The sequence below is a fragment of the Phoca vitulina genome, unplaced genomic scaffold (genome assembly GCF_004348235.1).
Source record: "Phoca vitulina isolate PV1807 unplaced genomic scaffold, GSC_HSeal_1.0 scaffold2, whole genome shotgun sequence".
NCBI classification, from domain to species: Eukaryota; Metazoa; Chordata; class Mammalia; order Carnivora; family Phocidae; genus Phoca; species Phoca vitulina.
Genome location: NW_022589705.1, coordinates 33,714,439 through 33,858,617, shown reverse-complemented (window position 1 = coordinate 33,858,617; position 144,179 = coordinate 33,714,439).

Sequence of the window (144,179 nt, the reverse complement as noted above, 5' to 3'; positions counted from 1 at the left end):
ATGAGAAGCTGCTCCCCAAACCCCTAGGGAAAATAACCAGGGTCAAAATTTTAACTAAAATTTCTTGTCACTCTTCTTTTACATAAAAGGTTTTTTTTTCTAATGACATGTGGATATAGGATAAGTTTTCAAGGTGGTAAAAGAGCCTTGAGCTGCAGAGAAAAATATGAGTATTGTAAATCGCTTACTCTTCTGTTACCTTAACCTGCATTAACCCATCAAAGGGCCCTAACATCCATGTGCTTGCACCATTTTTGTCCCTCTTATTCTAGAGATCAGCGTTACTGAACCCATCTCAGAAGGGGAAATCTGGAATCTCTGTAATTGGATTCAAAGGTTAAGAATATCTCCTCTTAGCTTATCATTTGAACTTCCCATTATCTCTATCCTTTAGTGAATCAAAACCAATGTGTGTTTTTGAGTGCCAGTGAAGTTCTCTGTGCTGTGATTGGATCTACAAAAGAAGCACAGGACTGTAATTGCCCTTAAGAAATTTACGACCTGGGGGGCACCTGGGTGGCTCAGTTGGTTAAGCAACTGCCTTCAGCTCAGGTCATGATCCTGGAGTACCGGGATCGAGTCCCGCATCGGGCTCCCTGCTCGGCGGGGAGTCTGCTTCTCCCTCTGACCCTCCCCCCTCTCATGTGCTCTCTCTCTCTCTCTCTCATTCTCTCTCTCTCAAATAAATAAATAAAATCTTTAAAAAAAAAAAAAGAAATTTACGACCTGGGTTGGAAAATGAAATTAGCTTAACTTAAAAAAAATCAGGGAAATAAGGGCGCCTGGGTGGCTCAGTTGGTTAAGCCACTGCCTTCAGCTCAGGTCATGATCCTGGAGTCCCGGGATCGAGTCCCGCATCGGGCTCCCTGCTCAGTGGGGAGCCTGCTTCGCCCTCTGACCCTCCCTCCTCTCATGCTCTCTCTATCTCATTCTCTCTCTCAAATAAATAAATAAAATCTTTAAAAAAAAAAAAAAAAAAATCAGGGAAATAACAATAACCCCATTGTAAGATGGTAAACTATGAAAGTGCCTAGAAGTAGAGAGAATTATGGCAGTAATTAGAGCTTGGCGACTGATGGTGATGAGCAAAAAGGAAGAAAAACTTATGTATAAAGCTTCTTATGTGGGGGATTGGAATTTAGTGGTACCTGGGAAAGGAATGTGAATACAAAGGAGTGGAGTCAAGTTCTTTGTATGAGAGTTTATAGATTGAGAAAATGATTATTGCATGTTCCCTGTGATCCCAGTGGTTGGATTTTCTTTGGAGTTGTGTGGCCTTCATAGACAGATACTCTTCAGGTAATTTTCATCAGTTAAAATGTGCTAACTAGTCTATTCTTGAAAACGTGTATTCATTTGACAAGGAGTAAAATGAGCAAATACTTTCAGATCTTTCTCTCCAACTTGCTTAATGACCATCAGTTTGATGGCAGCACTGACTGAAATTGTCAATATCTGTGAAACAAGCAACTTTTACCATTTGTCAAACTACTGTGAGAAGGAATACTAATGGACATAATTATTCCTCTCCATCTCAGGAAGGAAAGGAGGGAAAGTTACGTTCAAAGTGTCTTTAGAGAAACTAAACATATAATCCTAGAAACTGGCATTTGAGCAATCAAAAGACAGAATATACTTCTATATGTGTCCTTCAAATTTTTTATAAATCTTCAGAAATATGTTGGTATCATACTTCAAAAAATGTAGACCATTTTAGTCAATGGACCAAACCTTCACTGATGAACTGAAGAGGTTTTATGCTTGTAGTAATAATACAACACTTTGTACTTCTGATAATCCTTTTATCTGAGGAGCTCAAGGCACATTAAAGGTAAAATAGAAATATGCGGAATGGAAGTAATAATAGCACAGTTAAAGCAAGTGTAGATATAGTCTGTATAGATCAAGGTCAAGAATTTCCAAAGTGGTTACAATAATTTAACTACATAGTTCCTGATCTCGTACACGAATGTAGCGCCCCCTGCAGACTGCAACAGAAAACCCAGTTTAGAAATTGAAACAAAAATATTCTTCCAAAAAACTTCTCTGTCTTGCTACAGCTCTTTAGGGCTGAGTGTTATATCTTTGAACCCTAGTACAATATCTTGTATATTCACTAGTGAAGTTTTGAATATTACTGTTCAAACAGAAACAAGAAAAAATCTGCACTAAGTTAACAAGATTTAGTACCATAACCTCCATGAGGACAATTAAACAGGAATGCTGACAGAATTCAGCCACAAAGAATAAACGTGATATCCCAAAATGTTCTGTGAACCCCTGTGAAATTTTGATAGTTATTATGGCAAACAGTGTATGTGGTCAAACCCTTAGGAAAGCCTGTCCACATTTACCCCTTGTGGAAATTCAGAAGATACTTACTCAAACTTACATACCATTTTCCCCCACCAAACACTTAATAACATCTTTTGGAACACCTGTGTATTTTTAAGAATGCAGTTCAAGAAAAGTGGTGTGGTGGACATAAAACTCCTCCAGTCATTAGAAGATCAGGTTCTGGTGTCAACTACTAGATATATGACTATAGATAAAACATTTAGGTTTTCCAAGTCTCAGTTTATTTGCCAATAAAATGAGGCTTCTGTAGCAGATAGCATAATCTTTCATTCTTTTTGGCAGTAAAATTCTGTGATTCCATTTGAAGCATTCATTTAGAGCTTAACATCTATAAATACACCATATGGACTTTATGCTAAATTCACAAGAATTTATAAGAAAGTTGAATTAATAAGGAAAAAAACATTAGGATAATGAGTCATCCATACCTATACTTTCTTGTTCAGGTGAAATTTCTTATTTTTGTAGAGAAAGTGTTCATTGATTTCTTTGTTTCCTCATGAACACCTTATTAAATGTAATTTCTACAACAATAAAATTTACACAAGTTTGGTGAAATGCAATCTCTAGTTGATGGTACTTTTCATGAAAGACTAACATGTTCAGTCCAAGGAGCATCTCCAGCAGTTAGCAGCAACCTTTCTAGGTGTAATTTCTAGGTGTCAGCAGCAAAGGCTGTTAGCTAATTTATCGGTGTATTGAGAGCACACAATGTTCATCTTTGCCAGAAAAGCCGCTATAGAAAATGGTAATGCTGGAAGGTCCTGAGTGCCTTCTTTACTGCTTCAACTCCTGCTTCTGCTCAGTCATCCAGGGTTAGAGAACGTGTTTAGAGTTTTAAGATCAAGAAGAAATTCATTCAAACAATCTTTTGGAGCCATCTAAACAGAAGGCTATAATAGAAACTTTCAAAATCTCTTCTTAGGACATTTCATTGATCCTTTAAGAAAATACCCCTATATTTCTGCTCTTTGTAAATAATATGTACTCTACTAGAGTGGTTTCTAAACCTAGGTGCACCTCAAATCAACTGAAAATATTTAAAATGAAAATCTAGGTTTCAGGAGGAACCAGAATTGGATTCTCTGAAGGTGAGACCTGGGGATCTATTTTGTGAAGTTCCTCAAATAAAGTTACCCTGTCTATCTGGCACCAGTATGCAGACTGATGATATGGGAGCAAGAATGGAACACCTTGTGTTGTAGGATATGATCTCAGATACAGTTATATTCCTACATGGTTTGTGGAAAAGTGTGCAAATTCTGAGAGTTGTTTAGGGTAACTGTTGCTAATCTTGGGCCAGCTATGACATAGCTAGTTGTTGCCATGGCTGATCAATTATAGTTCCTTTTTTTAAATTTTTTTTTAAAGATTTTATTTATTTTTTGACAGAGAGAGAGACAGCAAGAGAGGGAACACAAGCAGGGGGAGCGGGAGAGGGAGAAGCAGGCTTTCCGCGGAGCAAGGAGCCCGATGTAGGACTCCATCCCAGGACCCTGGGATTATGATCTGAGCCGAAGGCAGACGCTTAACGACTGAGCCACCCAGGTGCCCCAATTATAGTTCCTTTTAAATGGAACTTAAAAATGGCACTTTGGGCCATTTGTATAATCATATTTTGTGTCTATGGTTTATTTACCTGTTAGAGAAAATGATAAGCCCAGTTTTGTAAAAGGAATACTAACATCCTTACATATGAGGATTCAGACTGAAAAAGAATGATATGTATAAAAAGACAAGAAAGAGAAATATTTAAATCTCTATGACAGTAGTGGCTTGCATGTCTTTGGATAACTCATATGATTCCCTCTGACTATCAGTATCTTTATCAGCAGAATGAGAATGGATGGGGGCAGCCAGGAGGAGAGAATAAGATGGGAGAGATGATTGTGGTTACTGCTTCAAAAGGAAGGGACGATAAATATTTGAGTGCCTATTATAACATTCCAGACCCATTTCTTGGTACTTCTACACATACCATTTCATACGATCCTCACAAGAGCTCTGAAAAATGTTCATTAATACTCTCATTAATACAGATGAGTAGCTAGCTAATCAAGAGGCCCAGAGGTGGCAGATTGAACATACATATTTACATCTACTCCCCTGAAACCCTACTAATATGGTAGTAAAGGGAGTTCTTAAAAAGACAAGTACTCACAAAAGTAGAAATAAAGAAATAGACCACCCTTATGTTTAGAAGCTAGCAAGCAAATGGATGAATGAGAAATGATGCCAGAAAGTTACATCACAAATCAGCAGTAACAAACTCTAACAAACAAAACTATTTATACCAAAGAGCCTATGAAAGCCACAAAAAATTGGTTATGATAGTCCCTTCTGGAAGAAATGTATGAGGCTGGTGCTAAAAAGGAGATTGGGCAAAAGCTCAGATACATGTTATTATATTCTACCACTCTATGAAGCTAGGCAATTGTGCCTCCTCACCCTGACAGAAGACTGGAAATTTATTCTCTGGAAAATGCTTAATGGAGAAATGTGGCAAATAAATATGGTTGAGAGTAAGCATATTGTACTGATAGTCCAGATAGCAAATGAAAAATTACATGTGGAAAGTTGAAGTTTTCTCAGATTTTTATCCTGCTTGTCTCCCAGAATACTGGCAGCTAGACTCCTACCCTCCAGATAGAAATTTAGAAGAAATTTCTCCATTAAATTTAATTAGCCCAAGAGAGAAAGACCTAAAAATAATGACATTTGGATCCTCTATCTTAATTGCCCAGCCAGACCACCTTATAATGAACCCAACAATGAAGAAGCCCTACCATGGGCAGAGAGCTTCCAATCAGCTGGAAAGTGCTTACTTTTCATTATGTTCAGGCAGCCAGGAGTCACCAGACAATGAAGGAAATCTACTATTAGAGTCTAAGACAAAATCATATAAAGAGGAGAAAAAGCCTTTGGAGGAAACTGAGACTTTGCAAGAAAAGGAAGATTAAAAAAAACATAAATAGAGAGATAGGAGAAGACACTGCTTTTATGAAATAAGGACACAGCACAGCTAAAGTTTAATATTTAGAGAATAAAAAATACTACTTGGAAATTAAAAATGTGATAGCGGAAATTTTAAAAAGTGGTTTGGAAGATGAAGCTGAGGAAATCTTCTCTCAAAAAAAAAAAAAAAGGAAAATGAAATGAATATAAGAAAGGAAAGATAAGAAAATTAAAGGGCCAGTTTAGAAAGAGAAGTAAATTAAACAGGGGAGATAATCATCAGAGAAATAGTTAAAAAATATTTTCCAGAACTGAAGGACATATACTCAGGTTGAGACACTCTGCTGAGTACGAAGAACAATGAAGAAAATGAGGTCTGCACTATGACAATTGTTATGAGATCTTAGAACACTGGGGGAAAAAAAGAATATTCAACAATCTTCAAAAAATAAGATCTCATGATAATGATAAAAAAATGAAAATGAATTAGACTTCTCAACAACATCTCTTAAAGATAGTGGATAAATGGTTTAAAAATGTTTAGGGAAAATGAGTTCCATACAAGGATTCTATACCAAATAATGTGAAGAAAATAAACTGTTAAAGCAGGAAATGAATAAAAATATTTACATCTCAAGCATACTCTCTTAGAAAGTTACCAAAGTATATATTTCAGGAAAGTGAATGAATGAAGAAGCGAGAGGGAGACAAGGAAGGAGTCCAGAGAACACTTGATTCAACTGAAGAGCTAAGTAAGGAGAATACCACAAGAGAGACTCTACAATGACAGCTATTCTCTACATTTAGACTCGAGTAAATCAGAAGGCTGTATGAGTGATTATTGCAAAAAATGAAATAAATAGAATACTGCATGTGTTTTACTTCATAGAAAAGGTTTAAATGATTGACAGAGAGTTTGTATTTAAGCTAGTGGTAATTTAATAAAAAAAAATTAAGCAAGCTATAAACAAGACTATTATTAACTCCAGGAAAAACATTAGGTTGTGCAGGAAAGAAAATGACACCATCTGTCATATGACTCAGGGTTGAATTGCTTTGCATAACTGAAATAAACATTGAATCTAGACAAATTATGGTATGTCCACATTAAGAGGATGGAGGGTGGAAACTGCTAAAATGGTGGGACCCAGGTGGAGGGAGGAGATTGAAAGAGTGAGATTCTCATCTTCCATAGCTGGAAGTCAATAGCTAATGCCTAAATCTGAAATTAAGCAATTAAGTGGATGTCTCTGGTAGCAGGAAACAAGCATGGTGGTGGGGGTGGCAGGAAAACTGATCTTTTTCAAAACAAGCCTTGTGGAAACATTTGACTCTTAAAACTATGTGATGTGTTAATTTGATAAGAGAGCATATTAAACAAAAGTCTATTTTTGAATATTGAATCATTTTCAGTCTAGATGATACTGTGATTGGGAGATCTAGTAACACAGCTTGATATTGTTATTGGTACACATCCACAGAAATGTTATAAATCAATTTACATTAGCATTTCAAATGTAGGAAGTTCTGTAAAAGAGATTGTGAATTTCTTAATTCTTCTATTGCAAAATGATGATTTCATGGATAAAGTAATATGTTTGTGTTTGGTATTGCCAAATATGCAACTTTGTTCTTTTAGGGGTGATATTTCAAAAAAAACATAGCTTTCAAAATGAGGGATCAATTTCTAAGGATTGTTGGCAAACCATCTTTAGGTTAGTTTTCTTTATTTTTTATTTTTATTTTTTTAAATTTTATTATGTTATATTAGTCGCCATACAATACATCATTAGTTTTTGATGTGGTGATCCACAGCCCATTGTTTTTGTATAACACCCAGTGCTCCATGCAGTACGTGCCCTCCTTAATACCCATCACCGGGCTAATCAATCCCCCCTCCCCCCACCCCTCTAAAACCCCTGTTTGTTTCTCAGAGTCCATAGTCTCTCATGGTTCATCTCTCCCTCCAATTCCCCCCCCCCCTCATTTTTCCCTTCCTTCTCCTAATGTCCTCCATGCTATTCCTTATGTTCCACAAATAAGTGAAACCATATGATAATTGACTTTCTCTGCTTGACTTATTTCACTTAGCATAATCTCCTCCAGTCCCATCCATGTTGATGTAAAAGTTGGGTATTCATCCTTTTTGATGGCTGAGTAATATTCCATTGTATATATGGACCACATCTTCTTTATCCATTCATCTGTTGAAGGGCATCTCAGCTCTTTCCACAGTTTGGCTATTGCGGACATTGCTGCTATGAACATTGGGGTGCATATGGCCCTTCTTTTCACTACATCTGTGTCTTTGGGGTAAATACCCAGTAGTGCAATTGCTGGGTCATAGGGTAGCTCTATTTTTAAATTTTGGAGGAACCTCCACACTGTTTTCCAAAGTGGCTGTACCAACTTGCATTCCCACCAACAGTGTAAGAGGGTTCCCCTTTCTCCACAACCTCTCCAACATTTGTTGTTTCTTTCCCTGTCCATTTTTGCCATTCCAACTGGTCTAAGATGGTATCTCAATGTGGTTTTGATTTGGATTTCCCTGATGGCTAATGATGATGAACATTTTTTCATGTGTCTGTTAGCCATTTGTATGTCTTCTTCAGAGAAGTGTCTTTTCTTATCTTCTGCCCACTTTTTGACTTGGTTATTTGTTTTTTGGGTGTTGAGTTTGAGAAGTTCTTTATAGATCTTGGATACCAGCCCTTTATCTGTAGTGTCATTTGCAAACATCTTCTCCCATTCTGTGGGTTGCCTCTTTGTTTTGTTGACTGTTTTCTTTGCTGTGCAGAAGCTTTTTATCTTGATGAAGTCCCAAAAGCTCATATTTGCTTTTGTTTCACTAGCCTTTGGAGATGTATCTTGAAAGAAGTTGCTGTGGGTGATGTCAAAGAGGTTACTGCCTATGTTCTCCTCTAGGATTTTGATGGATTCCTGTCTCACATTGAGGTCGTTCATCCACTTTGAGTTTATCTTGGTGAATGGTGTTAGAGAATGGTCGAGTTTCATTCTTCTGCATGTGGCTGTCCAATTTTCCCAGCACCATTTATTGAAGAGACTGTCTTTTTTCCATTGCATGTTTTTTCCTGCTTTGTCGAAGATTATTTGACCATAGAGTTGAGGGTCCATATCTGGGTTCTCTATTCTGTTCCATTGGTCTGTATGTCTGTTTTTGTGCCAGTACCATGCTGTTTGGTGATCACAACTTTGTAATATAGCTTGAAATCGGGCAACGTGATGCCCCCAGCTTTGTTTTTCTTTTTCAACATTTCCTTGGCGATTTGGGGTCTTTTCTGATTCCATACAAATTTTAGGATTGTTTGTTCCAGCACTTTGAAAAATGTGATTGGAATTTTGATCAGGATGGCGTTGAAGGTATAGATTGCTCTGGGCAGCATAGACATTTTAACAATGTTTATTCTTCTGATCCATGAGCATGGAATGTTTTTCCATCTTTTTGTGTCTTCTTCATTTCTTTCATGAGTGTTCTGTAGTTCCTAGAGTATAGATCCTTTACCTCTTTGGTTAGGTTTATTCCGAGGTGTCTTATGGTTTTTGGTGCTATTGTAAATGGAATCATTTCTCTAATTTCTCTTTCTACAGTTGTGTTGTTAGTGTGTAAGAAAGCAACTGCTTTCTGTGCATTGATTTTGTATCCTGCCACATTACTGAATTGCTGGATGAATTCTAGTAATTTGGGGGTGGAGTCTTTTGGGTTTTCCACATAAAGTATCATGTCATCTGCGAAAAGAGAGAGTTTGACTTCTTCTTTGCCAATTTGAATACCTTTTATTTCTTTTTGTTGTCTGATTGCTGTTGCTAGGACTTCTAGTACTATGTTGAACAATAGTGGCGAGAGTAGGCATCCTTGACGTGTTCCTCATCTTAAGGGAAAGGCTCTCAGCTTTTCCCCATTGAGGATGATACTCACTGTGGGTTTTTCATAGATGGATTTTATGAACTTGAGTAATGTTCCCTCTATCCCTATACTCTGAAGAGTTTTAATCAGGAAAGGATGTTGTATTTTGTAGAATGCTTTTTCTGCATCAATTGAGAGGACCATATGGTTCTTCTCCCTCCTCTTATTAATGTGTTCTATCACATTGATTGATTTGTGAATGTTGAACCACACTTGCATCCCGGGGATAAATCCCATTTGGTCGTGGTGGATGATCCTTTTAATGTATTGCTGAATCCTATTAGCTAGGACTTTGTTGAGGATTTTGGAATCCATACTCATCAGGGATATCGGTCTGAAATTCTCCTTTTTGATGGGGTCTTTGCCTGGTTTGGGGATTAAGGTATTGCTGGCCTCATAGAATGAGTTTGGAAGTGTTCCTTCTGTTTCTATTTTTTGGAACAGCTTCAGTAGAATAGGTATTATTTCTTCTTTGAATGTTTGGTAGAATTTCCCAGGGAATCCATCAGGCCCTGGACTCTTGTTTTTTGGGAGATTTTTGATCACTGCGTCAATCTCGTTCCTGGTTATTGGCCTATTCAGGTTGTCAATTTCTTCCTGTTTCAGTCTTGGCAGCTTATAGGTTTCCAGGAGGCCTCCATTTCATCCAGATTGCTCAGTTTATTGGCATATAGTTGTTGATAATAATTTCTAATAATTGTTTCTATTTCCTTGGTGTTAGTCGTGATCTCTCCCCTTTCATTCATAATTTTATTAATTTGGGTCCTTTCTCTTTTCTTTTGGATAAGTCTGGCCAGTGGTTTATCAATCTTATTAATTCTTTCAAAGAACCAACTTCTAGTTTCGTTGATCTGATCTACTGTGTTTCTGGTTTCTGATTCATTGATTTCTGCTCTAATTTTAATTATTTCTCTTCTAATGTGTGGCTTAGGCATCGTTTGTTGCTTTTTCTCTATTTCTTTAAGGTGTAGAGTTAGTTGGTGAACTCGGGATTTTTCTGTTTTTTTGAGTGAGGCTGGGATGGCTATGTATTTCCCCCTTAGGACCGCCTTTGCAGTATCCCATAGGTTTTGGACCGATGTGTTTTCATTCTCATTGATTTCCATGAATTGTTTAAGTTCTTCTTTGATTTCCTGGTTGACCCAAACATTCTTGAGCAGAGTGGTCTTTAGCTTCCAAGTGTTTGAATTTCTGCCAAATTTTTTCTTGTGATTGAGTTCCAGTTTTAAAGCATTGTGGTCTGAGAATATGCAAGGAATAATCTCAATCTTTTGGTATCGGTTGAGACCTGATTTGTGACCCAGCATGTGGTCTATTCTGGAGAAAGTTCCATGCGCACTCGAGAAGAATGAGTATTCTGTTGTTTTAGGGTGGAATGTTCTGTAAATATCTATGAGGTCCATCTGGTCCAATGTATCATTCAAAGCTCTTGTTTCCTTGTTGATTTTCTGCTTAGATGATCTGTCCATTGCTGAGAGGAGTATTGAGGTCTCCTACAATTAACGTATTGTTATCAATATGACTCTTTATTTTGGTTAACAGTTGGCTTATGTAGATGGCTGCTCCCATGTTGGGGCATAGATATTTACAATTGTTAGATCTTCTTGTTGGATAGACCCTTTAAGAATGATATAGTGTCCTTCTGTGTCTCTAATTACAGACTTTAGTTTAAATCTAATTTGTCTGATATAAGAATTGCTACCCCAGCTTTCTTTTGAGGTCTGCTGGCATGGAAGATGGATCTCCATCCCTTCACTTTCAGTCTGGATGTATCTTTAGGTTCAAAATGAGTCTCTTGTAGACAGCATATGGATGGGTCCTGTCTTTTTATCCAATCTGCAACCCTGTGCCGTTTTATGGGAGCATTTAGGCCATTCACGTTGAGAGTGATTATTGAAAGATACGAATTGTCATCATGTTGCCTGTGAAGACATTGTTTTTATAGGTTGTCCCTGTAAATTTCTGTTGTATATCACTCTTGGGGTCTTTCTCCTTTTATAGAACCCCCCTTAGTGGTCACATATTCTTTCGGTTTCTGCCAGTCGTAGAAGCTCTGCATCTCTCCATCCATTCTAAATGAAAGCCTTGCTGGATAAAGTATTCTTGGCTGCATGTTCTTCTCATTTAGTACCCTGAATATGTCTTGCCAGGCCTTTCTGGCTTGCCAGGTCTCTGTGGATAGGTCTGACGTTATTCTGATGTTCCTCCCTCTGTACGTAAGGAATCTCTTCCCCCTAACTGCCCTTAAGATGGTTTCCTTGGTTCTAAGATTTGCAAGTTTTACTATTACATGCCGGGGTGTTGGCCTGTTTTCCTTGATGTTGGGAAAGGTCCTCTCTGCCTCTAGGACATGAATGTTTGTTTCATTCCCCAGATTAGGGAAGTTCTCAGTTATGATTTGCTCAAATACATCTTCTAGTCCTCTCTCTCTCTCCACTCCCTCCAGGATTCCAATTATTCTGACATTGGAACGCTTCATGGTGTCACTTATTTCTCTGATTCTATTTTCATGGATTCTGAGTTGTTTTTCCCTGGCCTCCTCTTTTCCCTTTTTATCTATTATATTGTCTTCCAAATCGCTTATTCGTTCTTCTGCCTCACTTACCCTAGCTATTAGATTATCTAGATTGGATTGGATCTCATCGATAGCATTTTTAAGTTCTGCCAATTCACCTTTCATTTCTGCCCTTAGAGACTGTATGTTGCCATTAATTGATTTCTCCATTCTAGCCATTGTCTTCACAATTTCTAGCCTGAATTCCATCTCCGACATCTTGGTTATATCTGCATCCATTTGTAAATCTGCAGCATAAGTCATAATCTCTGAGTCTTTTCTATTTTGGGGGCTCCTCCTCCTAGTCATTCTGTTGATGGGTGTTTGAGGGAATGTATAGAGTCCAAATTATTGACCAGAACCCAAGCAAGATGCACCTGTTTTCTTGGGACCTTAGTGTTGCTGGCCTCTTGTTTTCCCAGCCTGTCTTCTGCGGGAGGGGCCTGCCACGCTGTTACTCAGGCAACCCTGTTTGGGCGCAGTTGCCCTGCCCCCCTGTGGCGGGGGATGGGCTCAGCGGGAATCAGGTTTTTGGGACTCTTGTTCTCTGGCGGCTTTCCCTGGCGGCTTTCCGTGTCTCTTCCGTGCGTCAGAGCAGAAGAGACTGTTTCCAACCCTCTGCCTCAGAGCAGAGAAACCGCAGTCTGTTCTTCAGTGAGCTCTCCAGGCCACACCCGTCTCCGTTTCTGTCCGTGCTGCTATAAACTGCAGCGGCCTGGGTTGTGTGCCCCTCCGCAGCACCCCCAGTCCTGCCTCCAGGTCGGGGCACATCTCTGCCCTTTGTGCTTCTAAAACCACCAGCCGCTCCCAGTTCGCCCGCGTGACCCTGCTGCTCTGGGTTTCCGCCCCGGGGGCTGCCCTAGAGTCCTTTCCCCGCCGCTAGTGGTCTGCGAGTGTGCCCGTCTGCAGTGCGCGAGGCTGTCACTCACCGGTGGTGTAGGATCCCCACGGCCAGGCACCCTCCCGCTGCCATTTATCCTCCGATATCTGCCCACGGAATCACGGCTCCCCGCTTTGTACCTCAAAACCAACCGCCTGCGATGTTCTGTTTGTAGAGATCCAGATCTTCTTACACCTCAGGCTGGTTTCGTGTGTGCTCAGAGTGGTCTGGTAGATATCCAGCTCAATTCCGGGAACCAGTTGAAATAGGGTCCCCTACTCCTCCGCCATCTTTCCTTCCCCCCCAGGTCAGTTTTCTTTAAAAGATGATTCTGAGGGTGCCTCTAAGCATGAAAAGTAGGATGTTGAAGGCATAAAGTAACTCTTATTAGTAAGGGCACTAAAAACACATCCTCTTTTATGTGCTGATATTTCTAAGGACCTCATTAGAATTTAGGAAACTAATAAGATTACACCTTTGCAACTTGTTCAAAATTTATTTTTAAAACCAGCCCACTGGATTTTCATACCTTTCTTCCCACATTCCAGTTATGCAGCAAGGATGCTTCTAGTACCTTACAGAAATATAATACTAAAGCTTTGTTTCAGGATTTCCAGTCACTAAAATTCTTACCACAGTCTGGCTTTTACCACATGCTAGGACTATAGTCTTTCTTCATTTCCACAGAATGTTGGGTCCCTAAAAGGCTAATGGGAGGGCATCACCATTGATCCTGATCCCTGAGGCTAGCCTGCGTCTGGAGTAATGTTCATTCCATTCTTCTCTGTAGAAACTTCCACCTTTTCCATTTTGGCTTTCTAACTCCTTCCTATCTTTCAATGTAGGCTCAAGACTCTTTTCATCCATAAGTTATCATTTGATCATTCTACCTATAAATATCTTACTTCTTATATTTTTTGTAAATTATTTTAAAATTGTGTTGTGACTTCTCATGTTACAACATTAGATGTGAATTACTTTGTGTGGTGTTTACTTTTCATTCCTATTTATGTTTATTTCCTAAACCAAAAAGCAAATTCTTTGAGGGGAAGGGCCATATCCAACATATTTTTATATGATCTCTGTGGTGTCGATACACCAGCAACACTCACTAAATTATTGTTCATCTAGGTTCATCAGTTATTATTCAATGTGCCAGGCAGGATCTGGGGACATAGCTATGAATAAAGAAGACATCAGAGTTAACTCTAATAGAATTTCAGTCTATTGGAGAAAATAAACATGGATAAAATTATGAAACAAATACAATTACAAGTAACCCAAATGAGAGTGTATGTTGTTTAGGAGCATCTAGTGTCAGGGAATTACTGAAAGCCTTCCTGAGGCTTGTGCCAGTTTGTTAACTGGGGTAGATTATGTTAGGGTGTATGGGAGTGAGGATTTTTCACAAGGTCATGTCATATGAAAAAGCATGGAGCATTCAAGCAAATGAGACAAGCTCAGTGTGTCTAGAGTGCAGTGGGGTGGAAGATGAGAGAAAAGGGTAGAGAGAAATAAGTTAAAGATGTATCTTCAAAGATAAGGGAAGGTATAACTATGCAGTGTCTTATAGGTATGTTAAAATTTTTATTTTGCAGGCTAAATGCAAAGAAAACCTACTGGAGTGTTTTGAACATTAGGAATATATGATAAGTCTTCCATTTTGAAAAGGTCACTTTAGTTGCAGTATGAATAATAGACTAGAGTGTCTAGAAATAAACTCAAGGGAAGAAAAAGTTAATAGATTATTGCAGTCCTGCAGGCCAGAGGTAATGTTATCTTGGACTTGGGAGGAGGTGGGAAGAGAGAGGAGTGAAAGAGGAAGAAATGGAAGAAATTAAGAAATATATATGAAAGAGAATTATCAGGGTGATTGTAGATGTAAGGATGTGATGGGGTAGGAAATGTCAACAAAGAGTCAGAATTCTCATTTATACAATTGCAAATAACTGTCAACATTCACTGAGATTGAGAACACTGGATAAGGGCCAAGACTTAGAAGAGGCAGAGTGTGAGGTGGGCTTTGAGACATATAAATGGAATATGATAGTCAGGTATATGGTATGGAGCATAGAAGAAAGATCTGGGTAGAAACATAAAACTGTGAGTCATCTTCATATTGGGGGTAGTTGAAGCTAGACATGGAAATGCAGTTTAGAGGAGGACCTAGCAAATCTGAGGGAACCTCCAACAGTTGAGAGTCAGGAGAAGGAAGAGTCAGGGGGAGGAGAATTATCCTATACGAGACTTAGAAAGGGGAAAGTAGAGATAGGAAGAAACTATGGTGTCACAGAAGTTGAGGGAGAAGAATATTTTCAAAAGAATTGAGGGGTTGATAGTATTAATGCTGTGGAGAGATCAAGTTTGATGAAGATTTAAAATTAATAATTGCATTTAGTGACTGAGAGAGCCATTGTTAACTTAAAAAGTGGTAAACTGTGACATCAAAAACAAAAAGGAGGGGGAGTAAAAGTTTAGAGTTTTTGTATGCAATTAAAATGAAGCTGCTATCAGCATAAAACAGATTGCTATATCCATATTTTATGTGAGCCTCATGGTATCCATAAAGCAAAACCCTACAGTAGATTCACAAAACATAAAGACAAGGAAATCAAAGCATACAGAAGGCAGCAAGAAAATAAAGGCACAAAGAAACTATGAAACATCCAGAAAACCTAATGAGATGGCATTAGGAAGTCTTTATAATTTTTGTAATTATTTTATAATTACTATAAATGTGAATGGATTAAATTTCTCAGTCAAAAGACATAAGTGACTCAAGGAATAAAAAAACAATACCAAACTACATGCTGCCAACAAGAAACTCACTTCAGCTTTAAGGACACACAAAGGCACAAAGTGAAGGGATGGAAAAAGATATCCTATGCAAGTGGAAACCAAAAGACAACAGGAATAGTTATAGCAGACAAAAGAAACTTTAAGCAAAAAATGATATCCAAAAACAAAGAGGGTCATTATATAATGATGAAGGGGGGGGTCAATTCATCAAGAAGATGTAACAATTAAAAATATATATACAAGCGGTTGGTGGAGAGTGCAGGTGGCTTAGTGGTGGGCTCTGAGGAGGCTGGAGCAGGGGTCATGCAGGCTCCAGTGGAGGGCACGCATTGCAAGGTGGGCAGCATGGAAGGCCAGGACTGCCAGCCTAGCCCCTGAGCTCCTGGTTGCTGGGGGAGCTCAGGTAGCCATGAAGGCAAGGGTGGCACTGGCATTGAAGGAGCAGTGGGTGAGGCAGCCAGTGCCCCTCCCCAGGCCCAGTGGGTAATGCAATCCCCAGGGCCTGGTGGAGATGCAGTGTCTGTGGCTGTGGCACCTACAAGCCAACTGCTAGAGTTCATACTCATTGTGCCTTTCTGGTCACCCGTGGAGGCAGAGATGGTGCCCAGGTCCCTGACCCCACATGCCCACCACTACCAAGGGATGGCTCAGAAGGAGCTTACAGTGAATGGCAGCACCGTGGCTGTTAGATGGACTGCTGAAGACCCTGTTTTCTTCTGAATTTCCATCTACTCTGTCTTCCATCCGCTTTCCCTGGTGATATGAAACATTCAAGGCTTTGGGTTCCTGCTTCCACAAAGGCCCGGGAAAGGGGGCTGAGGCCTAACTTTGTGTCCCCTACCAGGCAAGGAACAGGAAGTTGATATTTGGAATAATTGCCAATTTGTTATCAGAGTCTAATTTTTTTGCTTGTACTCACCCTTGGTGTCTCTTGGAACATCTGTTTTCTTTTCCTGTTGCTGGAGTAAGGGGCACTTAAATGTTTGTTCCTTCAGAAAACAAAACTGAGCTACTAAACACACACACACAAATTGGAACACTTAAATATTTTAAGCAAACACTAACAGATCTGAAGTGAGAAATAGACAATACCATAATAGTAGGGGACTTCAATACCCCACATCCAACAATGGATAGACAGAAAATCAATAAGAAAATGTTGAACTATAGATAAAGTGGACCTAACAGATATATACAGAACATTCCATCAAACAGTAGCAGAATACATATTCTTCTCAAGCACACAATGAACATTCTTAGAATAGACCATATGTTAAAAAAAACAAAGCAAGATTTTAGTAAGGCCACAAAGCAAGTCTTAACAAATTCAAGACTGGAATCATGCCAAGTATCTTGTCCAGCTACAATGGCATGAACCTAGAAATCAATACAGCAGGAAAACTGGAAAATTCACAAATATGTGGAAATTAAACAACACGCTCCTGAACAACCAATGGATATAATACAATTCAAAAAGGAAATAAAAAAGTATCTTGAGACAAACCAAAGCAGAAACACAACATGACAAAACTTATAGGATGCAGCAAAAGCAGTTCTAAGGGGGAATTTTACAGTGATAACACCTACTTTAACAAGAAAGGTATCAAATGAACAACCTAACTTTACACATTAAGAAACTAGAAAAATAAGAACAAACAAAGCCCAAAATTAGCAGCAAGAAGGAAATAACAAAGATCACAGCAGAAATAAATGATCAGAATTACAAAATAAAAGCTTGATGAATAGAATATAAGATAAAAATTATATGGTCATCTAAATAGATGCAGAAAAAGCATTTGACAACATACCACATTCTTTCATGATAAAAACTCTCAATAAATTAAATATAGAAGGAATATGCCTAAAAGCCATATATAATAAGTCCACAGCAAATCTACTCAGTAGGGTAAGTTTGAAAGCTTTTCCTCTAAGACCAGGAACAAGATTCTCACCACCCTTATTCAACATAGTAATGGAAGTCTGAGCCAGCGCAATTAGACAAAAAAAAAAAAAAAAAAATCACAAAGGAAGAAATAAAATTGTCTCTGTAGGAAACAGGATATCATAGATAAAAAAAATCCTGAGGACTCCACAAAAAAACTGTTACAACTACTCAGCAAATTCAGTAAAGTTGCAGGACACAAAATCAACATACAGAAATCAGTTGTGTTTCACACAACAACAATGAAATTTCTGAAAAGAAATAAAGTAATTGCATTTATGATTGCATCAAAAACAATAAACTACTTAGAAATAAATTTAACCAACAAGGTGAAACAAGGTGAAAGATATACACACTGAAAACTAAAACATTGATGAAAGAAATTGACTAAGACACAAATAAATGGATAAATATTCCATGTTCATGAATAAGAATTGATATTGTTAATATGTTCATACTACCCAAAACCATGTATAGATTCAGTGCAGTCCCTATCAAAATCCAATGACATTTTTTACAGAAATAGAAAAAAAATCTTAAAATTCATATGGAACCACAAAAGACCACAAGTATCCAAAGCAATCCTGAGAAAGGTAGCGAAGCTGGAGGTGTTACACTTCCTTATTTGAAACTATACTACAAATCTATACTAATCAAAACTGGCATGAAAATAGACAACCCAGTGGAACAGAATCAAGAGCTCAGAAGTAAACCCTTGCATATACCGTCAACTAACATTTGACAAGGGAACTCAAATACTCAGTGGAGAAAGGATGGTCTCTTCAGTAGATGGTGCTGGGAAAACTGGATAATCTCATACAGAAGAATAAAACTGGATCCCTATCCAAAATTAACTCGAAATGGATGAAGTCTTAAACATAAGACCTGAAATTGTAAAACTCTTGGGAAAAAAAACCATAGGAAAAACCTCCTTGACGTTGGTCTTGACAATGATTTTTTGGGATAACAGAAGTATAAGTAACAAAAGCAAAAATAAACAAGAGGAACTACATCAAACAAAAACCTTCTCCACAGCAAAGGAAACAACAAAATGAGGTGGCTATAGAATGGGAGATAATCTTCACAAACCATTTATCTGATAAGGGGTTAATATCCAAAATACGTATGGAACTCATACGACTCAACTGAAAAAACAAAAACAAAAAACAATCTAATTAAAAAATGAAGAGGACCAGAATAGATATTTTCCCAAAGAAGACATACAAATGGCCAACAGACACATGAAAAGATGCATATATAGTCAATATATCATTACAGAAACATTAATAATGATCAGGGGAATGCAAATCAAAACCACAATGAGATATTATCTCAAAACTGTTAGGATAGCTGTTATGAAAGAAACGAGAGATAATAAATGCTGGCAAGGATGTGAATGAAAGGAAACCCTTATACACTGTTGGTAAGAATGTAAATTGGTAAAGCCACTATGGAAAGCAGTATGACAGATCCTCAAAAAATTAAAAATAGAACTACCATATGATCGAGCGATCCCGCTTCTGGGTACATACCCAAAGGAAATGAAATCAGGATCTTGAAGAGATATCTGCACTCTCATGTTCTTTCTAATATTATTCACAATACCCAAGCTATGGAAGCAACCCAAGGGTCTATCAGTAGATGAATGGATAAAGAAGAGGTGATACATATATATACATATATGATGGAATGTTATTCAGCTATGAGAAAGAAGGATATCCTGCCATTTGAGACATGAGTGGAACTTAGGCACATTTTGCTAAATGAAGTAAGTCAGAGAAAGACAAATGCTGTATGATATCACTTATATGTAGAATATTTTTTAAAAAAATGAATTCATAGAAACAGAATAAAATGGTTGTTGCTGGGTGCTAGTGCGTAGGTAAAATGGAGGTAAGTCAGTCAAAGTGCACAAATTTCCAGTTATAAGTTGAGTAAGTTCTGGGGACCAAACGTAAAGCATGGTAACTATAGTTAACAATATTGTATTACATTCTTAAAATTACTTACAAGAATAAATCATATATGTTCTTAACCCCCCCACACAAAAAATGGTAATTATGTGAAGTGATAGAGATGTTAACTAACCCTATTGTAGTAATCTTTTTGCAACATATAAATGTACCAAATCATCACATTGTACACCCTGAAACTTACACAATGTTAGATGGCAATTATATCTCAATAATGCTGAAAAAAGGATGATCAGGTGGATGGAAAAATCTATTTTGTGGATACCCATCAGTCTCTTTCCCTAGTCACTTCTGTCGTTACTTGATGGACTCACGAACGGAGTGTTCACGCTGGAGGAATGGAGGGTATGCACAAGCTCAGAAACACGGACTTCCACTCACCACCGCCTACCTGGCTGTGGCCACTATTAAACACCCAGTGACATCAGAGACCAACACTGAGTCTCCAATAAGGCATTATTCCCGAGAGTGTCCAGCCAGCTGGTGGCTGGTTGGGTATATTGAACCATTTAAATGGAAAGAGCAGTGTTTTGTTCTTACTAACAAAATCCAAATTATCTTCTGTGGACTTACAGAATGCCTTATCTGCCATCATGGTATTCTAGACAGCATTGCTTCTTGTCAAGGAACTCACTTCACAACAAATTAGGTACAGCAGAGGACCCATGCTCATAGAATTCACTATCTTAACATGTTTCCCACCATCCTAAAGCAGATGACTCCCTAGAATGATGGAATGGCCTTTTGAGGACTCAGTTATAGTGACAGGTGGCAATACCTTGCACAGATGGGCAAGGTTCTCCAGAAGGCTGTATATGCTCTGAATCAGGTTTGGTATATGGCACTGTTTGTCCCATAGTCAGGATTCACGGATTCAGGAATCCAAGGGTGGAGATGAAATTGGCACTATTATCACCTCTATTGACCCACCAGCAAAATTTTTGCTTCTATTCCTGAGACTTTATGTTTTGCTGGCTTAGATTTCTTAGTTCCAAAGGGAGGAATGCTTCCCCCAGATGACAGAACGATGATTCCGTTGAACTGAAAGTTGAGACTGCCACCCAGCCGCTGTGGACTCCTCACACTTCTGAATCAACAGTTGAAAAAGGGAGTTACTGTGCTGGCTGGGTGGTTGATCCTGACTACTAAGGGGAAATTGAACTGTAGCCACAGTGGGGGAAAGGAAGACTGTGTCTGGAATCCAGGAGATCACTTAGGGCATTTTAGAATATTACCAGACCCTAGGATTAAGATCAGTGAAAGATCGTAATAACCCAATCTAGGCAGAACTATTAATTTCCCAGGTCACTTAGAAATGAATTTGCATTACCACGTCAGGTAAAGAATCAGAACGAGCTGAGGTGCTGGCTGAAGGCAAACAATATAGAATGGACAGTGGAAGAAGGTAGTTACAAAAAAAAAAAAAAAAAAAAAGCTATGCAACCAGGTATAGAAATGAGTGTAACTGTCATGAGTATTTCCTGTTTATTTTGTTATAAATATGTTTGTGTGCATATAGCAAATATCTTTGTTTTCTTCCCTTTTTTCTCATATTATGTAATATAAGATGGTGACTTTATATCATAGTATTTAAGTATTATTAGCTTTACATAATAGTGGTTAAATTATGGTGTATCAAGAAGAAGAGTAAACATCACTTAAGGACTTTAGCTTCTCTTCTGGGGAAGGAATAAGTACATTTTTGGTTATACACAGGACAGTTGTATCATGCTAGGTGGAATTATGATCTTGTTATTGGCTTTATTTGGAGATTAAGTATGATTTAAGGAGATGGTACCAAGTTGACAAGAGGTGGACTTGATGGTTAATTTTAGGTACCAACTTGACTGAGCCATGGGGTGCCCAGGTATTTGCTTAAACATTATTCTGGGTGTGTCTGTGAGGGTGTTTTTGGATAAGATTAACATTTGAATCAGTAGACTGAGTAAAGCAGTTTGCTCTCCTTAATGTGAGTGGGCCTAATCCAATCAGTTGAAGGTCTAAATACAACAAAAAGACTCCTATTCCCATGAGTAAGAGGGAATTCCTCTTGCCTGATTGCCTTGAACTGGGACATCAGTCTTTTCCTGCTTTTAGACTCAAGCTGAAACATGGGCCATTTTGGGTCTCAAGGCTGCCAACTTTAACACTGGAAGTTACACCATGGGCTCTTCTGCTTTTCAGGACTGGACTCAGCCTAGAACTAGACTTCTGGCTCTTCCGGGTCCTCAGGATGCCAACCGCAGATCTTGGGACTTCTGTGCCCCCATTATATTATAAGCCAATTCCTTATAACACACACACGCACACACACACACACACACACACACACACACATTGGTTCTATACTCTAGAGAATCCTGACAAATACACATAGTTATCAAATGAGAGCTATCATTTCTTATTAAGGCTGAGAAGCTACTAGTCTGTTAATTGAAATTGTAGTCATCTATCACAATATGGTTTTTAAAATAGAAATAAAACACAATTGCTGAGAAAACAAGATTATTTATATGATTTTTTCAAATTGTCCTACAAAATTACTGCATTCTTAGTCATCCTCTTGTGCTTAATTAGAATTTAAGTTCTCTGAGAGCAAGAGTTATGATGCATAGATCTCAGCAGGTAGTAAATCACTACCTTTGGACTAATTACTTAATTGTGCCATTGTGGAGTTTATATCCAGAGAAAATCCATCTCAGGAAACAAGGAAAGGAAGACTATTCCTCAAGCTGAATTTAAGGAGTACCGATACAAGTAACTATACTTGGTGGTACAGAAATGCCTCATTGGTATTATACAACTTAGTTTACAATGCATCGAGAATTCTTCCTCTAAAGAAAAATTAAGTTTCTTCAGATTCATCTAAGAAGTAAAAATCCAATTTTAAAACACCAAAGAGAAATGGTTCAGTAGCTGTTTTGGTTTTCCTACGGATGGCATAGGAAGGTGTGGTCAAACTATGAAACCTGACTTCCTTCCGCTAGGCAGCTTTCTCCGTACTGCGTAAGCTGAAGCTCTAACACCTGCAGAGACAGGCTGGCAAAACTAAATAATGCACCAGGATGTCTGTGGGGAGCCGCACACCCTATGAAGGCCAAGAGAGTTCTCATTTCTCAGAAACTAGTTTCCCCCAGTCACTCACACATCAACTTCTGTAATCAAAGGTGAATGCTTAAAGATTTACACAGCAGTAGAATGCAATGCAGCACCTTCCTTTTGATGTCTCTAGTCTGCAAAGAAAAAAAATTCCCAGATCAGGAATCTAAGGTCCTTATCTGTAGCATTTGGGAGAAGTGAATCTATGTCATAAAGTATGTGTCTCAATTTCAGTTTGTATTGTCTGTCTCTAGGGAAGTGTGTACAATAGTTTTCCTTTTTTTAAGGGGTTAATTTAGAATCTGGTAAATGCAGAATCTGGTGATCGTGTGCCTTCTGTGTCTATGATCATGATATCCAGGAAAAAGAAAGTAGCGTTAAGATTGTGCGTGACTGGTTGTGTGGCCAGCAAGTAGTCACATGTAAGTCCTCACAGAGGTCCTTGATGCTTTTTACATAATTGAAAAAGAGGCTCCTTTGGAAGACAGGAATGGGGTGGGTGGGGCAGGGCGTGTCTGAGTGTGGTGCTTTTCCTACGGGGAAATTGCAAGAAGCCCTTTCCACGTGGCATTGACATATACCACTCTTTTGTGTTTTATTGAGAATTTTTAAAAAAGAATGTATATATGAGAGACTCTTGACTCGGGGAAAGAAACTGAGGGTTGCAGAAGGGGAGGTAGGTGGGGGATGGGGTAACTGGGTGATGGGCTTTAAGAAGGGCATGTGATGTGATGAGCACTGGGTGTTATACGCAACTGATGAATCATTGAACACTACATCTGAAACTAATGATGTACTGTATGTTGGCTAATTGAATTTAAATTTAAAAAAAAGAAAAAAAAGAATGTCAGTAAGCATATACTTTTTTTTTTTTTTTTTTGATACACAGAGAGAGAGACAGCGAGAGAGGGAACACAAGCAGGCGGAGTGGGAGAGGGAGAAGCAGGCTTCCCGTTGAGCAGGGAGCCCGATGCGGAACTCGATCCCAGGACCCTGGGATCATGACCTGAGCTGAAGGCAGATGTTAACCGACTGAGCCACCCAGGTGTCCCAGTAAGCATATACTTTTAAGAGTTGACAGTAGGGAATTTAAATATTTTAATCACTATAGAATACTTCTAGTGAGCAAACAATACCGTTTCAACCTTAACAACTATAAATATCTTTTCCCTTTTATTTAGTCCTCCATAGGTCTTTCAATTGATATTGATGAATCTACATCCCTGTTATATGTTTATAGACTTTGCTTATGAGATGTCAAGATGTTGTTGGAAATGGTTTGGTGATAGAAGTCAATAAAAAATTATTAATAATTTGCACTTAAGTGAAGCAATTATCAATAAAATAGCTAATTTGCCTAGAGATCTTTTGTTTTTTTTTACTTTGTATTTACTTACTTCATTTGCCTTAATTTATCTGTCCTTATGTCCTAAATAGAAGCCAACAGGGCCTTCATTCAGGGCCAACTTTGCATGCATGTGTTGGTCTCTTACACCCCAAGTGCCTTTGGGGGTACCCAATAAGTAATCATTTTCAGAGAAAATCAATCCATAGCACTTGTTGGAAATTATAAAATCTTGGAAGCAGCCATCATTAATGTGTGCTGCAAGTGTTGGAAACAAAGAGTGATCCATAGAGTATTGCACTTCAGTGTAATGAACTTTGAGCCTTTCATTTGTTTCCCTGAATCTAGCACACTGTGCAGGGTGTAAAGTAAATGCTTAATAGATGTTTTCATAGGCTGTATTAAATCTGCATTAAGGCTTTAGTAAATGGTTGTTGTAGGAAACATAGTACAGAGGTTGGAGGCTATACATCACAGGAGAGGAAATTCATATGTAAAATTTTCGAGTGTATTCAAAAACTTGTGAAGTAAACCTCACCAGGGAAATTTCTCAGTGCAAGGGATAATTAAAACAAATGAGGAATTCCTAAGGAAATAAAATAATTAAAGGGATATTTATGATTTTGTTTTAACAAGTTTTTACAACCAGTTTTATTTTATTGTTTTATTTACTCTTAATTCCTAGAACAATATTATTTGATTTTACTTTTGCTTTCAGCATCCATTACATTACACTAAGTTTAATTATGGCATCTGTAATGTAGTCATTGTACATTTCTAGGAATCATGAAGCCAATCACAGGCAGTCTTGACTAAGCGCATTGCACAGTACCTGTCTCTCTCTCTCTCTGGTTATTTGGAAGATGACAAGAGTGAATTGGTAATGATCTAATGATGGGATAATTTCATGTGATGAGTTTTACAATGTTAATAATAAATTTAAGGTTTGGCCCATTTAGTTTGAAGTAAAAAACTTAATAGGAATGTTAAGAATTTGCAAATAAAACAGTAAGTTGGTTCATGCATTAGATTCAATGGAACTTCTTAAGATAAATGAAAAGAATGGACTCTGGATCATAAAAAGCTGAACAATACCATAATTTCTTTAAAGTCCAGGAAAATATCACAGGGAGATCCATGACAAGCTTGTAGTTACCTCAGTAGACCAGAAAAGTGGTTTAAATAAATAGCAAAATAAAATAGACTGTTCTATGAAATAGGAAAAACGAACATCCCTCCACATCCACCGAAACTGGCCAGTGAGTTAATTATGTATGTTTTTAAAACCAAACATCAAATAATCTTTTTGACTAAACATTAAGATTTATTTAATACTTTATTATACCTTGAATTGATTGTTTAGCTAAATTAACTAAATAAAACTATTATTCTTTGAATCTCCAAATTAATCCAAGAATTACTAAATTCTTAATGACATTTCCCTAAGAGATTATTAATCTTAACTATTGGTATGATGTTTGAGAAAAATAATAAGGCAATCGATAGGAAGTGCTTTATTTTAAAAAGATAAATTGATGACTATATACCCAGAATAGCTTAAAAATCATTCCAGTAGGCAGAGAAAAGAATTTGTAGAGTTTTCTACAAAGTACCTAATTTCTGCAGTCTGAATGTTCTTGATAATTTTTCTCAAAATATACTACTGCTCCTCAAATATCTGCTAACCTTTCTGTCAGTTATGTTCTTATGAGGTAGGCTGCATATAATTTTCTATGCAGCTTTTGCAATTCACAGTAAAAGCTCATATTTTGAATGGTCTTAGCAATGAAATTTAATAATTAACTAAGGCATCTAGAATCAAAGCTAGAACCTAGGCACCAGTGTGGGATAGTCCAGAATACTGCCCACTTGGGCCATTTACTGGCTACAATTAATGGAAATAATTTGCCTCAGTTAAAATTGGCATTGAAGGTCATTTTACTTTAATAAAGATAGATGATGTGAATAAATATGGGTAAAATAAGATACTTAAGTATCTTAGTGGGAATTAAAGTATCCAGGGGGAATTAAAGGCAATAATATCAAGGAATTATCATTACTGAGTGCTTACTATGTGATTCTTGGCATTATATAGGGGATGGATTATTTTCTCTTCTCCCATCCACTGCATTTCCCACTATCCCTCCCAGCCTTTCCCCTACCTCACCTCACCCTGCCCCCCTACACCATCCTGGCTCCAATCTGAAACCAAGTCCACAGAGTAGGGGCATAACCTAAGGCTAGGAAAAAACAAGCCTTATTTTATCTTGGTAAATATATTTTTTGGCATTTAACAATCAAAGTTTATTAATTGTCAAGTTTTGTTTATTAATTATAAGATCGATAATAAATTATTACCATTTAACAGATGTAGAAATTAAGACTGTAAAAGAAAAAAACTCAGATTTTTTCTCCTCCCGTGTAGGGAAAAAAAACAGTTCTTCCCTACTATGTTTCTTTCCTGTGAGTCTCCGTCTCTACTCACATAGAACACTACTGACATTTCTTGTCACCATATGTGTGGAGGTTTTTTTCCCAGACCAACAAGTTATTCTCTGTGACACCAGGTGCATGTCCTGTAATTTAAGTCAATTCTAACACCTGGACATAGTGTCCGATCCCACAGGTTAAGGGCTCAGTCTCACAAAACTGCTCCCAATCCCACTTCAGATGCCAGTTCTAAACCCAGATTACCTATGATTACGTCCTATTTGGCTACAAATTGAAGGTTTCCACAACCCTCTCTTCAGGTTCAGTTAATTTGCTAGAGTGGCTCACAGAACTTAGGGAAACACGTATGTTTACCAGTTTATTAAAGGATGTGACAAAGGACACAGAGGAACATCCAGGTGGAAGAGATGCATAGGGTGAGTATATGGGAAGGGGTGGGAGCTTCCATGCACTCTCCTGGCGTGCCACTCCCCTAGCACCACCAAGAGTTCACAGATTCAAAAGCTCTTCAAATCCCCTGCTTTTGAGATTTTATGGAGGGTTCCTCAAATAGGCATAATCAAACATTAGCTCCATTTCCAGCCACTCTCCCCTCTCTGGAAGATTGGGGCAGGGGCAGATCTGAAAATTGCTTGGTCTTTCTGACGACTAGCTGTCATCGAGGAGTCACCTATGAGCCCACCTAGAGTCACTTCATTGAACAAAAGATGCCCCTATTGCTCTTATCACTTAGGAGTTTACAAGGGTTCTAGGAGCTCTGCGCCAGGAACTGGGGGCAGAGACCAACATATATTTTCTGTTATCTAAAAGAGATATAAAGAGGTTAATAACTAGCCCAAATTTATAAAGCTCAGATTTATACATCCTTCTCTCACATGATGAGAGAAATAATGATGGAGATGGCCTAAAAGATTCCAGCTCTTACCATAATACATATCTTCTCTGTCTATGATGGGGTTATGTCCCAATAAACTCATTGTAAGTTGAAATATCATAAGTCAAAAATGCACTTATTTTTTTAAAGATTTTATTCATCTATTTCTTTTAGAGATGGGTGGGTAGAGGAGCAGAGGGAGAGGGACAAGTAGACACCACGCCAAGTGCAACATGGGGCTCGATCCTAGGACCCTGAGATCATGACCTGAGCAGAAACAAGAGTTGGACGCTTAACCGACTGAACCACCCAGGTGCCCCCCAAAATGCATTTAATACACCTAACCTATTAAACATCATAGCTTAGCTTAGCCTACCTTAAACATGCTCAGAACACTTATATTAGCTTACAGTTGGGCAACATCATCTCACACAAAGCTTATATTATAATAAAGTGTCGATACCTCATATAATATATTGAATACTATACTGAAAGTGAAAAACAGAATGGTTATGTGGGTACAGAACGGTTATAAGTTTATCAGTTGTTTACCCTCGTGATCACGTGGCTGACTGGGAGCTGGGGCTGCTGCTCCTGCCCAACAACACAAGACAGGATTGTACCGCCTATCATTAGCTCAAGAAAAGATCAAAACTCAAAATTTGAATATGGTTTCTACTGAATGCATAATGCTTTCATACCATCATAAAGTTGAAAAATCATTAAGTTCAAGCTTGTTAAGTTGGGGACCATTTGTACAAAAATCCTTTCTATTGAGATGTTGACACTTCCGAAAGGAGCCCTAAAGTTTGGGGACAGCAAGGAAGAAAAGAAAATTGAAAAGAAAATAAAACTGTTTTATAAGGTTATTAACCTCATTTAACATTAAAACTACCAATAAGGTGTCAGTAACATAATTTACAGATAGATAAATATCCTAAGATTCATAGAAATTAATTTATTTCTTCAAAGTCAAATAACACTTAAATGGAATTGGATAGATTTGAACCCTAATTTTTGTAAAGCTTACACATTTACCTACTATCTAATGAAAGTGCTTTACAAACATACAGTAAAGAAAATTGGAAATGGGAGAAGTGATCCCAGAACATCATTTCAGTGGCATGCTGGGCATTGTCAAGCTGACTCTGGGATTTTTCTGGTTCTACAGGGGTGTGCACCATTGACTGTCATTCCCTTGACTAGGCTATCTTATGCTCTCTAGGGGTAGGTGTTAAATTATAGAAAAAGGACAGTAAAGCAAATGAGTCTTGTCCATAACAATACAAATAAATATTGTGTGATATAGATACACCTGATTTCTGCCCTATGGAAAAGAGGTGTTCAAGTATTACATTTTATTGCTCCATAGTAGCAGTCATCAAACTCTGGCCTACAGGCCAATTCCAGCCTGCAGCCTGTTTTTAAAATGACCTGTGAGCTAAGAATGGTTTTTAAATTCCTAATGAGTTGCTAAATCCCTCACCCACATACACACACATTAAAGAAGAATAAGAGTATGTGATCAAGACAACATGTAGCCTGAAAACCTAAAATATTTGTTATTTAACCCTTTACAGAAGTTCACTGACCTCTACCTTTCTTAACAAACTCATTTCAGCATTTCTGTTTATATATTATATAAATATAGAATATACACATATAATCCATGCATACATAGTACATATATATATAATATATATGCATACCAACATGTGTGTGTGTCTTCTTCAAATTCTCCTTTGATCCAGTTAGAACATCTTATTGGTTTCTTCATTAACTAATGTAATAAAATCTTTGTATTCATTTTATATTTTTATAAGTTATGATTTTCCTTTTATTAAAATTAAAATTTAGCAGCTCTATGCACTATTTTTAGTTTCTATAATTTATTCAAATCAATAGAAGTTGTATAGAAATTCTTACTCAAACTAGAAGGACCTCATTAATTAATATATTACAGAAAATCTAAGAAAAGTGATTTAATTTGCTTCTCAGCATTTTCATGATATGATTCTTTTTAATGAAAAGTAATTATATTAAGCAATTCTCCTGTTAATCTACTTCCATTGATGAACAACAAAATGTAATTTTAAAATCAATAATCTGAATCTTGGCAAGTTAGTGTTTATTGAGTGAAAACCAAATATATAATTAATTTAATTTACAAATTAGGAATAAAAATGAACATAGGAAATTATTAGTCTTAATTTTTAAAAATGTTTCCCTGTGCATGTATTACATTTATCAAAAAAATATTCCATATGGGTAGATAGTAGTTGCATACTTTAGTCTGTTTATTATAACCTTTAATTGATTTGAAAGAGAGTGATTGCTGAATTTGTATTTAATGTTACTCTTCACTGGTAATTCTTTTTGCCAAAAAGTGAAAGAATGAAAAGAAACCACACATTAAATTCAGTTACTATATGTAAGGTCACGATTTACTGCTCATCCAAATAAAACCTGTGCCATCTATTGCCTAAGTCAATGCTGGCCATTTATATAATGGTGAACTCATCAATGATCATTTGGGCAGGAACCCAGGATTTTTGCATTATATTAACCTGATGGCCTTTGAAATTTGAAAAAGAAGTGAAATAAGAGTATTAGATTTTCCAATTGCTTTTCATAATGCTTAAGACAAATACACAAAACCTTGATAAATTATTACTAAAATGAATTAATTATAAACCTATAGTCTGAGTTTCCAAGTATTTTTTAATTCTATTGATGAAATTGGTATATTGTAAAATATACAACATATCTCCAAAACTTAGTAGCATATTCCAATATTATTCTCTGTTCTATAAATTGTCATCTCTCATGTAGCATATTTGTTTTATAACCCAATTGTTTTCTGCAAGCAGAAATTTCTTTTTAGCTTAGATTATATTTTTAACATTGTTTGTGTTGAAGTCAAAGGTAAAGTGAAATAGCTTTCCTGCAAAGTAACTAAAGACTGAAGATCATGAAAACACAACAAATTAGAAAAGTTGTAAGGATTTGTTCAGATCCTCAATGATGTATCCATAAGGGGCCAAGTGAATTAACGATGATCTAGGGAAAAAATTAACACAAACTTAGCATCAGAACACTCCTTAGGAGAGGGGCACCTGGGTGGCTCAGTCGTTAAGCGTCTGCCTTTGGCTCAGGTCATGATCCCAGGGTCCTGGGATCGAGTCCCACATCGGGCTCCCTGCTCGGCAGGAAGCCTGCTTCTCCCTCTTCCACTCCCCCTGCTTGTGTTCCTGCTCTCACTATATCTCTCTCTGTCAAATAAATAAATAAAATCTTTAAAAAAAAAAAACAAACACTCCTTAGGAGAGAAGCTAGCAAAATATTGAGTGTTATCTTTGCCCATGTTGTAGTGTGCACTCTTGAAACACACAAAATCCTACTGTAGGGCACTGTTATACATTTATAATTTGGAACCTGAGTACTGACATAAAGTACTGAGAGGTTTCCTAATTTATGTAGAAAAATGTTTCTCATCCAAGGGACAAAAATCAAGGGAATTCTATATGTGAGGAGAAAGTATCAGTGAGGGAGATTGAGTGGTTGACAGAGACACAAACTTCTAAGTATTCTATAAATTGTGGATCTCAGGTTGGACATTTCCTCCATTCAGAGTGTCTTTTAACTAATATGTTGAGATCAAATATTGTGACCAAAGAATTAAAATTGAAGAAGGGAGTTCAGAAGTTGCCCTGATGGTGCTGCTTTGCCTCTGAATATAAAATTAATAAGCGATATGAAAGTTCTTCCCTAAAACTACTTGAAATGTAGTATTTAATTATGGAATGTTCTTTGTTCCAGATGAATGACTAAAACTAAAATAGTGGAGGGCAGAGTAACAAAAACAATCAAGGAAAAGAAAGAATTAATATGGCACCCTAAATTAAAAATATATGACATATTAATTGAAATTACACTACAGCTATAGTTCCTGTTTTAAAGGATTTCATCTCTTTACTAAATTGCTATTGCATAATGTATAATGAGAGAAAATATACTACAAAAAATTTTAAAATTATGAAGAACTAATTTTTGGTTCTAGGGCTGTGGATAGCATTCATTTGAAATATTTAGAATGATTTACAACTGCGTAATTATTCTCCTAATATCCCGTGGAGTACTGGGATTGTAGGTTGAAACTGAGAAAGAGAAATTTAAGGCACTTCCTGACATAGGAAAATATTGGGTTACAAGAATAGTCTTGCAGGAAAAGTGAGTGATAGAAGCTTAATCACCAGGGACATACAAAAGTCAACAGTACTAAAATATTAGAAGGTTTATTTTAGGAAGCAATTTTCCCCCGCTGGGGTGTGTATGTGGACTGGATTGCTTACTTGATCTTTCCTCATCTCTACTGTCCATTTTCATGCCTAAATTTGAGTACATAAGGCAACATCCTTAACATTTGAGATTACATTATTGATCTAATACTTCCTGACTCTGACATTTGCCCACCCAAGAAAAATATGAAAACAATTTTAATTGTTTCTCTTGATAGCTGCCCAGTTAAAATACATCATTTACCTGATGTTCACCACCCTTTCAAATTAGAAAATTATTCATAATAATCTGTGACCAAACACAGAACACCATTATATGGAACAGAATTTACTTTAGTGAATGGTTCTACATGGGAAACTTTTCAGGTACTGTGTGAGTTCATTAAGGCAATTATGCCTTAAGTTCTGGAAAGACACTACTGGCTTGGTCATGGTTAGTGTTAGTGATTTCCTGTGGTGTGGTGTTTATGATAGTAGCATAAGCCCAGCATGAAGTTACATTTGCCTGGGGGCAATTGTAACTTAAGTGCTTGCTTTTTTGACATTTGTTCATATTCTTTAGGAAGAAAATGTATTTTTGTTGGTTTGTTTGACCAATCTTTACTTAAAAAAAAAAAAAGACAGTAGAACCTATATGGCTTAGAAATGTATGTTACAAATGTGGTTGCCAGGGGAAGTAGCATCCTGCTGTGTTTGGACAAAGCAGCCTGTTATTTTGTACAACATGCTCCTGATGTTGAGATGATTTAGATTCTCCTTTTCCTTAAGGAGTTGTATTCTCCAAATTGGTGTTTCTCTTCCTTACGTCAAGAAGTCATGAATAAGTAATACTGCTTTGAGATCCAAGAAAATTGATAAAGGTCTGTTTACTGCTACAAGATAGGAATCTTTCAATGTTTATCTCATCAAGGGCCATTAGGCCCAGAAGGTAATCCTTGCATATTAGTTGTACCTAATTGAGTTGTATTTTTTGAAATTTATTCAACAAGAAAGGATAGCTCTTGTTCTCTGGTCTTTGTATAAAACTTTGGATTTTATAATAAAAACCTTACCATTTATAGTGACATCTCTGTCAAAGACATCATGTGTATACTAACAGCAGTGCATACGGGTTAGAAGAATCTCCTCAATAAGACCAAATGGGAAGAACTTAACAGCCATTGGCTCTGCCTCTGACAATTTGTACATGTGGAGCAGATGGGGGCTTTAGGAACTGTTCATTCTACTTTTGTTCAGTTACAGTTGGTTTGAGGGTTGTCTAAATCCTGATAGGTCTGCTTTTCTCATATGTCACAAAATACTGACAATTCATAAAAATATACATCTTTTTTAGGACAGTAATATTGTTATACTGATGTCTAGAATAAACAGTCTACTAGTTTAAAGTTTTGATTCAGGGGTCTAAAACTGGAAAGCAAGGCTGTTTTGTTTTTGTTTTTGTTTTTCCCTTCTGAAAGTGATTTCACACGATTTGTCTGGACATTTCTGAGTTCTAAATACCAAGCATAGTAAGGGAGACATTTGGTGATATCAGATGTCATTCTTTATTTACATGCATTGTCTAATCGTAAGTTGGATAAGAATACATCAATTTTTGTGGATCTTTTCCTTGGCAAAGTTGAACGTACTAAACAGAACAGTGAAGCTTTAAATAAGCCCTGTGACATACTTACAATCTCTGTACTTAAAAGATTATGCATTGTAAATCTTTTGATAGGGGCCAAAATTAAATAACCATGAATTATTCAGTGACAGGCTGAAGGATCCAAGTGTAGATTGGTTCAGGGTCCTAGTTATTAAAGCTAAACCAATAAGAAGGTTTGGCAGTGTGCCTCCTTCCTCTGTTTGTGGGTTGTGACTTTTTGAGCACTCTGAACCGTGTACTACCCTTCAGCAATGGCTATTGGTGGTGCACTGGAGAGTAGCTCACTGAGAAAAGCAGCATGGTCTTGGAAACTTTGAGCTTTTGGACTGGACCCAGGGAAATCCCTGGGAAATAACAAAGCAGCATTGTTTATCTACGGGAAAGAGACTTATTTATAACAGATTTAAAGGACTTAATCCATTTTGCAGAGCATAATTAAGTAAAATAAACATCAAGCTGTAAAACAGAATAATAAATAAGTAACGGATTCAGTACTAGTAGAGTTGTATGCTGGTAACCTTCCTTTGGGGTAAACGTACTATTACCAGATATCTATTAGGTAAGGCACAGTCCGTGTAGTCAGACAGACTTGGGCTGAATCCTATTTGGCGACTTTCTAGTTGTGTTGGCCTGGGCAATTTGCATAACCTCTCTGAATCTCAGAGAGTGCTTAGGTACTATTATTGTTCGTGGAAAAAAAAAAAAAAAATGATACTGCTAATAGTTACCGAAATGATTCTACCCCTTTCCTCACAGATACATGATCAGAGGAGTCTGCTATCATTTTCTTGTTGGGTTATTCTGAGTGCTATTGTCCTCCTTCAGAACAGTTTAAAGCAGTGTGACTGCTCCTTCTTCCGTTTTCCCCATAATCTCTTTCCTTTGATTTTCACTGATAAAGTCCACTATCTATAGTACTTCCTGAAGCATATTTCTAAATTAAACATCTACATTTAAGTCCTTACAGCTCAACACACTTGAACTTAAGGCTTTTCTAATCTATTCTATGCATTTATTGATAAATTCGATTAATATTTTATTTAAGGGTGTGCAAAATTTTATGCAAAGTGCCATAAAATCTATAAATAGACATGAGCCATGGTTTTTACTTGAAAGAATGTATAATAAAGATGTATTTATTTATTTATTTGAGAGAGAATGGGAGAGAGAAGAGAGAGTGTGTGTGCGTGTGTGTGTGTGCATGTGCATGCGCACAAGCAGGAGAGGGGCGGGAGGAGAGGGAGAGAAGCAGACTCCCAGCTGAGCACAGAGCCCAACTTGGGGCTCCATCCCAGGACCCTGAGATCATGACCTGAGTCAAAATCAAGAGTCGGGCACTCAACTGACTGAGCCACCCAGGCACCCCCAAGAATGTGTAATAAAGTAAAAGTAAAAAAAAAAGCATGTGAGAATTAGAAACTACAAAGTAAGATTTGATAAAAATTTATATAAGTATTTAATATAATAGTAATAATAATAATAATAGCTAATGTCTAGTGCTGGTTCAATCCCTGCTTATATTTTTCTAAAGTCTTTGTATGTATTAACTCACGAAATTCTACCTGTAACTTGATGAAATTGATACTATTATAATCCTCATTTGACAGATGAAGAAACTGAGGCACAGAGAGTTTAAATAATTTTCTCAAGGTATAATAGTCCCTTAGGAGAAGTGCTGGGTGTCTTGGTTCCAGTCAGGCTCTTGTCCACACACTGAATCCCAATGCAGTATGCCCACTCGAGGAGCACCATGCGAAAGTGGAATTGACTTGGTATCTGTATCTTAAAGCTTTTTATTTAGCTGCAATATGAGAAAAGAGCTCTTAATTTCAACTGGATTATTCAGGTAACATTTCCTGGAGAAGGTAACTTCTAAAAAAATCACTGAAAGAGCAGATGGAATTTTTTTGGTAGTATTCAATTTTCCTGACAATAAAAGTGGTACAAGCACACTGCAGAAATTTTAGAATATACTAAAAAGCCCATGGAAGAAAATAAAAATCACTCATAATATCTACACTCAGAGTTAATAACCGTTAACATTTTGGTATATATCCTCTGGGTTGGTGTATGGGTAATTTTTCTTGTTTATCATGCTATGATGTATTTTTCAAATGTTTCCAAAGCAAAGAGTTATGTCTATAATAAGAAAGAGACAAAATAGCACAATACTTTAAAAATATTTTTTCACCCATTAATTCCACTTTTAGAAAGATCTCCATAGGAAGAAATCAGGAAGGAATTTACATAAATATATATGTAAATATATATATATATATATATATATATATATATAGAATCTATTTCAAATATATATTCTCTTTATTTTTTGAAATGTGATTATAATATTATTTTATAACCCCTCACAAATTTGTTGGTATAATAAATATCTTACCATGTCACTACATGTTTTTCTATGACCCAATATTAATAGATTTATTGTATATTTTTAGCCAGTAGTATGTTTTTAGGCATTTAAATAGAGTGGCAGAGAAGCTGTCTACAAAGGCTGAACTCCCTTCCCATGATGTTGAGATGTTGCTGAGAAGTGGCTGATCAGCCTGGGACTCCAATTCCCAGCATTCTTCTGGGAATCTTGATTGGACCACGTGGCTGTTTTCTGTTAAAGTAGAAGTGGACAGAAATGATATGTGCCACTTATAGAACTGATCTTTAATGGACTCCTTCCCCTTCCCTCCTCTCCTCTTTGTCTTTCCCTGTCTACAGAGAACAAAGGACTCCCAAGACGTAAGATATGACATGACACATGATGGGAATAACAGGGTCTGGAAGGTGCCCACCAAACATCCTCAGTGAACCTGAGCAAGTAATAACTTTTGTTGTAATTCACTAAGATCTGAGAGTTCTTGTGTTACCTTGTTTATTACAGATAGTTTCCCAATTTTTGTTCTCTTAAATAAAAGTCTAAAAAATATTTCATGGATTTTTTTCCTTTTATTTTTTAAAGTTTTTATTTAAATTCTAGTTAGTTAACATAGAATGTAATATTAGTTTCAGAGGTACAATTTAGTGAATCAACACTTGCATATAACACCCAGTGCTCATCACAACAAGTGCACTCCTTAATATTTCGTGGATTTTTTTTCTTTTAAACTACAAAAGCAATATATCCTCCTTGCAAAATGCCTGGTAACATAGAGATGTACCAAGAAATAGCCAGCTTTTTTTCCTTCCTCCTGCTTCTCCCTTTTCTCCCACCAAATTCTCTCTCCTGTGCTCTCCAAGTGTCCTATGATTAATATTTGGTATATACCTTTCCACACTTTTTTTTTAAAAGATTTATTTATTTATTTGAGAGAGAGAGGAAGGGCAGAGGGAGAGGGAGAGAGAATTTCAAGCAGACTCCCCAGTGAGTGTGGAGTCTGACACAGGGCTCCATCCCACGACCCTGAGACCATGACCTGAGCTGAAATCAAGAATCGGACACTTAACCGACTGAGCCACCCAGGCACTCCCACACCTTCTTTATGCTCATTTAGAATGTATATAAGCACAAATACCTAATATATTTATTCATAACTTTTTCCTAATTTTTACAACATAAAAACAAATTTAAAATAAGCTGCAGGAAAAAAATTAAGTTGCAGAGTATTAAGTATAGGTTCATTTTTTTACAAAAAAGGAAAAAGAAAAGCCTAGCATTTTAAATATACATTCTTATTAAGCAATAATTTTATACATCTCTGAAATGTATTTTATTAGGATAAAAGATCAGAAATGGGGGCTCCTGGGTGGTTCAGTCAGTTAAGCATCTGCCTTCGGCTCAGGTCATGATCCCAGAGTCCTGGGATCAAGCTCCATGTCAGGCTCTTTGCTCAGCGGGGAGTCTGCTTCTCCCTCTCCCTCTGCCTGCCACCCCCCTGCTTGTATGCTCTCTCTGTCTCTGTCTCTGTCAAATAAATAAATAAAATCTTAAAAAAAAAAGATCAGAAATGGAATCAATGGGTGAAAGGATACTCACAATGTCAAGTGTGTTGATCTGCATTGTTAAACTGCCCTATAGATTTTGCTCTTTAGCAATGTGAGAGCTGCTTTTGTTACTTGTAATGTGCTGTATTTAATATCCTCACAGAATTGTTAGTTTCCTTATATCAGTTCTTTAATTCAGCTAATTTCCGTTTCATTTCAGTGTGTTATCTTGTAATTACTTTTTTTTAATTTCAGAGAATCTTTGTTTTTGTTATTTTATTGAGAACATAATTTGAGTTTCAATTATGTATCAGCAATTCTTAATTATACAAGACTATCTTGATTTTTTTTTTTTTTAATGTGGAGTATTCTTTTCACTGTCCCTAAAGGTTTTGGTTTTATTTATTTCTTGGTTAGCCGATTAGCTTGGCTTTGTTTCTCTCATTGTTTTGTCCTTGATTCTTGACTTGATATTTGCCCTTAAATAGTGTATGTCAAATGTTTCTGAGGCTCTTATGAACCCCTGGGTGATGTATAAGACTCCTATCAGAACTGAGGCTCTACAAGGGCTAGGTAAGTTTGTATAACGTGATCACAGATGCCTGAGAAGTGTGTGGGGTGCATATGGACACTTGCCATCCTAGTGGCAGAGTCTCTTCTCGTCTTTCAAAGAAATCAAGGGCACAAATAAAATCATCTAAGTAGTAAAACAGGGCATATTTGGTCACAAATCCAGGTTGTCAAGGGGAATATTGAGAGATAAGCTGAAGTTGAAGGTAGATGTAGAGAGCCTTGAAGATGACAGAGAAATAATAACTAGCATTTGTATTCTGCTTTACGGTTTTCATAGTGCTTTGACATGCACTATTTCTTTATGCTTATAGTGGCTCTGAGAAATAGATATTACCTTTGCTTTTCAAATAAGCCTCAGAAAGTTTATGTCCTGTGCCCAGGTCATTCAACTAGTAGGTAGAAAAGCCAGGAATTAATCCTGAGCCTTTCTGGTTCTAGAACCCATGTTCCACTGCATGGAACAGAGAATTATATGTCAAAGAGAATTATAATCAAAGATTCATTTTGTACAGTGCATAATCCATTGGTGGTGTGCATGAAAAACAATAGAGAGAGGATACTAAAGAAGCTCCTTCCTTCTAATCAGGCTGTTGCAAACATGTATCATAACATAGCAATGTCAGTATGGGCTCCGGAGCCAGAATCCTTAGGTTTTCATGCTCATCCATCACTTCCAAGCTAATTTTGGAAAAGGTACTTCAGTTTTTTGAGCCTTAGTTTCTCATATTTAAAGTGTTTACCTCATATAGTTATTTTTAAATTAAATAAATGTATGTAAAGCACTTAGGATGATACTTAGAACATCGAAAACTCTTATAAGTCGTGGCTATTATTATTTTATAGCCGCCAACTATAAGCCAGGCCCTTTATGGAACAGTCTGCACACATTATTTTTAATCTCATGAAGTAGTTATTTCCTCTATTTTACAGAGAGTGAAAAGGTCTGAAAGGAATATTCTAACATTCTACTGTTGAACCCTACTATTTTGAATGATTATAGCACTTACCTTAATTTTTAAAATTTAGATTTCTTATACTCTCAATTATGTGATAAGACACTGGATGGAGAGATGGCTCTTTTCGTCCCCTGTGCCTTTCTACTATGCCTAGTTCCATTGTTCAGGGCCTAGAATGTAGGAAGTGTTTGGTGACTGTTTATTGATATAGTACTGGTGATGAGAAGGATAGATTAGGAAGCAGAGTGACGGAGAACTTTTGTTTGTGGCAAAAGAAAACACTTTACAGGCTTCTAGCCTGGGAAAAAGTTCCACCACCTTACTCCTCCAAAGAAAACACTGCCATGGAATTTTCTAGAATCTACCTTGAAAATGGTGTACACAGAGTAATTCTTCACTACTTTGCTTATTGCTATTCTGTGATCTACAGAATCTATACATTTTTTGGACTAGAGAAAGCACTCTAAGAAGCTGAGTCAGAATTTTGAGCATGTTATGAAAATACAATGGAACTAGCTAGCATTTGTTGTTCCTCTCTATTGCTGACACAACCATGTTTAGGAAAGAGACTACATCAGAAAGAAAAGGGATCATTTATCTCATTTTATTTTTTTATGTCACATTTTGCACTGCTTTTGAAACTAAGGGTGAGTCTGCAACCAATGGTTAAGGAAGACATCACTTATTTCTGAAGACAACTAAACTTCCAAGCAGGGAGTAATTCTTGGTATGTCAGTCATGATTGTCTAGGCCTTCTAAGGTCCTTTGAGTGAAGACTGGGATATATTATAGGACATTAAGTAAAAATTAAGGAAATATGAATAAAGTATAGACTTCATTTGCTAATAATGAATCAGAAGTCTATACTTCATTCATATTTCCTTAGTTTTTGCCTGATGCTCTTTTTTTGTTTTAGGATTCTATCCAGGATACCACATCCAGGATTGTGTTTAATTATTACATCTCCGTAAGCATCTGTAGACTGTGAACGTTTCTCAGACTTTCCTTATTTTTGGTGACCCTAACAGTTTGAAGAGTAGTGGTCAGTTATTGCATAGAATGTCATTCAATTTAGGTTTTATATTTGTCTGATATTCACCTCATGGTTAGACAGAGCTTATGGGATTTTTGGAGAAAGACCACAGAAGTAAAATGCCATTTTCATAATATCATATCAAAGATATGTACTGTTCACATGATTTACCACTGTCGATGTTGACCTTGATCACTTGACTTAAAGTAGTGTTTTCAGGTTTCATCATAATAAGTTACTCTTTTTTTTTTTCCTTTTTCCTTTGGAAGAAAGACACTATTTGCAACCTATGCTTAAGGGGTAGGGAGTTGTGCTCCTCAAGGGGACATTATCTGCACATATTATTTGGAAATCTTCTGCATGGGAGATTTGTCTATTCTCATTTATTTGTTTAATTTTTGGGTTACTATCCAATACTACATTGTTTCTTTTGTTGCTCAAATCATTCCAGCTTTCCCAGTGAGAACTCTTTCAGTTGACTTCTGTGTCCCTTTGAAATACCCTTGTTGTATGTATGTTCATGTATTTGAGTACTATCTTACTTTCTTGTACTACAAGATGCTCCAGACTCATCTTGCATGTGCCCTATGCTAACTCTAGAATGAGCCACTCCTAAGGAGCCCTCGTTCCTTTTTATTGGAGAAGCCAAGTTCTGGTCCTTGGGTGTGTTCATTGCTATTGATACCTCATTGTACTAGGCCCTGTCAGCTAACAAGCAAGCAAATACAGATGTTTATCTTTTATGATTATTCTGGCTGTTGTGTTGCCAATAGACTGCAGAAACAAGGAAACCAGTGAGGAAGGTTTTGTCATAATCCAGGAAAGAGATGGTAATGACCCAAAGCAGGGGTTGTTACAATAAAATACAGTTGTTAATCACATCCATTATTGATATTCAAGTGTCTACTATATAAATAGACTCTCCCATACTTTTGCAAGCTATCTAGTCACCCAATAATTAAACACTTAAAGCAAAATTAGTGCTGGACACAGAGTATACAACCCTGAGAAGACTTGATACTTTTACATTTATACCCATGTGCTGCCCATTTATAGGCATTATTAATATTGTTGAAAACAAACATGTCAGTGATGTAGGTAGGGATGTGAAGCACACAGGTTTGATGTAGTGACAGTAGCCACAGAAAGAGAGGGATACGCATGAGAAGCAAATGAATAGGGAATTAACAAAACTGGCATTTAGCTAGGTATTGGGAAGTAAGGAAGAGGTTGATCAAAGATGAGTTCAAATTTTGTAGACCATTCAAAAGATAGTGACATTCACAAAAAGAATGGATTTCAAAGTTGTAATTTATTTGAGGGGAGGTTAATGAGTGCCATTTTATATAAGTGGGGTTTGTGGTAACATGAAGGTTTTTAAGTATATTTAAGAGGAAATATTCAGCTGTCCTTTAAAAAAGAACAAAACCTCATTTGAAGACTAATCAAGAATCCAGTATTTTAAAAGTGCATAGTTTAAAATATCTGAACCATAGATATTTAAAAATCTGCATGCTCTTGTACAGGAAACTTTTTTTACCCATATGTGCATGTATATTGAGAGCATAAGGACTTTATATTTTAAAGGCTCATCTTGACAGCTAATAATCATTGCTGAATATAATTGATAAGAGCACTTATTGAGAGTGACCAAGCATTTAATAGTTTTGCTCTTTATCTCCCTAGAACTGTAGGAAAACAGAGGGATTGTGAATGCCTGGCCTGTTCTGGTCAAGTTTTATAATTCACTTATTATGAGAAGTAGATTGAGACAATGAAGTTGTCATATGATGCCATGTTAGTTTCAAAGATCCAGTTAATGTTTAATAGTGTTTACATACCTGACATGAAGAGCCATGGATTGACTTGATAAAGTCTAACGGCTGCTAAGATCTGGTACTTTTGTAATGTCTTCAAAGGAAGTGGATCAAAAAGGAATTCTTTAATAGAGTACTTCACACGGTAATATCCTTTGGAGGAACCAGTTCAATTGACTATGTTTTGTAGTCAAATAAATCCTCAAATAAATTCATCTAAGAAACTGATGTAACCCCTACTGTTGTTCAAATGTAACAAGGATCTAAATGAGATCAAGAATGTGTGTACTTTGCCAATTGTACATATAAGTGTATTAATACTCTCAATTCTTGGGGGCTCTAAGACTTGTTTCTGTAAAATGATGTTAGATAAAAAAATTTAAATATTATACTTGTGGAGACTTTTGCAACTGAAAACCTTTTTTTCCTTTCCTTTTCTTTTCTTTTTTTTGGATACATTGTCCCAAATAATCCTCACAATAGCCTAATATTATTAGAAAAGTAAATACTATTATTTCTGATAATAATGATTATTTTTAATTTAGGAAGATAGATAATTCGTCTCAAATCCAAAAGCTAATAAGTGAAGGGTCAGATTAGAACCAAAGTCTTCTGACTTCAGGCCAATATATTCACCACTAACCTAGTTTATTAGAATTCAGAACAAATAAAAGCATGTCACATAGTTGATAACCTTGGACTTCAATTTTCTCATCTATAGAATGAAGATAATACTAACTCTCCTATCCACTTCACAAATTATAATTAAATATGAGTTAAATCCCAAAAGATTTATTAATTATTTCAGGGTTTACAGATTATTTAATTTTTGAAGGCTCCCTCTTTCTCCATATAGGTCCACATTTGCAACCAAATGGATCACATACAATTTTGGAATCTGACCAAAGAGTAGCAGTTTTCATGCTCATGTTCTACGTACAATAGAGCCCTCTAATTAAGAGTTTACATCTTATGGTGAGGACTCAGTTTAAAGGAAGGGAGAGTCAGGAAGTATTAGCTTCTTCCAAGGACAATGGGTGATGAGTTAGGGAGGGGGATTTCTTATGCTGCAGGGTGTGTTCCATGCTGAAAGCCTTCTCCACTTCCCGTTCCAGGCTGCTTTGTCAGTCTTGGGGAGAGGAAGACATAACAAAAATATCTTTTAATTCTTATGATGTGTGATAATTCTTCTTCCCTCGAGATCTGGATAGCTTTACTTTAAAAATCCAAATTTCATGGAGTAAGCCTAAAACTTTCTAAGATTTCTAGAAACTCTTGGAAAATTATTTGTCTGGCTCCTGGAATGATACCAATTTCATCTTGTGTCAACCTTAATACAGAACATTACCACTTTCTCAATAAATCTAATTAGTCAAGGCTTTTGGGAAATCTTACTAGAATTAGCAAACTGAATTGAAGATTTGGGGGTTACTGAGAGAGGTCTTCTAATACTGCACAGTTTTCTTTCAATCTCTCTTTTTTTTCTTCTCCTCCTCCTTTCGTGCTCCATCTTTTTCTCTTTCCCACCCCTTTCTGGTCTTCTGCATCTTCCATTGTTTGAATATGCCCTTGAGGTCTCAGTCTCCCCCCTGATGGTCCAATAGAAACTTATCAAAATATTTCTTTCAATCACAGGGTTCTCACTGAAAAATTCAGTCGAAAAAAAATTTATTCCAGTTGATTACATAGTCACGTCACTGAAATCTCACTTAAGACACAGAGAGCATAAAGTAGCACACATGCTTTGTACTGTACGGAACAGAGCAAAATGGAACACAAACCTGGATGTAGGACTTTCCCCTTCCTTCAAAGAGGTGATGTTAGTATCACAGACCTGAACCATCACTAGCAGCAGCAGCAATAGGAGACAGCCACTGTGGTCTAATCTACACCAACTTACCCTGCTGTGACAACCAGAAAAACCAGGGTTTATGAGACCAGCAGGAGGGGAAGAGGACAGCAGCTTCCTTTCCTTGGTGTTGGGTCCCAACTCTGAAATCAAGAACAGGAGACTTCCTATAACTGCCGTAGCACAGGGCCAGAACTGCTATATGACCTGGTGATTCAGCATTACAGTGCCAGGAGTGGGAGAGAAGAAGGCTGTTACAGATTAGATAGGAAGATTACGTCTAGCAGTAAACATGACACATTCCCTGGGGAATTCCTGGATTAGTCAGAAAGAAGTTGAGTGTGAGCTAGGGTTTCCACAATGCTATGGATGAAAGCTAAGCCTGAACAATGCCATTGTGTCGCTGCTTTTGTGACATTGTTCTACTCCTCAGTTGATGTCATCCAAACAAACATGCATGGGTTACACTTGCGTGGCTCCTAGGTAACAATTAGCCAGAGACCTCCTGCTTATTTCAGTAAAACCTGTGCTTTCTCTCCAGAGTCACTAGTGGATTTGAATGCCAGTGCCACCTTTTTCTTGGAAGAGTTTAGACTCTACTGGATAGTGATTTTTTTACAGTCTCAGAGTCCTGTTACCTTCATTTAATGGTTACGACTGGAAGGAATATTTACAATAGTGGAGAAGGACAAAAGCATGTGAAACATCTGGGAAAGTTTAGTCATATCTCAGTGCATCATGTGCCATTTTTGCTATCTCTTTTGCTAGAGATATTTCTAGATATTTCCTGAGGATTAACATTTGAAACTTGGCACCAGGAACTTTGTAATTATAGTGAAACTAGTCACTAGGGACTCATTATTCAGTTTATGAATTATTTGCCTAGCCCTTTCCCCTCCTCAATAATTCTCTTTCCAATTTTTTGGCATTTTCTTTAGCTTTCATTATTATGTGGCTGGCATTCACTAAATAGGAATTCTAATAGCTAATACTTTAGGATATTTATCAGGTTCTAGGTGATTTATATACCTTATATCTTTTAATCCTTAGAGCAAGACTTGAGATAGTTATACTGCTACCCTACTTTGAAGTTGGGACCTAAGAAAAGTTAAGTTCTCTAATCTCCAATAGGTAGTAAATGCCAGTGCTGGGATTTCAAACGTGGGTTGGTCTGGTACCAAAGAGTTTACTATTAATTATTGTGCTGTATTGCTTCTTCAATTTCAGTAATAGAAAATAGGAATGCAACTGTGGAAAAATGGACAAAGCAAGTGTTTTGCGTATTAACAACTGTGGTGGTTTTGTCATTTTCCCACCTGCATAAATTGGAACTACATTTCCCAGAATCCCTTTCGTATAGGATTGTCCCAGAGAGGCATTTAATGAGATTTGGAAGACAAAAGTAAAGGCGTAGCCATGATTTTTGGAAGGTCTGTGTGGCTAGATTTAGTGAGAAATCGATGCAGAGGTGCTGGCAGATCTAGTTTGTGCTTGTTTTCTCCAGTCTCCATGTAGGTGTTTTTTTGTGTTTTGTTTTGTTTTGTTTTGTTTTGACTGGCGTTTTCTAGAAGCAACAAGGACTGGAGTGGAAAGAGTGGCTTCAGTAGTATGAGTGAAGAGGCAGTGAGTAGAGGTTAGGCCAGAGACATAAAAGGAGACTTTGGCTTTTACTGAAAACGAAATGAGAAACCATGGGTGCAGGTGGGTTTGGAGGACCTTTGTGGAATGTTGATATAATCCTGCTCATCTTCTTAAAGGCTGACTCTGGTTCTTGTGATAAACAACTCTGGGGTCTCAAGTAAGGCTGGAGGTGCCACTTAATATTGGGAGTCCTCACCATATAGATGGCGCTTAAAGTCAAGGGAAAGGAAATCATCACTTAGGGAATGCGTATCAGTAGACGTGTGAAAAGATGGGAAGACAGCTTTCAGACACTCTGTTATGAGGTAAAGAAGTCAAGGAAAAATCAGCAAAGGAGATTGAGAGGGAACATTCTGTGACATAAGAGAACCAAGAGAAAATAACATTCTGGATGCCAAGTAGAAAGTATTCATGAAGGAAAGAGTGATCAGCTTTGGTAAGTAATGCCAGTAAGTTGAGTGAGATGAGTAACAAGAATTGACAGGAAATAAATCAGTTGCCTACTACTAAAAAGTGAACCTAAATTTCCAAAAATATAAGAATGAGACAGACTGTAACAAACAGTATATTACTTCTTCCTAGAAAGCCCCTATCCCCTCTTTGATTGAAACCTCTATTTGTCAGGAGATATAAATTCAGTTTCTCCTTTTGCAGAATGTGATCTTCTAGGAAGCATAGACTGTATCTTATTTTGATATTCTCAGAGTCTGGCACATAAAAGGGTCACTAGATGAATGAATGTTCATATGTGAAGGAAAAGTTTAAATGGAAATAACACTTACTGTGCACCTAATATATGCCAGAAATCTTGCAAGGAGGTTGATATTTTCACAGTAAGTTATTCTATATGAGTAATATTATGCATCCAGTCAACTAATTTTAACCACATTTCACAAATTAGGAAGCTCTGATTCTTAATATGAAGCATGCACAAATACACACACAGAAATAATATATACCCTGATGGCAGAACTGGGATTTGAACCATTCCTGACCTCAATACTCCTGATATTTCCACTAAATTGCACTGAATAAATAAATGAACAAAAGAAGGATTATACAGTACTTTTCCTTCTTGATGTCACTTACTGGAATGGCTTCTGATCCTAAAGGTGCTGCTACATACCAGCTCAGCCCCTCCGAGACATGGTGACCCTCCGAGACATGGTGACCCTCCATAGACATGGTTGGTTACCCTCCGTAGACATGGTGACCCTCCATAGACGTGGTGACCTTCTGAGACATGGTGACCCTCTGAAGACATGGTGACCCTCCACAGACATGGTGACATCACCTTGGTTAGCAGCAACAGCAGCAGCATTAATCTTTTCCTCATCAAAATTTGAAACTATGTTTATGCAAACTGTTTTACAATGGATATTAGAATAAAAAAAAAGGTGGGGGGAAAGGTATCAAGCAAACCTCAACTTTTTTTCCCATGTCAGGCCAGCCTGAAACTTAAGCATCTCTTTACTATGCTGTTTTGCTTCCCAGTTCTGTTTTGCTTTCATGTAGAAATAGCCCAGCTTTTTCCTATTTGCATGTTCCTCCATCTTGCATGGCTCCCCTTCAGGAATAAAAACTTATTCCCTCAGCTTCTAGGAGAGCTGTCAGCCGAAAGCCATCTGGTGACAGCCTCTTACAGGGGTTGCTTCACTGCAGAGATCTGCCTGGACCAAGGTCCCACTCCTTTCCCAGGGTATCTTGTATCCAACGATTGGTAGTTGGTGGGGAGATATAAAGGCCCTAACCTTTCACTTGAACTCTGGACAGCCCTGAATGGTCACCACATCTTCAGAACTTCCAGAAGGACTGGCTGTGACATTGTGGAGACTGTGTTGTAGCTCACTTTCTCCCTCTGCCCAATCCTGCTTCCTTCTCTTCTTTTCCACAAGGCAGTGCCTCTTAAATCTCCTGCTTGTTCATCTTCATCTTGGAGCCTATTCCCAGGGACCTCAGCCTCTGACACCCCCGAGTTTAGATGCTTTCACGACATGACAATGTATTCAGTCTCAGACAGTACATGGGCTGAAACTCCACGTCTACCATTTATTAGCTGTGAGACGTTGAGTGGTCACTTCACATCTCTAAGCCTCAGCTTCATCTGGAAAATGGAATTAGTTATCATGGATTAAACAAGAAAATACTCCTAAAACACTTAGCAGACTGACTGTACATAGGAAGCTCTCAACATATGAAAAATATTTAGGTTATTATTGAGGGAAACATCACACCACCTCTGAAATATTGAACAAAGGAGTCAATGGTGATGATCTAATCTGGCTTAATTTCACAGACAAAAAAGGATGAAGTTATTTGCTCAAGAGGCATAGTTAGTTGGGACAGACTTGAAACTAAAATGCAGGTCTCCACTGCATTGACTTGACTCCACTGCACCATGCTGACTTTATCTTTTAACCAAACATCTTGACATGTAAAAAAGGTACTATATTGCTATAGTTTTATTTTGCACATTTATGCTTAAGAACAGTCAGATTCCAGAAAAAGTGACTATAATAATCCTTGGGCTGTAATTATAAAGACCATAACTCAATCAAAATTCTTAATTCAAATGAACTTTGGGAAACATTTGTATTTTTTTGTTGTCTCTGTTTCTGATCCCAATTAATTCGAAATGAAAGATCTGGAGACTACGGCTAAAATATTCTCTGTATTTCTGAAGCATCTCCAGGACATGATTTAGATGTACTAAGAACTTATGGCTCTATTGACCATCTTGTTTTTATAAGATAATGGAAGTCTTTCTGCTCCCCAGAGGTAAATTATGCTTTATTTTTTTTTACCCTAAAAAAATTAAGGCTAAGAAAAATCAGTTTTAAGGAGACAGTTACTAAAGACAAAAATCACCTTATTCTATCTGGATTTTAAATTGCATGAATGACCATAATACTCAATCCACAGATTATTTGAGTCACAGTTACCACGTAACTGTGTTTAAATGTTTGTTTAGTCAACAGCTTAACTGATCAACAGATATTTATTTAGCATCTACTGTAAACTCCACAGCATCTATCCCTCTTTATTTCCCTGAGGAGTAAAACAAACCTGTTGTATTAAAATTTGAGATCTCACTCTCATATATATACACACAAAACATTTCAAGTATATGTTCAAGAAGCAATCCTCACAGCATTTGCTTTGTGTAAATGTGAAGAACCTACATTTCATCAGAACTCCCATTTCTCCATTAAGACTCACTCAAAGAGCATATCTTGATATATAACAATAATTACAGATATAATTGATAAGGCATTTACTGAAAGTGACCAAGCATTTAATAGACTCTCTAATACTGAAGACTCATGTTATGTATTATAAAGCATGTATTTTCTAAATATGGGTAAGCTTGATAATTCAACTAACAGTAAATATGATTCACAACAAAACGGTGTCACAGGTGAGTGGCATTTGGATGTTCTCGTTTCTGAACACAGAGCAAGATACATTGACCCTGATACAAAGAATAAATATCAATAAAACAGCAGGTCTCTGATAAACAGATATAATTACCAGAAGGATCTGCCTATTTACACATCATGACCGCTGTCTTCATATATCTTATCCCATTACATAATTATCAAATAAAACAGTAATTCCGGAGTAAGTAATAGCAATCACACAGAGTACTGCATGGTTAGACATTTTCATCTTGGTTGGAAGACATTAGTATATAATATCTAACAGAGAATTTCTCTGAATAGCTCAACAGTGAACTAATACCAGACTGATGTCTGAAAACCAATCCGCAGCCGGTTGAGAGGGCATGGCTCTCATGATCTTACGTGGTTTTCACTTCCGTGAAAAAAAACACAACTGTCAGCTTAAAGACAATTTTAAGATGGTGTTTTTCATCTAATCTTTTAGTTTGGGGAGGTTTCCTTTTATAAAATCAGAAGACCTTGAAAGAGTGAATTTGGCACTGCAACAAAAGCTTCTTTTGGTTCTCGGGCAAGTATCTTGGTATTCTTTTTCTTCCAGTGCTGTGATGGGCACACTAAGAGCAGTTCCTTGCTGAGCTGTGCGGCTCCTACAGATGAGGACAGCAGGAGACCAGGCATATAGCCAAGGCAGGGAGCGAGGAGCCCGCAGCCGGCTGCAGTAGGCAAACTGCTACCGACAGGCAGGAAAAATAAAAGGTCTGCTCTGAGCTCTGAGGTGCTCCAGAAAGCCTTCTGGTGTGGGCACTCGCCCTCAATTGACCTGGACTTCTACAGAGCAGGAAAGAGCTTTATTGAGATGCCTGGTTTTGAGCCACAACTTTGCATCATAATAGGGTCGGTAAAGTCTCCCTGATCGAAATAGTGCGCAGGTGTACGGAAACCTTTGGATTGATTGATAGGCCTCTTACTAGCTGCCATTCAGAAGATACTTTCAGTTCTCTCATTGAATGGGATTTTGGCCAGTTTCTCCCCAAGCCCTTTCCTTCTTCTTTTTTTTTTTTTTTTTTTTAACTTTTTTTTGTCCTTTAGGATTAGTGCCACTGTCCTTCAGGCTGAGCAAGATTGAGCATTTCAGTGTCACTCACCAGTCAGTCAAACTGTGACAAAAGGCAGTCCCTTCCCATCAGGATCTTGAGGAGAAGAGGAGGGGGGCTCTCAGCAGGGACTCTCTTTGCAGCACTTAATGCCTTTGGTCCTGAAAGGAAAGAGTGGGAAGGAGCAGGAAATTGGACTTAAGTCACCTCCAAATCAGCACAGAGTTCAATCCTAGTTGGTGTTTGTTTATAAAATAACTCTCTAACTAATTCACACTCTGTTTCCCATTTAACCTCTTGGACACATGGTGTTCAGCCTACTGATATTTTCTGGAGTTTTTCATAAAAGTGCTGAGTTTGACACCAACAGAAAGGAATTTAGAGTTAGAATTACTATTTTAAACTGAGGCCTTTGGGATTTGGAAAAGATGTTTCTGATATGCTAAAACAGCTGGATGAACCTCTGAGAACTCTAATGGAACGGAGGGTTTCCTTCATTTGTATGGTAAGTAAGGACAACCAGGTCTGAGGAGGCGGGCTGACTTCCTCCTGCACCTTCAGAATCTGTGAAAACATCTCGCAGTGCCCAAGGCACAGAACTACTGAAAGGGAGAGCAGATCCCTACACACTCCCGACCACTCCCAAGGTGAAGTTGCACTTGGTGGGGGGATTCCCCTGTCTCTCCCTGTTCCAGCTGAGGCTGTGTCAGTCTTCACCAGATAAAAAGAGACATTCAAGGTCATTAGCCCAATTTTTCTCTGTGAGGGTGGAGCTGGGATTGGTTGCAGAGCTATTCTGATGACCCAGAAATTACATGTACTCATTGCTTTCTTTTTAGATAAAAGCATTTCTATTCCAGCTTTTCTATGGCTCCTTTTCAAGAGAAGGGTGGGGGGGAGTCCCACATCTTTGCTAGCAGACTCTCCTTTTCTATGTGCAGTCCTTTATAATCTATCTTGATTCCCAGCCAATACCTTACTTTTTTTTGTACTTTGTATCTTTTAATCACCTAAGGAATCTGACTCAGTGTCCTTCCCTCTGGATCACAGGCTACTCTTCCTTTATCTGTGTCTCCCAGGAGGAGAGGGAGAGGCTAGAAACCTTTTTTTTCCTGTGTTGGCTCCTGCCCTGACAATAAAACTTCCTTCTCTCCCAGCCCTTTTTTGGACTGTTATTCCATCCTGAGCTTGATTTTAAAGCATTATTTTTATGTAACAACAGGAAAATCTATTAAGAAGTTATCTTATTATTAAAACAAGTTGAGAAGCTGTCTCATATATATGTGTACACAAATGTACAGAAATGTGTGTGTAAATGTATATAACTACATAAATGTATATCATATAAGATCATGGAAAACCTTCTCTTTTCCGTTTTTCTTTTTTTAAGAGCAACAAATACAGGCCAAAAGGGAGAAAAAAATAAGTATGAACATTCACTAGATCCTTTTTCATAGTTTTTCTTTGGGGAAGGATAGGCAATTACATGATCAAATATTTTCTCCTTGGGTCATTGCACATTGAAAGCCCTATTCATAACCACACTTTGCAGGTCTTGGTATGATAAAAGTAAAATAGATATAGTTATAATGAAAAATGAATTAACAATCACTAACACATGAAGAAAGTCATTGAAATATGAAAAATGTCAATGGAAGGGCTAGGACCAAACCTAGTCCCATTTTAGTCCTTGATTATGGTTTTGACTATAAGCTTCAGATTTGTGGGCAGATTTCTTTTGGGATGGAAACTTTCCCGCACAAGTTCCAATATTTTTTCTTTAAAAATGATTTTTCTGTTTTCCCCCCACACTCAAACACATTCAGTTTTGGCAAATGTCTGAAGGTTTATATAAAACAATGAATTTGACAAATCATAGTCTCCTTTAAGTTGCCATTAGTAGCTTCTCTGACAGGGCCAGGTACTGGCTGTTGTTGGAATGTTACGCGGCTTTTAGTTTTCTACAAAAATACATTAAGTGATGAGAGATGCACAGTTTGAAATAGCCTTCACAATAAAAATATAACTTCCCTCTTACACTGGCTGGTTACTCCTTTGATTTATACATTTATCCACGAATCTCAGTATGTGAAATTTCAGATGTAGAAGTTAAAAACACAACCCTCACTTCCACTTGCTTCTAAGTCTCAGTATCTATCCTAATTCTGAAAATATTTGTGTTAATACATTCTTGCTTTCCTCTCAGCATATCTTAAGCATTTACGACACCAATAGTGAGGGAAAAAAGGAAGATATATTCTGAACAAGACCAAAGAAACTAAGCGTGAAGGAAAAGAGGCAGTGCTCTTACATTGCATGACACAAGAGAATAAGCGCCACGTTGCTAAAACCTGCTGTATCTCTCTCTCTTTCTCTCTCTCTCACACACACACACACACACAATCTTCATATTAGGGCACAGAATTAATATTTCTGAAACTATGTAAATTCTCAAATTTTTAAATATTTTATATAGGAAGATCTTCAAAACAATCATGAGAAAACAGGGAATTGCCACAGTTTTCGTGTTCTAGGATTCCTCAAACTTCATCAGATTCCTGTGTAAAAGAGTTGTCTCCGGTGGCTTCTAATTTATTCATGCATTTGTGTTATACACTAATTACTGATTGCAGATTATGGATTAGCACCATACTGTATACTAGGGATTTGATGCAGAGTTCCCGCCTTTAAGGAGCTTACAGAGTGGTCGAGGAGATGGATGGTCAAATCGTCATAGGTCAACTACAACCTGACAAATTGTTCTGGTGGAAAGGAGCATGGTTCTTGTGTGCCTCATCTAGACTAAAAATATTGAGGTGGTAAGATGACAAAGGATTCTTTGAAGAAATCAGAGCAGAAGTGTAATTTAAAGAATGGGTAAAGGTAATAAGAGAGAATGACTAGCTGCCTAGAAAGAGGAAATGATGTGGGCAGTGACCCTTCCATGAGAGGACGCATAGCACATGCACAGAACATAAGGAGGCTCACGATGCTAGGACACATGGAAGGGGAAGGGCTTTAGTGATACAGCTGAGGCTTGAGAGTTAAGCAAGAACCTTGCATATCAATGAAATTGCTAGTTGAGGGTGGCCAGAGAAGGGCGGGATTATAGTGGGACTTGGGTGGTGATAGTAGAGACTGAGAAGATGGACCGGATGAAGGGTACGTAGGAGACAAATGTGGCTGAAGCTGTTGGGTGGGGGAGAGAGAAGAACCATGGAAAACTCTCAGGTTCCAGGTATGAGTGATTCAGATGCTCAGAAGATGGTAAAATGTAGATTACATGTGAGAAAGCCAATTCTGAAAGTTACAGTGATGAGTTCAGTCCTGGACACGCTGTGTTTAAAGATGGTTAGCAGGCTTTATGACAATGATTCTAAACATCTGGATAAGTTGTGCTGCAAATACACATTTGGGAATTTAACATATAAGTGGTATTTGAAAGCTTGAGGGATGGATGAGATTTTTAGTGAGAGGATGTCCAGTAACAGTAGTGTGCTAAGGATGGAATCCTGATGAATGCCAGCATTTAAGAAGCAGGTAAAGAAACAGAAGCCTATGAGGAGACAGGAGCAAATAGTCTGATTGTAGGAGGGGAACTCAGGGGAAGAGTGGTGATGAAAGTCACGGCAGTGAGACAACATTGTCAAATGCAGAGGAGCTATCCTTTAAGATCCGGGAATTAGGGGGGTTGGCAATCAGAAGGTCGTTACTGTCCAGAATGGAAGAAGTAGAGTAATAAGAGGCAGAAGTCAGATGACCCGGGACGGGGAAGTGAATGGGAGGTGAGAAGGCAGAGGAGTTTGGGACTGTAAAGGTGAGAGTGTGGGATGAAGGATCGAGGGGGAGTATTATTGTTAAGGATGGGAGTTTTGTGTGCATGTGTTGGGAAGGATCCAGGGGAAATCAAAAGGTTGAAGTTGCAGTAGAGCAGGGAGATCAACAGAAGAAGCAATGCGCTGGAGGGGGACAAAAGAGACAGGGTGGAGGACTCAATGAATTGCTCCTTAGTAAGAGTTAGGGCACCTTTCCTTTGGGGCAGAGGAAAGAAGTTAGATACACAGGGATGACTGATAGTTTGTTTACCCATTTTCACTGGGGGTTTCTTCCACCGGGCAGGATTTTCTGCTAGAAAGGACATGTAGATAAAATAATATTCTTTAATACGACAGATTCCAGGGAGGAAGAAGAGGCAATGTGGTGTCATTGAAAGAACATAGTCTTGGAGTACATTGTTCACATCCGAGATCCCCTGTTTCCTGTCTTTGTGACCATGAGCACACACATACTCACGTGCATGCATCTATACACACACATTTTTAATTTCGCAGAGCGTTGCATCCTGTGTAATTATCTTGTAGAGTAATGATGCCTTCCTCACAATTTGGTAGTTTGGGTTTAATCAAAAGAGTGTATATGTTTATTATGACAGCCACTCTCCAATCAGGAAAACAGACATCATTCAGGATATCTCAAACAGAAAGAAATTAAAACAGGAAACTGGTTACACAGGTGCTGGGATAGCTGAGAAGCCAATGAAGGAATGGTGAGGCAACCTAGAGATCAGACAAAGGATGTAGCCACAGCCGCCTTTATTCCTGGAAAAACAAAAGGACACAGTGGCTTTCCTGGCACTTTGGGTTGAGCGTAATTTGGCAAAAAGCAGAATTAGGCGGGACCTGCTCAGCGGTATCTGACCCTCTGAGGAGAAGCTGTCTTATGGGACCAGGAACAGCAGAGGAGGCTCAGATGCTTCCAGAAATGCCACGGGAAGGACACCAGCCTTCTCGCAGTGCCTCACACTGGCCAAACCTGCATGGAAGCCAGAGGCAATGGAAGCCTCGGAAAAGCAGTCTCCTGTGAGACAGCACAGCGGCAGGAAGTCAGAGCAAGGGTCTGAGAGCAAATGACACAAATGGCAAATCACAGCCATGCTAATTTGTCTAACAACATAACTGGCACCGAGTAAGCACTTAATAAACGTGACATTCTCAGTTATATCAATCTGCTGTAATGAACAGAGATGGCACTGGTTAGTCGAAAGGCAAGAGAAAACGAAAAGTCAAAGAATTAGTTTAGAGTAGCTGCCTCTAACAATTGAGTTGACTTTGGCTCCTGTTTATGAAACAGCTGAGATAGTTCTGGGTTTGAAATATTTGCAAGCCTTATTCCATCCCAAAGTGGAATATCTATTTTGGGGGAAACCTTCTGAGGACTTTAGGAATATTTTCATCATCTCTTCAATTTTACGAAACCCTCTGGCATTGCCCAGCTCCTTGCATTTTATGGCGAGGAAGTAGATGCCTTGTATTCCACTCTTCGGCTCCACTACCTTATGGCTATTAATATAATATCGTCACCACCAGCGCAACAGGATGTACTGCTTGGAGGAGCTTGTCTTTGAAGTGAAACGAAACATTAAAGCTTTCATTTGCCTAATGAAAACCTCAGCCAGAAATTTTCTCCTTTTCTGATCACATATGGAGTCTTCTAAGCTCACTCTGGCTTGGGACACCAGATGCTGGTCCCGCACGTGGCATTCTCGTCCAAATTTGGAACAGGTGCCAATGATGAGAACAGGAAACAGATATTCAATCCAAAGAACCCCCCCCCCCCCCCGGTTATATAAGGAGGGAAGTTCAGTGCTAAATTATAAAAGGATCCCTATTAGCTTACTGCCTTAAGTACCAATCTATATAGGTTTTTGTCGACTCCTTGGGCTATGACTTCTTTGGACCTTGGGCACAAACATTCAGGTCTCACATAAGAAGGCTTTATAAATATGAATGTGACTTCCCCTAGATCTAAAGGTGGTTTTCATTTAAAAAAAAAAACATTAGACTATCCTGATAGCCAGCATTGAATGAAGAAAAATATTCCAAGTAGATCTGAGAAAATGGGCACCAACACAGATGTTTCTGTGTAGGAGCCTCTGCCCTTCCTCCCTTTTCCAAATACACAGCAGTGAGTGGTGGCTGTCGGGGTCATGGGCCGAGGAAGTTCTCAGATGCCAGCGCAAAGCAATAATCTTCAAGTGGATGCCAGGCCGACAGGGATGTGGTGTTAGTTACAAGGAAGTCAGGAGGCCAGGACTGAGAGTCAAGGAAAGTTAAAAACAAAATCAGTACGAGGGGAAGGGTCACAGAGGGAAGCAAAGATGAGAGTCAGAAGGAAAACATCTGTAGGCACTGAGAGCTAACGGGGAGGGGAAGTGGCTAGAGCACATTTTTTCCTTCCCTTTCTGTTGCATGTGGCATGGTTTTGATATTCTCCCATTTTTTCTTATAATATTCACAACTCAAGACTCCTGATGTGTGGATATGAGTTACTCTTTCTAAACGGAGGGCCACTAAACAAATGTTAACACTCACCTACTCCTCCAGCACTCTCTCCTTGCTGCTTTTACCAGAGGCCAAGCCCCACCAGCAAGTTCAGCAGCTATTTGGGCCCCATGTGCTTGAACTATTAGGTGGGAGCAAACCCTAGCCACATCTTGCTCTGTTACCTGAAGATGACATGGGGTGTTATTTTCTTTTAGTTTGCTTGGTAGGATTTGTGTTTGCTTACTGCTGAGAGGAATCTGGAGTAGCAAATAAAGGAAGTGTTTTGTTGGTTTTTTTTTTTTTTAATGTACACTCTTCATTTCATAGCACATTGCCAACGTAAGCCCTCTCTTTTCGTTTGATTTTAGTTATTCTGTTTCCCCTCCATTTCCCATCCCCATTTTTATCCTCCTCCCTTCCTGTTGACACCCACACTAATATACTTGATTTCGGTCTTTTGATATGAACGTATCCTTATAAAAATAAGTAAGGATATTAGACTATTTTAAAATATAAATCATGGTGTGCTGTAAATTTCTTTCTGTTTCTTCTTTTTTCCACTCTATGCTACATTTGTAAGGTCTGTGCATTTTGCCACATGTACATTTATGTGTTTATTTTTAACTGTGACATCATAATCTACAGTATTCATCTACCACATTTTAGTTATCCATTCCTGTATCTATTCCCGTATTCTTAGGCTGCCTCGAAGTCTCTTCTGTAAAAACTGCCATGAACAATCTCACACAAGCTCCCTTTGGGATCAATGTGAGAAATCCTCTGGGATATATACCCAAACTAAGGATGGCTGGATGTAGGCTCCGCACATACATTATTCCCTTCACTGCTATCAGATTGTAAAGCAAATATTTTGCAATTCTCCTGGCCATCTGGTTTCCATTTGACCTCTAAACTGTACAAAAATCTCAAATCAATACTCCTTAGCCTCATCTCTCATTGTTCCAAAATATCCTGTGTAAATTTGTTTCTTCCCACTTATCATCTTTAGTAGAACCACATTATGGCCTGCAGACATTCTGCTGCATCAAAAATAAGTCTGGGCTTACTTTTGAAACGTTTGAGTTAGCTTTATTAGAATTGATATGGATTGAGATACCACAATATGATTTTTAAAGCCATTACTAACCTGATCATTAAACACTTGAATTAGCAGCATTTCAAGCTACACCAGCAGTCCCCTGTGAGATGTACTTCATGCTGGGGAATGTAGGTAAAGAATTCAAGTTCATTTCAAAGTCCTCCAATTCTGTGTGAAACCCTGCATTGGTTCTTATAGCATGAGCAGTCACAACCTCTTCAAAAGATCAAACTATCATTTCACTAACATAGAAAAGGAGCAAAAGCTATGAAATATGATTCTTTCCCCAGTGGTTTTGGTATAAAACTTCTGAAACTCTTTCCCTTTAATACTCATCAACAGTGGACAATGTTTGATGACAGGTATAAATCTTCTACCTAAGTAGGAAGTCTCTGCTACACAGTGACACTCCCTACCCCTCGTTCTCTTCCCACCTTCTCAGCCATCTTTGCTGGCTTCACCTATTCGCTTCCTGGGCCCTTTTCTTTTCTCTACACTCTCTCCTTGAGCTTAATGTGACCTCCTTAGAGAGAGTTTTCCTACTCAACCAATATAAAGTAGTCATATAACTCCCCTCTCTCCCTCCACTGCCCCCCGATATATGTCTATACAACATATTTTGGCACCCTCCCCCATAGAATACATATTCCACAAAAGCAGGATCCTCATCTACCTTGCCAACCTCCGTATCTCCTGTGCCAAGCATAATACTTTTGTTGACAGAATGAACAGATAATGGTCCAGGGAATTCTAGTGATATGTATAATAAATAAAGGCAAGGTCTTGATAATCTGACAAGAGAAAGGGTAATGCCCGAATCCCACCACAGACTATAACCATTTATTCTCATGCTGCACTCAAGAGAAGAATTTGTGGCGATGACAATGGCATAGGAACCACGCAATCACTTTATCGTCGTCTGTGCTTGTGGCCAACCCTGGTGTAAAGTTCTACTCTCAAATCCTTAAGATACTCTATTAAATACTAACCTAAATTTTGCATCATTTACACATTCTAGTTGGCCATTATGGAATCTTAGGAGACTAAGAAGAAGGGAGGATCAATGTTTAAGATGCAAGGGGAAAAGGTACAAGAGGGCCAGGACTACCCTCTCATGCTTTAGGCTTTATAAGGCAAGGGCAAAGAACAAGCCACATCTTGGGTGCCCTTTCAGTGAATTCTGAACTCTCTCATGAATTACTGTGGACACACATGTCCTGGAATCAGACCAATCAGGTTATTTCTATCCTCCTTGAGGAGATACAAGAATGAGAGTGTAGAGTCAGTGACCAAAGGAGCCTCCTTCTCACATGCTTTCACTTAATCCCCATCTTTCACCCATTCTGATCATTGTCCACTCTCCAGCTGTCACTTTGAACTTCTGAGGAGAAAAAGGAGAGGCATTTTTTAAGCACTCTACAGTATTCAAAGTACCTTTACTACAAAATTATCTTCTTAGAATATTACTACAACTTTGTGAGGTAGGCAAGGCAAATACTATCATGGCCACCTTCAGAATTAAGAAACTTTTGGTCCCATGCTCAGGAAGCTTTGCCACAGCTGTTGGCTACATGCAGTAAAGTTCTGTCTCCTCTCTCCTTTCTTTCTCATTACATCTCGCATATGTCAGGTGGCTAGGCTACTGGACTCTGTACAAATAAGGGTTTTGTACTTGATATATCAGTTTCTATGGTTGATCTTATTAATTACTTGAGGCTTGGTAATTTTGGCTTAAACAGATAGGTCTTCTGAAAAACCCCAAAGCACAGTCTATGCATTTTTACCACCTTTCTACCTCATCCCTGATGAGAGACAATTGAGAAGGTTCAGGAAAACATAAAAAAACAAAATGCACTTGTCTGCTGGAGAATAGAGGAAAACATGTAGGAGTTTATAGTCTATGTAGTCATGGTTGGAAATTTTAAACTTTGCATTTTCTTATGTTTATGTAGAAAAGATGAAAGATCATTCGGAAATCTTGTCTACAGTTTGCTCCAGAAAATCTCAACTGCTTGAAGTAACCAAAGCAATTCTCTTTCTTCTGTGAGAAGGAAATACAATGTTTACAATTCTGTAGACAGAGGTCCTTAAAACACAGAAATCCTATCTCCTTAGCATTATATTAAATACATATAGTTAGATGTGTATTAAGTTGCCTAATTTTAGTCAAGCTTTGCGTTCGTGCTGATCTGTACCATGTTTCTTGGCTCAAGCTGAAGCTAAAGCAACAGGGAATGTGCTTTATCCCTGAAGGATATTACTGTGTGAGGCTCCCTATAAAAGTTAGATTTATTTAATACTTGCAGCAAGTCAACACTTTTATGATTAATATGGCTATTGACCACAACCTATTTATATACTATTTAAAGTTTGTGTTTGAAGACCCCAATAAATCATCTAATTTCACTGAGTTTGGGTCCCTGACTAAGGAACTTTGGTCCAGTTTATTGAGCTACACACAACAGGTTTGCCATAAATAATAATGTCTTATTTATGGCTTTCCCCATTCCACTTAATAAAACATAAAGACAAATGATGGAATAAACTTGGGATAATAATAGTAAAAATTGAGTAAATTCTTACTATCCTAACGAAAATAGCTGTACAGAGTTACTATATTTCAAACTGGCTTATTGGGGTGTGTGTGTGTGTGTGTGTGTGTGTGTGTGTGTGTGTGTGTGTGATGTCTGGCATATGGGGTCTGTTTCATCTGACACGTAGCAGTTCACTCTTATTTTTTGTGGATAGATCTCATGTATTGCTGACTTTTTTACTTTCCTCGTTTTCTCTTACTTATTGATCTGATTAATTTGTGATTTTGTTGAAATCAATTAAACAAATAAATACTTGAAAGAGGACGTCACTTAAAGGTCCTATCAAAGGCTAATGTCACTGATCGACCTGCAACCAAGGACTCTTCTCTGTGTGTAATTAGCATCCTCTTTGGCTATGCACAAACCTTTTAGAGAAGGACACACAAAACACTGCATTGAGTGGAGAAGCAGATGAGAGCAGTCAGCCTTTTTCCACCCTTCTGCGTACTGTTACAATGTGAGAAAACTGCATATCAAAAAGAGGTGTCTTGGAAATGAAATCACAAATGGAGTCTCTATTCTAAGGAATGGATATGAAAGCTCTTTTCACCTGTTTATTTTCATTGGCACAAAAAAATAAGCAACATCGACTAGCTTATAAAGAAAAATCTACATCTAATAGTTTTCTCTTGATTTTGAGTTGCATTATCCTAAACAAATGAATATCATATTTCAATGTGGCTAGCACAAGGGTGACATATGAGAAGCTTTAGCAAATATTTATTGAATGTGAATGTGTGGCTTTATTATTATTTCAAATCAACTTTTAACCATCAGGTTTCCAAACATCAATTTATTACCCACACTGTGTATTTGAAGCAAGTGTGGCTGACCTCACTGTCATAATACATTGTTATCTTACTTTGGTGCTTTTGTTCCCAAATGCCCTAGAAGATGGGATTTGTGTGTTTATTGCAAAAGAAAGGTCACCAAGTTGTCCAAATCACTGTTACTCAGTGAGAAACCTCTAGTCCAGGCATCTTTCCTACGCAGACCTCCCTTCTCTTTAAAGGTACTGTGCAAGTTCTCCATGCATGCACAGTGTGGACAGCTCTAAGAGCATTGCTTGGCTTTTCACTATCACTGGGCCTGGAATGGGAATTCTATTCCACAGAAGAATAGTTCTTGTTCTTTTTATAATATTATTATTATTTTATATGTTTATATATATTAATTTAATATATACAATATATATTATTTTATATATTGTATTTTTATTATTAATTATTATTATTATCTGAAGCAAGGGCAAGACTTAAGTTTACACACAATGTTTCCTGGTCACCTTCTGGAAATAAAAAGTTTTGGGAAGGGAAACAAAACTTACAGTGACTCCTTAAATTTTCCTACAGGCCTATGAGGTAGAAAGGAGAGATGTTACTATCCCCATTTCACAGGTGAAGAAACTGAGGCTGGAAGAACTTAATTTTACAAAGGCATCACATAACCAGTTTGTCAGTTATGCTCCTGGCAAGATAGAGACCAAACTGGGTAATTGGGGAGAGTTTAATAAAGGGGCTATTCACAAAGTTGTAAGCAAGGTTTAGGAAAAGTAACAAGGAACTGTGCCGTATCTTGAGGCTGGGAATAGCTGGAAACTATTTACATCCCTCAACCCGCAAGGGCAAAAGGGAGAGAGCCGTTCCTGCAACCCAATAGTGGGCCGCCAGATAGGCCACTTGGCCTTCTGTAAAAGAGCACAAGCCAACCCAGTTACCTGAACAAGAGGAAGGTATAGGAATGAACACGGGGCCCTACTTTCCTCCTGCCTCTGACTGGTTGGAGTCAGAAGGAAGATGATTCTAAAGAAACATACCATCTATATTTAATTTGGGACAAGAGCAGCTAGTCGGGGCAGAGTTGGAGTTTAGCTCTTTGCATTACAGGTTGCTATGTTGATACTTGTCATAGAGTCTCTGCACAGAGTCTCTGCCCTCACCATTTTCTGTTTCCCTTAAGGTGGGCAAATAAATCTAGTCACATTTTGTTCCTTCCTTAAACAAGTTATGAGCAGCTGACTTGCAGGCCACGAATGGAAATAGTAATGATCATGAAGGCTGAATTTTAATATTTCTGAAGACAACAAAAATACCATTGTTAACAGAAGGACAAAAATAACCATTTCTCTCTTTCCCATATGAAGCATATGCCAAAGACTGATTGTTCAGTAAGTTATTTAGAAGTTATTAATTAGGCACCTATTATAGGCCCAACACCCCGTTAGGTCTTGCAGGGAATACAAAAGACTACAATGTGTAGAGCTGACCCTTGCAAAGCTCACGAATCTATTTAAAAGCCACATATTATTGTTAGAAAAGGTGTAAAATCAAATTTGTTTTCAATTTGGTTTGGATCTACACTTGTTCTAAATAGTAGTATTAGAAGATTCGTAAGTCTTGTGTTAAATTGTGTTAAATTGTTCTGTGGTCATGTAAGCTTAGGGAAAAACGGTAGAGGGAAATTAAACAGTATATTGGCTGCAGGCCTTTTCAGAGCCTTGTTTATGCTAATATGCTTTGAAAATCTTTAGGAGCCAGGAATATTTTCTGAACTTATTTACCAGAACACATTTTTCCCCAGTGTATGAAGTCTATGAAGACCAGTTTCTCCTCCCATTTTTTTTTAAACTATGATCACATGACCACAGATCATTTCAAATTGTGGGTAAATCTATTCAGAGTGTCTTCTAATATTTTAGCTTAGGTTGATGTCCTGTAGGCCCTCTGTCAGGTCATTTTTGAACAAAATACAAACACTTAATGCAGTAGGAGAACTGGTATTTAAAGAGAGGGTTTAATTTTTAAAAATCTTTTCTTGATATAAATAACTATCCTTTGGTTTATGGTCTGTATGTCTAAATTTTATTTATCAAATGCCTTTTTTTTTTTAATTTGAGAGAGAGTGAGAGAGAGAACATGAGCAGGGGCTGAGGGAGAGGGAGGAATAGACTCTCCTGCTGAGCAGCGAGCCCGATGTGGGGCTCAATCCCAGGACCCTGGATTCATGACCTGAGCTGAAGGCAGATGCTTAACTGACTGAGCCACGCAGGCACCCTTTTTCAAATGTCTTAAAAAGGGATATGTCTGTATATAATTGTAAGTGTTTAAGGGAACATGTCGCTTGTCTTGTGTTTTACTTTATAAAAATGAAGTGATCAGCAGTGACTAAGTATAGCTCTTTACTCACAAACATATGACTACAGACACACACATATATACATATATATACATAAAATTTTTAGAATATAGTCCGTTAATATTTTTCACCAGAATATGGCATTGTCATTGCTTTTTCTTCTTTCCTGACCTTCCTCTAGCTCCACTCACAGCTCTCTTGCGCTGATATAGAACCTGAACACAGGGCTCTAACTGTACATATATTGCCTTGCACGTAGACCTCACATGGCCACCTTTACTACAAGGTGGAAAGAAGAGTTGGATCTGTTACTGGGAGGCCCTGGACATTCATTAATTGGAAGTAACTTTGCTACAGCATTTTTAAAGATAGATGAGTGTACAAATGAGACTGGATTTGGGAATAAAGACATGAGATATAATCTCAGATCTGCCCCAGATTAGTTGTACAGCTTTACTAACTCTGCAGGGCTGGACAGAGACATGAGGGCATTACAGATAGCACCTTCAAATCAATCCTCTAAAAGTCTTTATTCCCCATTTATTTAGAGGAGCAACTGTACTCTGTTCAGGGTAACTGAGAAGAGGGAGAATCACTGGTAGGATGGCCCAGCCTGCAGACCTGAAAAGTCTTCTTTGCAATAAAGGGACTCATTTCCATAGTAGAAATTTTATAGGCCCAAAATAGTTACTAATGCCACTCGATAGTTTTAATCTTCTCCTCTCTTCACTCCTAAATACTCCATGTGATTTATTGCCAAAATATTTTATCTGTATTCCTAGTACACACCAGAGAAGTTTTCACATAATTTCCAACATTTTTTAACATTTCCAATGATATTTTAATGCCCATAATGTCTTAATATTTGTTATAGATTGGTGCTTCCAGAGAATTGGCTGGTTAGCTAGAATTTACTCAGTTCTTCCAATTAAGGCTAGTTTTTGTTTTTTGCTTTGTTTTTGAATTTTTTTTTTTTATCTTCTGAATAACATGGTTGGGTGAGATCATACTTACCAAACCTGAGAATCAGAATCATCTAGGGAGATTTAAAGACCAACTGAATCAGAACATTCTGAAAGTGAGGACTCGAGCTATGTGTTTTTATAAACCGCCCCCCCCCCCCACCACCACCATAGATGATGCAGACACAATGGGTCTGTAGGCTGGTGCATGATATGACATGACTAAGTGAATTGTGATGGCTTTCTGACTCTAAAGACTGTGACCTGGAAGTGAAAGAGAGTAAATAGAATATATGCTGATTAAATGCACCATTACGCTCTGCAAGGAGATTTTATTTCGCACTGGGTATGTCATCACCACTTTAAGGAATCCATGGCTGTCATTATTACCTTCCTTTTACCCTGGAGGATTCAGAAGACCACAGAAGGTAAAGGACTCACATAAGTTCATTAGCATTGGAAGAGAATACATAGCTCCTGACTACAATGATCTTTAAATTATAGCAGTTTTATATGTAGAACAACACTGAAGAAGGGGGCTTTAAATGTCGATATGAACTCATTAATGATTTCCCCCTCCTGCAATTCTAGGCCAAAGGAAAGAAATGACTTCTTCTGGGTACGCTATGGTTTTCCTATTTAAATGAGCCCATTAAAATTGTCCTCTCTTCTTCCTGCCTAACTAGTCTCTCTTGGTTCTCAGTGGATGAAATAACGTGTACTACTTAAGATTCATATTTCCTTTCTAACTATGCCTTGAAGGAGCGGGATTAACTTTCTCAGCTTCTTCTTCAGCAGTAAACTCTAATTGGCTGACAGCTTGCTCAGACAAACACATAGCCCCTGAGGGCTTTTATGGTAAAAGAAAAGAAAACATGGTCACAGAGCTACCATCTCAATACATTTCTTCCACAAACTATAAAAATAGGACTGCATCAAGAAGGCTGAAATAAAGATGTTAGATACTGGCCAATAAAATTTGACAATGACCCCCTATCATTCCTTCTTCCTGAAATATTCTTTCTATTGTCCCATATGAGAAAATATTCTCAACTTTATAAATTCCAATCACGTATGACCATGAACACAATGCTTTGTTGAATCACCCCAGCCAGAAATCTTGGAACTATCTAAAAGCTTGGAACTATCTCACTCATATACTGCCTATGTTTGTCTTTACCTGTGTGTGTGTCTGCTGGAGACATTGTTAATATTCTCCTCAATGTCCATATATTCCTTTTACCCTGCATAGCAGTAATGGGTTTTGAGAAGGATTGACTTTATCCACAAATACAGCCTCATGTCCATGGACATTGATTGATTCAAGTAACTCATGCCTAAACAACCATTGGAGGGCTTTTCCTGGCCCTGGGGAGTTATAAAGGTGTAAAGGTACCCCTTCAATTAGCTTAAAATCCAACACTGTTTCTAGAAATTTTGGCACTGGGACACTCTTTCTTTCTGGATTATAAGGGTTGCAGATGCCTAAACTGCTACAACCATTGTGCTGTGATGAGGCACCCTACAGATGAAGCTGACACAGTGGGAGAAGGCAGAAACAAGGGAATTACATAGAAATAGTGCCAGAGCCATTTCTAACTATAGTTTCTACAGTGATAAAGCATATTAAAAATATCATTCAGATCTGGGATTTGTTATTTCTATTCTCCATTAAGCCAAGTCAAAAAAACGGTTTTAACAGGATTACTAAGTAGATGGATGAAGAGGACGTCATAGAATCAGAAAAGCTTTTGGCAAAGTCTCTCATGAAACTTACATATCCTTTGGAAAAGTATAGTTTGAGTCAATGATCAATTAAACACCAATATCTTCAGGACCATGTCATAAGGCTCGGGCATGTTCAACATTCATGTAACTGACTGGAGTGAAGAAATAAAAGCATACTTAGCAGATTTACAGATTTGGGTAGAATAAGTATTATGTTTGGTGATTAAATAATAACTTAAAATTATCTCTATTGTCTAAGATAAATAAAAAAGATTAATTTAAGTACATATATAAATTTTTGCATTTAAAAAGTGTTTGAATAAGGATGAATGGGTGTGGAAAAACAGTAAGTCAATGAAAAAGCCCTTGGGATTTAGCTCACTACAAACTTCATAGAAACTCATAATGTGACATGCTATTTAAAAAGCTGAGACAGTTTAAAGCCATGATTAACAAAAGTATAATGTCTATGCCAAGACAATAAAGAACAATTCTGCTTTTTTTGTGGTTAGAGAATATATGGAGTTGCAGGTTCAATTTTGACATTTTAGCAGTTAGTAGGTTATGCTTGAGAAATAGTTACAAATTGGTGTTTCCAGAATTCTGAAGTGTCGTATGACAACTTTTTAAAAGAACTGGGACTTTTTAGTCTGGAAAAGTAAAGATTGATGGAGGCCAATAGAGCAATCTTCACATATGTATTCATTAGATAAATAGGTAATTAACATTTATTAAATGACTGGAACTGTGAGAGATTCTGGAGATGCAAACATGAACCAGACCTGAAGACACAGTTTAGTTGAAGACAGAGTATAAGAAATTATAATATGGTAAGATTAGGATTAAGAAGCAGATGGATATACTACCATACAGGAAATAATAATGAAGCTACCAAACTAAATTTGATAGAAGCATTGGCCTCTAATTTGTGTCTAGAAGGAAGAGTATGAGGTTCCCTTACATAGCAAATGTAAGACAAAGAGATACAAAACTTTTATAATTAGGCCATAGAGAAAACTCGTGGTGAAGCAGGGGAGCTTAAAATAAGAGAATAGATAATAAGATAATTTGGCTGAGACATAAAAAATGGATTAGAATCCTAAAGGGATTGGGGCACCTGGGTGGCTCAGGTCATGATCCCAGACCCTTAGGATCGAGACCCACATCAAGCTTCCCACTCAGTGGGGAGTCAGCTTCTCCCTCTGCCCCCCCACCCCCCACTTGTGCACATGCACTCTCTCTCTCTCTCAAATAAAGAAATAAAATCTTAAAAAAAAAAAAAGAATCCTAAAGGGATTTATTAGGGAGAATAAAGGGTTAAGAATTACCAATATACACACACACAAAAATAACCAATCCAACTTTGAAAATAAAAAAAATGAAGGAAACCTAACTTCAATAATTGAATAAAATATATAACATTTAACATTACCATTAACAGAAAAAAAAGGAAATCCCAGAAACATATATAAAAAGTTAATATATGAAAAAAGTGTTATTTCAAATCTGTAGGGAAAAAAGGAGTTATTCAACAAATGAACAAAAGTTTCTGAGATAATTGTTTAAATGTTTGAGAAAAATGAAATTAGAACTTGATTTATATGTCTAAATAAATTCCAAATGATGCAACAATTTCAGTACAAAACATGAAATCTTAAAACGACTAAAAAATATATAATTACTTCAGAGAAAGGAAGGTTTTTTTGAGCATAAATTCAAAAGGATGAAAAAAAACCCATAAAGGAAATGATTCATATATTTGGTTCATCAAAGAAGGAGGAGAAGAAGAGAGAAATAAAAGAAAATCAATAAGAGACATCTGCCCTAGTTTCCACCCCGCCACATCCATCAGCACGCAGACCTCTTCTCCGTGTTTCTCATTTTAGTGAATTGCATTCCCATCTACCTAGTTATTCAGATCAAACCTTCAGAAGTCACCCTTGAGTCTCTCCTTTTCCTTATTTCTCCACATCCAATCTGTCTGTAAGTATTGTCTGCTTTACCAATCAACATGGGTTCCAAATCCATCCACATCTCGCCATTTCTCCTGCCATCACTTTAATCCAAGCGACCACAGCTCAGGTTCCTGTAATTGCCTCCTAAGTGGTTTTCCTGCTACCACACTTACTGCTTTAAAATCCCATTCTCCGATAACAATGTCTCCAGCAGACACAGACACAGGTAAAGATGTGTTTATTGCCAGGGTGTTTAAAATGTTGCACTGGTGTACATTACTAACTTACCTAATATTTATTGAGAACCTACTATGCGCCAGGACTATTCTGAGAGTTGAGGCTAAAGCAGTAAGCAAAACAATCAAAATATCTGCTTCATGGAACTGACATTCTAGTGAAGGCAGGGGCCAGGGGAAAACAATAATAAATCAGTCAAACAGTATTTTAGAATATAAGTACCATGGAGAAGTATAAAGCAGGAATGGGACATAGGGACTGCCTGGGAAGTCATCTGTAGTTGTGTGTTTTGTGTACTGCATAGAAGCTTGGCAGAGGGGATGAAGGATTGAAATCCCAGGGAGGTAATTTTTCTAATTCTTCTGCCCAGATGGTGCTCATTTTCCAAATACATCTGCCCGTAGTGAGTATCTTTTTCTAATTTACTCAAAGGCACAGTTCATGGACCATATAGATGGTTCTATTTTAAGAGGATCACTGACTGATACGCAGCGAACACAGTGCAAGGGTGAAAACAGGAATATAATTTAAGAGTACTGTAAAATTCCAGGTGAAAAGTTATAGTAGCTTGAATAGGACTATAGTGATAGAAGCTCTGATAAATGCTCATCTTCTGAACATATTTTTTCCCAGTTTTATTGAGAAATAATTGATATATGTCACTATATAAGTTTAAAGTGTACAGCATGATGATTTGATTTACATACATTGTGAAATGATTACCACAATGGGTTCAGCAAACATTTATCTTCTCATATAGTTACAATAAAAAGAAAAAAAATAATTTCTTCTTTTGATAAGAACTCTTAGGATTTACTCTTTTAACAACTTCCCTATATATCATACAACAGTGTTAGCTATAGTTTCATGTTGTATGTTATATTCCTAGTACTTGTAAGTGGAAGTTTGTACCCTTTGACCACTTTCCTGCAATTGCCTCTCCCCCCACTCTCTATTTTCTATGAGTTTGTTTTTGTTTTTTTTTTTTAATTCTACATTTAAGTGAATGATACAGTTTTTATCTTTCTCTGACTTACTTCACGTAACATAATGCCTTCGAGTTCCATCCATGTTGTTGCAAATGGTAGAATTCCCTCATTTTTTATGGCTGAATAATATTCCATAACTTCTTTATCCATTCATCTGTCCATAGATATTTAAGTTATTTACATATCTTGGCTATTGTAAATAATACTACAATGAACGTGGGGTGCAGATAACTTTTTGAGGTAGTGTTTTCATTTCCTTTGGATATATTCGCAGAAGTGGAATTGTCATATGGTAGTTCTATTTTTAATTTTTTGAAGATCCTCCATACTATTTTCCATAGTGCCTATCCCAATTTAAAATCCCACCAATGGTGTGCATGGGTTCCCTTTTCTCCACATCCACACCAGCATTTGTTATCTCTTGTCTTTTTGGTGATGGTCATTCTAACAAGCGTGAGGTGATATCTCATTGTTGTTTTAATTTGCATTTCCCTAATGACTAGTGGTGTTGAGCATCTTTTCATGTACCTGTTGGCCTTTCATATATCTTCTTTGGAGAAATGTCTATTCAGGTCCTTTGCCCATTTTAATTCATTTTTGTTGTTATTGTTTTTCTATTGGGTTGTGTGAGTTCTTTATATATTTTTGATATTAACCCCTTATCAGATATATGGTTTGCAAATATTTTTTTCTTACTCTGTGTTTTGTCTTTTAACTTTATTGAAACATATCCTATGTTTCAATATGTAGCTTGAAATCAGGAAGTGTTATGCCTCCTGCTATGTTCTTTCTCATGATTTCTTTGGGGTCTGTAGTTCCATATAAATTTTAGATTTTTTTTTCTACTTCTGTAAAAAATGCTGTTGGAATCTCAGTAGGGGTTGAATTGAATCTATAGTTGATTTTTGATAGTATTGACATTTTAACAATATTAATTCTTCCAACTTACAAGCATAGGATACCTTTCCATTAATTTGTATCTTCTTCAGTTTCTTTCATCAATGTCTTGTGGTTTTCACTGTAGAGATTTTTCACCTCTTAAATTTTTTCTTAAGGTTTTTAAGTTATTTTTGATGCTGTTATAAATGGGATTAATTTCTTTATTTCTTTTTCAGAAAACTTGTTTTTAGTGTATAGAAATGCTACTGATTTTTGTATGTTAATTTTATATCCTGTATCTTTACTGAACTCATTGATTAGATCTAACAGGTTTTTGCTTTGTTTTGTTTTGTTTTTGGTTGAATCTTTAAGATTTTCTATGTATAAAATAATGTCATCTGCAAATAGAAACAATTTTACTTCTTCCTTTTCAATTCTAACACCCTTAATTTTTTTTTCTCTCCTGATTGCTCTAGTTAGGACTTCTAGCACTGGGTTAAATAGGTGTGGTGAGAGTGAGCATCCTTTTCTTTTTCCTGATCTTAGAAGAAAAGATTTCAACCTTTCACCATTGAGTATGATGTTAGCCTTGAGTTTGTCATTTATGGCTTGTATTATGTTGAAATATGTTCATTCTATACCTAATTTGTTAAGAGTTTTTATCATGAATGAATGTCATATTTTGTCAAATGCTTTTTCTGTGTCTATTGAGATGATCATAGGATACTTATATTTCATTCTTTTGAAGTGATGTATCGCATTAGCTACTTTGCTTATGTTGAGTCACCTTTGCATCCCAGGGACAAATCCCACTTGATCATGGTGAATGATCCTTTTAATGTGCTGCTGATTTCTTTGCTGGTATTTTATTGAGAATTTTTACACCTATATTCATCAGAGATACTAGCCTGTAGTTTTCTATTCTAATAGTGTCCTTTTCTGGGCTTGTTATCAGGACAATGTTGATCTTATAAAATGAGTTTGGGAGTGTTCCTGGATATATTTTGAAGATGGAAGAAACAAAATTTGCTGTTTGATTGCATTTGGGAACTCACATTTAGACTCATATTGAAATCTAACAGCCCTACTGAATTTGAGCTTTCCATTGTCTTGAACATCATCTCCATCCATTCTCCCTGATGCTTACAAAACTTCAAATGTACTGCCTTTCTCTTGTATCCTTAAGGATTCCAAATCCATCCTCGATCCTGGGCCTTGGCACTTGTTATATTCTACCATGAAGCCCTCTTCCCTCAGACCTTTGCATGGCTTATGCATTCTCATCAATCACTGAACTCAAATGTTACCTATATAAAGAAGTCATCTCTGACCATATCATCCCAGGCACTCATTACCTTTCTCTTGATTTGTTTTCTATACATAATTTATCACACTCACTAATAGGTAATTATTTATTTGTTTATTGTCAGTCTTATTAGAATGTAAGATCCATGCCATTAGGAATATTATCTTGACCTAAAACAGTAGGTATAGGAGTTGTTGGAGCCTATAGACATTTACTTAGAACTTCCATTATCATTCATAGTTTTGACTCCTGCCTGGAAATAAAATTCTTCTCACCTTTTTGAATGAAATTATGTGCTAATGAAGTGGACTTGCATTGCACAAAGTTGGGAAGAGGGTGAAAGTTTCTTATCTTCCTCCATTCCATTTCCTCTGGAAGTGCCTAGGGCATATTAGTGTGGATAATGGTATCTATTCATTTTAAATTTCCAGATGCTCTACTTTCTCATACTTACCTTGGAAATTATCTTATATTGATAGTGCCCAGTTATGTTACAGATTATAAGAAATTGGGAAGATAAAAATAAAGCAAGTTTACATTAATCAGAAGCAATCATTTAGAACGAATGTTAGTTCTGTGTTGATTATATAATATTTTGTTATCACATACAGAACATCAATTATGTACATGGAGGGTACATAATTGTCTATTTATAGTCCTGCCTAGGGGTAGTTTAATTCTATTGCCAAGCTGCTAGAAATTCAATTGACGCAGTGCAAATTAATGGTCAATGCTAATAATACAAAGTTTATGAGATTTACATCCAAAACAGAGGCTGTTACAAATAACATTTCAATTATTAGTTCTCCTGGTGGTCTTTAATAAAAGAGATGAAATAGTTATCATTGTAAAGTCCTGGTTAGATTTAAATTTTCCTAAATGTGCATGTTTTTATTAAAAACATTGCAGAGTGTTATAGTAAATTTTTAAGTGCAAGTATCTCAGTAATTTCAGACTCTTTTGTGTGCTAATTGATATAAAGGAAGCAATTTCAAATGATATGCCATTCTTAAGATACCTACAGTGAAATAGACAGTTTGGGTTTATTTCTTTCTGCCTTACTCCCAAAACAACAAAGTACATTGACACTATCAGAGTCTTTACCTTAGAAAACAACTCCTGAGCCGGCAATCGCTAGATATGAGAGGCTCAACCCACTCTGAGTAAACCCAGAAGAAAAAAAAAAGAAGCCACTCAAAAAATAAAGTCAGGATGAGAGTTCATTTAAATAGAGATAGAGTTCATTTAAATTCCTACATATATTTAGCAAAGTTTGTATGAGTGAGCAAGGAGATAAGGAGAGATGTAAATGTGTGGAAACATGATGGCGAGATGAATTTACGCTGCAATCATCTGCACGTGATCTCACTTCCCACTGACCCAGTCTCTAACTCACATCTTACCACAAGGGCCTTCTATATAGTCTGCCTGCTTCTAGTCTTACTTTTACTTTCTTAAAATCCACCCTCCTTGCTAAAGCCAAAATAGTCTATTTGTCAAGTCATATGAAATTGTTATCCAGAAATTATATTCTCAAAGAAGCCTTTCCTAACACCCAGGTTTGATCATGTGTATCATGAGCTTCCTTCTATATTCACCATATTGTACTGGAACTTAAGTATTCGCATCTCTTTCTCTCTGTGTGTAGACTCTAAGTTCCTCAAGAGCAGGAACTGTCCTATTCGTGTATCCTCCATGCCTCGCGGAGTTCGTGTCATAGAGTAGATACTCAGAAAGCTCTGTTACTCTGAACTGATATGATAAAAGCTTTAACGTGGTAAATTTATTGTTTTTTGTTTTGGTTTTCAAAAATTTTTCAAAAATAAAAACAGACGGGGGCTTGGGATAAAAATGCTTCCCCAATTTATATGCACTTCTATAAGGATGTTTTTAATATTCCAGGTTTTTTATTTTTGACATGGAGTGGTCTAGTTCTGCAAACTTTATTTAAAAAATATTTTTTAATATTATTAAAATATCTTGAGTTCAAAACTTGTAAGGTCTCAAAACCATCACTACGTGTTTTATCTCATTACCAAGGGGCTTCAGTGCGGTGTGTCTGTTTTGTTTCATTTCTTGTATTAGGCAAAAAGAACAGGGACTACCATGGCAATAGAAAATATACATTCTAGGAAATCTTTGCTTCTTGGCAAAATCTAAAGAACCATTGAAAGTCTTAAAAGATATGCTTTAGTATTTACCTACGCTGTGATAATTTAAGGCCTGCGCAAGATGGACAAGGTCTTGAAAAGGAGGATCTCCTTAATTGTTTCTCATGGCCTACCACCCAACTGTAGTCTAGGTGACTTTTCTTCAGCTGCATACCTTCAGTCCCCCATCGAGTTTGATATAATATCAGTGCTACTTCTCAAGGAGCACTGCATGATTTTTGTGAGTCCCTAGAGCCAGCCATTGACTTGCAAGTCTCCATAAAGCTCTACAAAGCATCAGCTACTCTTGAACAAAAAGCATTGTGCATCCACTATTCCTGGAGAATGACTGTATAAACAAACCTCTCCTGGAGATCAGCATGCCATTGAAATACAATTTGCACCTGGTGGCAAAAGTTGCAAAAAGTCAATACTTGATGAGGGAGAACTTTTAAAATCCTTGAAACAGCAGAGTGGCTCAAGGCTCTTTGTTGTATTTGCAATAAAAGTGTAATCCAGTGTAATATGCAGGTAGTTACCAACTAGAGACAACCAGCTGTGATACTATTGAACAACATCCCTCTCTCCCACCAAATGAGCTGTTAAAAGAACAAACAGAATTGGTAAAGGACTAATAAGAACTTTGAAAAAATCTTCAGAAAAGGTTACACATCAGAGTTATTCTAGAAGCTGTAACAATTACAGAAATCTTGGTGATCCTACAATGTACATTTCAAATACTTAATTCTAGGTTTGGGAGATGCCTGAAGAGGAAAAGCTGTTTGTATGCTGAAAGAAACTTTGGTGGGGAAACATTAAACTATACAAAACTTATTTATTTAAAAAAAATTGGAAACAAGCATGTTTGTTAGAAATACTGCATTTTGTGTTTTTATAAACCTTATGTTACTACCATCTGTAACATTCTACTTTTCTGGAATCTAGCTGGTTTAATTTGGAGTTGATGTTAGTTCACTACACAAATTTTTACATATAACACTCCCTTATCTGTAGTTATGTTGGGTTTCTGAAAAATATTCCATCCTTCCATGCAAATGATAGAAAAGACATGTTGTCCCTTAAAATGTCCGGTGCTCTCAGAGGTAGGATTTATATAATGAGGATCAGAAGGGATTAGAAATGAGTATATATCTAAAAGGATAAAGAAAACCTAAGGTTTTAAATTCACATGTTGATTTTTTTTTTTTAATTTAGTAAAGGGTGGGGCACCTGGCTGGCTCAGTTGGTAGAGCGTGCGACTCTTGATCTCGGGGTTGTAAATTCGAACCCCACACTGGATGTAGAAATTAATTCAGAAAAGGGATAGTGATTCAAATGAAATTTTAAAAAAATGTTCGAGTTCATCTGATGTGTATAATTTCTGTTTTTAAATGAAACTTCAAGCAATGAAGAAAACCCCTTAGTTCTATAGTTAAGAATATGCAGCATAACACTTTTAGCACTTAAATCAGAAATTGCTTTTGTCTTAGCTAATTAATCACTGGTTATTTTTCTTTTCTTTAAATTTGGCAAGTTTTATTGAATTGCGTGATATTTATTGAAATGAAAATTGGGTACAGGAGTTCTGGAGTTGGAACATTCTTTGATATAAGAAATATAAGTCAAAGAGAGGCTCGAGGAGCAGAACCCTAATAATTTAGGTTTTTCTGGTAAAGGCAGAACAGCGGGAAGTAGAGTTGGTTTGGATGGTAACAAGCTCAACGAAGGCAGGTTGAGTTTGAGATTTGGGTGGGGTTTTCAAGCTTAAATACCTCGAAGGCATTTGAAATATGAACATAGAAATGAGTATAGAAAACAGAAGTGACGATGAGGGATGCTATTTATTAATATAGACATGAAAGTCGGAACCCTGAGGGAAAAAGAACTCTGCCTGTTGGACGGGGATTTTTTTTAAGTAATAGACAATGTCCCCGATTAAAGAATATAAACAGGAGAGTGAAAAGTAAGAAATATTAGAGATAGAAAAGCCAGTGTTTACTCTGAAAACCATTCAAAAGAAAAGTTTCAGTTGAAGGATGGCTATTATCAGAGCTCAAAGGTGAAATTAGTGGAATGAAGAGAAAAAAATTAGAATAGATAATCAGAGTTGTTTATGATCTTCAAGAACCTTTTAATAAAATGAGAAGTATTTTCCTTCTTTCAAACACTAAGTAGAAGTCATGGATTTGCTACGAGCAGATGTCTTCTGGAGAAGTGATACAGAAATAAATGTCAGTTTTTATGATTTTTGCCTTGTTTTGTTAAAAGGAGTATACTTTTTGACACTTATTGGTAAATCATTTGTAACATGAGATAAGTCTTGTATTTATTGAGTAGTTTACTTTAACAGAGAGTCATAACTACCTGGTTCGAATGTTATTAGAAACTCAGCTACAACTTTTTAAGCATTTTTTATTTAAAGAAATGAAAGTGAGTGATAAAATTGATATCACTAGTATATAGACATGATTCTGTGAGTTGAATTTGCCCAGTCTTTGAAAGGAGTAACTTAATTTAAGATTTTACTCAATAAAGTAGTGAATAGGCTGTTGGATTTATATTAAAAAATTTTTCAAGAAGGCATGGCTTTAGATAATATGTCTAAATCTCTTAAAATGAGACCAAATGATGACATTTTATAGCTGATACATATTTTCTTTTAAAATTTTCTATTTTCCATCCCCTCTTTTCATGTCATATTGGCTTTTATATCATTGTTCATTATTTTTAACTCATGAAAAAGTACTGAGTGCTATCATTTTTTTAGTATAATTTTAGAAGGAAATAAGAAATCTTAACATTTGTTGTGGTTTCTTAAGTTAAGACTGAAAGATATAAGAGAAGTAATTTTTCCTCCAAATTCCCTTCTATATATCTTTTCCAGAGAAGATATAATTTCTCCTTATTTAAATAAGTGCTTTATAATGTAGATTAGAATGTATGTTTTATTCTAATATTTTAATTTTTAAACACTCTGAGGTTGTTTTGCCAGTATAAAGTTATACAAAAGCGTATAATTTTCAAAGAAATACTCAGAAATCGTGTTTCCATGTTAATTGATGCATACCTTAATCATTTCGCTTGACTATCAGTCTCTTAGAAAATGCTCTTTCATTTATGTAAACTCAAAGGCATACACAGTGCCCAAATGATACACAATAGGTACCTGATATTTGCTGAGGAAATCAATGGAATAAATAGTTTGTTTATATTTTACAAAGATTATATATACATATAATACACACACACAATAATATATATACATATATATGTATATATATGTCCATATATATGCATGCACACATATATATTTATATATATTTCAGTACTACAGTAGGGTTTTAATAAATTTTTATTGAATTTAAACAATCTATTTAAAAGTATCACACAAAGCTGCTTTCCCTTCTTACCTCTTTAACCAAACTTTCTACTCCCACTCTGTAACACAATATATTTTTCTAGTTTAATTTACAACCATTATTTTGTTTATTAGAGATGAGATTCCATTTTGTTTAATTTACCATATCTGGAGCAATGTACAATTTATTAATACTAACTATAATCTTTACTGAACTCTAAGATAAGCCAGTACCCAAGCATAGAGAGGTATCAACAAAGAATCAGCCAGGGAATCAGCCAGACATACTGTGGTCTCTGATCTGCTAGAAAGGATGTTTCACCTCTTGATCTTCCATCTCCCCACCTGCACACAAGAAGAAATTGTACACATCCTTCTCAACTCTATTATTGTATCAAGTTTTAAGAAATGGTAATAGTAATAATAATAAAGTAGTTAATTCTCAATAGAAACTTTGTTCATAAAGCTTAAAAAAAACTAAATTAAATTACACCCTACATTTCATAGGCCTAGTATTTTATTTTATTTTTGTTCATTGAGTGGAAAATTTTTGGACACAATCTCTTCTGAAATGCTCCTGATAATTTAGCCAGCATGTATTTGATAACTGACTTATGTTTCTAATACTAATTATGCCAAAGGCAACGTTTTGGGTGATTGTTTCAGATCTGAAAACAAATCAAATAATACGTAATTTCCAAATAGGTTTATCTTTTCAAAAAGAATGGATTACTTTTTTAAAGTTTTATCCTTTACTTGTATTGGAATGTGTAGATTTGTATTTGGTCTTATCTTTCTAAATAGAGGTCTCATAATACAAGTTAGCATTGTGTTCAGAGAATTACAAATCTCATATAGCTGTCTAACACTTTCAACTTAATATGCTTTCACACTTATTAACTCATTTCATTTTCCCACAAAGACATGAGAATTAAATAGACCAAGTATTAATTTTGCTGTTTATAAAATGGGGAGAAGGAGGCATAATGCATATGAATAATTGTTCTCAACAAACCTGGGAGTGTAGCCTCTCTTGATCTGCAGACCTCCAGTCCTGGGTCCTTAGCTTTAATTCCAGCTGAAACCAGTCTGGATGGATTTCAGAGTCTGACTGTTTGAAAAGCTAGTGTACCTAGAGCAGTCAGAGAGAAGAATATAAGTAGGTGTTAAAGAATGTGAGACTCTTTTAGAAATTTCCAGAAATAAGAAAGGTCCAGTGTCATCATGGAGGCATCAAAGGTCATCGTTCTGTGCTGTGGGCATTAATATTTTAAGTCCCTCATTTGCACACATAGAGCAGAATGTCCTGGGAATATTCTTGGTGACAATTAGTGGACTGGATTTTTGCATATGACAAATCTCCACATCTTCAGTTAATGGTCTCACCATAAGAGAAGTTCTCTCCTTGGGGTAGCTATAAAATACTTCTATCATCAAATTTTTTAGAAGGAAATAACAAGCACATTTATCCTCAGAACTCTCTGTTTTTCTGTACAAAAATAACATAACCAGTTTAAACAAAGTTGACAGCATCACAGTGAGTTTTGGCCATCCAAAATTTTAGAGTTGGCTATCAGACCAGTTCCTAGAGGTTGCTTATGTAAAGCTCATGGCAACAGCAGCTCATGAACTTTACACTTCATTGTGCAAAAGCCTATTTGGAAACGTTAAGCCTTTGGCAAGATACGGGATCACTAAATCATCCTTGCATGGTTTAGAAATTCTTGTTCATGAACAGAACCAATAACAACACTGTGTGCCATATTTTCAGCGTTGAGACTGTGCTTCATTAAAGGAAATAGCCATGTCCATATCCTGCAGGGGGCTACATTTAAGTTTCTATCACATAAAATGGAATATTGAGAGTTTAAAAAATTTTACTGATATAGTATCTAGAATGGGGAATGAACAATTAGCACTACCAAAATTCAGAAAAGGGATTCTGATCTGACAGTATTTTCTTCTATTATCATTGTAATAATTAGAATTGACTTTTAAACATTTGTAAATGTATGTGATGTATGTGTGACAAATATCCATCTTTGATATACAACCATCTGGAGGGTCAAAAGGGCAATGGACTTTAGGATCACACATACTGGGTTTTGAGCACCACTTTATGTCATCATTTATTCAGGTGAGATTTGTTGAGCACTGTCAGGCACTCCATCAGCCACCAAAATTACCGTGATGGGCACAGAGGCACTGTTGAGTGGGGGAGATATGCATTAGACAGAATAAATCCACAAATAGTTTTATAATTGAAATGTGAAAATGATTTCAAGTTTATGTACAGGCTATTATAAATAGGAGACAGAAGGGACACAGAAATTCAGGGGGATGTTTGCCAGATAAAATAAAGACTGTTCCAGTTAAATTTGAATTTCAGATAAATAATAAATAATTTTTAGTATAAGTATGTCCCAAATATTGCATGGCAGATACATGTACTAAAAATTATATATTATATTATATTATATTATATTATATTATATTATATTATATTATATATAAACCCCCCCACCCCCAAATTTGCCAACCCTGGGAAGGGAACGCTAATCCCTAGAGCTATGCACACGTAAGGAGAGTCAGGAAAGACCTCCCTCTCTGGAAGAAACTGTTTATAAAAAATATTTTATTTATTTATTTATTTATTTGGGAGAGAGAGAGAGAGGGAGAGAGAGAGAGAGGGAGAGAGAGAGAGAGGGAGAGAGTGCGTGAGTGGGGGCGGGGAGGAGCAGAGAGAGAGGGACAAGCATACTCCACGCTGAGCGCAGAACCCAAATGGGGGGGCTGGATCTCAGGACCCTGAGATCACGACCCAAGCGGAAATCAAGAGTCCAGCGCTTAACCAACTACGCCACCCAGGCGCCCCTGGAAGAAATATTTAAATCAACCCTAAGAGATGAATGGCAATTGGCTAGAAACAAGAGAGGGAAAAGAATATTCCAAATACATAAAGTATTAGATTATACGACGCTTAGAGTATGGCAGCCCTCCTTGCGTGCTGTGGGCAGAGAGAAGGCTGACATGAAGTGTACTGCGTGGGCGGGGCAGGGAAAGTGGGTTCAGGGTGAGACCCCAGATCTTTCAGGGCCTTTTCTAATGCCTTACTCCTCTTCTTCTCCATTTTCCATATGGATATTAAGATCGTAGTAATGACCCAGGGGAGGAGATGTATGCATAATAGGAGGTGCAGAGCTGACCCCGAATGAACATTTGTTGAGTATTTCTCATAATGTTCACCCTGGCTGTAACTCATCTTGTCATCTATGGAGACTTTTATTGTTTTGTTTTGTTTTATGTGAGATGTTTTCCACTAGCTTTAATTTTTCCCCAGCTTCAGGTCTGACTTTTCAAGATAATCTGCTCTGGCTTTTGTGCGTTGTCTGGTGTATTACCATATCACATCTGAAGTTAGGAGCAGTTCTGCCAATGGGTACCTACATATCCTGCAAATGATCATTTCTGGGTTCTCCACTTTCTCTCAGGGAAATAGCTCACTCACTGATACCGGCCCCAGGTACGTTCATCTTCCTTTTCTTTTTTTATGGAGAATTTTCAATGCATTCTTTTCTCAGGGGTTATTTTGTAACCACTTTAAAATGTTTCTATGGTTTTCAGCTAAAGTGTCATCATAGTGGGGAAAAAATGTCTCCTTTCCTAATATCCTGGCCTCCTCCCCTCCACTGCTCACCACCCCAGAGACAACTTCTGTCTAGTACTCCGACATGCTGATTTTGAGTGAGCTCGTCGGCCTGGGAGTGGCAGCACGGGGCCAGAACTCTCAGTGATGAATGTCAGCACAGCGGCCCCAGTCTTTCTGCCAGACAGGAGGCTAACAGGCAAACGGCGGGGAGTTCACAGGCTTGGAGGGGCTTGTTAGACAGGGTTCAAAATTCTCATGAACACCACTCTGCCACTCCACAGAACAGCTGCAGCCTCAACAGTGGGAGTCTTCACACTGATTTTTCAAAAAGCTCCCCCTCCAGAATGTAATGTCATATTACACTGTTAAGTGCCCTGCATCACAGTATATTGTCATCCATCATAATCTGCTCTCACCATTTGCTGCAAAGTTGCTAATTTGGCTGGAGAATATTTCACTTATTAGAAAGAGTTTTCTCTCATTCTCTCCTTTTCTGAGAATTTGTCAATTTGCAGCTTTCAGAACTTCTCTGTGTGACTCAAACACAGTCCTTGCTTTATAGCAGTGTAGTTATTAGCCACTTTAAATTAGTTCATACTAACAAATAAGGGATTTCTCAGGGAAAACCTCCTAAGAACTTAGATTAGATAAGAGTGATCTGCTTATAAAAATATTTCATCCACTGGATGAGGTTAAAATGTGTGCATTCATTCAACAATGAAGTTTTGGCGGTCTCCCATGTTTCCATTCTAGACACTGGAGGTAAAACAGTGAATAAGACAAAGTCTCTGTCCTTATTTAGCTTGCATTTTCCTAGAGAGACAAACCAGATCTCTATAAATAAATAAAACATATAATTTCAGATGCTGGTAATAGCTATGAAATAAAATACATGCAGGATAAGGAAGCTCGATGGGGGCAGTGGAGGGGGGTGGCTTTTTTTAATAGGGTAACCATGGAGAGGCCCTCCAAAGAGGTGATATTTGAATTGAGATCTGAGGGCATGCATGTATCAGGAGCACATACAAATTTGGGATTTGGGAAGATTAATATAAAGAATGTATTTATATTAGTGGGTGCACAGCAGACTCTAAACAAACATTTGTTGACTATTTCTCATAATGTTCATGCTATCGATACGAGGGTGAATAGAATTCTAGGTGTAAGGACAGCAAATATCAGGACTTGTGCAAGTTAGAATCTCCGAGAAACAGAGAAAAAAATTAGTGTGCAAAAGTTTTACTACTACTGAGTATTCTTAAGATCAGTGCCTGTAGAGGAGAAGAGCAGACAGCAGGAAGGAAGGTTTGAGCACAGAGAGACATCGAGCACAGTGAAGCTCCGCTGGAGCCTAGCTGACCTTTGAAGGAGCTCTAAAGATGCAGTGATCTCTCAGAGCCACTGTGCGTTAGGGCAAGAGGGTCAGGCCTTTACCTCCCTGTGTGGATTGGTCACTCTATGTGGGCTCTCTCAGGAAGAGATGTGATCCTGTTGGGCAAGGTGGTTCTCTTCAGCCTAGGCATTCCCTAGACGGACTGACAGCTGAGGGTTATTGATCAATAGCACTCCCAGCAGCAAGGTGCTAGGAGACAACTCTCCATGGGTCTCTTACTCTTCTCTACAATCAGAAGTACTTCACTCCTATTACAAGTCCTTCAGGAACTGAGCGGTGCAGTACAGGTCCCACTAGGATGAGTAGGCAACTAAATGTCATTTGGGGAACTCCCGGATTCCTTCAAATCAGACATTCAAATTCTATGTGTATCACATGATTCTACATAATCTCTTTATTTCCTTTGTGTAATAATATGAAGATCTTGGTCTACCAGATATGAACCGTTGTGTAAGTGCTTTATTAATTCAGTTAAGCAAATATTTTTTGAAATGCTTGTATAATGCTTTGTCTTCAAAGAGCTTAAAATCTACTGGAAGAAGTAGATATAAAGTCAACTCGATATAATCCATAATGCAAGAGCAAGTGAACTGGGGTAAACAACAAAGTATTTTGAAATACAAAGCATAACATATTTTTAAGTGAAAGGTAGTAAAATTAAATAGAAGGAATAATGAAATGCAGAGGTTACCCTTAAAGTAGAATGTTCATGCATTTGGAACGGGAGGAAGTCTTTGAAATTGAGTCATACAGGAGAGCTAGCCTGTAAGCAGGGAATATAATGGTGACTAGGCTGGCTGGCTGGGGAGGAATGTTGTGCAGGGATGTAGTGAGAGGTCAGATGGAAAAGATAATTCATACTTAGAATGCTTTTTTTTTTTTTAAAGATTTTATTTATTTATTTGAGAGAGAGAATGAAATAGAGAGAGCATGGGGGGGGGAGGGTCAGAGGGAGAAGCAGACTCCCTGCTGAACAGGGAGCCCGAAGGGGGACTCGATCCCATGACTCCAGGATCATGACCTGAGCCGAAGGCAGTCGCTTAACCAACTGAGCCACCCAGGCGCCCCATACTTAGAATGTTGCAGACCTTGAATGTACTACTGAAAAATGGGGACTTCACTCTGTAGGCTAGTATCTCAAAATGTGGCTATGAGCACCTGCATTAGGATGCCATGAATATTTAATAAAAATTCAGACTCTCACACTGCATTCCATACTCTCTGATTCAGAATCTCTGAGCTAGTTCCCTGAAATCTGTAGTTTTCATAAGCTTCGCATGATGGAGGATCTCTGCTCCAGATAATAGGACACCACAGAAAACTCCATTACCTGCCTCCATAATTCTGTAGGGTATGTGGGGAATGTTTCTCACACTTAAAGTGTCAAACTGAAACATTCCAGGAATTATGACCTCGAAGTATTTCATTTGAAACAATAAATTAGTAACTTAATATACTCATACTCCATTTACCCATTTCTGTTAATACAGAACGGCCCAAGAACTTTCTCCTCTTGCCAAAAATACTCACTTTTCTAAGATGCTCAGAAGCTGTCAGTCCCATAGTTGCTATTCTCCAGTACTTAGTGAAACAGTTTCCTTTCTTCTGATCATAAGAATCATTTTTACCCTTGAATACAAGAAGTTTCTTCAGGGCCCTTGGAGACTCTGTTTTCTGAGTTGCAGTTATAGCAAAGAGTTTATTTTTTTGTTTATGATCTGTGAATTCCTTCCCAAATCTCTGAAGCTTCAGATCCCTTAGAAGCTAGTCTCATCTTTTATTTTCCACTTATAAGTCAACCCAATAATTTAAATTTTTTTCCAAGGAACTTTTCCCCCCTTGCTTCAGTCACAAACATTTGTTTTTCACCTGCTTCATTTTAGAAATCCCTTGTTAGTATTTTCTTTTATGTCAGTCTTCCTTTCCTTAGGAACTTGTGTCAGGTCCGTGCACGCTGATGGTGAAGTGATGCATTTTATAAAACATATCAGATTCCTCACCTTTCTCATTTATTGCTAGTAGGATTGTCACAGTGGTAATGCAAATAGTATAAATAACAGTGCTTCTCTTTGCTCATTTTTCCTCCTCCAAATCACATCTGACTATTTTTACATCTATTCTCACATTTTGTTTCCCCAGAGTTCTTTTGTGGTAGGAGAGGAAATCATTACTCTCCCTTTGCAAAATAGTCAAACTCGGATGCTAGCAAGATTAAGGAATTTCCCTCAGAGCCATGTAGTAAGGGGTTGGGTGAAAGAGGAAAATTGAGAGAAGTCATGCCTTTTCTGGCTATGAAGGCATGGTAGGTCCAAAATTAATTAGTGGTTATTTCCAGCCTTTCCTTCTGACTTCTACAGGAAGTCCCACCTTTACAAGACCCAAAATGTTAAAAAAAAAAAAAAAAAGGAAAAAGGAAAAAATTAAAAGTTTAAAAAAAATCAACAAAAGGGAGAGCAGAAGTGAGGGTTAAACGATTAAAAATGTGGATAAAGATGTGAGGAAAATTCATTTATTTTTCAAAAATTTTTAATGAAAATGTAGAATGAAGAAATAATAATAGATCTTCTATACCTGTGAGAGATATGGATATAGGGAAATGATATTTTTAAAAATGTTGTTTACTATAATTTCCCTTCCACTATGTGTCAGAATGCAATTAAAACACTTTGGTGTTTTAACCAAAACAATTGGTTGCTGGTGTTGGATGTCTGGGACTGTGATTCTGCTCTGAATCTGGCCCCATGGGTCTCTGGATTCATAGTTGTTAACAAGTAAAACTTACAAAGCAATTGTAAGCAAATAGGCCTTGCACGTTAGAAAAAGAGAGAAAAGTGTCTGCGCTAATGTTTCCAGAAAGGGGGAGAATTGGTTCATCCCTGAGGCATGAGGAATGAGTCTTCCCAGGGATGGCTGTGCTAGTCTAGACTCAGACCAGAGGGGACAGCTAGGGCCACCTGGACAAGCCAGGTGGGCTGGAAGCCATGAGGACGGGGCCCAAGGACCACAGGTAGGGAGTGCAGCTGTAAGTAATAGTAACAGTAGCAGTACGAACTGTCTGCCTGAGCCATGAGATGTTCCTGGGCACAGAGGAATAAAGAAGTGTTGCGGCAGGTTGGTGGGAGGAGGGCAGCTCAGAATTCTAGTGGTTATATTGTTGAGTTGGTCATTGATGATTGCTTTTGTTGCCACTGTAGGGGTTGTAAGTCCTCAAGTGTACTTTCTCCGGCATCACCTATGGGACCTATCACGTCTATTCCTCCAAACAAAGCAAACTGCTGTTACTCTGGCATCCTGCTGTTCCCCTTGATAGTCAGATTTCTAAGAAACATTCTCTATGGATGATGACTCCACTTCCTCGATTCCTCTCTTCTCCTTGCCACCCAGAGCCAAACCCACCACCAGTTGCTAGTGATTTTGTCATCAGACACCATGCAAAATATATTCACTCCTGTTACCACCACCGGTTCGCTCTGACCTGGACTACTATAGAGCCTGCAGAGTTTCTTCTGGTGAACAATGCACGTGCTCACATCATGTGATTGCAGGGAGAAAAAGAGTCATGGCTGCAGAATGTGAGTGCCAGCAACCCCGAGGGTTGTGTTTGTCACTGTAAAAGCATGAAAATGTAATTCTCGTTTTACATGTCAATCTTGTGAGCATGGTTCATGTGAATCTGTCTTTGAGAGGTCTATCCATTCATAGTGAACTGGAAAAAAAATTCTAAGCCTGAAAGATTGAGGGTGAGGCCAGGACTAGGTGCTATCACCAAGGCACCGTCCAAAAGAGTCCACCGGTCTCTCCACCCTAGAGCAATGCTGTCTCTTTTCTTCCAAGTTCTGTAGTCACAAAAGTGACTTCAGCCTTCTATTTGACTTATTTAACCAGGTAACTTTGCAGGATAGGTGTTCAAGTTCTTTGGACTGCTTCTGGGTTTACTTCAAAGAGCTCCTGCAAATCACTAGCTTCTTTTCAAAGATAATTGGTTGAATTTCAATAATAGAAAGGTGTTATTGGACTGGACTCAAACAGTTTTGAATATTGCCCATTTCTGATTTAGTGATGCTGATAATTGACTCAGTTACAGTAAGAACTGCATATTTATCTGAACTTAATATTCATTAATACCGTAAAGGAAACAATCATCTACAATGGCTTTTATTTTTATCAAATCTCAAAATTCTCAAATCAGTATGGGGCTATAGGGGTGTTCATCAACCATTATCACAATCTCATTATCCTTATTTTACTTTATCTTGGTTTTTTTTCCCCTTTCAGTTTTCTTTTCTTTTCTTTTTTTTTGTATTTGCTTTTCTTAATCTAGGTGCTTCATGTAATGTTTTAAGAATTTCTTAAAACCAGTCTGATTTTATTTAGTCATTACATTTTAAGGTATGTTAATGCTTATATCCAATAAGAAAATGCTGCTTCTCTTAAAGTATAGAATTATAGCTATGGATCTTTTAGGATTACTTTTAAGTGGTTTTCCTGTAATAATCTCTAGCAGAATAAAAATAAAAACTTGGTGACTTGTCCCATTTTAGTTTTCACTATTTCACTTATTCTTGATGTATAATATAATACATATAATTAAATGCTTCTTAGCTGTATTAGGGTATTGGTTTATTCAGGGTTTGATAAAACTTAAATTACGTAATAACTTATTGCATTAATTGTATATGTATATAATCATATGTGTCTTACATAATATGGAGTAAAATGGCTTTCTAAAAGATCCATAGCATAATGAGACCTAGCTTAAGGGTGACTTTTGAGCATGAGCAATCATTAACTTTTGAATTTCTTTACCTTTGAAACACTTTTTTAAAAAACTAGTTTAATAATGTCAACCATTTAAGTTGACTATAGGGTTTATATTACCTTGCCTATTTACTTATGGAAATCTTCTATGTATAAAATGCTATTCTTCTACCATCACCTATATTATTGAAGTAATCTACAATAGTAACTTTGATTTATGCAACACACTATTTCTAATAAATTAGAACTATTTTATACCATCTTATTAATTCTTTTAACATTACTATGAAGTACAGGATGAAATGAGTGGCATTTATTAACATCTTCATTTTATAGTTAAAGAAGCCAGATGAAAAGGTGACTTAGTTTTCCCCAAATTAAAAAATCAAACTGGTTGGATGACAGAGAGAGAAAATATTAGACTTCAAGTTCCCAAATCTTCAACTAGTATATAAGCTACAGCTTTGTTAAAGTCACTAAAAGTTTTGCAAGTGTGCAAATACATGCAAATACATTTTCACATCATGTATGTGTGTGTATACATATGTATACATAAATATCCCATTCCATTCCATTCTGTTACAAAAAACATAAAAGCAATAATATTCAGGTAGCATTTTATCATTATGAACAATAAACGTTTTCTTCCTCTCTCTTTCTCTCTCTCTCTCATTAATCTGTGTGTGTGTATTAAATTATTCAGTTCTTAAAAACTCTACAACTCAGGGAAAAGCCACTAAATGGAAAAAAGTTCATTAATTTTAATGGAAAAATTATGATGCATTACAGCTGCAAAAAAATTCCCAAATATTTTTCACAGATATAAAAATATATTGACTGAACAGTAAAAAAACAAGTCATAAAAAACAATTTGGAAGTAAATTCAGTCTGTTCATAAAATAGAACATAGTAAAGGCTAATTATACTTGTTCTTTTTTTTTCTGTACTATTTTCATCACAAATATTTCCACTTTTGGAGAGCTCATAGTTATCCATTTCAAAATAAAATTGTAGCACAAAAAAACATTTTTAGGTAGAACTAAAGGCTATGAATAGGGAGGCTTTTAAACACTGAAATTGCTCACATACAATAGCTAAAATAACCATAAAAAAAAACTAAACAACACAATTTGGGTTGATCCAAAGATAGCATGTTCTTCAAATTTATTTTCTTTATAATAGAAACTGTCGTTTCACATAAGTTGGTGAAAGTGTCTTTGCCTGAACTCAAAATCTCAAACTATCACTTCTTAGCGTGTTTATTTCATGGTGTGTGTGAAAAGTGATAATAATCCCCCAAATGAGTAGTTTGAAAAGTATTGTAATTTTTCAAGGGCCATTGTATTGAAAAATTATTACCTGAATGGTCATTGTGTGACGCATCCAATGAACTCAGAAATCAAACTTTTCTTAATTGATTAAGGTGGACCCCAGGAGGAGAAAAAAGTAGCACTCCCTGGCAGGAATCCTGGCTGTATTGTTTAAAAGAAGCAGGGAGGAGAGGCGCCTGGGTGTCTCATTTGGTTAAGCATCTGCCTTCAGCTTAGGTCATGATCTCGGGGTCCTGGGATCAAGCCCTGTGTCAGGCTCCCCACTCTGGGACTCTGCTTCTCCCTCTTCCCCTCTGCCCCTCTGTCCGCCTCGCCCCCACTCGTGCTCTTTCTCTCTCTCTCAAATAAATAAAATAAAATAAAATAAAATAAAATAAAATAAAATAAATAAAATAAAATAAAAGAAGAAGCAGGGAGGGACTGAAATGCACAATGCCCAGTATATAAGAAGCCATTCAATCAGAATGGCTCTAGTTGTAAAGACAAACATTTTACAGTTTGATATTGAGCTTAAGCTGCTGAGTTATTGAAAGTCGTCATTCTAGGCTAGTGATAATCAGCTTTGACTGACCTGTTTCCAGAGTTAGAAAGTGATATTCTCAGTAAATAGATGTTTGCTATAAATTTATGAAAGACAAAATGGCCCAGAGCACAAATCCAATCATTTTTCCCTATAAGCAGTGGCTGTCCATGAGAAAGGGGCTTCCAGTTTTCCTTAGCAAGTAAGGTCAGGCAGTGAAGCAAGGATTTAATAGAACTTATTCAATAATAATCTGAAGAGTTTGTACAGCTGGCCCAAAAGGCGGTCATCCAAATAACTATTTGGTGCAGAGAAGGGTGCAGATTTAACAAACCAAATTTCAACTATTATACTTTGCTGGAGGGGAGTAGTCAAGACAATGAAAGTAATTTACTCAACTTCCCCAGAACTTTTAGGTAAAGCAATTGTCAGCTTCACTAAGCTGCTGCTGGAAAGCTTTGTGCGGACGCGGCCACTCACATTAATACAGAGGACTGCAAGGTTTTTTTTGTCTGGTTTTTTTCTATAGGATATCGTGGGCCTACATGAAGCACATTAAATTTTCATTTTATTTAAATAGAAATCAACAAATTTCTTTCATGTTGCCACATTGTCTGATTCATTTAAAGACACATAGACTTTTTATCTTGCAAATATGTTATTGGCATCCCTGTGTTTTATATTCCTTTTGTCTTAACCATAAAATACTACTTATATAGGGACTTTTTCTGGAAAAAAAAAAAAAGAAAAGGAAAGGTTCCATTATCTATTTCCTTCTAAAGTGCCCCTCCCTTAATAGTAAGTTTAAATATTTAAATTTATCATATTAGAGTTTTTGTTTAATTATGTTAAATCTAATGAATTTTATCATAATAAACATTAGCATTTACTATATAATTAATCTTCAAAATGTATAAAGAGATTAATTTCTTAATATGATATTGAGTACTAGCCTCAAATTTGGTCTCAGAGTCAGGTTGTCTGATCTTCTAACCAGTATCCATCTCTTCACTGAATGGATCTTGGACATGTTCCTGGACAGCATGCTTTAGATTTCTCATGTGTGAAATGGAGATTATAACAGTACCTACATTACAGAGTCATATCAGACTTAAATGAGCTAATCAAAGTAAATGCTATTAAAGTTCCCAGCACATAGCAAGAACTCAATAAATTTTAACTATTACTACTATAGCATGGACAAATTTCTTTCCACAATTCAACTGTGGAAGAAATACTGTATTTTAAAATTTTCTTAGATCAACTTAATTTTAAATTCTGAGCCTCCATTTCACTGAAAAATGGAAAATTTAGCTTCATTCAACCATGCGGGTTCTCTTCATGTCTGAGGTCGGTCAAGCTGCCAAAATTCTAGGATGTTTGGCAATATCAGAAATGAAAGCAGGAAGATTGGTGGTCCATGATCTGTCCCCGTTAGTTATCAATGAGGTCCTCACTGTGCCATCCAACAGTGTTCCTTCATCTTCACTGCCCTGCTATGACCTGTTTTAGGCAGAGGAATCTCTGACAAGTCTGGGATCCCCACACCTAGTTCACTCTCTGACGAACTCTAGGATAAATTCTTACTTTGAGCTCCTAACATATCTTCTACCCTGTGGGACCCATAGATCTTGGCTCTTCTTTTCTAGTTGTGGAAAGCCCTTAAAACAAACAAACAAACTAACAACCCTGTTACTGACTTGAATGAAGAAATGAAAAAAAAAGTTCAAGGAAAAGCATAGATTGGATATATCTAGAATGCCTTTCAACATTATTTTAAAATAAAATTTAAAAATCATTCCTTTTAAGAAACTTTACCCTTTGACCATGTCCTCACCTACCTAGCATGCCTTATTTTTTCTTTATAGCTTGGAACTTTCTGATATATTTTTCACATGGTATAATAAAAGGAGTCAAGGAGTCACCCACGAGTGAGTGCTATGTGACGCCTCTGTTGCCATTCCTTGCCTTTCACTCCACCACCTCCTATTGATGAGAAATTGGTGGAATGGCTGTCTGTGCTGGTAAACATTAAATCTAATACCTCCTTATATCTCCTCTTCTCTCCTGCCAGGGCGGCAATGATACTAGAGTGGAACTGGCTTGCCTCAAGTCAGGAGACAGTTGTGCATGATAAAAGAAACAAGTGTTGACTATATTACGTAAAGAGTTCCTTAAAATGCGCCTAAGTAAGCTGCATCATTTAGTCTGAATATTAAATGACATTAGGATGCATTGGTGACTGATATCTATTAAATCTTGTTTTCAGAATATAGTTTAAACTTGCCTAATTTGAGAAAAAGTTTTCAGTACAGGTTTATAGTGCATTCTCTCTCAAAAAAAGTGTATCTCAATTCCACCATGGCAGAAGAATATGAAATTTCCAAGAGAAAAACACTTCAAGTATGATTATGCTTCTAAAATTAAGAAAAAGTGAAATTCTGTATTGTTTTGTTTCTGTCATTTGAAGAACTTTGCCTTTGATGTGATTACATATATTAATGATAAAAACATTTGCTTTGTATGTATATAGGGGCTCAATAATCACAAATTTTTTTGCTAGCTTCTATCATTTGATCTTTGTAACACCTCTGTGAGATAGGCAGAGAAGGTATTAAAATGATCCATTTTCACATGAGGAGATCCAGGTTCAGAGAAGCTTGATCAGAGAAGATCTGTCCAAGGTTACAGAGATTATAAGTGCGGGACCCAGAACCTCAAATCTGGCCTTTTGATTCAAACCTAATACTCTTTTCATTTATAACCTGAAGACAGGTTATAAATCTGGGTGGCAAATGGCATCCACTTTGCATGCCAACCCTGATAAATTGGAAAGTACGCTTGAGATAATTTGTGAAGGACACATAGAAGATAGCCAGGTAAGGATAGGATGTTTCAGGTAGAGACAACCACATACATAAAAGCCCAATGATATAAGACCACATGTAACATTCAAAGATCTCCAACTATTTTTCTTTATTTAAACTCAAAATGCTTCTTTATTTTAAAATTGTTTGCTTTGCCTTCTGACTCTCTAATGGAAAATCCTCTCTTGATAATGCCAGGCTCCTTTGAGCCTCATTGTGGCTCACTACAGCTGGGTCTCCACAGTCATGTCAGGCCTCTGGATCATTTATTCAGACTTACTGCCAGGTTAACCTGATGGCAGTTACCCAGTGATGTGTCTTTCTAGACGTTTGTTCTGGATAATTAGAGAAAGGCTTCATCATGCCTAGTGACCGACTATGAAATATTTTCAGATTTTATACCAAAATCATGAACAGAATGAATAAACTCCCTTGATAATGAGGTTCAAAATGTTGCTATTTAATTAAAAGATTTTGGAGATTTTCCCATATTTTCAATTAGTAATTTATGATAGTTGTGTCTCTGATGGAAATTAACATAATGTAACAATAATTATTATTATCTTAGCCAACATTATTTTGCCTTTGCTATGTCTCATGAACTTCTAGAGAAATTTACACAAATTATATTACCTGTAATCCTTACAATAACCTACTTATCTCCATTTTATAAATGAGGTAAATTAAGATTAGAGGTATGAAATAACCTGATAAAACCACAGAGCCATTAAGAGATGGAACAAGGTTGTGAACATGTCTTTCTGTTCCCAAACATGAGTGTTCTTAATCATCTCTTGTATCATAGTTGCTAACTTCAAAGGTAAAAAGAAAAGCAGACAAGAAAAAGAGTCTGCATGTACATACAGCAGTCCCTCCAACACTTTCCATAGAGAAATATCACCTAATAAGGGTAAAAAATAAAAATTGTTTGCTCAATACATATTTATTAGCACATGTAAACAAGTCAAGTTGATTAGATTATATTCAGTCCATTTCTCCAATATTTCTTCTGGTAACTTTACTTATAATGACCCCAGTTCATATTTTGACTCAAGATTTGTTTCGGAACACTGCTTCCAAGTTGGTGTTTTAGGCCATATTTACCACAAGAACTTGCTGGAACTTTGGTGAGAACTTTCATCAGAAAAATAAAAATGCTCACGCCACCCCACCCCCCCAAACCTGGCTTCATTTCTATAAAGAAAACTGGACTACAGATCTTATGTACTCAAATCCTTTTTGCTTTTTTAAGGCTTTGTATTGTTTTCCCAACAATAGTTATTGATCTGGTTTCCTTTGACTTCCAGAATATTGCCTAACAGAAGATTAGCGATATAGCAGATTTTCTGGTCAGCATTCAACTTTCTTTTTCCAGTGGAAATCTTCTGCTGCATATGGGGTTACCCTGATTTAGAGGGAGCTATAATGATTCAGAATCACTCCCACATCTACTTCTGCCAATGAATGATTACCACATGGTTATCTGAAAGATTTTGGCTATGTTTTAATCTTTTTTTTCCCATTTTATTATTATTATTTAAAGATTTTATTCATTTATTTGACAGAGAGAGACACAGCTAGAGAGGGAACACAAGCAGGGGGAGTGGGAGAGGGAGAAGCAGGCTTCCTGCCGAGCAGGGAGCCCGATGCGGGGCTCGATCCCAGGACCCTGGGATCATGACCTGAGCCGAAGGCAGACGCTTGACGACTGAGCCACCTGGGCGCCCCTCCATTTTATTATTTTTCACTGTGATAAATGTACTCTTTAATCCCCATCCCTTATTTCCCCCACCTCCCTACCCACCTCCCCTCTGGTAATCATCAGTTTGTTCTCTATAGTTAAGTCTGTGTCTTGGTTTGTTTCTCTCTCTCTCTTTTTTTCTTTGCTCATTTGTTTTGTTTCTTAAATTCCACATATGAGTGAGATGATATGGTATCTGTCTTTCTCTGACTGACTTATTTTACTTAGCATTATACTCTCTAGCTCTATCCATGTTGTTACAAATGGCAAGATTTCATTCTTTTTGTAACCGAATAATATTCCATTGTGTATATATATACCACGTCTTCTTTATTCATCTATTGTTGGACACTTGGGCTGCTTCCATAGTTTGGCTGTTGTAAATAATGCTGCAATAAACATAGGCATGCATGCATCCCTTTGAATTAGTGTTTTTGTATTTTGAGGGTAAATACTCAGTAGTGTGATTGCTGATTGTAAGTTAGTTCTTTTTTTAATTTTTTAAGGAACCTCCATACTGTTTTCCACAGTGGCTGCACCAATTTGTATTCCCACCAACAGTGCAAGAGGGTTCCTTTTTCTCCTCATCCTCCCAATATTTGTGCTTTCTTGTGTTTTTTATTTTAGCCATTCTGACAGGTGTGAAGTGATATCTTATTGTGGTTTTGATTTGCATTTCCCTGATGATGAGTGATGTTGAATATCTTTTCATGTGTCTGTTGGCCATCTGTATGTCTTCGTTGGAGAAATGTCTGTGTATGTCTTCTGCTCATTTTTTAATTGTATTATTTGTTTTGGGGTATTGAGTTGTATTGGTTCTTTATATATTTTAGATAATAACACTTTATCAGATATATATTTGCAAATATCTTCTCCTACTCAGTAGGTTGCCTTTTAGGCTATGTTCTAATCTTAATGAGCAGAAAGGTGCTCAAAAAAATGGAAACTGTTTGCTATTAATTTCCATATTTCTTGTCTCGAAATGAACCTACTTATTGCTTTGGAGTATTAGATATGATGTAAGTGAAGTACTTAACAGAGTACCTATTCTAAAGTATGTGATCAAAATGTTGTCCCATTATCTTTCATTATTTCTTTAAGTAAACCACTTAGATTATTAAGTATTTACCTTTTAAAGAAACTTATTTAGCATCTATTAAAAGTTTGCTCATTTTTGATTGGGCTATTGATAGAACTGTAAAACAAACAAACAAACAAACAAAAACAAAACCAACAACAACAACAACAACAAAAACCCAAGAAACAAAACCCTACTGCACTGTTTTACTCCTTTAAGCCTTTGGAAATGACTGAGTCCTGAATTCTGTCAATTTTAACACTATCATGCAATTTTAATAAACCATACTTTGAAGCCAAAATTAAGTGCTTCCTGAAAATAGTGTATTATAAGATAGATGGATTCCCTCTGCAACGAAGTTAGCTTCCTCTTGACCTGAAAATTCCTTTGTACCTTAATTAAAGGGTAGAGCAATGAACACTAAGCAAGGCACTGACAAAAAAAGCAAAATACATTCCTTCAGGATTGCTGGGTTTTTTTTTTTTTTTTTTTGGTCTAGGGCTTATCCAACAAGCCATTTTCCAAGTGTTTATTAAATCAAGCAAAACAGTGTTTTTCACATGTCTTAGTGCTTCTAGAATCAAATCAATTCAAAATAGGTGAGGAAGGGAAGTGTGTAAATCACAATTTACATTGAGAAATTGATTCCTTTCCCCAAATGAGACCATGCTCTCTGTCAGAGTGCAGGAACATCAAAGCAACTATGAACAATGAAAATGAAAACAGAGGTTTTGAAATGGAAATTGAACTTTTAATGCTTTGCTTATGGTATATAGGATGTTACTATGGGTTAAAAACAGTCTCCCTTTCCGATTTTTCACATCAAAGTAAATTAGTAATTTTATTTTCATTGCTATTCCGAGTAACTATATTTGTATTTTCTTACCGTGTAATCTTTCAAAGATCTTGAGACTTTTAAGGAAAAATCAAGAAGCTTTAAATTAGTGGTGGTTTTTATTTTGTTGTTTGGTTTGAATACTTTATTTTTAAAATGCCTAATTCAATAGGGATATAGACTTTCACTGATTTTAGCCAGCCCCAGGTCTGTCATGTAGTCTCTGTGGCCCTGGAGAGTCAAGGATCTTCTTCAACCCTCCACCTTTTTGACTTGGGCTGGTGATGTTGCAATTTATAAATATGTTATATAATCTAGATTCCAATTAAAGATTGGATACTTACATCTGATCATCATTGTTGTTCTTTTTTTTTTTTTAAGTGGGCTCCATGCCCAGTGCAGAGGCCAACACGGGGCTTGAACTCATGACCGTGAGATCAAGACCTGAGCGGAGCCGAAATCAAGAGTCAGATGCTCAACCAACTGAGCCACCCAGGCACCCCCATTGTTCTTAAATTGTAGCTTAAGCATAAGAGAGTTCAAGATATTTTTTCTCTTTGAAAACATTTTAGAACACTAATTTTTATAATGTAATGATTATAAAATAATCTTACAAAAACTCATGTGGCAAAAATTGATTCCCATATTTTATGTTTTGAATATATAGTAGTGCATCATTTATCTTAATATTTGAAAAAAAATGTTGCCGTATTTCATTTTGGTGAAATGGGGTTTTCTGTGAAGTGTGACAGCAAGGGTAAAAGATAAATAACCATGCTTTAAAGTTCATATTACAAATTTGAGCAGATTTGCTGTCAATCCACATAGCAAATAAAAAATTCTTGTCACTAGCTGAGGGGCTTTTAGTCAAGCAAATACACATGTAATATACAAATATATTTTGTAGTTATATTTGCATACTAATTTTTAAGTTGGTGTATCTAGGTTGGAGTATCAAATGTATGACAGAAAATCTTTCAAGAATATGTTGACACTTGAAAATATATCATAAGAGAAGAATAATGTTTTCTGGTGATAATCCAGTTAAGTCTGTGTTACTTCGTTTAGTTTTTGTATTTTCTTTTTTTTTTTAAGATTTTATTTATTTATTTGAGAGAAAGAGAGTGCCAGCAGGGGGTGGGGGAAAAGAGCCAATGGGGAGGGGCAGAGGGGGAAAGAATCCCAAGCAGACTCCTCGCTGAGCACACAGCCCCAAGCAGGGCTCCATCTCACAACCTTGACACCATGACCTGAGCCAAAGCTCAAATGACTGAGCCAGTCAGGCACCCCTAGGTTCTGTATTTTCATTGTAACTACTTCTATGTGTCATGGAGAATCATGTGTGATTCGGCATATGGTGTATCTTCTATTTTTCCCTCAAATACACTTTCACCCAACTCTGTGCCCCATGAGACTGACTGTGTGGCCTACAAAGGAGGGCTGCCTGTCCCACTCATTTCCTGTTTGGTTAAGCAAGTAAGGATCTTCAGCAAGAGATCAGAGGAGCAGAGTGAGGTCCTCTGCTTCCTCTCTGTGACTTGCTCAGGGCTAGCTCCCCGCCTTGACCACAGGTAGGAATTCCTGGTGGACAGCCCTCTCCTCACAGTGCTCCCTCTCCAATTCCATGAACGTAGCCTCTCTTCTCTGCTTGAGGTCTACACATGATAAAAGCATACAGTGCTACTAGACCCAGGTTATTGCAATATCTTTTGTGCTTTCCCTACATCCTAGCCACATCTTTGTAAATAAATGGTCCCTTTATTATACTCTCTACAAACTATACCATTTGAGTATGTCACATATGTCTTATCAGTACCAGACAGATGCACATAACTCATGCCGAAGATGATGGAATAGACTTGAGTTTTCCCTAATCTGTGTCTCCGCGGACTGGACAGTTCTTTGACTCTAGGAAACTGATGCATATCCACTTTAGAATTCCCTCCCTCAACTCCATGGCCGCTCCTTCTTAGGCATTCATTATCTCTCTTGGGAGTTCTCGTCTCGTGGCTATTACTCTGTGTTAGACCTTTACCAATAAATTAAGTCCAGCTCAAATGCATCATCTTCCCCAGAGCTGTGTTCTTTCTTCTGTGTTCCTAGTCAGAATTAGGTTCTCCCCCTTGGTGTTATCTTTGTAGCCTTTTGTTTAAAACAGCTCCTAGAAGCAGTCTCATTCCCTAGAGTATCAGAGCTATGTCTTTATTTGTAGGTGTCTGGAAACCAAAGGCTTTCGACGCACATGTATTGAATATCAGACAAGGGGCTGTGCTAGATGCATGGGAACAAGGATATGAAAAAGAATAAAAGGTAGTAATTTGAAGATTCACAGTTCCTACCGACTTGCTCTGAAAAGAAACCTGTCAGTACCCATCACTCAGATTCTTTGCTAGTACTTGTCTCCAAACACAAGCGTAAACACATTACTATACACTCTTCTGGCCACACTCCCACCACCACCAAACAAAACTCACAACCAACCTTTGATGGAGACTTTTGTTTGCAAAATAAAACTTAAATTCCTGAGTATCGTATGGAAATACTCAAAGAAAGGAACTCCAGCCAATCCAGGTTTCATTTTCATTCCGCATTATCACCACTATTAACCCCCACCCCATTGGATGGCACAGCGTTTTGTCCCATGCCCTGTGCCTCTCAAGTTGCATGCTTTTATTTTTTATCTTGCCCTTTACCATCACTTCCATCTGTCAGAGGAAAGGTGTTCCTGTCAAAGTCCAGCCTATCTGTCAACTACCCTACCAGATCTTCTAACTCCAATGAATGGCATTCCATTACAGAGTTTTCCTTTTATCAGTATTAATGGCATGTGTATAGTCTTCCCAATTAGATTCTAACCTCCTTAGGTGAAAGGATCAAACTCATTCATACTTGCAGACTGACGGTACCTAGTGGAGGCTGCCTTTACACATGCATTTTGAGCTCAGTAAATATTTCTAAAGTGAAATGACTTACTAGTGATGTAATTAAACTTACTGCGACCTTTCTTCAGATGGTAGCTGTAAGATAGCTCTGCAGCAAGAGGGGTAAATATAAAGTTAGGTAAGTTTGCAAATTTTAACCTTATTAGTCTTCATTTAAATTAAAAACTGAATTACTTTAGTTTCTGTCTCTGACAGAAGACTCTGGCTACCATTTCTTCTCTTGCCAAGTAGAATTACTCTCAGTCCCTGCAAAAGGCAAGTTATATGGAGTATCTTTTTTACTCCTTTTGAATTTTTCTTTCATTTTCAAAACAGAAAGCTTCCAAAAATTATTGGCCAGCAATTTAAAATAATTTTGTATTTGAACAAAATCTGAAAAAAATGTACTTGAATAGGATGCAAATATCCACAATTCATAAAATAAAGGATTAGTGTGGTCCCAATTATTGCATTTTAAAAGTACTAACGAGGCTTTTTTTAAACATCTAAGGATATTCCTTTTTTCTCAAAAATAAATCTCCAAAGGTACCTATGGATTTATTGAAATATTTATGATAAAACGGAATCCAGAAGCTTTAAGTTGATGGCATCAGAAAGAGGTTGAGTGATAGACAATGATCTGATTCTTAGGGTGAATTATTAAAAATATATTCTTCTTTACAGATCAAGAATTGAAAGATCAAGCAGAACAGTTCAAAAGTTGAAAGAGATTAGATAAAAGATGGGTTGTGCAGAAGAACCCAAGGAACAGATGAAACAACTGGTGAAGTGGTCACTGAATCTCATTGCACCACGTATGTATGAAAGAGAGCTGAGATTTTTAGAAAGAGACGATTCCTGTGTGTTATTGGTGACAACTATTATGTTAATAACTGTCCTATATAAATAGAAGAGATGATTTCTTAATACTCCCACTTCTGTTACAAAATAAACATCTAGTACTTTTAAGCCTTTATCAAAGGCCACAGACATTATTTCATTTAATCCATATAAGAGCTCCAAGAGGATGACACTGTTATTACCCCTATTTTTTAAAAAGAAAGAAATAGAGAAAGATTTTGTGATTTGCCTAAAGTCACCAAAAACTTTTGACATGGGGTTGCAGGGTACTGCCTCCTGGTGAACCAACTTCTCCTTCACTTCCTGGGTGCTCAATCTGAAAACTGGCAAGTCTGGAAACCAGGCAATGGATGATGACTTTTTATTATGGCCATTTCCTTAGCCTCCTGATCATCCGATCTTGACTTCTTTTGATTATTTAGATTGATAATACCCTTGTTGGCTGCTCCTCTTCATTGCCCTTGCATGCACAGTTGTTCTGTAAACCATCTCCATAGCTCTCTGTGAGCCAGTACTATCCCCAAACACTGCCACTGGAACCTGCTGTTCATTAAAATAACTGTCCTCATCTTCCTCTGACAGTTAAGCACTCCCCCCTGGCCTCCTTTATTATTATTTTGGATCCTCTCATCCCCATTATTACCACAAAGCCCAGTTTCACAGTAGCATCTCCTATAGTCAGTCTTGGTCTACAGAGGACAGCTACCACTGAGATTCCTGGGACATTCCTTAATAATTTGATAAATGTGTCCTCTGAGATCCCTTGTGGAACATGGTTGGCCGATATTTATTTCCAGCCTTATGTAAAACGCTTCTACCATACTAATTTCTCTGAGCCTTTTGATGACTTCTTCCATCACTTTTCATACTAATTGCTGCATTTCTACTTCACTTTGTATTGGTCCTCACTTTCTCCCAGTTTCCAAGAGCCATTCCAGCAGGTTTTTGCACTATCTCCTAGGGCTCTTACCAAGATATTAATTCTTCTATCAAGGGAAAGTGCTCCCGTATTGATAAACTCTCTCTTATCCAACTTTATGTTCTACCACCTCCTTTCTGAATGCAGAACTCACCTGATCTAAAACCACACAAACTTCCCTGCTTCTGTAGGTATATCGTGGTTAAGTTCTGTAGCTTCTTTGGGGTATAGTTTCTTTCCTCCCTCAGTAGCTGCATCATGTTCCAGCTGAGTTGTATTTTACCTTGACCTTCTTTATTAGTCTGATGATCGGAAGGCAAGGTGAGAGTAAATCCTGAGGGGTATGCCCATTGTCTTGCAAGACAGAGAGAGGCCTTTGACTTGTACTCAAGTAATGGTTAGCACTAGCCTTTAAGAGGAGGCCCAGATGGTTTAGCAGAATCTGAGGATTAAAAATTTTGAGTGCATTGATCCAGATGTTCTCATCTGAAAATGTCAAGTTCCACTTTTTCTTAATCAGGGCCCTGACTTTGGCAGAACAGACGTGTGGAGTTGAAATTCAACCTTCTCTGGAGCTCAGCTACCCTTATAATTAAGATCTGGGCTTAATCCTCAGCTTTTTTTCACCCCCCTCCATCTATAGGAGATGAGATTCTTTTTAAATACTACTTATGGCAATGCCTGCAGAGGGACTCAGCTGTGAGCCATCAGTAGTGAGTACTTCTGGCAACTAACAGAATGAATGTCTATGTTCAGAAGATGGCAATCTTAGTGATTAGTCTCAGCATCCAGGAGAAGGGAGGGCTTCTTTTTTTAAGATAGTGGATATTTCAGCATTTTAAGTGCTGATGAGAAGGGTCAAAGTTGAAATTACAAAGAGTAAAAGGAAAATCATACAGTGCAGTTTTATGAAGGATGGGATAAATGGGATTCAAAATTTATGCAAAGTCCTTGGCCTTAGATTGGAGAAAGGACACATAATGTGTTGAATTAGAGGGAAAGAGAAAAGATGAATGTAGATGCAGAAAGGTTTTTAGGCTTGTTAACAAGCAGTACAGTGACCCTTATCTGATGGAAATACAGTAAGAGTCAGAATCAGCTTTTAAAAATGAAAGAACCATGAGCCAGTGGTGATTTTAGGGGAATGGAGAAGTATTGGAAAGCCTTTATCACAGAAATTTTTTAATTGTTTCTGTACTGTGTGCTATTCTGGAAAGTAAAGAGGGACTATCCAGAGAAACATGGTAAAACTGACAGGCATTGTTGAGGGCCCAGATGACATGGTGGTCAAGAATATTTTGTAGAAACAGCCTCCCCTATTTTGTGGCTTTTTCTAGTAGTACTCAGTTGACCCAGTACATACTTGTTAATCCAGGGCTGAAATTTTGCCATATGGATCCCATGAAAGTAGAGGTGAGTGGGGTATTGACCAAAATGTTATAAACTGAATGAGGAAAAATAAAATAAAACAAGACACTAATGGAGTGACTCATAATAGACAGTCACAATTACATGTTAGAATGGCCACAGTAGGATAAATTGAATATGAAACCTGGAAATAGAGAAGGCCATTTTTGATAAGTGACTTGGGGGCATGAGTAGATTAAATGATAAGATCTAGGGTGACTCTTGGAGTAGATCGCCAAGGAGGAGTACAGGAGAAGTCATTTCAGTTGAGGAAATTAGAGAACCACTTACCACATAATCAAACCAACAGTTTTTTTTTGTCTTCATCATGATTGGTCTCTCAGCAATATTAAATACTACTAATACGTTTTTTTCCTTGAATACATTCTTATCTTGGTTTCTGTGTCATCACACACAACTGGTTTCTCTTTCACCTTTTCACCTTTGTTGGTTCTTCTTCCTTAAACTAACTTTGCAATGACATTCATAAGCTCTTGTTATTCAGTCTTCTCTATAATCTCTTCCAAGATGATCTCATGCACACATGTGGATTCAAGTACATCTATACACTAATGATTCTCAAACTTCTTTCTCTTGACCAGTCATTTTCTATGAGCTCCAAACTCATATATCTAATTAGGTCATCCACGTATACACATGGATGCCTCATCTTCTCTTCAACATCTTCAGAACTGAATTCATGATCTTCCCCATGAAACTGGTCCTCTTCCAGACTCATCTATCTAAACAGGTGCCCCATTGCTACATTTATCTTCATCTCCAACATTTTCAAAACTGAATTCATGATCTTCCCCGTAAAGTTGATCTTCTTTTAATTTTCCATCTCAGCAAATGGTAGCAGCATTCACCAAGCTGCACGACCCAGGCAGCTACAGTCATTCTTGACCACACTCTTCTAGGTGGGAGATGTTCAATTCAATCACCAAGTTCTGTGGCTTATACCACTTACTCTGTCTTAGAAATATTCAATCTCTCTACATCCTCTGCCACTAACCCATTCTAATTGTTTTTATGAAAAACTGCAATAACTTCTTAAATGATACTTCCTGTTTCCTTGCTTAGGTCCAGTCTGAGCATGCAAATTTGATCATGTCTCACCTCTATTTAAAACCTTTTAATGACTTCCCATTACTTTTAAGAACTAAACTAAGGCCCTACACATCTGACCTCTGACTGGTTATCACCTTATGCTTTTTATTCTTTTGGTAGCTGTAACCAGTCTTTTTTTTTTTTTTCTATACTCTCCCAGCTGGACTTAGTTATCATTTCCTATACCATCTTGGGTATATTTCATATGCTTTTGTTCTGCCTAGAGTTGATCCAGGTAATTTTAACTAAGCCTGTTAGTGCAGCTAAAATATCACTTCAAGTGAACACTCCTTGTAATAATAGAACAGGTCATATCTCCCAGTTATAAACACTGAGTTTATAACTAACTCTCTTTTTTCAAGGCACCTTTCACAATTTTAATTTGGTAATTATTTTTGTTAATTATCTTCCTGTTAGGCTCTGAGTTTCATGGCGACAGGGCCATGGGTGTCTTTTCTTGTTTCTGTACCCCCAGTGTCTTATATAATTCTTTATATCTAGTAGGTGCTCAACAAACAAACTAAAAAATTTATAGACAAACAATCAAAAGCACAAGAGAGTGGCCTGAGTGAAAGATATAAGCTTAGTAGTTGTCAACAATTATACCAGAGTTCTCATGCTTTTTATCTACCTCAACAGAGTTGACAGATTTTGGGACATTCACATCAACTAAAATCACTGATTGTACTTGTACATCTCAAAATAGGAGTGCAGCATATTAAATTACTTTCCCAATTTTTCTCCTCTCCTTGTATCCCTTCCCTGTGCCTTGTGATTTTGCAGTATCCCCCACTAGATGTGGTATACATTTCCCTACCCCTTGATTTAGGGCTCAGCATGTGACTTGCTTTGATCAACAGTATTTTAGCCAGTATGTTGCAAACAGAGGTATAAAATGTGTTGTCATGGCTGGGCTTGCTTTTTTGCATTTCTGCCATCATTACAAGAAGAAAAAACCCAGGCAGCCTGCACACTTAAGGAAGATGAGATACACATGGAGGAAACTTGTCCCAATCAACCCACAGACCTTCAGCTTAAAGGAGAGCTACCCTGCCAACTCACAGACTTGGGAGTATGAGAATAACTTCTAAGTCACTGAGTTGTAGTTTAGAGGTTTTTTGCTCAGCACTATAGCGATAGCTACTATAGCAAAACTAGCTGCTACAATGAGCATATAAGAATTTTTGGTTCTGTGAAGGTCAAGGCAGATTAATTTGCAAAGGTATCCTAGGTGCTCTGATGTACCCTAATACTTCTATTAAGTGTTATACGACCACTACTACTTCCCTGACAACTAGCCTGCTAGTACCCCAGGTTGAAAAACAGTTAAGATTTTAATTGAAGTCATGCACTGAATATGATTATTCCAAAAGGAGGAGAAAAGATGTAGAAAATGAATTTCAAGTTACACCAATATTTATATTTAGTCAACATAAGAGAAACTTTTCTGGGAGTGTTGCGGGAGAATACTAACCAGAAAGTAGAAGGAAAATTGTGACTGTGGTTCTTCATAGAAGACAGTCAAACGTAAACCAAGTATAAAATAGTCATAATCGAGTATGAAAATTATATTCTATGACATGACCAAGATTAGCAAGAGAAAGTTTGTTTCTATTGTATCACTATGAATTATCTGGATGAGCTAAGGTGTCTTTAGAAGGATGTGATGAATCTAATATTCACTCTTAAAAATGGAACCAGGACCCTGGGAGAAGGGTAGAGTTGTTGAAAAAGTCAGAGGGAACTGAGCGGCAAAGGAGACTGCATGGGAGCCAACAGTGACCCCAGGACACCAGTCCATGGGGCACCCTGAATCAGTGAGAGGCAGCATGGCAAAAAGGGAGGGGGCTGGGCACTCAGCTTGGGCTTCTATCCTTACCAGCTCTGTAACCTTGATTCACCTTATTAATTTATGAAATGGAAATACCTACCTCATGCAATAGTTTTGAATATTATGTGAGCTAATACAAATAAACTGCTTAGAACTGAGCCTGCCCTATAATGAACGTTCAAATATGGTTAGCATGTTGTTATTACAGACCTGTTAGTTGTATGAGAGAATGGAGGTTTTTAGCCAATAATCATTTCCCTTTTTTCTTAGGCGCAGAGTTAGATTTCATTTCCCAGCCCCTCTCACAGTTATGCCTGGCTATTTATACAGTTCTTGCCAAAAGAATACAAAAATGACCTGCTCAACTTAAATCAAGGCTTTTAAGAAGGTTTGCCTACTCCATACTTTCTTGGCTTATCCACCACTGGAGTGCAGATGACGATGAGACCCTAGAAGGCAGTGGAATTATTTGAGGGAAGCTTCAACCATGTGTTAAGGACATGCAAGCTGCTCAGGAACAGCCACCATCTCCTGTTATGTGAGTAAAAAATAAACTTCTATTATATTTGATCCATTATATATTTTGGACAGTGCTTATTACTATAACCTGTCTTTACCTAAGAAAATGTAGTGGGGAAAAATAAGACAAGATTTATACCATGTTCTAGATTCTGGTAACCTACATATTTCCTAGATAGTATAGGCCTAAAAGGATTGGCATAATTCTAAGCAATTCACACGTCATTTGTCACATAAAAACAAAGAGGACACTGCTCCTCAATTTGTTAAAGTACGTAGGGTGGAAAAATACTGTGTATTATGCACCAACATCAGATATTTATAATGCACTGAAACATGAAAACTTCAGTAAAGAAAACTATAGTGTTTCTCAAATTTATTTGGCTAAAGAAAATCTTGTAGCACTTCTATAAACATTCTTGAAGATGTTGTTTTGCAGACATCAATTTGGTTGCTGTAGGGGAATAGCTATTTTCAAGCACTCTGGGTAAGAGTGTAAATTGACAGTCTTTTTGAAAGGCAATTTGTTAGTTTCTATAAAAAACCTTTAAATCAGTAGCTCCACTACTTAGAATCTCTCTTAAAAATTAAAAACTCATAGAAACATGGGTATTAAGGGTGTCAGCACTATTAGCAAAAAGCTGAAAACCATTTACATGTCTTCCAATAGAGGGGTGGTGAAAGAACTTATGCTGGATTCATACTCTCTGATGTACTGTAGTCATTAGAAATGAAGAACCTACACATCCAAGAGAAGGGAAGCTTCAGTTGGGCAGGGAGTTTTGGTTCCTTAATGTTTCTCCAGCAAATAGAAAAAGGCCTGACATATTATCACTTTGGGGGAAATATTTCATAAAGAAATGAATTTACTATGTATTTTTATGGAGACGTACCTACAATAAATTGTTAAGTAGAAAATAATTAAATTCCAGGACAATTCATTGGGCAAGACCTAATTTATGCTCAAAGAAACAGAGATAAAGAACCAGAATTATACCTGTGAAACGGCTACCAGAGGCTCCCTCTGAAATGTGGAATAGGTGTGCACGGTACTAAGGGGAGAGCTTCATTTATATTTCATATGCTTAGTCATTGCTTGCCTCTCTTAGAAGCATATGTTCATGCATCATTTGAAAAAAATCATTGTAAGACATTTAAAAATCATTTGAAATGATAACCTGAAGTTATATTTTATATTTATATTTTGTGAGTTTTGTTTTTAAGTTTTTATTTAATTTCAGTTAGTTAACATACAGTATAATATCAGTTTCAGGTATACAGTTTAGTGATTCAACACTTCCATACAACACCATGAGAGGTGCCCTCCTTAATCCCATCACCTATTTAACCCATCCCCCACCCACCTCCCCTCTGGTAACCATCAGTGTGATTTCTATAGTTAAGAATTTGTTTCTTGGTTTGTCTTGCCCTCTCCTTTTTTTTCCCCCTTTGGTTGTTTGTTTTGTTTCTTAAATTCCATTTATGAGTGAATCATGGGATTTGTCTTTCTATGACTGACTTATTTCATTTAGCATAATGCTCTCTAGCTCCACTCATGTTGTTGCAAATGGCAAGATTTCATTCTTTTTATGGTTGAGTAATATTCCATTGTACATTTATACACACATCTTCTTTATCCATTTGTCAGTTGATGGATACTTGGGCTGTTTCCACAGCAACTTCTTTCTCGATATGTCTACTGAGGCAAGGGAAACAAAAACAAAAATATACTACTGGAACTTCATCAAAATAAGATGTTTCTGCACAATGAAGGAAACAGTCAACAAAACTAAAAGGCAACCTGTGCAATGGGAGAAGATGTTTGCAAAAGATATATCTGATAAAGGGTTAGTATCCAAAATATATAAAGAATTTATAAAGCTCAACACTCATAAAATGAATAATCCAATTTAAAAATGGGCAGAAGACATAAACAGACATTTTTCCAAAGAAGACATCCAGATGACCAACAGACATGTGAAAAGATGCTCAACATCACTTATCATCAGGGAAATACAAATCAAAACTACAATGAGATATCACCTCACACCTGTCAGAATGGCTAAAATCAACAACACAAGAAACAAACAAGTGTTGGCAAGGATGCGGAGGTGGGAGACCCCTCTTGCACTGTTGATTGGAATGCAAACTGATGCAGCCACTCTGGAAAAAAGTATGGAGGTTCCTCAAAAAGTTAAAAATAGAACTATCCTATGACCCAGCAATTGCACTACTAGGTATTTACCCAAAGGATACAAAAATACTAATTCAAATGGATACATGTACCATGATGTTTATAGCAGTGTTATCTACAACAGCCAAATTATTCATTTATATTTTGAAGAGAAAATAGTAATATTAGCCAAAAACCTATGGACTGTTGATCATGTGCCAAACTGTTTAAATACTATACATATATTAACTCACCTCTTCTTGATTCATTTAATCCTATGAGAGGGGTATTAGTACTATTGCCATTTTGCTGATAAGGGCACTGAGGCTAAGGTGTTTGTCAAAAGCTGTATAGCTATGGAATAGTGAACTCAGGGTGCAAGCCCAGGCAGTCAAGCTTCAGAATTCACAATCTTCACTGTTCCATTAATGCTGTATTTGCATAAAATCCATACTCTGAGCCCAATGAGGACCTTATTGAAATAATGGAAAGAATAGAGAGGGACAATAGATCCATGAAGGTTGATAGCAACTCTTGAAATTAAATGAAGTATTTGGGTGTTTTGTTTTGTTTTGTGTCATTCTGCAGACTAATGTAATTATGAGCTCCTATAAGGATGTTGATATTTTTTGCAAGGGAATGGAGTGTGGAGTGCCTAGAAGACAATAAATAAGGTCATGTCATCCTATCTAATGTACGAGAGGAAATGGATAGAAATAAGATATTCCAAAATCCATTATTGAAAACAAAGATGGCCACATTTGGCAGTAGATGATCATAGCATTGATGGATAGAGATATCAAAACTGACTGAATTATGTATTTGCAACAGTGTTGCTATTAATAACAATGGTGAAACTGCAAAAAAGTTGTTTCTTCAGTAAAGCTGAGGTCATCGGGTCCTCTCGCCAATCCTAATTCACATTCCAGACACAATGCGTACTTGAACACCTCTGAAGTATTGCTCATTTTCTTGGCTGGGAATTCTCTTTCCCCCACTGAACTGCCACATTCCTACTCATTTTTCAAGGTTAAATTCAAATTAAATCATTAAATCATTCCCTCCTCTGTGTTTACTCACTTCTTTAGTCACTTTTCTACTACCATACTTATTACGTTGCCTTATTAGGAGTTATTTACATAGTTATTCACATATTCCCTGTATAAATTCTATATGTTCTTCAAAATCTAGAGTCTTATTTTATTGGGTTCTTGTTTGCCGAAGACCAGAACCACGTCAAGGAGAAGAGGCGTTTAGGAAATAGTAATTGAATGAATGCATGTATATTTATGTATTTACTTAATTATATCTTCTCCTGATTAAAAATCATTAAGATGCTTGTGTGTGTATGTCTGTGTGTGTATACATACCCAAAGTATTTCATTTCACTGGATTTCCATTCAACCTCACCATTTTATCATTGAAGAAACTAAAGCTAAGAGAAGTTAACTTAGCTAAGGTCAAACAAGTCATAACTCTCAAAGTCAAGCTTTAATTTCAGGTCTGTTTGACTCCAAAGCTAATGATTTCATTAGGTGAAAATTAAAATCCATGAGAAAGATAAGCAAAAGCAACAGAAATATAAGAAGAAAAAGTCTGGGGCGCCTGCGTGGCTCAGTCAGTTAAAGCAGCTGCCTTCGGCTCAGGTCATGATCCCAGGGTTTGGGGATCAAGCCCTGCATTGGGCTCTCTGCTCAGCAGGGAGTCTGCTTCTCCCTTACCCTCTGCCTGCCATTCCCCTTGCTTGTGCTCTTTCTCTCTCTCTCTGCCAAATAAATAAATAAAATCTTAAAAAAAAAAAAAAAAAGAAGAAGAAGAAAGTCTGTTGATTAGAGCAATGTGATGTCTGCCATTGGTCTACAAAACATAATGATGACTCTGGCCCATACAATGTGCTTCTTCAAATTTCCATGCCCAATTTTTCTAAATAAACCAGGAATAAACCAATGACAGTTGGTTATAGCAACACTACGTTATTCCTTGTATTTATACTACTCATTTCACTTAGTTCATAATCTTATTTCTTGTGTCATCCAGAAACTTGCCTTTATTTTGTCCAAGGTAGACATAATGCTAAAATAACTTTAAACATATTATTTCTGGATTAAAAAATAGAAACTCTAGCTGTAAAGCATCAGGAAAAATAATATTCTGTGACTATTAACCATTACCCCTGAGTCTAGAAATACCTCCTAAGAATCCGTCATTTGAAGCTGGTAAATTCCAGACAACTTTCTATGCATGTTGTTGATGATTTTGTCAGAGAAAATATTCCTAAGAAGAATTAACTGATATAAATTCCTTTTGAAGACCAGTGACAGCCAAGATCAGATTGTCTTACCTACTAATATTTCATATTTAGATAGATATTTTATCTCGATAATGAACAGGATGAAGAAAAATTCTCTAGAACTTGAAGTCTTTAATCATTCCCCCTAACATATTCTAAGTTATTCAGGGAAGTATTTAGGAATGACTATCATTAATTTGCTTAGTTGATGACTAAAGCAGCATGGATCCCGCACAATAGAGTTTTTCTTTAATTACCGCAAGGTTAGCTGGAGATGCATCAAGTAATTTGAGGTGACTCCTCCCCAAATTGGTTGGGGGAAGGTGCATCATTCTCATGTTTATAGAAGAATTGATCATGAACAGCTGATGTTACATCTGCCTCTGGTAGAATCTGCTTAAAAAAAATAAATAACACAAACAAAACAATCTGCTTACTGGATAAGATAGTGGATGACCTGATGCAACAGTAAAAATTGATCCTGGTCATTTTGCCAAGCATTAAATATTTTGTAGGTCTTTCTGCTGAGTTACAAAAAAAGAAAAAAAAAGTTGGTTTTTATATTAAATTTTGCCTTTGAGCATTATTACTTTGAAAGCAATCCAAATATTTTGTTTATACTGGAAGGGTTCAGTGAGACATAGTTAACTGTGAATAGAATTCAAAACAATAACTCTAGAAAAGAACCATTCCCTTTGGTCAGAAGCTATTGTGTCAGCGGTTATGCCAAGTCAATCAAAAAGAAGAAAGAGAATGCCAACTGGAGAATGGAGCTGTCAAGCTGATTGACTAGATAGCAACACGAAATTTGAAATGTTCTGTGTCATAAGATAAATATTCAATTTTTACCTCAGTGTTGGCAAAAACTAAATACAACAACTTGAACATCTTACTGAGGTGTCACGATTGAGAAATGCAGAAAAACAATTGAAAACAACAACAGAAATTATTTATCTAATGGCACTCTACCATATTGTAGAAACCTTTCAAGAAGAATTTACTAAATTTTAGAGCGGCATACATGCTTATAGTGACATTTTTCTTTTCCACAAATTTGCCACAGTGGCTTGTCAAATCTATAAGTTTTGTTTGAGTTACCAAAAAAAAAATTTGTGTTTTATGTGAATGACTTAATCTTTAGGAAAAATTTTTAAACTAGAATAGTGGAGCACTAATGAACTTGTTTCTCCCTCTGTTGCAGAATAACACTGAAAACAATAGAAAATACAATTTATTTACTTTGTATTTTATTTATGTTGCAAATTACTCTTCAGCTTCTTGTGTACTGTCTCCATTTGACTTTTCTCATGTTTCCAAGAAATAAAACATTAGGGACACCATGCTGGTAGGCATCTGATGACTCAGTCTTCAGCAATAGTGCTGTCTTAGGCAATTAGTCAACAAAAAGTTCAGTGAACTGATAGTTTTCTGTAATTTGTGTTCCTTCTTATTCTTCCCTTCAAATCTTGGCTTACCACTCATTCTCTATTTTTTATTTGGCCTATATATAGATTTTGATTAACTTCTATTTTGAAAATTTAATTAAAATGGGCCATCTCATTACATTATCCATCACCTTCTCTGCTTACTGATAGATTTTGTTGGCAAGTCAAAATGTTTTCCTTCCTATCTTGAACATTTTTTCTTTAATCTTTTAAATTAAATATAAAATAGTCCTTATTTGGCTTATTCTGTTCCTCTGGTTCATTTACAATCACCTTCATTTTGAATTCCTTATATAAACTTAATGATTTAGGTTTCAAGTTAACTCCTCTGCATGGATGATACATCTTTTTTTCCAATGTTCATTTCATCCATTTGTTTAAAATGCCCCCTGAAAACACATTTTGTTCTATTTCCTGTTTTTCATGTTCCTGTCTACATTTCAGTATGTTTATAAAAGTATTTTAAAGAGCATTTCTGTCCTCTTTATTTTCATTTTATGGCTCAGTATATTATTTACTCTTTAACTTATTCTCAAGAAACCATGCTTGATATTGATATATCATTACCCCAATTGATGTCTATGTGACTAGTGAACATGTCAATCCAGTGTTCAGTCAACCACATTAGAAAGAAGCTGAAAAAACAAGTCTCTACAATTTAGACTCACTGTTGAAAGAATTGCAACTGAACATCTGAAAAGATCTCTTTGGCAAGGAACGAAGTTAAGAAATACTACTTTAACATTTCAAATGCATTTTTTATTCATTTGTGGAATACCTTATTTTCTCAAACTCATTACTTGTGTTTATTTTATTGAAGAGCAGTGAAAGTTTTAAACTGGCAATCATTTAGTATCTTGTAGGAATTTAACCACTTACTATAACTCTGCAGTCTTTCTTGTAAGCCACTGGACACTGTACCTTGTTAAATATAATAATAAATAAATATATAAATATAATAATTTAATAATTTAATATAAATATAATTTAATATAAATATAATAATTTCATTATATATAACTATATGTAGTTATTCAATATAATATAATTTACTGCAGTGGTTAATCATTCAATAAAAACTATAATGCTATTTTCAGTATATTGTAGATTAACTTGCAAGAACTAGATTTCATATGGAAAGTCCTGCCAACTACCCTGTTCTTTGGATGCGGTGCAGTGTCTAGGAAGCCCTGGGAATAAGAAAAAACCTGTCTTCTAGTTAGCTTTGTGATCTTGAACAACATATTTGTTCTTTCTGGTCTCAGTTTCCCATGTTATAAGATGAAACAATTGGATTATATTACTTCAAAGCTCTTGACACCACTAAAATTTTGATGACCTTACAATTTTACCTCCATTTTTAGAGATTTTGGTTAAAATGGCAATCTTTGGGGGGAATTTTAAAAAATATGTAAGTTAAAACATGCCCAGGACATTCATGGTATATGGGAGTCTAGTGTATGCAAAGGATTTTGTAAAGTGTAGCATGCTTTCCTTTGCAACCATGGCACTTTAAATTAGTATTTTATATTAGATTAATAAATATGGTCATTTTAAAGATTTTAAAGTTTATTGTATGAAATTATGATTAACCAAATAACGTTACCAAATTATTCTGTCTTTGCTTCAAAAACTCATGTTGGCTGCTCTTGATTAGAAATGGAGATAAAATTAATTGCCTGATTTATTTTTTTTTAAGATTTTATTTATTTATTTGACAGAGAGAGATAGCGAGAGCAGGAACACAAGCAGGGGAGTGGGAGAGGGAGAGGGAGAAGCAGGCCTCCCGCCGAACAGGGAGCCTGATGCAGGGCTCTATCCCAGGACCCTGGGATTATGACCCGAGCTGAAGGCAGACACTTAACGACTGAGCCACCCAGGTGCCCCTTAATTGCCTGATTTTTGATAGGGATTTTCAAAAGCTTAGCAGCTTTTATTAGCTAATCCAAACAACACTGGCGTGAGACAATTTGCCTCTTCTCTTCTCCTTCCATCTTTCTTTGTAATCTGGATCTGGAACAGGGGATTGACAGGTGAACACTGGACAGCCAGAGGAGCTGGTGCTTTTTCTTTCACAGAGTCCTTGTTCCTTTCAGTTTGGCTTATATTCTAATAATAAAGGAAAAGTCAGCATTTCATGTCCCAAGAGCATGAACTTCCTGCCTTGCTTTGACTCAGGCAAAGCACATCTCCGGGCCAACTGTCCTCTGGCAGATGTAAGTATCCTTACAATTTCTATCACATGGCCCGCCCTGCAGCCTCTTCTCTTCCCGGGTACCACTGCATGATTAGGAAATGCACAGATGTAAAAACAAAACCTTCCAGTGCCTTGAAGTGAAATCTCAGAACATCATAACACCTCACGCTGAAAGCAATGTAATATAAACAGGTATTCAGGTTTAAGGAAATAAGAGAAATCGAACACCACAAAGACTAGGACAAGGATCTTTAGTTCAACGCCTCAGCCGTCAGCTTTGGCATGTGAGAATGTAAAAGAGGGTGGTACACCTTTTGCTTTGAATGTTACGCCAATTGATTCCCCTGGCTGCCTTCCCAGAGTCTATGAGTATCATAGTCCCCTAATGAAGGCTTCATTGCATTCTTTTGAACTGATTCCTGCCAATATCAAAGAAGCACAGCAGAAACAAAAACACTGCTGTGATGTTAGAAATCACAATTGTTAACTCTGAAAAGAAATCTTGGTATGTAGGTTAGAACAATATCCATGTGGTTCAAGTAGTAGACTGATGAATTCACTGGAAGGCTCTTTAACAAATGGAGTGGCTGGGAAAGAATACTACTCTTTGTCTGGATACCTACTTAGAGAAAGAGAAGTGGATTTAAATATCATGATCCCATGTTAAATATTTTAAACCATTGTTTTCTTGCAGGGGACCTTATAGAGGAATGGAAATGCAAAGATATATATATGTATATATCAACTCTCTTTAAAGAAGACAATAAAATTTGCTAAGTTAGCTAATTTTATTGTCTTCTTTAAAGAGAGTTGATATATATGAAACACGTAAAGAAAAAAATGTAAAAATTCTAACAAATTCGTGCTATCTCTTGAAAAATACAATCTAATCCGAGCAATCTCATTGTGAAGATTTGCAACATCCGGTGGTCAATATTCTACTGTCATATCTCAGAAAAGTACTGACAGTAAACTTGATGTTCCTGGATTTGCAGTGACCTTGAGAAGCTATGGATAGCTCCTTATAATGTACTTTTGTTCCAGATTTCTCCCTCAGAGGCTAATTGTTGATGTTATTAATAGCTGCCTTTCCCATTTTTAAGATTTCTTTCATTCTATTTTAGAGTATATAACTAAATGATCTTGTTTTGTTTACTGGTAAACCTGCTATACTCAATACTTTTTAAATGTATTATACCTGGCAAAAATTCTCATTGTATAGATATAAGCTCTCATTTTATTTCAAAAATAAACAAAATTAAAAAAAAAAACAAATTGGGATGGAAAAGCTTTCTTAGGGATGTGTGCGGCTGTTTGGAAAAGAAAAAAACTTCGCTATTATTGCAGACTTATTAATGTTTGCAGTTGTCCTGATTATTCTAACACAAACCAAATGGCATTTAATTTGGGAGAAATTGCTCTGGACGTGCAATCTAAAGAGGTGAGAAATGGAACAGACTTTCTTTATGCGGTGTTTGGGATGCGGTTAAATTATTTTAGGATGTTCAACAGTGTAGTGCAAATTCAAATCCTGTGGGCAAAGCTAAACAAGCAATGCTAGGCAGCTTAGCCACTTAATCTTTTGGTGTTCAGTCTGTTGGGTCTGAGCTGTGAAATGGCTCCTGTGGCTTTCATGTGGAAAATGAGAATGTTCTGTAACGGCTGATGTGGGAATAAAGAAGTAAATACCAGGAAACTCTTACAAGCTCTTCATATTAACTGCACTAAGTAAGTGTAACTAACTGCATTAAGTTATTGATTTATCAGGGCTTGACCAAATACTATTTCACTTTGTCCTTTTTGGAGACAAGGACCAAAAGTACAAGGAAGTTAAATGAGCCAGTTGTTAACTGGGTTACTGGTGAATGTACTGATTATTCTTCTAGCTGTCTTAGGAGAATATCCAAGGATCCATTTACAACGGCCGGAAAACTAAGACTTATTGATCCTGATCATGTAAGTTTTGAACTATCAATAAATATATTTTTCTAAGAAATTTTGTATCATTCCCTCCACCTAATTAAAGACATACTATAAGACCAGGTGGGCCAAAACTTCCAATTTCAAGGAGGAGCCCCACTGCATTTTATTTTCTCTTTTAAAATATGACCAGGTCACTATAACCCTGGTTTATAGTGATGGAAAAGAAGCATCGCCTGTTTTACATTGGCTAAATGAAATAAACCATTAACTGGTAGATTGGTGTTTAGGGATGAATTTTAACACGATATATTTAGGACATGCAAAACCACACTTTGATTTCAGTCACATTTGGGTGGGTTCCAGACCCTATTACAACTGACAATGAAAGCAACTTTATTTACTTAGAGATGTGAGGGGTGTTCTAGGGGTCTTCTCTGTAACTGCTAGACTCAGAGGAGCTCTCTCTCGAGTTGGTAATTAGACTTTTGGACCATGTTAAAGGATGCAGAGGGGGTTTCTCTGTAAGTTTCTAAGGCGTTTAAGCACAAATCCCAGTTGTGAGCTTCAACACACTTGAATTCTGATTACCTTTTCAGTCCCTAATTACCCGGGAATCAGGTTATAGGCAAGCACTGACAGCAACAACAAAACCAGAAAATAGTGTATCTGGTTTCCTGTCTGAAGAATGAGCTGACCTTCAGTATAAGGTCATAAATTATTTAGTGTGTCAGAAACATTCAACCCCTTCCCTCCAAAAACAAAAACAAAACCAAAACACCCAAACAAAACAGGTTCAACTCCCTAGCCCAGCTCTTCTCATAAAACTTAAGACATATTTAGGCAGAAAAAATGAAATCTTTCCAACCATCTGATTCTAAAGTTAATGTGAAGATTACTCATAATGCACATTTATAAATCAGATATTTGAATTACTTTGTTTAAGGTATTCCATTCCTAGTATAATCTTTTAAAGAACACAGATATTCCTACTATATCATTGTTTTTTATGTTAACCATACTAAAAGAATTTCCCCAACCAGATTTTCTTGATGACAGAGATCATGTCTTAAAATTTTATATATTCTGCCCAGAATATAGTAGGAGGTCAATGATAATTTGCTAGCTGATCTAAAATAAATATATGTTTGAGTATTACTTATCCACAACTCTGATTATCCTCTTAAAGATCGCTACATAAAATGTTAGGTTTTGAGATCATATTTCAGAAGTTACAACCAGGAATAGAATTTTCCTTCCCAGAGGGAGGTTTATAAAAGAGCACAAGAAAGACTGCTTTTTGCTATTTTATTACTATGGAATATTTATATTTTTCTCTCAAAATATGCTTATTCACCCCCATAAAAAAACTTCTGTTTTGTCAGCCTACGTATATTTGCACTTTAATTTTTCTTGTCTGCTTCTGCTGCAGCTGTGTTGATTATATGCAGTGTTTCTCAGGCTTTACCTCACTAAATACAAAGGCTTTAAATATAGGTTGCAAAGGTCTAATGGATTTTAAGAAATCTGTTGAAAAATTTGGAAGGGATATTATATAGAAGGACTGAATAATTATCTAGTTAATAAATTTGGAGAATAATTAATATTTAAGAATTACATTCTTATGAGTAGGCAATCATCTCCAGCCACTTACCTGATAAGGTATTACTCATTTTCTCAATAACAACAATAAACAAAGGAAATTTATTCTCTTTTTCTCTCTATTGGCTTTCTCAGTAGCATAAAATACACTGTTACAGCTCACAACTTAAAAAAATGAACACAATTTTCACCCTTCTTATCTTTCAAATTACTACCCATTTATTATCTTTTTCTTTCTTTCTTTTTGCAAAATTCCTAGAAAAATGTCTATTTTGGCTCTTCCAATCCTCTCTTCCTATTCTTTCTTGATTCCATTCCAGTTAGACTTTGGCCTCCACCGCTGCAACAAGACTATTCATGTGAAGGTCAACACTGACCTCCATAATGCTCAACCCAATGGTCATTTCTAAAGCAGGTGACCTCTGTCTCCTGACACACTTTCTTCACTTGGTTCCTAGGGCACCGTGCTATCCAGATTTCTTCCCAACTCTCTAGCTGCTACTTCTCTGTCTCTGTTAGAGATCCCCCCGGTATCCCTAAATTCTTAAAGCTTTGTCTTTGGATAGATAGCTTCTCTTTTCCATCAGCACTTAAATTTTTATTGAACTCATCAAGTGTCATGTGTTTAAATACTACCTCTATACTAAACTAAAGTATTTTATTTTAAGATGGCTAAGAGTTTTCTTATTTTGGTGAAAGTTTATTATGGCAAGAATCAACATTAGGGTTTTTTTAGTTTCTGAAATGAATTTGTGGGTTTTTGTTTTTTGCTTTTTTATTCTTATTTGGTGCTCTGGAATAGATGGTAGGATATGAAACATAGTTATTTCCTAGAACACTGAAACTGTCTAAGCCAGGAACCTTTTGTAGATATTTCTTTGTTAATGTTTTCAGTTTTCTTTTTTAGTAGTTTGCTGTTCTTGAATAAAAATTTTTTCCTAGAAACATCCCACAACTTTTGTCAAAGTGGCTTATTCTCACTTTTTCTACATAACTTATAATTATATTTTTAATTAATTTTTTTACTCAAAGACTATTGGAAAAGTTCATAACTTCCATTTTACCTTCCGTTTTGTTTACCATATTTGTTTTAACTTATTAATGACAGTTATAAAATGTACTCTGTCCATTTCTTATAAAATTTTCCTTTTTGCCTAGTCTATGGCCAATGATTATAAATGGTCTATGGACTTTTTTTTTTAAGATTTTATTTATTTGAGGGAGAGAGAGCGCGCATGAGAGAGAGAGAGATCAGGAGCGGGGGGAAAGGTAGAGGGAGAAGCTAACTCCCTGCTGAGCAGGGAGCCAGATGCTAGGCTTGATCCTAGGTCCCTGGGATTATGACCTGAGCTGAAGGCAGACGCTTGACCGACTGAGCCACTTAGGCACCCCAAGGTCCATGGACCTTTGAAACGAAGAGGTAATCTCTACATTCCTTAAAGCTGAAAAATTGATTGATTACAGTGTTCATCAAAGCACTTTTTACCTAAAATCCTACTTTTTCTAACAATAATTTTCCTAGATTAATTATTTTTGCATAATATTATCCCTATCTTGTCTGCTGTCGTATTAACCATAAATCTGCTGATTATTATTTATAAATGGGGTTGTACATGTGTTTAAGCTTGGGCTTCAGAAGAATCTATGACCAAAGAGATATGTGTTGGATATTTTCCCCATCACTTTATCAAATAACAGAGGGCATAGATATAAATAAAAAAGGGATCAAAACTAAAATTATCTGTAATTACCTTCAGCGTGTCTATAACATCTATATTCATAGTACAGAAATAGAATGTCAGGTGTCATTTAATGTGAAAGGCAACATCTTGGAGTTTTAGAAATTCCTAAGAGAACTCTGAAAGAGATTTCCTGCACAATGCCCTGCAAACAAAAGGTGAAATAGGACAGAGTATATTAATGAGATATATCTTTATGTTTTTAGTGGGTCGATTTCAGTCTCAAGGAAATGTTGGAAAGTTGACAAGCTTGACAAAGTATTTTTCTTTTTATCTTAAATCATTCCACTTACAAAATAGACCTCATTAATTAGATAGAACAATAACAACAAGAAAAAAAACAGTAAATGAAAAATAAAGCTCTTCTTTTTTTTAGGTTGTCTTGGGCAATCAGCTATTTTCAGTGATTGGTTATGTAGTTAAAGCTACTACTTAGACCAATGATGAGACAGTGAATACCCATATTTAGAACATTCACACTCTAGCTCAGTGATGAGACAATACCAGTCCAACATAATTTTCATATCTATGTACCCAGACAGGGATTTGCTTTTTTTCATTTTTATGCTATAGAACAATGGTGACACTGTTATAAAAATCTCCTACTGCTACTTCTGAGGTAGCTGTGTTGTAGTTAAAAAAAAAAAAAAGAGCTTTAGAACTAAAAGGCAGGTTTGAGATTTAGTTCTGACACTACTAAGAGTTTGACATTGAGAAAGTCATTTAACCTTTAAGTTCCTATTATGTTATTTGTAATATGAGAAACTTCTGGAAAGAGAAACTGAAATTTAACGAGAACATTTTCTTTTCTAGGCAGGATATCAGGAGTTTTTCACGCATTGATTTATGTAATCTTTACAGTAATCTGAGTGTTATATATGATTTTTCCAACTTTATAGATTTAGAAATTAATATTTTCGGAAGTTAAGAACCAACCCAAGATCTCACAGCTACTAAGAATTTAGATCCAAACTGTAATCTGATTCTGAAACCATGCTCTTTTTTTCTAAAAAGTGTAATAGGGGCACCTGGGTGGCTCAGTCAGTTAAACGTCTACCTTCAGCTCAGGTCATGATCCCAGGGTCCTGGGACTGAGCCCCGCATCAGGGTCCCGGCTCGGTGGAAAGCGTGTTTCTCCCTCTCCCTCTGCCTGTCACTCTGCCTACTTGTGCTCTCTCTCTCTCTGTCAAATAAATGAATAAAATCTTTAAAACCATAAAAAATGTAATAAATATGTCTAGTTTTATTATAATTATTTCAGCAATTAAAATATTTGTATCGGGTTAAAAATGCCCAAATCTTTCTTCAAATTCTAGTCGCTGATAAGAAAATATGTAACATAGATAGTTGAAAATCTCCAAGGAAAGACACTAAATAAATATAAAATTTGACTATTTTATTACTTTATAACATTCATGTACCATGGAAATTATAGTAATAGTAGTCAAAGGGAAAGTTTATTGACTGTAAATGGTTTAGACCTGTTAAACTTCTGGTATCTAAGATATTTCCTGGACTGTGGAGCTTCTACTGTCCATTTCTTATAAAATTTTCCTTTTTGCCTAGTCTATGGCCAATGATTATAAATGGTCTATGGACTTTTTTTTTTTTAAGATTTTATTTATTTATTTGAGGGAGAGAGAGTGCTCATGAGAGAGAGAGAGATCAGGAGCGGGGGGAAGGGTAGAGGGAGAAGCTAACTCCCTTTCTATAGCATATTCCAGGCACATATACATTCACTGTAAAACATGGAGACTCGGAATTTAAATGCTATTGTGTTTGGAGGCTCCTTCGTCAATTTTCTCATACAGATTTTAGTAGACCAGAGAGTGTCAAGTGACTTGCAGTTCTTTCAAGATAATGATCATAGAACTTTCAAAATAAAATAAAAACATCTGTGAACTTCCTTTTCTAGGAACAACAGTGGAATAAGTGGTACTATATTTGCCATCCATCTGTATATAGCTGGGAAAAAAATGAACAGATATATGGAAAAAAAGTGTAATAATTTATAAGTATGTTGCCAAACAAAAAAGACCATTTTTCTTCTTTTAAAAAAAGAGAGATAATTGACTTTTGAAAATGAGGATATTAATACATTGAAGTGTTTATAGCAAATCTAGAAAAAAATGTGTAACAACAACAACAAAACACAAAGCCATGTAGAAACAGAAGTATATGATGGTGAAGTTCTTATATGTATGTGAAGTGGTTTAATATAGTTTGAGAAATGACTGTAAAAGATAAAGGTACATATTGTAAACCGTAGAACAGTCCCTAAAATTAAAAAAAAAAAAAGATAAGATAAAGATAAGAAAAGATCCAATAGAATACTAAAATATGCTCAATTAAGCCAAAAGAAGTCAAGAATGGAGTAATAAAATGAAAATAATAACAGGTAAGTCACATAGAAAATTAAAATGAAAGACTTAAAACCCAAGTGAATTGACAGTTTCATTGAATGTAGACAGTCTAAACACATGAATTGAAAGCCAGTGATTTTCAAATTGAGTAAAAATTAATACTGACCTGAATGCTTTTACATGAAATTACTCTAAATATGAAGATAGATAAAAGGAAGGAAGGAAAAATGATATACCATACAAACATTAATCATAAAAAGTTGGAATGACTATTCTAACATCAGGCAAAATCTATTTCAATACAAAAATATTAAAAAATGAATATGACAAAGATTCAAAAAGCTATGTTTCATAGTCATAAAGTGGTCAATTCATCAAGTAGACAAAACAATCCTAAATGTGTATACAGCTAGTAACAGAATTTCAAAATAATACAGCAAAAATTTATGGAACTGAAAGTGAAATAGACATATATATAGTAGAATATTACAATAATATCTTTCAGTAATTTATAGAATAGTAGGATGAGTGTATACTGAAGATCAGTAGGAATATAATAGCCTTGAATAACACCATCAATCATATTGACTAAATTGAAAGTTACACAGCAGTATAACCAAAAGGGCAGAATCCTCAAAATTATTCATGTGTACAGAGTACCATCGCCAAGAAAGACCATATCTTGGGGTATAAAACAAGTCTCAAAGAATGTAAAGTCTGAAAAAAATGTAAAAAGTCTGATTCAATACGGAGTATGCTCTCTGATCAAACTGGATTATATTAAAAGTTAATAGTATTAAGATAACATATATGGAAATTAAACAATTCACTTTTAAATAACCCATAGGCAAAGGAAAAAATCTGAAAGAATATTAGAAATACTTCAAACTGAATGAAATGAAAACACAGTATGTCAAAGTTTGTGGACTGCAACTAAAGCAGTGCTTTGAGAAAAATTGAGACCTTTTAATACTTACATAAGAAAAAAAGAGAATGTTTAAAATCAGTGTTGAAGCTTCCACTTAAGAAGGTGAAAGTAAAGAGCAAATTAAATCCAAGGTTAGAAGGAAGAACATAATAGAGAGCAGAAATGAATGAAATTTAAAAATGGGCAAATAATACAGAAAATTGATGAAACAAAAACTATTCATACAAAGATCAATAAAGTGAATAAATTCTAGTAAACTAAGAGACAGAGCAAGAGAGAGAACACATATCAGAAGGAATGAGCAGCCATAATTAGAATTACTATTTTTAAAAGGGAATATCATGTCAATGGAACAGAATAGAAAACGCTGAAATGAACCCACAATTATCTGGTCGATTAACAAAGCAGGAAAGAATATCCAAATAGAAAAAATGGTGTCTCTTCAACAAGTGGTGTTGGGAAAACTGGACAGCAACATGCAAAAGAATGAAACTGGACCATTTTCTTACACTATGTACAAAAATAAATTCAAAATGGGTTAAAGACCTAAATGTGAGACCCAAAGCCACAAAAACCCTAGAACAGGCAGTAACTTGTTTCACATCAACTGCACCAACTTCTTTCTAGATATGTCTCCTGAGGCAAAGGAAACGAAAGCAAAAATAAACTATTGGGACTACATCAAAATAAAAAGCTTTTGCACAACGAAGGAAACAATCAACAAAACTGAAAGGAAACCTATGCAATGGGAGATGTTTGCAAATGACATTATCTGATAAAGGGTTTGCATTTAAAATATATAAAGAACTTATAAAACTCAATACTCAAAAAACAATAATCCAATTAAAAATGGGCAGAAGACATGAATAGACATTTTTCCAAAGAAGACATACAGATGGCCAATGGATGCATGAAAAGATGCCCAACATCACTTATCATCAGGGAAATGCAAATCAAAACTACAATGAGGGGCACCTGGGTAGCTCAGTCGGTTAAGCATCTGCCTTCAACTCAGGTTGTAATCTTGGGGTCCTGGGATCGAGCCCCACATCAGGTTCTCTGCTCAGCAGAGAATCTGCTTCTCCCTCTTCCTCTCCCTCTGTGATCTCTCTCGCTCTTGCTCTCTCTCAAATAAGTAAATAAAAGCTTAAAAAAAACTACAATGAGATACCACCTCACACCTGTCAGAATGGCTAAAATCAAGAACACAAGAAACAGCAGGTGTTGGTGAGGATATAGAAAAAGGGGAACTCTCTTGCTCTGTTGGTGGGAATGCAAACCAGAGCAGCCACTGTGGAAAACAGTATGGAGTTTCCTCAAAAAGTTAAAATTGAACTACCCTATGATCCAGCAATCACAATACTGGGTATTTACCCAAAGAATACAAAAATACTGGTTTGAAGGGATATATGCCCCCTGATGTTTCTAGCAGCATTATCTACAATAGCCAAATTACAGCCCAAATGTCCACTGATTGATGAATGGATAAAGAAGAAGTGGTGTGTGTGTGTGTGTGTGTGTGTGTGTGTGTGTGTGTGTGTATGATGGAATATTACTCAGCTGTAAAGAAGAATGAAATCTTGCCTTTTGCAATGACATGGTTTGAGCTAGAGAGTATTATGCTGAGCGAAATAAGTCAGAGAAAGATGTATACCATATGATTTCACTCACATGTGGAATTTAAGAAACAAAACAAACTAGCAACGGGGGAAAAAAAGAGACACAAACCAAAAAACAGACTCTTAACTATACAGAACAGCTTATGGTTATCAGAGGGGAAAAATAGCTTTATATCTTTTAAAGATACTGTATTTGCAATAAAAAACTTTCATATGAAAAAGTCGCAGGCCCACATGAAGTCACTGGTAAATTCCATCAACCACTTAAGGAAGAAATAATAACAACCTTTGACAAACTTTAGAAAGTAGACAAGAAACACTTCATAGCTCATTTTATGAGGCTAGCATTATCCAAATATCAAACTCCAGAAAAGGCATTTTGAAAGAAGAAAAAGAAGAAGGGGAGGAGAAGGAAGAGAATAAAAGAAAAGAAAACAAATCTATATCTACCTAGAATCAAGAAGAAAAAAAATCCCTAACAAATGTTATCAAATTAAATTCAACAATATGCAAAAAAGATAATAAATTATGACCAAATGAGATTTGTCCTGGAAATGCACAACTGGTTCAACGTTCAAAAAGCAATCAGTGTAATTTGGTACAACGGACTGAATAAGAAAATCCATATGGTCATCTCAATAGAAGCAGGAAAGCATTTGACAAAATTCAATACCCATTCCCAATAAAACTCTCAGGAATTTAGGAATAGAAGTAAACATTTTTAACTTGATAAAAGATATTTACAAATAAACTTGGATGTAACATCTTAAGGGAATATGAACATGGGGAAACTTAAGAAATACATAAGTAAAGCAGTCGTAGTGTGACCAGTTGCCCCTCCCAGGGATTGCCTCCTCAGTACCCTCAGCCTGGAACATTCCCCCACATGGAAGTTCGGTGCTGAGCTGTCACTTAGCCCCATATTGTGCTTCCTTATTAAGATAAACTTTTCCCTTGTTTTGAATATGCAATGAACTTCCTTGTACTGCTTAAGTATGTGCATTATATAGCACCTGGCCATCCCTACCAGTGTATCTTTCCCCCACAGGAAGGGAACAGGGTCTTCACCTACAGCACAAAGGGGGTATGTGCAGTCCATTCATTGCCCTGCATCTGCTATTGGGAGGAACCCACTGGTCATGGGAGAAAGGCACACACTACAGATGCTGATCTTGCTAGGTCTACTCTTCTTTCTCTGAGTAAAGCACTGTTCCTACCAGTGCTTATGTGTGGAGTCATCACTGAACCTGTAGAAGATGTAGTGGACTAAGTATGTGGGTTCCTAGTTGGTGGTTGGCATTGTTGTACTCTTTGCTATCCTCCACATGGTAGAGAATCCTCACTTGGGTTTGGTAACTGGATCTTTCTGCTCTACAAAATGCTTAATGGGGAAACAATGCTTTGTCCTTAAAAACAGGAACAAACCAAAAATGTCACCTCTCACCATTTCTATTCAACACTGTACTAGAATTCTTAGCCAGTACAATAAGGCAGGGAAAAGACATAAAAGCAACCAGACAGCAAGGAACAGGAAAGTCTGTGTTTTCACAGAGAACATGATTGTGCATGTAGAAAATCCTAAGGAAAAACTATTAGAACCAGTAAGTTAATTTTAAAAGTTTACAGCATCAAAATCAATAAACACACATCAATTACAATTCTATATATACTCTTAGCAAATAATTGCAAAATAAAATTGGAAAATATTGTTTACAATAACATCAAAACGATGAGATAATTTAGTAATAAATTTAACAATATGTGTATATGACCAGCACACTAAAAACTACAAAAGAGAAATTAAAGAAGACATAACCTCCCATGAAATAGAGCACTCAATGTTGTTAAAATGTGAATTCTCTCCGAATCGAGCTATACATTCAACTCTATCCAAAACAAAATTCCAGCAGATAACATTGTAGACTTTTGATAAGCTACTTACAGAATTTATATGGAAATGTAAAGGACTTAAAAGAAGTGAAACTGCTTTTGGAACGGAACAGTTTTTGTACTTGATACTACATATAGTCATCGTGGCAACTAGGGTTGACGTACGATCAAGGTATAGATCAATGAAACAGAAGAGATAGTTCAGAAATAGGCCAGTACTTATATGGTCAGTTCGTTTCCAGCAGAAGTTCTATGGTAATTCAGTGGGAGAGAAAACATCTTTGCAACAACGGGTTCAGGAAAACTGGAAATATATGGAAAAAGAAAATCAACTTTAATCTTTACTTCACACTAAATACAAAATTGATTCAAAATGAATCATTGGCCTTAATGTAAATGCCAAAACTACCAATCCTCTGGAAGAAAACATATGACAACATCTTTGCAAATTTGCAATTGGCAAATATTTCTTAGAGAGGACATAGAGGCACTAAGCAAAAAAAGAAAAAAAGGTAAATTGGGTTTCATAAAAATTAAAAATGTTGCTCTTCAAAAGATATGATTAAAACAAAATGAAAGGTCAAGCCACAGATTGGGAGGAAATATCCACAACATGTGTTTTATACAACTTAATAATAAGAAAAAGTCAGGCAATTAAAATTAGGCAAAAGATTTGTACAGACACATAAAAAAGCAGAAATACAAATGACCAATAAGCATGTTAAAGGTACTCACGCATCTTTAGTCATTAGAGAAATTCAAATTAGTTCTACAATGTTAAATGATTGACCCACCAGAATGGCTAAAATTAACAATGTCCTAGCAATTCCACTCCAAGGAAAGTATCCAAGAGAAATTCTGACTCATGACCATAAAATCTTTCCACAGTAGCTCTATCACCATAGCCAAAAACTAAAAACAATCTGATTATCTAGTAATAGGTGAATATGTACACATCTTAATTTAGGACAGTGAAACATGCCATTATAAATTTGTTAGAACTCACAGAATGTGCAACATAAAAAGTGAACACTAATATAGATTATGGACTTTAGTTAATTATAATTTATCAATCAATATTTGTTCATCAATTGAAACAAATGTACCACACTAATACATCCAGTTAACGATGGGGGAAGCAGGCTAGAGAGGGATGGAAGAAAGGCAGGGGTAGCAAGGAGAAAAACATTATGCTGAATGAAAGAAGCCAGGTATAAAAGAATGAATCATCTGTAATTCTATGTATAAGACATTTAAGACAGGCAAAACTAAATTACAGTGACAGAAATCAGATGATTGGCTGCCTCTGGTTAGCCGACTGGGTGTGTGTGTGTGTGTGTGTGTGTGTGTGTGTGTGTGTGTGTGTGTATGGTTTATCAGTAAAAACCTGAAAACTCTTTTAGAATGATAGAAATGTTTTACATCTTGATACCGCAGTGTTTACAGATTCACCAACATGTATATTCAAAATTCACCAAAGTGTCTATTACAATAAGTACTTTTTGAGAGAGAGAGAGAGAGAGAGAGAGTATGCACATGAGAGGAGAGGGACAGAGGGAGAGGGAGAGAGAGAATCTTAAGCACCTTCCACGCCAAGTGCAGAGCCTGACGTGGGGCTCCATCTCACGACCCTGAAATCATGACCTGAGCTGAAACTAAGAGTCAGACACTTAACCAACTGAGCCACCAGGCACCACAAAATGAGTACATTTTTAAGTGTAATTATACTAATGAGATTGATTTACAGAATAAAAAAATGAAGAGACCATTCAATAAACAGAAACCAAATAGGCAAAAAGTCATTTAGGTCCATGAAAACCAGACTGAGCAACTAATCATGGGCTGTCATCTCAGGCTTATTTCATCCAAATGCTCTGTAAAATTCTAAATCAATACACTGTAAGTAAATATCACCAAAGATATAGATACTCCAAAGAAAAAAGTGCTTCACATTGGTCACAAGACATTCTTGATGTGGGTAGACACATTATTATACATTTAACCCTAGGTAAAAACAAATTAAAGAGCAAATTACATTACTGTTATGTCTGGGGTGTCAGCGCAATCATTCCATTATTTATTTAATATTTATTAACCACTTATTCTGTGCCCAAGCACAAACATTCATATTCTTTGTCCTTAAGAATTCACAATCTAGAGGGTGAGAAATGAATAAATAGACTGCTCTAATGCAATGCAATAGAGATAAATAATCCTTCCTCATGAATGATGAAGAGCAAGTATGGAAAACATGCGGTCATTCTCATATCTGACTTTCAAGTCTATGCCGTATATTGCTCTCAAAACAATTACCTTTCCAGAGATGCAAATATCAGATTAGCAAAATTTTGTAAATTAAGAAAGCATTGTGCTAAGTGCAATATGTATTTTTATCATTCGAAATCTCAAGCTACTTAAATTGTTTGAATAAATTGTTCACATGATTTCTAGATACCTGTATTTGTTGCAATAGTCAGGGTTTAAAGATTTTTAAGCTTTATTGAATAATCATTGGATAAATAAAACATTTCTGTGGAGTTTGCCAAAAAACTGATGTATGAGACCTCTCGTCAGAACTTCTGCTAACTGTATTTATAACTCTATAACCATGGCTACAGTGGTTTGCATGGGTTGTGTGGGTGTCTTAACTACTTGGGAAATCTGTTACTTCCTCCTTTCTTGTTATTGATTAAGGTCTTGAAAAATGTTGAAGTTTCCACCGTCAGTAGTTTCCCTCTATTCGCTGAAGAATTCTAAGCTAGGCAGTTCCTCTCTCCCTTTAATCATTTATGTCTTCCAACGACATTTGGCATATTTGAATGATCCTAAGGAGTGTGTGTGTGTGTGTGTGTGTGTGTGTTGTCCCTACACATCGTCTCACTTGATATAACAAAAAGTTACTTTGGGCCATAGTGATCAAGCTGAAAGCTCCATCATGAGGGGCAAATTTATCTCCCTAGATTAACAAAGAACTAAACCTGCATTTTAAATACTAATGCTAAGGAGGGGAAGAATGAAGGGGGGGGGGAAATCGGAGGGGGAGAAGAACCATGAGAGACGATGGACTCTGAAAAACAAACTGAGGGTTCTAGAGGGGAGGGGGTTGGGAGGATGGGTTAGCCTGGTGATGGGTATTGAGGAGGGCACGTTCTGCATGGAGCACTGGGTGTTATGCACAAACAATGAATCATGGAACACTATATCTAAAACTAATGATGTAATGTATGGGGATTAACATAACAATAAAAAATTTAAAAACAAATAATAAAAAATAAATAAATACTAATGCTAATTTGCAATTGACCTCAGTTTCATCAGATTTCTCCCTCACATCATCCTCAGGAAGAGTATATATATATATATATATATATATATATATATATATATATGTAATCAAATTATACTACAGGTTATAAAAACATGAAATTGCAAGAATTTTTCAAGCCTAGTGTTTAAACAAATCCTCAATAACATTACTTACCGGTAGGTATAACATTTCAAATTTTGTGGCTGAGAAACCAGGTGCATTTCAAAAGACTCATGACAATTTATAAGAAAGACCCTTAGGTATGGAAAAGAAACCACATCTTAGGCATTAGCTAAAATCTAAAATTAAAAAAAAATATATACTGTCATTTTGAATGATGGGATCATTTATGATAACATTCCCCCTGAGGTCACTCAGAAGCCACAAATCATACAAGGTGCATAGCTTTCTAGGAAACTCCTCGTGTTAGAAGTGAAATTCAGGAGATGAAAAATGATAGCAGTTGCCAGGTGGGAATGTGGAAGGTAAACTCTTCTCAGCTTGCCTCTCCTAGCTAAAAGGCAATGGAACCTGGTTTTGTGCTATGGCTAAGGTCTCCTTTGGTCTTATAAGACTAACATGTTTTGTATCCTGGTTCCATCTGTGCATCCTATGTGTTTATAATAGGTCTGAGTCTTTCAAATTGTTAGTTCTAAAAGTATTGGCCTTTATGAGTATTCGTTTTTATAAGACACTAGCTATCTTAACTGTTTTTATGTTGCTGTCACCACTGCTTTACCCCCAGATACCTCACTGTGTTATTTTCTGAAAAGCAAGAGCGTTATACTATAATACAATTCAATTATCAAAATCAGGAAACTAACATTATATTATAGTATATTACTGTACTATATCTAATCTAAAGTTTTTATTCAAATTTTGTGAATAGCATCAATGCTGTCCTTTATAGCAAAATGATTTTTTTCTCATTCACTATTAGATCTAGGGTCACATGTTTCATTTAATTGCCATGTCTCTTTAACCTGGACCACTTCCTCAACATTTCGTTGTGTGTCATGATTTTGGCATTTTTGAAGTATACAGATACAGATTTTTTAAAAGATTTTATTTGTTTATTTGAGAGAGAGAGGAAGAGAGAGAGAGAGAGAGCACGGGCTGGTGGCAGCGGCAGAGGGAAAAGCAGATTCCCCACTGAGCTGGAACCTGACGTGGGGCTCAATCCCAGGACCCTGGGATCATGACCTGAGCCAAAGGCAGATGCTTAACTGGCTGAGCCACCCAGGCACCCCTAGATTTTTTTTTAAGTATGCTGTTCAATTTGGCTTTGTCTAGTGTTTCTTCATGATTAGATTCGGATATACATTTTTGTCAGAAATACAGTGGAAATGATGTGTACTTCTCTAGGCATCATATCAAAATGTATATGCAGCCAGTTATCCAATTATTAAGTGACGCTGATTTTGGTCACTTGGTCACTTGGTTAACACGGTGTCTATCAGATTATCTCTACTATTAAGTTACTACTTTTTCCTTTGTAATTAATATGGACTTGTGGAAAGATACTTGGGATTATGTAAGTTTCTCATTATTCATCAAACTTTTGGCCACTAATTTTACCATCCATTTATAATTTTTTGCTTGAAACAGTTATTACTATGGTGTTTGCCAATTAGTAATATTTTAATTCAGCTTATTTTATTACGTAGCATTTTACTCTAAAAAAACTGTTCTTCCCTCCCTCCTCCTTAATTATTTGTATCAGTTTCGTCCTTTAGATCCCCTTTTTATTCTATGAGATATAACACATTACAACCATTATTTATTTCAATGCTTAAAATGACCCAGGTCTGGTCATTGGGAACCCCTTCAACCCCTTAATTCCTGTGATCCTTCTGACACAGCCCTATCATTCTTTAAGCAATTGGTTACTTTCTGTTACACCAAAATATTTCAAGTTTATTTTAAATATCCTAGCCCCAGACATGGAATTGAGATTTCCCCAAGGAGTTTGGCTTCCTTTCAGCAGATATTATTTGAAAACCAAGATCCAGGCTCGAGGTGTCAGCTGAACTTTAAATGATCTTTTTCCCATCCTATGTGGGCTAATAGGACAGATGATAATTCCGTAGCATCTCAGTCACAGACCAGGTCTATGCCCACTTGCAAATTCTTCCTCATGGGCCTTCCCTAAGGAGGGCTGTGTGGTAAAAGCTGAGAGCAGGAGAAAGGGAAGCTAAGAGGGATCAGTTGTGAGGCTTTGTCCAAGGATTATGCAGCCATCCTCTGAGGACTTGGTGCAGGACAGAGACATCATAAGAGTCACTATGGGCTTCTACCTATAGAAGGCATGGTACCAAGTGGGAGGGCTGAGAGAAATCCATTGGAGACCATCACGCCTTCACCTAAAAATGACGGGGTAGGTGAGAGAACTGGAAAAACCCTGCTGTGATTCTCTAAATTTTCTAAGGCTGGGGCAGGGCAAGAAATTTACAGGAAATACCACCTACACATTTTGGGTCTTCACAGGATCTGACACCTGCCAAAAAAACAGAGGCAGGGCAGCAGAGCAGAGATATCTGCAAACTGGCAGAAAGTCTGGGGCAGGACTGAGGATCAAAAAAATATCTCCGCTTAACCCAAAAGCTGGCAATAAGAGTGAAAAGCAGAGAAAGAAAGAATGGGACAAAAGAAATATTTGAAAAGATAATGGCCAAGAACTTATTAAACCTGATCAGAACTTCAACTCACAAACCCAGGAGATCATTGAGCTAAGAAGGAAATCATTTCCTAAGAAGGAAAAGTACAAAGAAACAGCATTGTCTAGAAAATACTGAAATAATTTTTTTAAAGTGCTGATAGTAAAGTAAAACCACAGTAGCAACAACAAAACATTAAACTACAAGTCCATATCCAGTGAAGATACCCTTCAAACATTAAGGCAAAATAAAGCTAATTTCAAACAGAAAAAAAAAAAAAGAGATAAATTCTTTCTACTTGCCTGAAGTTTAAAGAATATTAAAAACCATTCTTCAGATGGAAAGAAAATGTGATTATACAACATTTTGAATTTGTAGGCAGGAATGAGGAATAGCTGAAAGAGTGAATATCTGGTAAATATTAAAGACATCTTCTAGTAGGTCTATTTTTATATAGTTACATTTGAATATTAATGGCTTCCATTCCACCATACTTGCCAGTATAAATGCCCTTATGAATAGTCTCACATTCATTCTTGGCATGGCCATATGACTTTCTTTGACCAGTTAACAAATATGACATAAGCAGAAGCTTGACAGGAGCTGGTACACAAGTGCTCTTCCTCTTGGAATGTTTGTGCATGGAGCCCAGCTCCATGTTAGAATGAAGTCTGGTTAGACTACTTAATGATTGGAGGTTATGTTGAGACATACCCTGAGGGATAAGCGGTCACCTTGGGAACTCCACCTCCAGCTAAACTGACAGTAACAGTCAGCCATGTGAGTGGCCCACAGCAATATCACAATGAGTAGAAGTATTGCCCAGTTGAGCACTCTAAATTCCTGACCAACAGGATGTGGAGAATCAATTTCAATTGTTTTAAGCTGCTAACACTTTTTTTTCTGAAGCAGATATATATCTACAGAAATAGAAATATATAGTAAGATGTTTATCTTGCTCATGAAGTGATATATATTATTTTAGTTAGATTTTTCTACCATAAAGATGAACATTTTAATCATAGGTAACTATTAAAACTACAAAGAATTTTAACCAAAAAAAAAAAAAAAATAGAAGAGATAAGATGGAATGCTGAACAATTCCCAATTAATTCAAAAGAAGGCAGAGAAGGACGAATAAAGAATGAATGGGACAAGAGGAAAAAAACCAACATGGTAGATTTAAATACAAAATGTCAATTATTACCATAAAAATAAAAGAATCAAACACTCAAATTGGAGGGAAAGAATGTAAGATCGGACAAAAGACCCATTTAGATCTGTTTATAAGAAATAGATGTGGATGACAATAAGAAATACATTATTTGTGTATGTTGGATAAAGCTAATGCAGTTATTTGTTGGAAATTTGTATTCTAAAATGCTTTTAAGAAAAGAAGGCTGGCTAAAAATAATGAGCTAAGCATCCAGCTTAAGAATTCCAAAAAAGGAAAAAAAAGAAGTCCAGAGAATGTAAAAGGAAGAAAATAATAAAATAGAAAACAAAAATACATTAGAGAGAATCTAGTGTGTGGTTCTTTGAACGACGAAAAAAATTTACAAATCTCTGCACAATTGATTAAAAAGAGAGAGACAGCAAAAATAAGCAGTATTAAGAATGAAAAGGGGACAACTCAGAAAAAAGAAACAATTTTGAAAAGGGAGAAATATTGTGAATACCTTTTGACAACTCACATGACAAATCAGATGAGAAGAAAATTTTCTAAAACATTATAAAGTACTAAACTAAATCAAGAAGGTCCAGAAGACCTTAGTGGACTTGTAATCATTAAATAAATCATATCATGTATTTAAAATCTAACCTCAAAAATAAACAAATCAATTGGAGACATATAAACCTGTAAGAGCAATTAAGGCAGTATGATATTGGTACAGGGATAGAGAGGGGAACCTATGAGCCAAAACCCATGAACCTAAAACTGACCCCTGAACAGCAACACCACGAGGGAGTTGACTAGACGCCTGAGATCCAGGCAGCAGGGAGACCAGCACACACAATGGAAAGACCCACATTTTGAATCAGGCAAGATGGCTGGCAGGGCTAAGCAATCTTGGGCAATTCCCAACTTGTTTCTTCCAGTTTCTTCAGTTATAAAATGGAATATATGTATTTAGTTAATTATTTATTTGAGAGAGAAAGAGAGAGAGAGAGAGAGTGCTAGTGGGGGGAGGGGCAGAGGGAGAAGGAGAGAGAGAATCTCAAGCAGACTCCACACTCAGTGCAGAGCCTGATGGTGTGTCCCACGCAGGGCTCAATCCCAGGACCCGTGAGATCATGACTTGAGCAGAAATTGCCAGTCGGTGGCTTAACCAACTGAGCCGCTCAGGTGTCCCATAAAATGGGATATTAAATTGTACATCTCACACATATTGAGTGAAAGGGTTTGAGAAAGATAAGAATTCAACATGTTCTTAAATTAAGTGTTGTTACTGTTCTCCTTCAACTGACATAACACATTAAAAGAAGATGCCAGGTTGTAGAAGATGAGGTAGGGGGAAAAAGGGACATTTGCATTGATGACTATGTTCTTTCTTTACCTGTGCACGTTCTTTCTTCCTTCGTGTTTTTGAAGTTACACTGGTTTTAAAAAATCAAACTTGGTGAGGTAAAACCTGTATCTGCCCTATAAAAATAGCTAGTTTTCTCCCCATGTCCTTTTTTATTCCTCCCCCATTTCTTTCTTTCTTTGGAAAAGAGTGATGGCTATAATTTTCATTAAAACCATACAGCAAGTGGCAGTAAGCAAGCATGCCTTAGGCAAGGGACAGAGGGACTCCGAGAAGTCTCGCAGGCATAGAACAATCTGGGAAGCTGTTTTATTGCTGACTTTTTTGCACGTTAAAATATTCCCAGTCGATAGTTGGGATAATGACTTGCAATGACTCTTTTAATTAATTAATTTTTTGTTTGGACTTCTAAAAATTGTGTCTTTTGTTTTAAAAAGCCCCAGGGCATGAGTAGATTTTAAAAAATCATTAATTAAATATTCTAAACAACTGACAGTAACATTAGTAAAAGGAAGAGGAAAAATTAAGCTCTCAGGAAAACACTCAGTAGACAAACTATCTCATGCATCAAGATCAGAAATTGTCAGCTTGCTTAAAATTCAATACTGGACACCTAAAACTGTGTCAGGGAAGTCTATGCAATAATGTTAGAATTCTCAGCTATTCAGCAATTCTTGAGGTCCTAAGAATGCCAAGTGTTCACGTGCCACTATTTTGACAGAGTTATAGAGACCTGGAATTAACCTTATAAAGATATTCCTGTTTCTTCATGACAAGGATAGAGTTGACATCTTGTGACTTACCATTATCTGCTTTGTGAGTGTTACAGCTTTTTTTATCAAGCTGAAGCAGGGAGTTCTCCGAGTACATCCAAATTACATTCAGTAATATTTGCCTTTGTGAATAGTAGGTATGACATTTCTGCCAGGCAGTTTAATATGCCACAGTAAGATTAATGAGCAAACATTTAATAAGTTTATTATTATTATGTTCCTCTTTGGGTTAACAAAATGGAATAATGACTCACAATGTATTGTCACAATTTTTTCCACATTAATTCACCTTCTCATTTTCTTCCTACTAATTTTCTCTTGCCCCGTAACTCCCACCCAATACACAGAGAATAAAGGAAAAGAAAAAAAAAAAGGAAACTAGCACATATTCTGCTCCTTTCACCTAGGTTATCTTTTAATCCTTAAAATAACCCTATGAGATAGTCCATATATTCTTCTTGCCAATGAAAGCAATAAGAGAGGTTATAGCACTCTCCAGCTAATAATCAGTACAGGAGGATTTGAGGTCCAAATTATGAGACTGCAAAGTCCAAACAGAATACTTATTACACACTAACTTCACATCCCTTATTTATTATGAGATATCATATAGCGTCTCAAACGTTTACATCCTAGGGATCCTGCTTTCTGACTTTGAGCATTAAGAAATTGAAGTGAAGAACAGCCACTCATACTTCCTCTATGCCAGGCTGGCTGTGCTCTCTAACAGTAGGACTTTGAAAAGCTGAGGATAAAGAGGTCCAGCATAAGTAAGAAACTTATCCAAGGTTACACAGATAGCAAGTATTGAAGCCAGACGTGATGTCTTACCTATCATGTGATATACTGCCTCTACTGTATATTTAATGCAGCAGAAAGAGAGTTTAAAAAGTGGCCAATAGGGTGCCTGGGTGGCTCAGTCGTTAAGCATCTGCCTTCGGCTCAGGTCATGATCCCGGGGTCCTGGGATCGAGCCCTGCGTCGGGCTCCCTGCTTGGCGGGAAGCCTGCTTCTCCCTCTCCCACTCCCCCTGCTTGTGTTCCCTCTCTCGCTGTGTCTCTCTCTGTCAGATAAATAAATAAAATCTTAAAAAAAAAAAAAAGTGGCCAATAATTTTCATTTCCATTTCCATTCATATTATCTTAATTATCATCTTTGTGATAAGATATATACCATCTTAGCATCTAGGTGGGGTGGCTCAGAGTTACTATAGCCTTATCCTCATGTGAAGCATCAGAATGCTCACTGTTTTCTGCTATAATCAAGCTCACCTTTGAAGCTAGAAGAGCCCCACAAATTCAGATAGGTTTAAATAAAAGCACAGAGGTACATGAAAAATAACTCTATATAAACTGACCTGATGCTGGAAACAGAGTATCATATTTTAGATTTTAAAACTGTTACCATATTATTACCCACACACATTATCAAGAAAATAAAAGTAGGTTCAATCTTTCCAATAATGAAGTAAATATTTTAAAAATATTTTAAAGTTATTTTTAATAAAGTACATACTTTGCACATTTTGAATATAAAAAGGATTATGATTTACCCAATAGCCCCAACAGCTGATGATAAATATCATTAATATTTTGGTGATTTTTTTTTCGCTTTTTTTCTATATGCAATTTATAGTGATGAAATTATACTGAATGTGTTGTTTTGTTTATGCCTTTTTTTTTTCAATTACTGTTCTAACATATGGATTTTTGTCTGTGTTTAGTTATCTATTGCTACATAAGAAATTACTTCAAAACCTAGTAGCTTTACACAATATTTTTTTTTTGTCAAAATCTCTGGGGGTCGGGAATCCTTAGTTTTGCTGGATGGTTCTGGTTTGGGGTCTCTCATGAGGTTGCAATCAAGATGTCAGCCAGGGTGGCTGTCAGTTGTCAACTTCCCTGAGGCTACAGGATCTGCTTCAAAGATGGCCTTCCGACAGAGCTGTTGGCAAGAAGCCTCAGTTCCTCGCTGGCTATTGGTGGGAGGCCAGGGCTCCTCCCTATGAGAATCTTCCTGCAGGACCACTCAAGTGTCCTCACTGCATGTCAGCTGGCTTTCCCCAGAGTAATCAAAGAGTACAGAGATGGAAGCTGCCATGTCTTCTATGACCTAACCTCAGAAGTCCCCTCCATCATCTCTGCACTCGGCTTTTGGTTATAGAAGTCAGCTCTGTTTAACATGGGAAGAGCCTACACAAGAGTATGGACACCAGGTACTAGGATACAGTGATCTCTGTGGCCCAACTTGGAGGCTAACTATGATGCTCTTATCAACAATGAAAAAAACAACAACAACAACTTTAATATGATGGTATAAAGAAACGTTCTTGTTTTCCAGGAAATGGCTTCTCAAACCTACAACTGAAACCAAAGGTGCATAAATACATACCATTTTGGATTCGAGGAACACCCAGATCTTGACAAGAGACTTCTGCCTTCCATAAGTCCTTTGACAACTGTTATTTCTCACAATTGAGAAATTGTTTCTCAGGACCACTGCAATATCTGCCAGAGGACTGGCCCAAGGGGACACCAAATTGGAGATGCAGTGGGACCCTTGTCCTCAAGGCCTGTTGGGCCTCAGCTTATCCCTGGCAAGCGCTTAGGGAACAACAAACAGAAAAAGGAAGACTTCATTTCTTTCTCTTCTCCCCATCCTATCCCTCTCAAAACAAGAAATAAATTCAAGATGAGGAAAGGTATGTGTGTACGTGTCAAAGTAAACCAACATCTGTATGTGGGTGTCCTTTGGAAGTGCTTAGTGAAATTACAAATGATATCTAAATATTATGTATCAACATGCATTTATTTTGGGAAAGAGGCACACATCCATCATTCTGTTGTTTTAAAATCCTCAATTAGAACAAGTCAGACAGTGAGGATATAGAACAAGAAACAAAGAATTTACAAACATGGTAATAAGAAAATATTTTCCCCTTAAATCAATTCTCCAATGCTTTCTTTACAGCAAATCACTTGGCAACCCTCTGAACGTTGAGCAAGAAACAGACATCATGTTATCTGTTGCAGATAGATATATTAGCTTTAATCTGTTTCATAACCCTGCATTGATCAAAAAAACCACAGAAATTTAGATTTACTTTAGCAGAGAGAACTAAAGAGACATTGGGGTAAAGGTCACTTACGAAGGAGCATGTATTGTTGATTTTAACTATTTCCAGTCAAAACTGTAGACTACTAGGGGCAGTGTAGGGATAGAGTCCTGAATCTTAGGGTCAGGGCCTCTAGAGTAAAACTTTTGAGTTCCCGAAACACGATGTCTAAGGATTTGGTTATTTCACATTTCAAAACCGGACTCTTCTCCATTATCAGAATGTTAATGCACGCATGTCAGCAAACACAGTAGGGCTCCAGAAATGGCTTTTACTCCAAATATCCAGGAGAGGTCTATTGACAAGTTGACACAAGGCAATTGGGAATTGAAAGGCAAATCATGAAATTTTTTTTCTTTATTTTATTAAATTTTCTACCCCTGGTTTTAATTTTTGCATTTTTACCACATTAAATGTGTAAAATGGTATTTTCCTGAGACAGAAAAAAGCAGTAATAGTAATTGCCCTCACTAATGCAACACCAGCTGTATGCGAGGCGCTGTTCTAATTACTTTACATGTATTATCTCATTTAATTTTCCCAAAGCCCCGTGATTTTTAACCTTATATTTTATAGATGAAGAAAGGCATGGAGGAGGCATGGAGGGATGAAATAGGCTGCCCAAGGCCATGCAGCTGCTAAGGAATGGAACTAGGATTCAAAAGATGGGTGAGTCAGGGTCCAGAGTCCAGGTTCTTAAGCACCCCTTAATGCTGTCTCCTCATTACAGAAAAAGTGAGACATATCAAACATGTAACATTCTCGGAACCTGATTCATGTGATGATGAGCAACATGTTCATGGTGGCCAAATAATGCCTTATTCTGCCATATTTAAAATATTTAAAAGCACTTGGGACAAAAATTACGTATTTTGAGCAAATAGTGATGCATAGGTACATAGTGTCTTTCTCTTAGGGACCAACATCTGTAATGGGGGTGCTCCGCTGCCCTCCCGACTATCCCTCCCCTCTATGCATAACAGCAGCAGAGGATTTCCTCCAGAGAGAAAGAATTCTTGAACCAAAAATAGTTCATTTTTTTTCTGTTGTATCCTTTTGCACGAAGTCACTAATTTGAGGATGAATGCCTTTTTGTTTTTGTCACAGCAGCCTAAGGAAATTTCAGTACTAGACAGTACTTGGATTTGTCTTCCCTCAGACTCTGAACTTGCAAATGAGGGCAAATATACAAATCATTACATTTAAGAGAAGACAGATCTCTTATCAGTGTCAGAAAAAAATGGAAACTAAAAGCTCATAAAAATGCTAATGATCATATCTTTCCCAAATGCTCTGGTTTAGTACAAAGTTTCTTTTTGATAACACCATATAATGCTCTCCTCCCTCTTGCCTGTTAATCTCCATTTCTCAGTGTGAATTTAGAGCAAATAACATAAATCTATAAAAAGATACTCTGAATTCTCTTCCAAATATAATACTTGGATAATAATGCAATTGTTGGGCAAAGTAGCATGCTTTGCTCATTAGCAATGAACGCAGATGTGAATGCTCCTCTGTCCCAGCGTTTTCCTCATTCCCGTTACTGTCCTCCAGGCGCGGTCCTGTGAGCCTGCTGAGCCCGTCTGGCGGAGGAGAGGCCATCTCTGTGCATCTGCACCAGTCTCTGTCCTTTGCCTGCAGTAGAGTTTCTTACAGTCCTTCCTGAAGTTAAGAGTCAGGGAGAATTGGTTTTTTCAATTGTGCAGCTGTTGTCAACCCTTTAGTTTATAAGCCTGAGTTTGCTTAAGTGAATAAATACGGCCTTGTGCACTGAGGCTACCAGATCCACTGAGAAGAAATCTATGGCCTTGTCATTTACATATAGACTAGTTCTACCTGTTTGAGTAACATCCATTGACCAAAGTTGAAAAACATAACGCAAAGTAATCAAAGGCACATAATTAACTCTGAAGCAAGGGAAAGCCGCGAGATAATTTTTATTGATTGTTAGCAATAAGTCTTTTCCCTAGATAACAGGTATTGTCTTGTTCCAGGAGAGAGAGAAACTTACTAATCCACAGTTAGCCTATTTTTTAGCATAACCTCCCATAGGTGACATCAAAAAACCAGAATGACTATCTGTTTCTAAGTCAGAAGATAAAATAAAGTACCTGCTTACAGAATAATGAAAAGCTCCTGCTTGAGGATGTTTGACCTGCTTTTATCGAGGAGTTAAATCTGTCAACTACACTTTTAAAGGCTCTGACGGTGTAATGATGGAATAATAATTATTAGCAGATTATGCAATATTTCACTGCAAAATTGAGTTCTTATATTGAACTTCATATTTTTGCTTTTGTTAATTTTTTTGTTTAAAAAAGGACTTACTGCAAAACAACATAGCAATTAAAAAATACTATATATGGTTTTGTTAGGGTTCCAAAAGATCATTTACAACCTTAATCAAAAAGCATTTTTACATAAATGTATGATTCTCATTTTGTGGAATTTTTTTTCTTTGTCGTGTTTCTAAATCAGAAAAACTCTCTAGATCAGAGAAGAGCTATTGACTTGTCCTGGTTAATCCTGCCCTAAATGAAATTTAGTTGGAGATTTAAATTTTCAAGTATTAAGAAAATACAAGCTCCTAAAATGAAGCCTACCAGAAACATGGTTTCTATAACTAGAATTTGTTAGTTGGAATATTAAAGATGTTTTATATAGTCAACACTTGGCAATCTGTACACTGTCAGATTCCTTCTGTCCTTTGACAGGCTCTGTGACTTTCTTGTTCTGTTTTTGCTGCTGGGTCATATTTTCCCCATTTCTCTGTTCTTCCCTAATTTCCTAAAGACTTTCTTTACTTCCTGTCTGAGGCAACACAAAGCGAGCTTGTTTGCTTGCTTCAGGATTGACTCAATCTTATATATTGGGTAGGCATCTGTGGACATTAAAAATAGAAGTCGTAAAGACTTTTTAATCTGAACACTATTGTTGTGATCTATTGATGGGTTTGTAATGAACTCAGGTGATCTCAGTTGAGAAACTTCCCTGGATATAGGAGTGACCAATAGAACAAAACAAATCAGCAAGCTACAGCTTGCTTTTAGCAGGCATGGTATGTTTTTTGAAGTGAGAGGATTCTTAGCAAGAAATACCATACAGAGTCTCTAACTTGTGGTCAGGCATGAGATGGCATCAGCTGGCTGGTGTTCAGTCCATTCAGTGGAAGACCAGCTTCATAAAAGCTCCAATGATCTCTGATCCCTGGTGTTCGCACCTTGTGTAGTTCCCTCCCACACTGGCCCAGAGGTGATGTATGCCCAATGCAATATGGCAGAAGTGATGGTATGTCACATCTGAGATTAGGTTATGAAAAATGCTATCTCTCTCAAATCACTTCCTTTGGGGAAAGCAAGCTTCCATGTGATGAGAAACCTTAGGGTGAGGCCCACATGGTGAAAAACTGAATGAGGCCACTGGCCAATAGCTACATGAGTGGGTTTGGAAGTAGATCTTCCAGAACAATCAAACCTTTAGATGGCCATATTTCCAGCTGCCATCTTGACTGCAACTTCGTGAGAGACCCTGAGTCAGATACATACTATTTGTACATTTCTAGACTCCTGCCCCAAAGAAATTGTGTGACATAATGCATGTTTGTTATTTTAAGCTGCTGGAATTTTGGATAATTCATTACACAGCAATAGATAGCTAATGCAAGGTCTACTGTTAGGTACATGGGAAAGGTAAAGTTCTTTGGCTTTAAGAGTTGGCAAGTCAGTGTTATATGCCACCAGCTAAGGGAGCTGGGCCCAGGGCAACACTCTGTGCAGAAGAAAAACAGACTCACAGGTCTAGCTTCATATCCCAGGGTGGAACCGATGTATGCCAGTTGCTAAATTAGTCTCTGTGAACATACTCACTCATTTGGGTTAATTCAGAGCCGTTTAATGAGGGAGGTTTATTTCCTCATTTTTACACATGAAGAAAGCAAGTCTCAGCTTGTCAGTAATTTTGAGAACACAGAGAAATCAAGTGGCAAAGCTATCAATTCAAGCTTAGTTCTGTTTAACTTTAAAGATCACACCCTTAAACTGGCATAGTTTGTAGCCTCTGATAATTGCCAGCATTTACAGAGCACCGTATGTGCCTACTACCATGGCACCTCTCTCTCTAGCAATAAAAGAATCTCCTCTAAAATTCCCTGCAAGGTACGTATTACTTCTGTAAATAAATAAATAAATAAATAAATAAAAAGGGCCTTATTAGAGTGTGCGTATTAACGTGGGAAAAGGAATGATTTTAAGAATTCACCTCGTTTCTCAGACTCTCCCCTAAGAATACCTCCCAGCTACCTCCTTATTTTGTGATTTCTCCAAATTAAAGACTCTCATGCTGCTACTAACAGGTTTATCAGAAGGATTATTTCCTTTTCTAAATCATCCATTATTCTCTTTTCTGTTAGCTTGGATAATGAAACATTACCCTCTGTGCCCTCTTTGTAAACACACACTGGAGAAAAGAAGAGACCAAAACTTCTGGAGGTGTCTGAGAATATTTAGATTGGAAACTCTAAAAAAGCCATGCCCTAGCATCGAAGTATCAGGGAGATGTTCTCGAAACCAGGAAATTGATTAACAGCACTGGAATAGACAATGAAAATAAGAGAAGAGCACATGGATTCAATTGATGACTGCTACTGACATTTTATTTTATAATGTACTTGCTGTTCAGGTGTGCTTGTTAGTGCTGGAACTTAGGGAAGACACAGGTCATGGTATAAGGAAGGTCATCTCAAGGGACAGGATTAAGTATGTCATTTATCCCATCAAGTCTTTTTTTTTTTCCCTGAAAATTTCACCTCTATTGAAAACAGATATTTGGCAGAGACCTACAAACGTTTAAGTTAAAAGAGATGTGTGGTGAAAAAGATCACCCTGTACTAACTTTATAAGGGGCTGTTTCAGATTCCTCTCAGTGTGGAGATGTCACTTTGCCATGCAACAGACACACACACACACACACACACACACACACACACACACACACACTTCTTATTTCTCTCCCTTTCTTCTCTTTTAACTTTAGAAGTAGTTGGCTTTATTCCCCCAAAGTGCACAATGAAGAGACTCTCACAAATTCTCAACACCTGGAACGCATTTTCTCTTGGCTATGGGCAAATAAGTATCTTTATTCTGAATGGGGAAAGAGAGCAGACCTCCGTCATGCCTGACTTGAACATTTACTTGGTATTAACCTAGTTTCCTTAATTTCAGTGTCTAAGAATTAGATACTTGAATATCAAGACTGTTTTCCCTTGTAAAACAAAAGTGAACTTTTGCTTTCAAAATTTTCTCCTTGCTGCAGTAGATAATGGATCCATGCAAACTTAAACCTTAATAACTTCAAAAGCATGTGTGATAGAAGCAAAAGTAAATGGTTTGAGGAAGCATGACAGTAATATTCCTACATCCAGGCTTTGATAGGATCCATGTTAACTCCGATTTATGTTTTGGCTTAATTTCCCAAGTTGTTAAAACATTCTTGGTTGCTGTCGAATGAGTCTAACCACCCTACACTTAATTCTCATCCCAAACTCACCCAAAGAATGTGTTTTTGATGAGTCAATACTTACTTATAGTTTGCTGAACCACTGGTACCAGTGAAGTTATCAAAATGTTAAGTTGGTTGAGAACTTAATAAACATCCTGGATATCTCAGGGTAACATGCTTTGCGCCATTTTCGGAAAATAAAACTTGCCCCACTTGAGGAAATGGAAAATTAGTCCAAGAAGTGACAGGACTAGGAAGGAGCATATCAAAAGGAACGTCTTCTAATGACACTTCAAGAAACAAATGGAAGTAATGATTACAGTGGCCATGGATGTTCATGGTAAGGCTGTCATAAAGTTCTTATCAATGATTCAGGTAAAAGTTGATTTCTAAGCTGTCTTGCAAAATTTTCATTACACTGTATACTCTTCTACATCCCCGAAATGAGCATTGCTCACATTCCAAACTAGCCCTGCCAAAATGCTGTGATAAAACTCAAGAACCCAGAAGTGCTAATCCGACAACTTTCAAAACTTTTCAACAGTCCTATATCTGGCTTCCTCTCCCATCGTACGCACTGGATAGACACTCTCAAATTAACCAAACTACTCCGATAAGATTTAAAATTAGCATTATCTATTTTGAAACCTAACTCCATTTTGAAATCTACAATTTGTCTAATCCTGTCTTCCGTTGACACTTCTTCACACTCTTCTACTCCTTGTTCATGTCATAATATTATTTCTGTGCACGTCTGAGTCAACTCTAATAGATTATAAGCTCCTCAGTATGTTAGTCATCTTTCTATCCTCCACTGTAACCAATAGAACATTTTATGGTGAAAATATGATAGAATCCTAAACATGATAGCAGATGTAATCTGCTTTATAATTGTAAAGCAGGAGTCATAATTCTATTTGTACTGCAGCCATGTAAACATCACATGCTTTCCATCAAAATAGAAAGCAAAAATTAAAAAAAAAATCTAGAAGTCCTAGGGAGTTTTCTTATAGACTCGACATATTGTGCCCAGGTCTTAGTTACATTAAGTATATTATTTATTAATGATGATGATGAAGATAGATGATAGATAGATAGATAGATAGATAGATGATAGGTACTTATATAGTACTTACTGTATTCCAGATATTGCTATAAGTGCTTTATAAATATTAATTTTCATGACAATTCTATGATGATGGTATTATGATTATATCCATTTAATAAATGAATACATGGAGTCACAGAGCAGTTGGATCACTTGCCAAGGTCACACAGGTAACAAATGGAGAACACTGGATTTGATCCCATAAATTCTGACTCCAGAGTTCCAGGTAATAGCACAGAATTTAGGAAATCTTCAATATAGTATATATACCATACTGGCTGAAAATAAAATAAGGCATACGGGTATCATCTCTCCTGCTCACCAGCTTTTTAGTTGTTAAGTATCGGGTGGTCATTATTTCACATTTGCAGGAAGAAAGCAGAATAGAGATCAAATAAGAGAAATATCACTTACCATTGAATTGATTCTCCTACATAAACATAAATATGGATATCTAAGGTTTCCTTAATTCTGTGCTGTTCCAGGGAATAATTCTGGAGTTGGTTTGAGGCCAGGCACATTGGGGAAAATCATCTCTCTTACCCACAAGACTGAGCAAAAGGCTTTACCTCTCTGTGCAAATTTCTTTTTCTCTACAGGCATTTCCCAACTTACACTTTAAATATATCACCGTTTATTCTTTTAACATTAAAATCTAGTGTCTGAAATACACAGATAAGGTAAGTAGCATCATTTTACCGAATGGATCCTGAGCAGAATGAATGCCCATCTGGGTGAGCCAACACTTCCCTCGGTTTCTGTATTTCTTCCTGTGAAAAACAGACTCTTAACAAACAAGCAGATCTTCAGGTATTTAACTAGGTCTAATCAAGACTAACCCTTGGTAGATACAGAGAATCTGGCTGTAGATACACACTAAACAGATTCGATTGATTGTACTTTTGGTTTCCTCATTGTTTGGAAGGTGAGCAAAAGTTAATTAAGCATTTAGACCTATTTGCTTGGCTATATGTGTGTTTATTATGGTCCAGCTGGGTAGCACATTGTTTAGTGAGTACTTTCTTTGCATCCCTAAATCAATTCGTCTGTTAGACAAAACCCAATGATTTACCTGCTGTCATTAATGCACTGAGAGGTCACAGAAGCATTGCGTGAAGTATGCTCCCGGAGAAAGCTGATCCTTTCTGCAGGATGTCATATTAGGAGAGGAGCTTGTAAGAG